Below are 144179 nucleotides of genomic sequence, written 5' to 3' on the forward strand. Positions count from 1 at the left end.
ACTATACATACTTTAATTATTTTCTGTTATTAAAGAAAGGAAAAGAAAAATCACACACAAAACCAACAATAGAATACAAGTGATGAATTTGTAAGTTCCACTATAATCTTTGTTGTATGTCCCCAGAGAGCTTGAACAGAGTTTACACCTTTGAGCGAACCACCTCTGGCACACGCTTTTCTTTTGGTGCAGTTAAAACCAAAAAAAAATACTGTTCCCCAAATCTGTGAATTTTCATTTTCAAAACAGTTTTTTACAGTTAAATACCTTTTAGAAATGCTTTAGCTTAAGTTGTTGACTGCACATGGTATTTTTGTCTTCCTGAGTTAATGGAAGATTTGCTTGCACACTACCAGCAATTAATATGTTCTGCATTTATAAGGCCTCTTACACTCATTTTACTTAGGATTAAGTGACCTTGTTATGTTTGTAAATAAAGCATTTCACTATTCAAATAACCATGTCAGGCAGTTATTCTACAAAGGTTTGCTTTCAGATACAAAGCATTTGCAAATATACATTATACCAGAAGCTTATCCAATCTTACGCATTGGGAACACATTAAAAGGAAACATGCTGGAAATAGCCATGCTTTTTTTTTTTTTTAATATAAAGTGTTTCCCCTCCATAAGTGTTCTCAAATATAAAGAATGAACATGTGTGTTTACAAAAGAAGAGTTTAAATTAGGATATTTCTTTAATTATTTTGTGGGTTTAAATTCAGGTTTCTATTTTGATAAGAGCAGAGGAGAAGCTTTGTTAGTGGCTCACTTCACAATGTAGATTTATTGCTCTGGTAACATGCCCTATATTCCTTTTCATAGTTAGGCCTGTCCTTATAGCATATACTTTATTGATATTTGCTTACCCTTGCTAGAAGCAGAAAGCTTCTGAAGTTTTCTTGATCAGCTTTAACATTTACATAAATGTATGTATTCTTATATTCCCAGCATCCTGCCTATAATAGTCTCATAGCTTAATCCAAGTATTCAGAAAAGGCACAATCAAGTTTATAATGACAAGTTATTTTATTAGTATTATCCTTCAATAGTGATATTTCCCCTCCCCCAATTTTAAAACTGCCAACACCACTAGAATTTCACATCTGGGAGTTCACAAAGTTGATTAAATATTTAAAAAGTTAGAATTTGATATTATTTACTAAGAAAAGTCTCAGCCCCCAGACTGCAATAAATAGCACATAGGTTTACCACTGTTAAAATGTAGGACGCCAGGGCAGGTGAGTAATCTAGCAACATATTACTCACCATGACTTTGATCCAGTATTTATTCCTCTGAGTAGTCCCATGTGACTGTTGGGAACACCAGCCCAAAGCAAGCTGCAAAGAGCCCTTACCCTGTCACAAGAGCCCTCCTGACTCCGGAAGGCCTTCAGCTTTCAGCCTTGAAAAGAATCACCAGACTCCTTCCCAGCTGGGTCTGATAATCCTCTCTACAGGCCCAAACACTTGTTCTTAAAAGGGCTTGGGGGGGCCCTCCTGATTCTTAAAGGCACAGACCACCCTGTTACAAGCCTCCTCTCTGTCCACTCCCAGAGCCTTCCCCAGCCATAGGGCAAGCTGTACACTCTGATAAAGAGCCCACTAACATGATTCATTTATGTTTTCTGCCTTCAGGCTGCAAGGTCTGTGCATTCAGATACCCTCCATTGTCAACAAGCTTGGAGGGGAACTGGAGTAAGTGGCTCCTTTCCTGATCCTCTTCTGACAGCTGCTCCTATGGTTATAGTCACCAAAATATTCCCCTTTTCCCCCACAGGCCAACATCTGGGTTTCCACTGTCCACTGCCAGGCCTTACATTTCAATACCTGCCCCCTGAGCTCATTTACTTCAGTCATAGTCAGTTGCTGATTCCACAAGCATTTTGCCTCAGTGCTTAAAATAGGCTAGAAAGGGCCAGATAGGAGAGGTATACCCACCGCCATATCTACCCTTCCTGCCCAGCAGTTATTCTGCTGCCCCTAACCCTCAACTCATTTTTGCCCCTATATCTGTTCTGTTCCTCCTGCAGGTCCTGGAGTTTCTCTCACATACGCCTGCAGCACTGCCTTCTGCTCACTCTTCCTAAGATGGGGGCTATTGCTGAGAGGGAAGCAGGAAGAAGCTGTTGGGCCGTCTCTGCTCCTTCTTTAGCCCTCCCGTCCTGAGATAATGTCGTCAGCACCTGGGGAATGGGAGGGGGCTGGTGAGAGAGAGAGAATGCAGGAGCTCTGCCTACTTCCTGCAATAGCCTGATGGGCAGCTCTTCTCCAGGAGGCTGACAAGTGGGGAAAGCAGCCAGAGGAAGTCCTCCCTGCCCAGGTGGCATTACAAATATGTGCCCCCAAATTTTTTTTTAGAAAACTCATTTCCTAGGCCCACAATCTGGTATGTTTCAAGCACTGCTGCCACCACAGCTGTGTCTGCCCCATAAACCATTGCTGCAGGTATGCTGGTCTCTGGGTCCAACTATTTCCCCATATCCCTGAGCCAGGACAGACCCCCCCACACACACACCTCCCTTTCTGTCTCATTTCAGATGCCTGGGGTTGGCACAGTTCCATTAACAGACTATGCACATCTTCTCTCTTTGACTGTCTATCCTGGGGTTTTCCCTTGTCACTCCCCCCCCCCCCCCCACACACACACACACACTCCACTTTTCTCAAGGGTTATCACACACTTCCCTGAGGTTCTAGTTATCAAAAGGTATATGTTTAAATAAAATGTCCCACATCAGAAACATGACTCTTAGTAGTCCTTCCTCTGGGATGATCTGACACCTCACTTTAAGGGATGAAATAGCACCCAACATAGTGGCACTCCATTAACAGGCAAATTCTCTTGATGGGCCCTATAACATACTCTTAGCCAACCTGAGAATTTCTAATTTGAGAGAGTGACTGGAGGACTGGTAACTCTTCTGAAATCCTATGTCTAGAGCTACCCAGAAATGTGACCCATTGAAAGTCTACCCAAATATTCCTAGGTCAGGACACCTTTTCTTCTTGCCTTCCAGAGTAGGCCACTCCTGAATGGGTATACTGCTGAGCTGCTTCAGCCTTCCAATAAGCATTTAGGGGTGAGGCAGTAGAGAGAACAGGATAGTCTCATCCAGCTGTGGGCTCCCTTACCAGCATCTGCAAAAATTATTCCATGACCATGATTCATTCGACAGTGCATATAGAACCAGCAGGGAGAAAAGTACTGCAATCACTAGGCCACTAATATGGACACGCTTCCATGGAATTATTAGACCTAGAACCAGTGATGATATGCCTCTAGAGTCAGTCCCCATCAGCCTTAAAAGAAAAGCCAGACACATCACACTGTCACAGTACTATCCATATGCTTCATGAAAATAGGCTTATAAAAATAAATGACATAACTGGAATACATGTTATGCAAAATGCTTCATACAAGGTATTATTGGAAAGTTTGTAATCTACTGAATATGATTATCCCATTTGTATGCATGTATCATTCCAGTATTTGAAATTAGAAATGTGGACTATAAACCTATGTTATTAGTTATGCTAACTGAGGGCCATTAATGGTACTTTAGGATCATAGAATCATAGAACTGGAAGAGACCTCAGAAGGTCTAAGTCATTCTGTACCCTATCTCTGCCCTTAAGCGTATCTACCTCTCCCCCCAGCTTAGTGTCATCTGCAAACTTGCTGAGGGTGCAATCCATCCCCTCATCCAGATCATTAATAAAGATATTGAACAAAACTGGTCCTAGAACCGAACCTTGGGGCACTCCGCTAGAAACCGACCGCCATCCTGACATCGAGCCATTGATCACTACCCGCTGGGCCCGGCCTTCTAGCCATCTTTCTATCCATCTTACCATCCATTTATCCAATCCACTTGCTGGCAAGAATATTGTGGGAGACCGTATCAAAAGCCTTGCTAAAGTCAAGGTATATAACATCCACTGACTTCCCCATGTCCACCGAGCCAGTTACCTCATCTTGAAGGCCCATTGTTTTCTTGCCAGTGAATTATAGATGAACTTGTTTTTCCTATAAGCCTGGGTGTGGTGAGCTATGGTGGTCTATCAAGACATATGGCCATGCCACCTGATGCAGGAACCCATCCTGGACACTGTACTTTTCCACTGACAATGAGAAAAGTTTGAAACTGAACATAAAGGATTCCCACTTTGGCAAAATCTATATAAAAGGTAGGAAGCCAAACAACAGGGACTGCTTCTATCAGTTTTAGGAACACGCCAGTTTACCATCTAAGATGTCTGCTAGAAACAACTTAAACTGAATATTAAAAAGGATTGTGCCCAGACTAGAGGCTTTCTGGGCTGTGAAAGAAGGCGACTAGAACTACTGTTATGGTAAGGTAGTACATATAACAAGTTTCTTGATGTATTAAGCTTAGCTGGCATGTTTTGTATTATTTTGCTTAGTAACTTACTTTGTTCTGTGCACCATTATTTATAGTCACTTAAATCCTACTTTTAATACTTGATAAAATAAAACCACTTTTGTTTATTAATATACCAGATGTAAATAAGAGTTACCTGGAGGGGCAAGTAGTTGTGCATCTCTTTCTTTACATAAGATAGAGGGTGAACAACACAAGCTTACCCAGGCCCAAACACTTGTTCTTAGAGAAATCTTAGAACAAGATTGTTTGCTCCTAACACAAAAGGTCAGATTACACTGTTATAGCAAGCAGCTACAGAGAACCCAAACATTAAAATGCAGTCACAGAAAGGTCAGAAAGTCAGCTTTAGCCTACACTAAATGGCTTCTTTCTTGAGTTCTCAGGCCTAATTTCAATTTTCTTATAGCAAGCAAGATAAAACTTACAACACTAGAATATTCCAAAGTTTTCTCTTTAGGCCAAAATACATCCAATTAATTTGACACCTGGTGGGGTATTACTTAAATAGTTTCAATGAGCCTCAAATTGATAATTGTAAAGACTTAAAAATATGTGATTTCATTAAAAGCTTCTAGCATTTAGAAAAATGACCAGTGACTAGTCACAATGAGAGGTTGCTATAACTCCACACACCTAACCCATTCAATCTGATACTAAACATCACTCAGATTTTTATTGCAACATTTTGCAGCCCTAGCAGAAAATCATACTCCTGAGGATAAATTAGACATCCCAGAGTGACTCTTGCAAGTAAATATTAACTGTAACATTCAGTGTTTGATCCACCTGGATCAATTTCCAATGTAAGTGCTATTGAAGACAGGGAAAATTGTCATTACAAAAAATTCACAGAAAAAGATTTATGCAGCATAATGACATCTAGTGACTGAGGCCTGCTTCTCTAGCAGCTTAACGACAACATGTACTTTCATTTATGTCTCCTATAGTTGTCAGAAAGTTATTAAATGTGCCCAAACATCCTTTATAACAGTCCATAACTGGATGCAAGACCCTATTATGTTGACATGCAAACTCTCTCATTGGGAGTACTTAGTGGTCAGAGATAATATATTGTGCTGAAACTGAAAGGCTAATTGCCAGAAACAATACCAATAAATCAGATGGACACCATTAATATGTAATGATGTCCAGTCTACTATTAATATAGATACACTTTCCAAACTCAGCAATCTATTTAAGTAATAACTGAAATAAATGATTTTTCCCTTTGGTAAAATCAAGTATAGTCAGTATCTAGTTTCAGATTTTCCACTCAATGGAAAAAATATATATTATTTCAAAGTACATTTTCTTGTGATTTTCTTGAATCTACTCCTCCTCCCACTAGTATAAAAGTATAAGATTACAATTATTTTAGAGTATTAATAAAATCAATTAAAAAAAACACACACAAAAAAAACACACCAAAACACACAACAGTTGACCACAAACTCTATTTAAAGGCTACAATTTAAAATCTGCAAGGCTTGATCATAAAAGAAAGAAATGAATAAGCAGATTCAGCAATTTACTGGGTGCATATGCCATGGAAGCCTAGAAAACAGGTTGAATTTCTGCTGTATTACATGTGAGGAAAGGTAACATTTATGATTCACTACCCAACCCTGCATATAAGAGAGATTAATGGCTTTTTCTAGAGGGCCTTTGTTTTTACTGACCCCATCTCTTCAAAAAAGAAAAAAAAATATGTGGAATCTAAAACATTTGTCTGCAGGCAAGCCAAGTCAGAAACTACTGATTTTACCAAAAAGCAGTAACATGAGTGTTTGACAATTTTTATCAAGAGGCAAATTATGCAATAGTGTTCTTCCATCCGGTTTTGGAGTTGAGCTCTAGATCTGTTCCTGAACTCACTGAAGTTAATGGAAGTCTTTCAGAGGACTATGTATGAGATAATTAATTGAGCCAGAGTGAACTCTGGACAGACTTTTGCACATTAATGAGATATGGCAACAGCAGAGTAGCCCTTAGCATGGAAAACAATGTAGACATCACTGTAATGCCAGCAAGCTAAGTATGAAATAGAAAGATGGGCTTTCAAACCACTAACAGTGTCTTGGACAATCCTATATAAGAAAAAAAAATCAATTAATAGACAATATTGAACCACTATAAAAAAATAAAGAGAATGTTTATATTAGCCATAAGTAGCAGGGATCAAGCCACTAGAAATGCATTGTTGAGGCTTTAGGGAATGTATTCTAAAGTAAAATTACAGTCCACGAGCACAAATTGATTTTCTTTAATTACCTCTACAGAGCATGTTAGTCCAAAGAGAATATCTTATATGGAAAATATATCACCTTTGTGTCAGGCATGTAAAATTTATGAAGGCACTTTCATTCAAACCTTATAGCCTTGCAACTCTCACTCATTTTGGTTACTAGTGATAAATATCTTAGCAGATCTACTTAAAGTGAAATTAAAGATTTTTCCAAGTAAACTGCCAATTTCATAGGTAAGGCAATTTTGATATAGAGTCACTCAACTTTTTAAATGTTGCATTTCTTTAAACCTAAACAACTGCTGTCTTGGGATGGGAAAAAGCCCAAATCATTAGCCAATATTAAAGGAAAAGGTAAGAGATTTAAAGCTTATTTTGCCACTGGAAGAAAGCACATTCTTTGCTAAAGACATCAAGTTAATTTGGTTCATTCTGAGTCAATTTAGTAACTTTATTGGATATTATTCAGATGATGTATTTCAAAAGGATATTCACTGTAGCAACATCATTTGCTTCTTAGGACAATAATTAAGTTAGTGCCATGAATAAATTCTTCATTATCTTCAGCCCATATAAGGTGACATTGGAAAAAATAGGAGAAAACAGACAAAAACTTTCATCTCAAGGCAACCTACTAACATAAATTTAAATTCAGAGCACTGTGTGCAGTAATCTATATAATCATAATTATCAGTATCCCCATTTTGAAGATGAGTAAATTAAAACAATAAGAAATTAAAGCTAACATTTCTTTAAAGTATCCACTAATTCTGGGTGCCCAATTTGAAATACCTACCACTGATTTGCAGAGGGGCTCAGCACCAGTAACTCCTAAACACATCAACTACAATAATATGTGCTCAGCACCTCAATAAATTAAGCCAAAGGTAGGCATAAAAAATTAGAGGGACTAAAAATTAAGCAGCCACTTTGAAAAACTTTGGTTTAAGTGACTTTTCCAAAGTGAAACAGTGACTTGACACTGTTGACGAGAACAGGTCCTAGCAGTAGGACACCTGCTTCTCAAGCCATTGCACTAAACAGTAAGCCACATTGATTTCCACACATCTATATATTAAGCTTATGGAATAAACTTCTGAGAGAAGCCTAGGCTGCAGAAGGAAGAGATGAGGAGAATGGAGAGAAGAAAAATAGAAAGGTGGAAACAAGTTAGTGCTGGTTGTCTTAGAGGGTACTGGTTAAGAAAAACTAGTCAGTTCCATTTTCATGACATCTTCCCATCACTGTGGTCTCCTCATGCCACCACTGGATCTCACCACAATATTAGAAATGTTTTAGAAGGTCCAGAAACCTCTCTCCTTGTCTCTGGCATCACCATTTTTCCATGTGTTCCCACGTGTAGAGTCATGTTCTGAGAATTATGAACACTGCCATACACTTTTAATGGAATCCTAGTTGGAGTGGGAGGAGAGAAGATAAAGAAGATTAGGAGGAAAAGGAAAGCTAGCACGTGGGCAGAAACTCAAAAGGAGCAGGGTGGTGAGAATTAGCTTGCTCTCTCCTCGAGACATAAAATCAATCACAAATCAGTGCTTTAGTTTGTAATTGCTTACATTTTCTTTGCTCTGCTTGCAAAGGTCTATAAGTTGGAGTCTACAGGTTAAACGGGCATCCAGAGATGAGAAGAAAGAAAAGAGGCAAAATTTTCACCATTTTCCTAATGGTTGTAGCCATGTTGAGTTGAGCATGCAACACGAAGTTCAGGACCAGCTAACTTCAAAAAGTGTTGCCACCCAAAACTTGGAGCAGAAAATAAAAAAGCAGGCAAACCAATGCAACAAAGCAAAGATTATGCATGCATTTTAAAATCCTAAGAAATTCCCAGTCTAAACACTGTTAAAATGAGGTTAAGATTGAGAGTCCATCTCATTATTTTAACAGTAAAATTCCTTACACGAACATTCTTATAGGGGAAAAAATTACTAAAAACTGTTCCGTTCCCCTCAGAAGAGAGTCTCCAACCACCACTACCCTACGCTTCCTCCTCGCAGTGGTGGCAGGAGACTGCTCAACCTTGGTGGTGCAAGGCCTGGTCTCCTCCACTGTGGGGGGTGACTCCTTGTCTCCTGCTGAAAGTAAAGTGTAACGGTTATGTAACAACACAGTGGGAGGGTTAGGAGCAGGGGTGGAACACTGCCTGCTGCCGGAAGTAACCAGCTGCCAGTTCTCACCCTGCACCACCGCCTCCTCCATAAGTGGCTGGTCAACAGTCCCACATCCTAGGACAGTGACCTCCGTGGACTCCACAGGAATACTGTCCAGGAATTCCTCATGGCTTCGAATGCTCCTCAGCCTGGCCACCTCCTCCTGTAGCTCTCCCACCTGCTGCCTGAGAGATTCCACCAGCAGGCACCTTTCACAACGGTTGTCTCCCCCAGCCTGGAGATCACTCAGTGGGAATTGCAATATTAGATATTGGGATAGAGAGTACGCTTATTAAGTTTGCAGATGATACCAAACTGGGTGGGGTTGCAACTTCTTTGGAGGATAGGAACATAATTCAAAATGACCTTAGCAAGTTAGAGAAATGGTCAGAGGTAAACAGGATGAGGTTTAATAAAGAGAAATGCAAAGTGCTCCACTTAGGAAGGAACAATCAGTTCCATACATACAAGATGGGAAGCGACTGTCTAGGAAGGAGCATGGCGGAAAGGGATCTAGGGGTCATAGTGGACCACAAGTTGAATATGAGTCAACAGTGTGACGCTGTTGCAAAAAAAGCAAATATGATTCTAGGTTGTTGTGACGGCGCGTTGGGGGTTCCCTGTCTCCTGCACCCCGAAATGGCACAAACAGACTGCACCAGCCGGTGGAATAGAGGAAGTTTATTGCCTCTCCAGGATACAGTACAGCACAGATGTCATCTGGTCACAGAGCTGGGCTAGGATGCCTCAGGCCCCCTTGAGATGGGGGAGACCGGGCCCCTAAACTCCAGCCCCTTTCCCTAGGCTGTCTCCTCCATGTTCCCAGACAGCCAGCCACTAACTAACTCTCTTCCAGCCCTGCCCCCCAGCCAGGGCAGCATTCCACCTTCCTTTGTTCCTCTCCATGGGGGGGTATCTGGCCATACTGGTTTGCATAGTGACTCATCCTGTTTTGCTGGGTCGTGGTACCCAGTGGGGGTTACCCCAGAGCCAGTAGCATAGAAACCAGCCAGGTACCCCCACTACGTCACAGTTGTATCAACAGGTGTGTTGTAAGCAAAACTCGTGAAGTCATTCTGCCGCTCTACTCTGCACTAGTTAGGCCTCAGCTGGAGTACTGTGTCCAGTTCTGGGTGCCACATTTCAAGAAAGATGTGGAGAAATTGGAAAGGGTACAGAGAAGAGCGACAAGAATGATTAAAGGTCTAGAGAACATGACCTATGAAGCCAGGCTTCATGAACTGGGCTTGTTTAGTTTGGAAAAAAGAAGATTAAGGGGGGACATGATAGCGGTTTTCAAATATCTAAAAGGGTGTCACAAGGAGGAAGGAGAAAATTTGTTCCTCTTGGTTTCTGAGGACAGGACAAGGAGTAATGGGCTTAAAGTGCAGCAGGGGAGGTTTAGATTGGACATTAGGAAAAAATTCCTAACTGTCAGAGTGGTCAACTATTGGAATAAATTGCCAAGGGAGGTGGTGGAATCTCCCTCTCTGGAGATATTTAAGAACAGGTTAGATAGACATCTGTCAGGGATGGTGTAGACGGAGCTTGGTCCTGCCTTGAGGGCGGGGGGCTGGACTCGATGACCTCTCAAGGTCCCTTCCAGTGCTATTATTCTATGATTCTATGATATCTATTCTAAGAAAAAGATGGGGGGGGGTTCATCGGCTTTAAAATGATGTAGACAGATCAGCATGTTTATGTCAGAACTTATTGGCATAAAAATAAATCAGTAAAATAAAATATCAAGGTACAGGCCTTGTATTGAAATTAAACTTTACAATACCATGTCTTTTCTTAATATTTCACTCTGCGTCTCAAATATATCATTCTGACAGATTTCATAGATCATGACATCAAAATCTATTCTCACTAATTCTTGCTTATGAAGACTGGAAATATGCTTTTTCGCCCTTTTTATTAATAATATAAATTTCTATTAGCTCTGAATTGAAAGAGGAAAATTTATAGTTAAAGGGGGGAAACACTATTCAGTTTCAGTAGAAGAAAGTTTAATAAATGAGAGCCTTGATAAACTCTAAATTTAAAAACCACTTGGGAAAGGCCTTTCACATCTATTGTATTTCAGTGTTAACGTATCTGTGCCTCTAGAATGGATTCATTTATTTTACACTAGAAGATTTACCCAGTGTTGTTCAAGTCCTTATTTCAATTTTGGCGAAGGGAATAGAATGAAAATGTACATGCTTCATTTAAATATTTGCTCTGAGATGGAGGGTTCAGTATACAGTGCCCCAGGGAAAGAGGAATGCTCTCTCTCTCTCACCATAGCAGCTTGAGGGCAGATAAGAAGTGCCTCTCCATGGCCACTGCAACTCCAGTGGGCACAGCTGGGGAAAGGGCACATCTCCCCTAGCTGGGACAGGTCCAGGTTTGTCTGTCCCCTGTGCTCCCCAGCCAGAGCAATCTTTGCACTTTCCCTTCACTCCCTGATAAAGGGGAACAGTCAGCAATGTTCCATATGAAGGGAGGGGGGGCTTCATCCTCCCCCCTACACCCCACCACCACACACACACACACCCCCTCCCAGAAGGGTACCTGGTGGATGGGGAAACCTCAGACAACCCTGTCATCTGCCTGGTCATTCTGTCTCTTATAAGAAGCTCTCTCATTCCAGGCACATCCAATCACCTCGCTTTAAGTTATGATAAGAGGAGGCAGTATACTGAGTTTAATGGTCCTAGCTCTTACCATTTAGGAGCAAAATGCAGGACAATGTAGCACTTTAAAGACTAACAAGATGGTTTATTAGATGATGAGCTTTCGTGGGCCAGACCCACTTCCTCAGATGAAATAGTGGAAGAAAATAGTCACAACCATATATACCAAAGGATACAATTCAAAATAATGAACACATATGAAAAGGACAAATCACATTTCAGAACAGGAGGGGGATGCGGGGGGGGGGGGGAAGGAAGGAAGGTAAGTGTCTGTGAATTGATGATATTAGAGGTGGGGAAGCACAGACACTTACCTTCCTTCCTTCCCCCCCGCATCCCCCTCCTGTTCTGAAATGTGATTTGTCCTTTTCATATGTGTTCTTTTTTTTTTAATTGTATCCTTTGGTATATATGGTTGTGACTATTTTCTTCCACTATTTGATCTGAGGAAGTGGGTCTGGCCCACGAAAGCTCATCATCTAATAAACCATCTTGTTAGTCTTTAAAGTGCTACGTTGTCCTGCATTTTGCTTCAGCTACCCCAGACTAACACGGCCACATTTCTATTACCATTTAGGAGGAATTCTTAAACACACACACAAAGACAAACTCTCTCAAATATATAGTAGATTATTGTGGAAGAAAATACAGTCTCTTCACAGCTGTAAAATAAAAAGGCATATTTTTATGTAATATATGCTAACAAATGGTACTCATGGTGTTTACTTTTTATGTACGTCAGCTTATTGAAATGATCACAAGTTCAATATTTAGTTAATAAAATTGTCATCAGTTCATATAGCAACATTTCTGCTTACCTCAAAAATAAACATAACATAGGGGCTTTTAGACAAATAAGAATCACTTACCCAACTGATCATTCCATTTAGGAAAAAGTTGAGGGAAGGTTGTAAAACATAATCCAATAATTTTCAGCAGCCATTGACTGACTCCACAGGTGTGCACCCTTAATTGTCACGTCATCATTTAACAATTTGGATTCAATTCTTGCCAGCAGCTGAAAGAAGTGTTAAGAAACACAGCCAGCTAGTCAATACTCCCTGATGTATTATGCAAAGCATAGTGTAAACTATAATGGGGCAGCCGTGTTCATCTGGATCTGCAAAAGTGACAAGGAGACCAATAGAACACCAAGGGCCATCACCTACAGTCCTCAGCTAAAACCTTTCCAACATATCATCAGTGATCTACAACCCATCCTGGACAATGATCCCTCACTTTCACAGGCCTTGGGAGGCAGGCCAGTCCTCGCCCACAGACAACCCGCCAACCGGAAGCATATTCTCACCAGCAACTATACACCGCACCATAGTAACTCTAACTCAGGAACCAATGCATGCAACAAACCTCAGTGCCAACTCTGCCCACATATCTACACCAGCAACACCATCACAGAACCTAACCAGATCAGCGACACCATCACTGGTTCATTCACCTGCACCTCTACCAATGTAATATATGCCATCCTGCAACAAAAATAACTTCTCAAGACCAGACTTCAAAGAGAAACTGCTGAGCTACAGTTCATCTGCAAGTTTGACACCATCAGCTCAGGATTAAACAAAGACCGTGTATGGCTAGCTAACTGCAAAAGCAGCTTCTCCTCTTTTGGTATTCACACCTCCAGATCAGCTGCTAGAAGTGGCCCTCATCCTTCTTCATTGAATTAACCTCATTATCTCTAGCCTGATTCTGGCCTGCATATTTATACCTGCCTCTGGATATTTCCACTACATGCATCTGACGAAGTGGGTCTTTGCCCACGAAAGCTTATGCTCCAATACATCTGTTAATCTATAAGGTGCTACAGGACTCCTTGTTGCTTATGCAAAGCATAGTGTTATTGCCAGCCTGCTCCCCTACTCTTACATATGATCCAGTAAGGGGAAGTAATTAAACCCCATGATCAGCTGCCCTGCTGATGGTTAAGTGTTAGTCTCCCAACCACTATCTGCAGGATCAAATTTTTTAAGTGAAAGTAAAGACTTAATTTATTATCCCAGACAGCCAGTATACTTCCCATTCGGGAATATGAGGGCAGTGCCCTACCACCCAGGGGTGGAATGTGGAGGTCAATTGTGGAAGAATTCTGTATGTGTGAAGTATAGGGGTAGTGAGGCCTGCATTCTCCCCCGTTTCCCTACTACTGATGAGCCAGAAGCAAGCCCCTAGGAACATACATCATTATATCAAGAAAGAATTGTAGATAAAGGCGGGAACGTAACAATCTTGTTTACCTCAATACATGTAAACAAAGTCAAAGGACAAGCAATACAGCTGAGCCATACTTTAACAAGCAATGAGTAACCCCCTGAAATTTCCAAACAGCCACAAACAAGGTAGAGACACAGTATTTAAAGCTGCACCAGAGCACAGGAATTTGGACCTCACTGATGGGCTTTGGCTACCAGCACCTCGGAAGCTGAGACAGTCTCCCACTTCATGCGCAGCCAAAATGGGGTTCCCTGGTAGCCGAAGGGATGTAAGAAATGCCGCTTTTTCCTATCATGTTGTTCTTTTAGTTAAGGGACACAGCTAATAGCGGTCAGGAAATAAACTGCTTGTATTTGACAGATACCAGTGTAGCATTTTTTGTACTTTAAGAACCCAGTGTCAGACCTGAGACTTACTCTTGCCAGCAACACCTCTCTGTGCCACGCAGCCAAATGAACAAATGTAAAGGAGTACGGATTGGATAAATGGACTGTAAGATTGACAGAAAGCTGGCTAGATTGTCAGGCCCAACAGGTAGTGATAAAGAGCTCGATGTCAGGCTGGCGGTTAGTTTCTTGCTGAGGACACAAGGATCAGTTCTTGGACCAGTTTTGTTCAACATCTTTATTAATGACCTGGATGAGAGGATGGATTGCACTCTCAGTGACACTAAGCTAGGGGGAGAAGTAGATACGCTGGATGGCAGTGATAACATCCAGAGTGACCTGGACAGATTAGAGGATCGAGCCAAAGAAATCTGATGAGGTTCAACAAGGACAAATGTAGAGTCCTGCACTTGGGACTGAAGAATCCCAAGCATGGTTACAGGTTGGGAACTGAATGGCTAAGTAGCAGTTCAGCAAAAAAGGACCTGGGGATTACAGTGGATGAGAAGCTGGATAGGAGTCAACAGTGTGCCCTTGTAGCCAAGAAGGCTAATGGCATATTTGGGTGCATTAGGAGGAACATTGCCAGCAGATCCAGAGAAGTGATTATTTCCCTTTATTTAGCTCTGGTGAGGCTACATCTGGAGTATTGTGTCCAGTTCTGGGCCCCCCACTATAGAAAGGATGTGGATGCATTGGAGAGAATCCAGCAGAGGGTGACCAAAATGATTAGGGGGCTGGAGCGCATGACTTATGAGGAGAGACTGGGGGATTTGGGTTTGTTTAGTCTGCGCAATTGAAGAGTGAGGGGAGAATTTGATAGCAGCCTTCAACTTCCTGAATGGAGGAGACTGTCAGGATGGAGAAAGGCTGTTCACAGTAGTGACAGATGGCAAAGCGAGGAGCTATGGTCTCAAGTTACAGTGGGAGAGCTCTAGGTTGGATATTAGGAAAAACTATTTCACTAGGAGGGTGGTGAAGCACTGGAATGGGTTGCCTAGGGAGGTGGAGGAATCTCCATTCCTAGAGGTTTTTAAGTCTCAGCTTGACAAAGCCTTGGCTGGGTTGATTTAGTTGGGATTGGTCCTGCCTTGGGCAGGGGGCTGGACTTGAGGACCTCCTAAGGTCTCTTCCAGCTCTGTGATTCTTACATAGGAAAAAAAAAAGAACACAACAAAATGGGGCACTAGGTAGTAAAGAACATCTCTTAAGGAATGTATTAAGTGTTACTTAAGGGGATAGACTAAGATGGATATCAAAGAGCAGCAGGTTTTATTTTGGAGCCCACCACTGCAAAGGATTACTGATTATTTGGAATGAAATAGAGGGATCTTAATGTGGAAAAAGAACATAATGAGAAGAAACCAGCTTTCCACTACATGATCATGCAGCCATGCATGAAACCTTCATTTTTTCTGAAGTCAGCACAACTAGGTGTTGGTGGTTCTTCTCTTTATGTTGTTAGAAATATTATTTTAATATTCTGAAATTTAATGTTCATGTTTTCTTTAAAAAAATTAATTGGTCATTTCTTCCCATTGTCTTATTTCATTTGCATATCTATGGAATGTTGCATTTTTATATGGAATCATTTAATAAACAGAAAAGTGTTTTGATTTTGGGGGGGGGAAGGGGTTAAGCAAAACAGTATTCCACAGGCCTGAAGTTTGCTTACTTTTAAAACTGATTTGGTGTGAATTTGGCATTCTTGAAAGGTGACAGAATAGCTATTCTAGGGTTTGAAGCTTTCTATACATCTGCAGAACAGATACTGTCGGTTCTAGGGTGCCTTTAAAAGCAACTAAATATCTTGGCCCTAAAATTGAAAAACCCTTCAAAATGCATTCACAGGAAAATTTCTCATTAAGTTTCTTTATAATTTACAAATGTAAAACTGATGTTCAAAGAAAATATGAAATGTTGGCATTAAAGACTCATAAGATGTTCTCCAGTGTTTCACAACTGAAGCTTCTACGTGTTATCTATGGGTTACCTAAACCCCCAAGTATTAATGTGTAAAAGCCAACTGGATAATAATTAAGTTATCTGAACTGTTAAAATACACAAGACCTAAGAAAACATGGACCCACACTGGAGAAACACCAGACCAAAAACTGAAGGAAGAAGGACCATTCCAAGGTATCAGAGAAAACAATGACTATCATGGAAGATGGAAGGACTTCCTGGTGCCCCAGAGTGTGGTAACTTGGGTTTATTTACCAATTCTATAAGTTAAAATAATTCTGTCAGACATTGTAGAAAGACAAAAATAGATTAACCCTAAATTGAGTAATGTGTGACTTGGTTTCCCATCTTTTACACCCAAAAGTAGCAATACAAGCTTCGCTGCTTGCCCTCTGGGACCATCTTCAGAGCTCACAGGAGTCAAGTTAAGTAATGGTGCAGAGAAGATGCGGTATGTTTTTCTACCCACTTGGCTCCAGGTGAGTATTTTGAAGATTTGGCCAAATCTGTTTATCTGGGTTTGAATAAATACCTTATTGAACATGCAGGTTACACTTTCCTTAACTGGGACTCTCAGACCATGGATGTTGCTGAACAAGAGCCCTGGTGCAGGAGGGCCAGCAGCTGAGAGCTCCTGAAAGGCAAGGCTGGTGGTAGTGGGTCAGGGCCTCAGCAGACCAGCAGCGGAGCTATAGTTGTGAAGCAGGGGTAGCCCGTGCATGCCGGCCCAGCAGTGGGGTTGTGCTTCATGCTGCCATACCAACAGTGAACCTGGAGCAGCTGTGTCACCCGGCTGGAAGTGGGGCCAAAGGAGCCAGCAGTGGGGAGGGGCGGCAGGGGCCCTTCCCTGGGCCAGCAAATTCCATCATCTGGGACCACTCAGATCCCAAGGGTGCTGGACCAGCAAGGTCCAACCCGCACAGGCTTAAATACAAGCTCCAGCTATGAAGCAACACTGAACAAAAATGATAGTGAAACAAAGTATTAGGAAACACTGCTCTTCACAATAAGAGATCAAACCTTTTTCAGGAGTTCTTTGGTATACTCATTGTCCCTCAGCTGGGTATTTTTAGTGATGTACAATAAGGTATATACAATAATGAGAAATTAGAAAATGTTTTTTATGGAACATGATTAACAATAAGTTTTGTATTTTACATACATCTACAGGCTTTATTGAAACAAGTCAGCCACTCCAAAAACAATTACAACTAACTTTCAAGTCTGTCTTGGGTCTGGAAATTGCAGTCAGGAGCTATTTAAATTTTCACACCACTAAAATACTAATTGAGTAAATAAATTCAGAAGCAGTTAGAGCAGAGGTCTCCAAACTTTTTAAGCACAAGATCACTTTTTGAATTTAAGTCAGTCCAGGATCTACATCAAATCCAAATACCCCTGCCCAGCCCCTTCTCCAAGGCCTTGCCCACCTCTTTGTTGAGGCCTAGCCCTCCTCACTCTGCAAAGATGGGGTACAGGAGAGGGGGACACAGTAATATCAGTGCCCCCTGCCTCCATCTCCCCCACCCTGCACAACAAGCAGGATGCTCCTGGGGGCAGCTCTGAGGCTCTGGGTAGGAGCAGCAGAGCAGTGTGGGGAGGGACAGCTGAAATACTGACCCTTGATAGCCTCCCAGCCAAACAAGTCAGGATCACTTGTCAAGAAGCTCCAAGATCTACCAGTAGATCCTGATCTACTGGTTAGTGACCACTGAGCTAGAGTAAGTTTGGTTGGTTTGTTGTCCCACTCTTATTTCCTTTGCACCAGAAACATTAAGAAGCACCAGCTGTTTAATATTGTTGGTGCTAATATTGAGATATCAGGACCCCCGTTCTAACAACATGCAAATAAATTATACATGGAGTTTATCCACTGCAGCAAATACAGCTTTAGAAAAATGTAATTGTTATTACAGTAAGAATTGTCATTGATGCAGAAAAAATATTTTCTGTATATTAAGACATCAGTGACATCTAGTGGTTGTTTAGTCACAGAACAGATAGGTGTTCTCTAGAATAACTTGGCCCTTGGAGATCTTTCATTATAATTAAGTCAGTCTAGAAACAGACCTGGTCTCAACTGCCTTATGAATATGGGAGAACTCCATCTGTTATATGTCTAATTACTGGTCTGTTTGTATTTTATGTTAAGGATAGCAGCAAGGGAATTCATGTATCATTCAAAATTACATCTCAGTGGATGGTCAGAGGAAAATATTGGTCTGAGAAATGAAAGCTGAGGTTGCAAGTACGTTTTGTCCCTTAAAGAAAACATCTTAGAAAGGATTCAGTACATATCTGAAAAATGAAGTACTGATGTCTAATACTCTTTTGTGCTGCCATTGTTGCAAGGGGATGTAGATTGCAACTGCTTTAAACACTAGGAAGAGGGGCTCACCACAAAACAGTGTAAAGAGTTTGTTTATTCAGTTAAAACTGGGAAGGGAGGGGAATTTCATTCTTACACTCAACCACACTTAGTCTCAGGCAGGATGATAAGGCAAGCAGAAGGCAGTTCATGTTGATTGAACGTCCCAAGTTGACTCCTAAGCTGGTCTGCTGGCCAGGCGAGCTGAGCAGAGAGTGTTCTTGGGAGGCTCCACTTGATAGTCAACCAACTGTGTCTCGGCTTCTGAGTCTCTGGGCCTCTTTGGGCCGGGTGCACTCCCTGCTCCAGCCGTGTGCACTGTTGTTTACTCCTGCTGTTTACCTCAGATTCTTCTGCACTCACTCAGGGAAGGGATAGGAGGTTAACAGATAACACTTTAACAGTTTAGGAAACCAAACATCATCATTAACAGGTGAGAAAGAGAACATCCATTTTAACTCTGCCCTTGCTCCTCCTTTGCCTCCAACAGCCATCATATTGTGCTGTTAAGTGGAACAAAGTCACAATAGTAGTCAAAGAAAATGTATAATCTTTCTTGTCAAGTTATCAGTTACCAAAGACACATGTATATTATTACGTAAGGTAATTATGTACTAGCTACTTTCTAGCTATTCAAGAAAAAAAAAAAAAAAAGAGGCCCCAACTTGAGGATTTACAGTCTAAAGAAAGTCATGGCATAGAGAAATTAGGTGAAAAGGAGAAATAAAGTGACTTACTATTTAAATCAGCTAAATTTGGTGTGGGCAGAATAGCAGAAATGAGGCATTTGATTCAACTACACAAACACACAGGCCCCATTTAAGTCAGTTCTGCTGCTATTAATAAAATGCAATACTTACCCGATTTCCACCCTTATGACAGCACTTTTAAATGAGCAATGAGTGTCCAGGAATTTAACTACTAAAACCCATATCAACAGAAGACCAATATATTGATTACTGTTTTGGTTTGACACCCACCCCCGGGTCATGTGTTGAGCCCCACGTAAACCCAGACCACACTGTGGGCTGCAAACAAATGGGCCATGTACTGAGTAGCCCTGCTGTTCAGGTTAAAGACTTTTCATAGAGCTCAGAGGGGATTGATGGAGAAGCTGACAAATAGGCAAAAGAGGGCAGGAACGGAACACTACCAGAGTGGAAGGCATATGGGGTAACTTAAAGCTCACTAAGGAAATAGAAATAGGAAGGGGCAAAATTATGTAGAATTTTGAAGGTGGTGACAAAAACTTAAAATTGACACTCTAGTAGATGAGAATCTAGTGGAGGCTTTCAAAGATGGGAGCAACATAGTCGTATACATGGGAAAGAAAAAACACTTTTTGTTGCTATAGTTCAGCGACAGGCAACCAAGAACAGTGACTGGGCCACATGAGAGGCCCTTCATCGCAGTGGGCTCATGAGCAGTAGTGGGCAACCTGTGATCTGTGGGCAACCTCTCTGCTCCCTTCTCCCATGCTCTTCTCATACACTGGGGCACTGGACCCCACACTTACTGCTCTCCTTCCCTCCCAGAACTTTTTGAAAACCACAAAGCTATTGATTCCCATTCCATCCCCACTCCTCCCGCACTGTCAGAGCTTGAACAGCCAGAAATAGCTGATTCATACCATTTTGGTATTGGCCAGACCCCAAAATGATTGTGTTCATTGTGTAGAGACAGCGCTTAGACAACAAACTACAGTAAACTTCCGATAATCCAGCACCTTTAGGACCCAGGGGGTGCCAGATTATCAGATATGCCGGACTATCGGAAGAGGGGGCTATGACGGGTCTGGTGTGGGGTGGGATGCCACCCCAGATCCCTCATAGCCCTCCCTTCTGATAGTCCAGCTCTGCCCCAGGCATCCCCGATTCAGCCGCTGCTGGTTAGTTTCAGCAACGGCTGAATCGGGAGGCCTGGAGCAGAGCAGCTGGGGTGCTGCCGGGTTGGTCCCATAGCGCCACCCCTCGGTGCTGCAAGACCAACCTGGCAGCACTCCAGCTGCTCTGCCCCAGGCGTCCCCAAGAGTAGTGGGGTGCTACTGGGTTGGTCCCACAGCCCCAAGGGGCAGTGCTACGGGACCAACCCAGCAGCACCCCAGCTGCTCTACCCCCAGCTTCCCCAATTCAGCTGCTGGTCAGTTTCAGCAGTGCTGAATCAGGGAAGCAGGGCACAGAGCAGCTCCAATTGTCCGGCTGCTGAAGCACTTCTGGGTTCCTGATGGTGCTGGACCATCAGGAGTGCCAGACCAATGGAGTTTTACTGGTAGAATTTTTAATGGCAAAAAGCAAAATCAAAGAAGCAACCTTTCTGATTAAGGTTCCTGATTTACATTTGATAAAAAAAAATTGTATGGCTCAGCTGACAATGAAAAGAAAATGGATGTGGGTTCAGTAGATAGTTTGCCAATATCTATGATAAAAACTCACATGGATCAAAATAATGTAAGTTTTTTTTACACAAAACTTCCAGGTGAATGTGATGAATTTCACCTGACAGAATTTAAATGTCTTTTTTTTTTAAGCTCTGTAAAGCATCAACCCCTCAAAGTCAACATCCCAGATTTCCATAATTTGGGTCTACTGCTATATAGCATCAATGGTACACATTGGCAACAAACCCTATCATTCATGCAAGGAAACCCCACAACAGGAAAAGGCCAATTTTGGCCTTGCTCATCAGTACTCAACGAGCTTTAGCCTGAATCTATTATGAACTAAAAGGTCATATATTATTTCAATAATCTTTCTGCTTTGGATCGGTTTCAACTACTCCTTTTATAATTAGGATTGTATTAGCAATGCATGTCTCCTGAATCATTGGAATATTTGCTGTTGTATGATATTTCACCACTAATGCTAAGTTGGGTATAAGACATTAAAAGTATTCTTAATTTTCCTAATTAGTCTTGAATATTCTTCAAAGAGGAGAGACTAAGAGGAAACTGGAAAGTAGTAATAATTCTTATCTTTTGGTATAACAACAATTATATCCTATCTTATTTGGCTGCAGAGAACATATTTCTGAACCACAGTGAAATCCTATCCATCCCTTAGCACTGTGGCTTTATTTCTGCATCATAACTATAGCCACCTGTGGCTATCAATCAACTGTGTTTTCTTTCCAAGTCAAGCTGTTATGGGTTGGCTACAAATTTGCTTCCCATTTCAAATAAGGTATCTATAATACTAAACCAAAACACAAATCAGAAATTGCAAGTAGGACTCTATGCAAAATCTGTGCTTCCCCCAGTAACAATTCCATTGTAATGTATTGAAATAGGATTCCTGCTGTGTTGCCAGATATCAATACCTCCTCCATGCATACTAGTCCCACGTAGTCCTTCAGCTTAGCTGTGTGAAGAATTCCCACCTCTACAGAAAGGATTCCTCCTGCCATCAGAAAAGTGTTGTGATTAGTACTGTAGTTGACTGTATCAACTGGACTCTGAGAAGCAGAGGTGCTTGTAAGTAAATCATCAACTCATGGGCAAGGTCAAAGCAGAAGCCCTTTCTTCAATGTTTAAGAGTCTAGATTTGTTGCAAGTTACATTTAATTGTCTTGACCAAATACTAGTAGTATCTGCATGTGTCTTGCAAGTTCATTTTGCCACAGTTGCTGCTTACCTGGAACCAAGGTAATAAATATGTAGCATTTCTATAGAGGTGTACCTCTTCTGGGCACTTTACAAACAGTAATTAAGACTTGAGCTGTTTTGAGAGGAGAGAGGCAAGGGTAGCCATTGAGTGCTTGTTTCTCTTTGTGGCAGGGGAAGGACATGGTTTTAAAGCAGCAGCAGTGAATGATGACTGAGGCTGCATCCACTATGAAGATGCTGAACAAAACACTGAATGGCACATCAGAAACAGCACTGTGCCCCCTAGAAGAGAACTACAAACACATCTTGCTCCCTCTTGCATATAGCCTTGTGTTTGTGCTAGGACTGTTCCTAAACGGTGCCATGCTGTGGCTGTGCTGCTGCACCAAGGAATGGACATGCACCACTATCTACCTGGTGAACCTGGCTGTTGCTGATCTGCTTTACATTTTCTCTCTGCCCCTGCTCATCATCAGTTATGCCATGCAGGACATCTGGATTTTTGGAGAACTGCTCTGCAAAATGGTACGTTTCTTATTTTACAACAATCTGTACGGAAGCATCTTGCTGCTGACCTGCATAAGTGTCCATCGCTTTTTGGGGATTTGCTACCCCATCCGCTCACTAGCTTATATGACCAGGAGACTAGCTGTCATTGGCACCGCTATATCCTGGATACTGGTGCTCATGCAACTGCTGCCCAGCTTGATCTATGCTCGCACTGGCTTCATCAATAACCAAACAGTCTGCTACGATCTGACTAGCCCTGATAACTTCAGGAACTATTACGCCTATGGGATGGCTCTAACTGTGTCTGGTTTCCTCTGTCCTTTCCTTATCATTTTAATTTGCTACTGTTTGATGATCAGGAGCTTGCTTCAAACTACTGGTAAGACCAGTCACATGAGCAGTGCTGTCCGGGCTAAATCAATCCGGACAATCCTGCTAGTGTGTGGGCTTTTTGCAGTCTGCTTAGCTCCTTTCCATATCACTCGTACAGTATACCTCTATGTCCGGGTCCACCGGAAAGCTGACTGCCCTCTCTTACAAGGAGCGAGCTTATTTTACAAGATTTGGAGGCCATTGGTAGGCCTTAACAGCTGTTTTTCCCCACTCTTGTATTTTCTTTCTAGTCAGACCAACAGAGTTAGACTGATTCAGGAACTGAGGCTGCATAAAGCAGATCTCCTTCCTAGGCCTGCAGTGAAGGGTAAGGAGTCAGATATCCCTAGTGGGGGGAGTTCCCTTGCTGCGGAATGAAGCCTGGCAAAAGCAATGTGAGAATGTCCCTTTATTGTAGATTTGCTCCAAGAGAGATGGTAGCAGTTACATTGTATATGACTAAGAAAAGCTGTGAAATGCTCACCTGCACCAGTTACCCTACTGCTGAGACAAGCTTTGATAGAGTTGCTAAGAGTGAAGACTAAAGTTTTTATAGACTAGAAGGCAAGTTGTCAGCATTTCATGTCAAGCAACAGCTGCAGCTGAGAAATAAAACTAAAACACCCCCCCCCCCCCAAGGTAAATCACCCCAAATCCCTACTAACTACTCTTTTCCCAATGGAAAGGGAAGCCAATACACATATGGAGAAGAATAAGTATAGCTGAGAAACTTGCACTGAAATGAGGTATGACTACTAGTTATTTGTGACAACAGTTCATACAATCTTAATATACACTAAATTTAATATACGCTTCTTAATACACTCTAAATTTCCAAAGCCATTTTTAGTAATCCTCTGGCTGTTTCAGTATACAACTGGAAATGTATCTTTCTAAAGAAGATTCAACATTAATATTTTTTAATATTCTTTCACTGGAATCTTGATACACAAGAGTTTTAAGATGAAAAGCAGAGTTAGATAGTTAGGTGCTGGAACAGTTTATATAGTGAAGTTGGGGAATCCCTGTCTCTGGAATTAAGAACAGATCAGATACACATTGGTCAGGGATGGTCTGGTTATATTTGATCTTGCTTCAGCCCATGGGGGAGGAGGAAGTAGATGACCTCAAGCTCTCTTCCAACCCCACATTATTACAGTTCTGCAAGAACTAATGTTTGCCTTAAAAAAAAAAATCCTGCAGCCACCACAGTGCTACTGATGGGTGTTTAAAAAAAAATAATATCATACTGTTGGCTGAATAGGCAGAAAGCACAGGTCTACACAGATGGTTCTCAACCAGGAGTATGCATACGATTAGGTACGCAGAAGTCTTCCAGGAGGTACATTCTCAGATTTGCCTTGTTTTACTGCAGCCTATATAAAAAGCCTAGCGAAGTCAGTACCAACTGAAATTTAATACAGACAATGAGAAAATAAGCAATTTTTCAGGTGTGACACTTTGATTTTGTCTGATCTTGTAAACAAGAGGCTTTAAGATGAGGTACAACTTGGTGTATGCAAGACAAATCAGACTGCTGAAAGGCCTACAATAGTCTGGAAATGTTGAACCTCACTGCCTTACAGAGCATCATGGTGCTGATAATATTAGGCCAAAAATCTGTCCAATAACTTGGCAAGGGATTATTGATCTATTTCCAGCTGTCTATCATCACTGAAAAGCATTTGTATATAGATATTGAATTTTCAAATAATTGCAAGGTAGTGACATACACGATACAGCATATGCGGTAATTAAAGTCTTGTTTCCAAACTCTGCAATGATAACTAGTCACACACATGAGCTTGAAACTTAGCTAACCAATAGATTGCGAGCTCTCTTGGACAAGGACAAGCTTTGTTTTATTCATTTGTACAATATACGGTATGAGGAGACTTAGGGATCCTTACCTGGAAATAAAAGGCAAAGTTGTACAGTGCCATCAGCCAAACAGCTCTAACTTGAGACCAGGAGGGGGATGTGACCAGCTGATTCTTGGCCTACAAAGCAAGACAAAGGCTGGAGGAAGAGCAAGAGCCAAGCAGCTAGAAGTGAGTCTTGGCTCTCTTGGGGAGGGCCAGAATCCTCTCAGTTTACTGAATGTTCATGGTTTCTGTGCTGACAAGATCTGTTCTGTGCTATGTCTTTGTCAATTAATAAACCTTCTGTCCTACATGCTGGCTGAGAGTTATGGTGGAGTGGAGTGAGGCTGCAGAGTCCTCTGGTTTCTGCAAGTGCCCTGCCTGAGTAGACACATTACAGGGAACGCACAGTGCAGAAGTGAATGTTGAACGCTATGAATCTGTCCCATGAAGGTCAAAGTTGCGTGAGCTTCTTACCTTGGCGACAGTGGGCTCAGAGAGAGGAAGCATGCTGCACCAGAGTCCCCAACAGTTTCACAGGGAGCAGTTCCAGAGCCACGCCCCCATGACTGACACCAACTAATAGCTTTTGAAGTGTGCCTACCTGGGAGAAGATTGTTCTGGGGAAATTTGTATTCTGACATTACTCATGGAATCGCAAGTGAAGATCAAGGCTTTCCTATAATTAGGAGACAAACTACATTAAACTGTTAGCGGCCAGCTTGCGTTATTGAATAAGGAAATACTTAAATATGTTACTTGTTTCTTTTCTCTGGTTCTTAGGAATAGAGTAACTCAGGTCCACCCTTTAACTGGAAGCCATTTAGAGGTCCAAGTGAGTTAGTCCGTCCACTTCCTGGTAGATGGTGTCTCTATCGAATAAAATCCCTCCTCTTGCCATTTTCCATAGAATCCAATGATAAAAAGGGCCTAGAGGTTGAAATAGCTTTTTATTGCTAGAGGCATATTTCAAGGCTAAAGTGCAGGGGTAAGTGTTAGGGATGTTAAATATCGGTTAATTGAATAGCCAATTAACCTCATGATTTTTATTGGTTACTTGACTATTCTATAATCCACAGAGGTGGGGCCAGCAGCTAGTGCACTCCAGCCTCACTCCCAAGGAGCATCCTGCCACTCTGTGCTGCTGCCTCTGTATCAGAAGCAGCAGCGTGAGGTGCCAGGTGGGAACTGGTCCGTGAGGGGAGCCAGTTTAAAAACCAAAAATTTTCAAGGACTGCGTTAAGACCCCCCCCCACACACACACACTTAATCGTGATGGGCTGCCTTTTGGGGTACCTAAGAGATTTTGGATAGTATAACACTGGGTAATTAAAAAGGCAATGTGAATAAACTTCATTGTGCCAGTTATATCACCCCAACCCTATTCCTGTCTTGTACCCTGGACCTTTTTCCATCCTGATCCTGAGATCCTGCCCAGATAACATCACCCCCACCAACTTAATCACGAACGTCAACTGGGATGCAAGACTGGCACACACTACATCCTCTTCTTTCCAATCCCTCTTGTAAGAGTTTGGCTTAGCTATCCCAGATTGCCACTCTGCTATAAGCCTTCGACCAGAAGAGCAGCAAAAAGTGCAATGTCCTCAAGAGTCTCATAGACCATTGTCAGTTCTCCTAGTGGTTGATAAGACAGTGCTGTGCCTAAGTTTTTCAACAGCAGGTGAGAATCGGACAGAAACTGCATTCTCTTCCCCTTTTATAATGTGCCTTGCTTTATCATCCAGGAACTGGAATCGGACTATTACAGCACTAGCCCTTCTCCACTGATCCCTCCCCACAACACACACAAAAAGGATAGTTCCTGCCATTTAGAAGCAAACAAGGGGTTCTCTTAAAAACAGTTTTCAGCTAAAGTGAACGAGAGGTTAAAATGAAATCCATTAAGTGGCTTTTCTTTTTCCACTCCCCTCATGTACCTTAATAAAAGAGCTAAAAGGGTTTTTAATGGGGTCTTTGTCATGGAAGTAAGCAGGCTGAGGTCCCTATGCTAACCCCAAACAATGTTTAGCACTGTTAAATGAGAGGCCAAAGCTCCATATAACACAGTGAAAGAGAAAGGTCAGAATAAATCATTGAACTGAGACTGGAAACCTGGAGTTTTGAGTTGAGACAACATTACATAAACACAGGAGAGCACTTTTTGGGTACATCCACACTGCAATGAAAGATGGGACTGCATCAGAGGTCACTATAACTGTGCTAGCTTTAATCTAGCTTGCATGATGGTTCATACCCAGTAGCCTGGACTTTAACAGAGGCTAGCAACATGGTGAAGTGTTCAGAGCAAAAGTTTCAAGACCAGAGGGAATTTGGACAGGATGCCAATATTAAAATATATATTTGTATAGATTACCATTTTGTTAGTCTCGATGGTGCCACAAGACCACTTGTTTTTAAAGTTAGACTAACATGGCAACCCCTTTGAGACGTCAGGTCATTTGTGAAACTTAACTATTTCTTGGCCCATGCTTCACCAATACAGTACTGCCATGGATAGCAGAGAGGCATGAGATTGCAGGGGCGGGAGAAGAGACAAATTCCATGATTTCTTTAGAGGGAGAACCCCTCAACTGCAGATCTCATTCTCCTGGAGAAGTTTCCTCAAGCCCTCCCCTCTACAGAAGACAGCAATCATGTCAACGGACTACTACACAAAAGTGCTTAAGGAGCTACATTAAAAACAGAGAGCCAAGAGCCTCGTCCATTCAGTTTTATTTACTAAAAAAGATCAGCATCTAAGTGTACATGCAAAATCCATTTTTACTGTGCTATCTGTAGGTGGATTATGTACAGACTTCCCCCCCACTTCCCGCAAAAGAAAAAAAGTTTGCATTTACACTTGTTAGTGCTAATTTTCAACAATAAGCCACCAAGTCGCATACTATCTTACTGGATACGTTTCATGAGACCTCACCATGGCAGTCCCATCTTTGATCAAGTTTGTAAGATACAGAAGGAGTCATTAAGTCACTTCCTCAAAAAAAGTGTATTTGTTAGATTTTTCCTAATAGATTGCTACTCTATTAGGAAAAACTGCCTTCCAGATGCTGTTATAAATTTTAAGCAATAAAGGTTGGAGTACAACCTAGCTGAGATTAAGACCACTTTGAAAATTTAGTCAAAGGTAGAAAACTCAAAAATTAGATTACTAACCACTTCGCAAGAAATATGCACATTGTATGAGATTTTAAGATCCAGTTCAGCTTACATGCACGCATAGGTCTGCTTCCATTGAAAACATGGGAGCTGACATCTTTGGAATTAAGTTGATCCTAAAGCCAATTCTCTCATTGCACAAACTAAAAAACACTTCACCCACATACACCGATTGAAAGTTACACGTCAGTTAGAGTAAAGAGCTATAAAAACTGCATCGTGTCTTTCCACAGGAAAATGGCTCAACTTTGATTAACATCACCACCACATATTAATGCAACTTCTAAGTCTGGCTTTAAAGACTGCACTATGTTTTTTTTTTTTTTTTTTAAATCCCAAGTTTTCATAAAGCTTGTTGACAATTTAAAAAAAAAAAAAGTAGCCAGTTTCTATGGTTACATTTTCCATAGTAAAAGAAAGTAAAATTATTGCAGAGGTTAACAAGGATGTCCAGGATTAAGTGTACCATGACCAGATGAATGCCTACATGAAGAATAGTTCAATGGCTGAACAGGCTATTGTTTCCCAAGGCTTAAGTATCTGATTTGGTTTTGTATATGGCACAGAAGCCAAAACTCAATGCTTCAAGTCTGAAGTAGTATTTCACGTTACAATTGGAACCACCTATTGGCTACATTTTTAAGGTAAAGTGGTTGCTGATGATAGCACATAGATTCAAATAGACCCAGATGAGGAGTTAATTACCATATGAGAAACTGACAAGAGCTTAACCAATATTCCAAAAATATTTGAGAAACCCCACTTAGGATTTACATTGCAAAAAATTATTCTACTTCTGTTCTATGTGTAGTTGACTGGCAGAAGAAAGTTTGTCTACGTAAACTTCAGAGCCCTTCCATTTCTTGACAAACTTGTGAAGATGCTATTTCAGCACACTCCTGTGTGCCAATGAAGATAAATAGGAAGAGTAATTATCAGGCAGCTGCAAAAAAATAAGTATGAAAGAATGATAAATCATTTATAATTATTCTTTATCTTACCAGTAGTTTTAATTTGAAAGACAGGTTTAGTCTACCTCTTCAGTTTTTTTAATTTCTTTAAAAAATTCTGGGTTAGATTCCTTTCTAACAGCATTGGGGTAAATTTAGTTCTCAAAAATACCAAAAAGAACCCAACACAATATACTGCTTGAGAAGACACTTCAGAAGCAGGTTTTCTAAACTGTCCTGTCTTCTGTAGGGAAAAACTGCTTTGCTACTAATACCTGAGCTCCTAGTTTGGAGAGATACCTATTCCTTAAACTAAAGTCATTTATTGGCTTCAATTTGGCCAAGTCATCTTCATTTTGATGTCTGAGTTCCTCACGCTTTTCTGCTCTGTAAAACAAAATGAACTAAATTAAGATGTGGAAACCAGAAACTGTTAGTATGATTATTTTTCTTCTAGTAACTCAGTTTATAATGTTTATAGATGTAAGACAGCTGGCTAAAGAGAAAAATGCCTAGCAAGCAACACTAATTTGATATTCAAAGAAAAACAGACTATTTTCTGCAATTGCTTTTATTTAGCATTTAGAACTTCAATGGAAAATTACAACACATTGAATCATTTTTTAAACAAAATTCGGACAATTATGCCATTATCAGTTAAGATTTGATTTTTAAAAATATATTAAGATTATAACACAAAAAAGTGACAATCTTAGAGACTGCTCAACAGTCTTACAGAATGCATAGCAATCAGAATTTGGTTTTTATCAGAGATCAAAGATCCAGTTTTTGACCATACAGTACTTAGAAACAAATGTCCCCACTCCCACATTTTCAACTTGAGCCTTTTCCATAAAGAATATAAAAAAGTCTTGGAAGATTGAACTGTGTTTTACGCTACATAGGATAGTGATTTGCATTAAGAATGTGACATGACCTATTAAGTTTTGGAAGGCAAATGATCTTTTCAGTACACAAAATACAAGACAAATAATTGCTTAACACTAATTAGAACTTTTGCCTATCACCAACCAGAGAAATACTAAAGTGCTGCTCCTATGTGTGAGATGCTTTATCTAGTTTATATTACAATATACATTGGCTTCAGGTCAAAGAGAACACTTTTCCAATTCCATTCAATTTCATTTCAGTCTAAAATGCTATGACCCAATGCAGTGTAAGTGCTCTGGTAGCTATTAAAAACTGTTACAAAGCAGAAGCGTCGTCATAAAACAGTTTACTGTAAAATCCTTGGCATGTTAGTATGTTTTCCAATCAACTGTATTGTCCAGTGCTAAGCATCGAGATCTAAATACACTATAATTCTTCAAGTTGGTAAGTTGCTGATCAAATGCTCTCAACTTCTGGATGACATTTGCTATTCAAATTTCTTTTCTGCAAAAAACATTGTAGTGAGAATTATTGAAAACACACTGCTACAAAGAACCAAGACATTCAGGGTGCTTTATCAAACACAAAAGTTTATCTTTTCAGCTGAATATTAGCCACACTGCATACATCTTGCATTGACCTGGCAAGTCACATAAAAAATATGTATCTGTTTCTGGTGATGCAGCATGCGCCACATCCGGACAAAATCTTACATAGCCTCTTCTGCTCCTTTGCCACCCAAAGAAGCTTCACATCTTGGTTACTGTTTGCTCAAATACTATATCTTTTGGAACCAAGTATTCCTCCCTTGTTACACTGCTGAAGTGGTGTTTTGGGTGTCCTCTTCCCATCTCTGTAGTGGTCACCAACCATTAGATCGGGATCTACTGATTGATCTTGAAGCCTCTGACAGGTGATTCTGACTGGCTTGGCCAAGACGCTATCAAGTGCCAACACTTCAGCTGCTCCTCCCCACACCGCTGCCCATCTCCTGCCTTTTGCCTGGGAGCCTCCTGCTTGTGGTACAGAGCAGGGAAGGGAGAGGAGGGGTGCTGATGTCAGGGTGCCTTTCTCCCACCCTGTATCCAATCGCCACAGAACAGAGGGGGGCACAACAGGGCTTGGGACGGAGGTGGTTTGCTGGCTGCTTTTGAGTGGTGCAGGGCCAAGGAAAGCCCTTACCCTCACTACTCAAGAGCCACCAGAGTTAAGCAACGTCCAGCTGGAGTCAGCTCCAATCCCCTGCCCCAGTCATGAACTCCCTCCTGAACCTCAAGCCCCTGCCCCAGGCTCAGCTCAGAGCCCCTAACACTCCAAATCCCTTAGCAGAAGACCAGAGCCTGTGCCACAACCCTCTGCCTGGTGAAAGGGAGGGTTAATGGGGGACAGAGGAGAAAGATTGAGTGAACAAGGGCAGGGCCTCAGAAGGAGCACAAAGGAGACGGGGTGGGGATATTTGGGTTTGAGGTAGATCCTGGATTGCACTTAAATTAAAAAAAGTGATCTTGTGCTTAAAAAGGTTGGAGACCACTGCTGTAGTGTCATACCACAGGCCACTATGAAACCCTCATCTCCTACTGGAGAATTGATTTTGGTTGGGAGATTTCATTTCGAAGTCATGAGTCTGTAAGATGTTGTAAGAATGTTTTTATGTACAGACACTTTCTATCAGTCACCTTTTCTGAAAAAACAAAGCTAGTTCTGTAGCCACTGCAATAAAAAGGTCTAGTTGCAAATCAGACAGATTACATAAATGCAAGCTTAGCACCTCACATTTTTACTGCTTAGACAAGTGGAAATTTTATTTTAAGTTAAAGAAGTTAACATACAACCCTAAACCGCACTGAGAGGGTAAAGGTACCAGAAAATTCTAATTTTCAATAGAACTATTCCAAATCTGAACAGTGTTCACAAGAAGTGTACCAAATAAATATATTTATCTGAAGTATTCAGAATATCTAATTTAGAATTGCTTATTTATATATTATGACATTAAAAGATCCTAATAAAACATTGTAAAATGTATTTAATGTGTTTTCTAAGATAACTATCTCTGGAGAAAAAAATAAAACCTGAAACAATAGACATTATAGCTTCATAATTGTCCTATCCTTGAGTAGAAGCTTCAAAAAATGTGCCTTAACCTAAAGCCAATTAGATCTACTGCTGTAGTCATCTTCATTTTATCTGAATGGCTCAGTCATTACTAGCTCACAGCACTCCTGACACTCAAATATTAACCACCTCATTTTACAGTTGAGGAATTGCTTAGTCTCCTATGCCTCAACTTGCTCATTACTACATGGGAAGTCTGTGTCTCAGCCAGGAATTGAAAGATTTTAAGTCTCAATATAGTGTCCTACTTAGGATAGATTTCCCACCTCCCCACTTAAAAACTTATCTAAAAGCATAAAGCTTTTGGAAGTGAGGGTGAATTTACAAGTGGGTTGTGTTTTCCAAGCCATGCTGGATTTCTACATTTGTTGAATAAAACCCTAAAAAACTTTGTCCATCAACAGTTGTTTCAATAAAAAAAAATCCCACCCTGTCTCTAATTTCAAACCAAAATTGCAGATAATTGAGAGTTGGCATTATCCTCTAGAATGCACACTTCAGACCAAATTGTGGGCACCCAACCTTAGATGCCAGCAGATGGCCTCTTTCCTCCCCCCCAAAGGTACAAAACATCTTCAATTCCAGCTGGATTCAATTTTTTGCAGAATGAAAGTGTGAAGAGTATTTCTATTTGCAGTAGAGTTATTCTTGCCTCATTCATTCTTGGTCATTCAGAATCCTACTTGATTCTATAGACTCTGGCCCTTATCCACACTTTTGTAATTACCTTATCTTGCAATATCAAGATCAGTTCTCAGCTTTATATACTCACTCAGCTGCAGCTAGCTTTTGCAGTTTTTCCCTTTTCTTTGCAGACCAGTTAAGATCACCTCCTACAAACAGAAGTGATATTTAGGAAATTCTGAAATATTTGACTTTGTGAGGTCCAGGCAACTAGAAACACCACTTTACCATCTCTAACTTGGAAAAATGAAAGTAAATACAATATGGAAACTAGCAATATTGAGACACCTTTAGACAATAAGACTACAATTAAAAATCAGTCAGTCATTCTATGCTGCATAAACAGACACTTTAGAGAGGTTCAACCTATACTTTCTTGCTCTGGTCTAGCACCCTCGGGGTCTAACCAGTGCTGAACAATAGGAGGGCAATATTGTCTAACAGTATTACCAACACTTCTACTGCTTACTGGGCTATTAAACATTTAGGGGTAAAATTAGAGCTAAACAGCACAGAACACAAAGACAGAACGGGTGGCTGTAAAACTTTATGGGACCATGGGAAACTTGGCCGTATGCATGTTAAGTGGACATCTAGCTAACTAAAATCAGGCCCGACCATGGATGCCGCCGGTCCAGAGAATGCCAGACTAGAGGAGTTCCACCTGTAACCAGCTTAGGGTCTAGAGTGAATGCAGTTAAATAACAGCACCCAGAAAAGGACTGATAGCTTAGTTCAGTGCTAAAAGAAATTAGTTCAGTGCTAAAAGAAATTTTGACAGTTATCACCTGACTTCAGCTATAATGTGGTATGAACAAAAATTTAAAAAGGGATAGATCACACAAAGGATAAAGTAATTTAGCATGATAGGACTAACAGCAGGTTGTAAAGAAAAAGTGAAGTTTCTGGCTGGACGTCAGGAATGGCTTTCTTGAATTAAAAAAAAGCGCCCTACTCAGCTTGGGTCATTTACACATATACTGGATAAAATGCTAGAATGTCTTTGGTAGGAAAAAAGCCAATATTACTAGCAATATAGATTGAATATTCTCCAGTTCTATCATTATCCAACTCCGGTGTCGGAAATATAATTAGACATGCAAGAACAGACAAGGGGGAAACTAAGAATGTGCCTTCCAAATACCCAATACAAATTTTACATATGCAAAAACATAGCACTTCGACAGTTGCTATGAGGTCTAGAAAAGAATCTGAGTGTTTTCCAAATAGGGATATGGAAATAGTCACACAGGGTACATCTACACAGCAGGTCTAAAGTTGAATTAAGCTACACAACTTCAGCTATGTCAGTTGCATAGCTGAAGTCAAAATAGCATCAAGAGCCAAATTAAGCTGTCTACATAGCGGGAAGCTGAAGGAACACCGCTTTTCTTTCAATTTCCCTTACACCTTGTAAAATGAGGGTATAGGAGTCAGAGTAAGTAGTCCTCCAGCTCAACATTATTTCATAAAAACATAAGAATGGCCGTACTGGGTCAGACCAAAGGTCCATCTAGCCCAGTATCCTGTCTGCCGACAGTGGCCAGCACCAGGTGCCCCAGAGAGGGTGGACCGAAGACAATGATCAAGCGATTGGTCTCCTGTCATCCCTCTCCAGCCTTTGACAGAGGCCAAGGACACCATTTTATCCCCTGGCTAATAGCCTTTTATGGACCTAACCTCCATGAAATAAAGGCTTGTAGCACAGACACTCTGTTGTGTAGACATACCCACAGCCTTAGGCCAAAGTCTACACTAGACCTGGAAGGTCAGGTTAGGGTGCACAACTTCAGCTATGCAAGATATGTAGGCTGGCTTAAGGTTAACTGACTCCAGCTTGGCACCATCTTCACAGAGATAAGCCAATGGGGGCGGTCATGATTATGAGGGTTAGCCAGCAGCCTGGGGATTAAGGGGTTAACTACACCTAGCCAGGTGGAATGACCAATAGGAATGTAGGTGGGACTTTTCAAACTGGGACAAAGGAACTTGGGTTTATTCCTTTCTCCCCTTTGTCTCTCAGGGAGTTCTCTGCAGCTACAGAGAGGGACAAGCATCTCTCTCTCTCTCTCTCTCTCTCCAAGACACCATTCTTCATTTTCTGTAAGAAGGGTAAAGTTTAGGTAGTTTCGTTAGGTTTTATTGTTTTAAGGATTGGGTATGGGATCTGAGATCTGGCACTGCTTAAAAGATGTTTTGGCTTTTCTTTGTAACTAAGTTCTAGGCCCATGGAGTTTCTCCATGAGTATATTTTGTTACCTCCATATCTAGTCATTATGTTTGCAACAGGAATATTGTTGTAATAAAAGTTCTTTCATTTCTTTTTATTAACCTGGCAGTGGTTAATTGTGTGCCTTGATTTTTATCTTAGGGGTGAGATTTCCCAAATGATCTTCCCCCTAATTTCTTTATCAAGATTTGGGAGGTGGCAGCGGAAGTTTTATTCCCAAGATCTAGGTTTAAGATTTTGGGGGAAGTTTTATACAAGCCTGGTAGATAAGGCTTTGGGGTACACTTGCTGGCCCCCATTTCTGCATTTATCATGCCAGAGTGGGGAAGGAGCCATGACAGGGGCAAACACTCCTGTTGGCTTTCCTTACTTCTCGTGACTGCCAGAAGTACCAGCACTGACCTGAGCCATGCTCAGTGTTCGATTTAGCGGGTCTTAACTAGACCCACTAAGTCAAATGACAGAAGATTGATCTCCAACACGGCAAGTGAAGATATGGCCTTACTCATGGCCTACTAAAGCATTTCTCAGATATGGCCACCAGGGGCTCTCATACGGCAACAGCCTGGGCTGTGATGGTGGAGATAAGAAAAAGGCAAAGTAAAAGCCCCTCCTTGTTGCTCCTGGATGCACCACCTTGGTGTTAGCTGCCAGCAGGGGTTGGATCCTGCCCTCACTCCAGAGACCCCAGGGGCACAAGGCTGGAGGAACAGGCAGTCAGTTCCCTATCTTCCCCTGGGCAGTGGGGCTCAGCCTTTGGGCTTCAGTCCCAGGGATTGGGGTGGCAGGCTCTGGCCTTGGGGCTTAGAGTGCCAGCCCCAAGCCCTATCCTCAACCTGTGGGGACTTGGGATCTGGACATGGGACTTCAGCCCCCAAGTATTTTAGAAAAACAAATAGGAGTGGCCACCAAAAAAAAAAAAAAAAAAATCTGTCCTGAGAACCCCTGACCTAGCATAGACAATCAAGTCTGATATCCATGTGCAGCTGTACTGTATTCTTTTCATAAGAAAGAACTATATTAAGTGCAAAGTGTTTTAAAACTAGTTCTCAAGTTAGTTCAAGAAGGTCCTGAATCCTCTGCATATCCCAATTATTAGGAGCATTCATACCGATAATGTTGAGGGAATTTTAATAAAGAAAACTTATGTTGAGATAATTTAGAAATAGCTACATTCAGAGGGTAAAATTTTATCCACACAGTTTGTTACCCTACTTGTAATACTAGTTAGAGAGGAAAGATTTAGATCACTGTTGTAACTGTAATTACCAACTCAACAGAACAAAATAGAGACAATATAAACATGTGCTTACCAGTGAGATGATTCACAAAATACAGCATAACCACAGCTATTAGGGACACTAGAAAAGCAGAAGAGTATTGTCAGCAAGGTTACTAAGAGGGGAGGAAAACCAAACTCTTACTCTAAAATGCAATTCAGTCAAATCTTTTACATAGCTGATTTGTAAATCCCATCTTCGGTCAATCTTGCTAAGTGAGCTAGGAGCACAAGACCTATTGACTTTGCTTTCATTCCACTTACAGTGCTTAAAGCAAGATCAGGAAAGAAAGATTCCTTAACATGGAAAGAGACTTTCCTGGAAGATCCCATTTTAGCATAACTAGCGTGTTTCAGTGTTACCTGCAAAGGTTTTGACTATATTTAATATCCATCTAGTCTCATCCTACCTCCGCTATCTTCCATACTCATTATAAAGTCCCTTGAACCTAAGGAATAAGTAGTCCAGTGAAAATTAGTTACTTTCAACATCAGTTTATGAAACAAGCAAGCACCCAATTATCAATCTATGCAACCAAAAACAATTCATGGATATGTCTACAAAGACACCAAGAAATAAGGAAAATGTCATGTGAGCTCCCCTATATTCAGGGGCAATAGGTTCCCACAGTAATGTACTTACAGCAAATACAAGCACTGAAGAAGACTTCTAGGAACAGGTACCCTCGAGAATCCAGTATCATACCTGCTGCTATGGCAATAATTGCCAGACCCAGATTCTGGATAGACTGCATACTAAAAGACAGAGTATACAATATTATTCACATTACATGGGGAATTTTATTATTTTTAAAGAAGTCAACTTGCTTATGGTATGAAGAGTAAAGAGAGTTTCCTTATCTGCATTTATAAATAAAGCTTAAAAAAAGACTGTCTACACAGGCACAAGTTAAATCAAGGTATACAAAAGCAAAATATGCAACAACTACATTCTTAGATTTTACAAACTGCATCCACAAATCTGAGGGCAGAATCAAGTCCTATGTTTGTGACCTGTTACTTTTGCCACTAATCTTTCACATGTGGAGAGCAAAACCTATTTTAGAAACAATAATTTCAAAAGAACGGAAACAAGTATTAGGTTTATTTGCTATCAAAAACATACAGTAAGAACTTGAGAATTGCTCCTAGCATAAGTAATTTTGTAAGATAGTTTCATTAGCTGCTAACATGGTCACTGCAATCAGGAATAAGCTAGTCAAAATGTAAGTGGTTCTTCAGTGTTTGGAAGTGCCTGCTATAGGCCTCCCGTGGGAGACAGATATAAATATACTCACAAGCCGTAAGCGGTTCCCAGCTGATGTTCTGGCACAACAAAAGCTACCATTGGCCACAAAGCACACGCAAGCAGTGAATAGGCTACTCCTAACATACACTGTTGAAAGCAAGATTAGAATAAATAAGATTGTATTTAAAACCAGTCTATATACAACTCACTCTATAAGTACTAAGATATAATACTTGGTATAGAGCAAGGGTGGATAATAATATTTATTGGTGTGCCCCCCCTCCATGATTTTTGGCAACTGATCAAGGGCTGCATTTCTACTGAAGGGAGAGGGGGTCTGGGACAGAGGCTGGGACACAGGAGAGGGTATGGAGTCTGAGTTTGAGGGGAGGGGAGAGGCTGATCTATGGCAGGAGAATTGGATGCATGGTACAGGGAGGGGATATGGGTGCCAGAGGATTCTAGCCTGGGGGAGGGGAGAGGTGTAGGACAGGGAGGCAGTTGTGATGTGGGGGAAAGGAGTGCAGAGGGTTTGGGTGGTGGACTGGAACAGGTAGGTGGGAGGCAATGGCAGGGGAAGGAGTGCTATAGGCAGACTGACTGAAAGGTGCTTACCTAAGCAGCTTCCAGCCAGCAGCCCTGCAGGAACCTGAAGGCTGCAGTTGCAAGCTGTTCCACATGGTTCTGCTCCAGGCAGGGTGGAGGGGAAGAGGCTTCATTGGCTGCCCCTGCAACCAGCAAAATCTCTCTGCTCCTATTGGCCAGAAACTGGTCAATGGGCACCGAGAAATTTTGCTGGGGGCGGGAACAGAGCACAAAGCTTCCCTCCTTGTAGCTGCTCTATGCTGGGAACATTTAGAGCAGCTGTACTGTGCTTAAGGATCCTAGCAAGGCAGCCGCAGGCCAGATCTGGGCGGCTAGCTGCCTCTTGCCCACTGTGGTATAGAGTTTTAATAAAAAAGGATGACATTTCTACAGGGGAACTGACAGCCTTGCTGGGCCCCAAGGTTGTGAGGATGGTGGGGGCTAGCTCTGTGGTCCCAGAAGGGGCAAGGCCAGGAGCACTCATCCTCAGCACCACCTGGAATGCAGTGCTCATGCATGCATGCAGCCCCCCCGAACTGCCTAGAGCACAGCGCTTCAGTGGCGATGTAGAGGACCTGGGGCTCCAGGTGCTGCCACTACCCTGGGCCCTTTTAAACTGCTGGGCCCTGGAGCAGTTGCCCCCTTTGCTCCTCCCATATCAGCAGGCCTGTATTTTGGCAACAAGTTTCTGGATGAGCTTTGCATAAGCAGAATCAGCCAGTTAGAGGGGGAAAAAAAGCTTAATTTTGTGGAGATACAATACATAGAAAAGTATGCCACATTTTTGGGAGAGTTTAAGTTACCTTCCTACCAATAAAGAAAACATAAGTTCAACTCCCCCCTCTCCTATCACCTGGAAAGCCAGGTGCCTTCAGAATTCTACAGTACAGGACTTCAGAGGAGCGAACGCTTTAATGCAGCAGGACTAGAAAGTGGTATGAACACAAAGTGGGGGTTTCTGGCAATTTCTTCACTCCAGTAAAATTGGTGAGAAGCTGTTTGGAGTTTCCAGTGTTTGTACACAGCTTCCAGAACAGAAAACAGTTAAGCATCTCACCCATGACCTTATTTAAGATTAGCCCATACCAGAGGAAAAAGTGCAGGCAGCTTGCAGAGTTGCTAAGCTTCAGACCCTTGGAGCTTCTTCCTACAGTCTAGAGTGCCATGAAAGTAAGAGGCAGCTGCTGCAAAACCGCAGTCTTACAACCCACCCTCTGAACCCTACCAGATTCTGAAGGAGCACTGGAATTACTGTAACAGATCAGACACGAGCCTACCTACATTCTAGAACGACCTACCTACATGGTAAGTGTCCTGCTAACCTCCCACCCACAGTGGTTGGCTTGTCTATTATAAGCCCTTATGTTTCAATCTTCACTACAGTTCAGTTAGGTATCTAATCTGGTTTTAAATTGCCTATGTTAAAGTCCTAAGGACTTTGCCTCGATGGTAATTTTGAGCAGATAGTTTTGTGTAAATCATTCCACAACTTCGCCTTTAATTTTTATTTCATATAGCATTCCCTTGTTTCTGTATTATTTAAATAAAGGGTAAATAGGAATGCCTGATTATCTTTCTCTACACTAGTCGCTATTCTCTCATCTCCATTATATGCACAGCGCCAGAAATAGGATCAAGAGAGCTACATAATAAATTGTATTGACCATGCTATCAGATAACACAGAGGCGGGGAAACTGCTGGCCTGTAGGCCAGATCCATCCTGCTGCTTAATTTCATCCAGCCCACAGCAAATCACCGCTCAGCAGGCCAGAAGTCCTAGTATGCAGGAAAGCTCTGCATGCTTTGCCAGCTCCACAGATCCCATTGGTTGGGAACTGTAACCAATGGGAGCTGCACTGGCAACACAGGCCATGCAGAGCAGCTAGACATGACTGCCACTTCCATTCCACGGCCAACAGAGCCAAGTGTAGTAAGCACCACCTGACTCAAGCCTGCATCCCAACTCTCCGGCCCCAGGATGGAACTCTGTCCCGCACACCAACTCCCTTGGTTCTGGCCCAGAGCCCTCTTCTGCACCCCAAATCCCTTGGGTGCTCTGGGATAGGCACATCGGGGTGCTAACTCTCTCCCTAAACCCCACTTCCTTGTCTCAGCCCCAAATTCCCTCATTTCTGAGGCACATGGAGCCTACATACCCCACAAAGGACAGCATGTGGCCCACAACTGATTTTGTTTTGGGTCAGTGGCTGCAAAAAAGAGAGCTCTTCACCTCAGAGAAGATACATCACTTTTTTTTTTTAATATATTACACACAAAGTAACTGTTATTAGCAAGAATTACCATGGCAATCCAAGGGTTCCAGAAAGTGAAGGCCAACATAACGTGAGAAGCAAGGGTTACCACTACAGCACACATAACCCAGATAATATTTCTTCCAAGTTTATCCACCAGGAATCCAAAGAGAGGGGACATGGGTGCTGATATGATATATACAATGCTACAAAATAAAGTGATAAGTTTGAAAACATTTATTCTCCTACATTTTAAGCCACAAGGAGTTTCTGCCGTTCCCATGATGAAGCACCACTATCTACAACACCAAATCCCCTCTTCATTCTGGAACCCCACGATTGAACTGTTCTGGGATGCTAGAAGGCATAATTCATACATTCCACGCCCGATAAATACCCAAGCAGCATAGCACCTGACAAAGGCATTTCTAAACAAAGTGCTATGGCTCGTTTTTAATAGTCTATCTCCCACAAGGGAGAGACTGATGCTCCTTGACAGAATAGCCTACTCAGGCTCCAGTGAAACACGCTGGTCATACAATACAAATATGCCTGAAGATAAGATCTGAAAAAGATTCCCCACCTCTCTCCCTGGACTCCCAGACCTTAGTGACATACTTTACATGAAAAGGCTTTATGTTAAAGACTTAAAGTAAATTTGCAGGAATACCTGTTAATTGCACTTGCTTCTTGAGAAGAAAATCTGAATTTCTCAATGAAGAAAACCCTAAAGTAAAACCCATAGATTAGTTTTAGAATATTTCTCTACCTGTTTAGAAAAAGCGTTTCATTTTGAAACTTGAGCTAAAACTAACTAGGAAAGAAAAATGCAAGTTTACTAAAGTTTTTTTCGGGCGTGATACACAGAAAGATACTACATATAGAATTGCATGACATTTAAGGAAATGGACTTCTAGGACAGAAGTTTACACAAAATGTTTTCTTCTACATTAGAAGTTCTATTTTTGAAAGTCATCAAAAGCATGATTCACTGGTAGCTAACCCAGCAATGGGACAAACAAGGATTAAACAACTGTATTAGGCCATCCAAAGCCAGATGTTATGGAGAGGAGGGTGCAGAAGCAAAACGGAGAAGCCAAAGAACTATATTAGCTTGGAGAAGTCTGATGGTTAGTGACATTTAACTCCCTTCCCATTTAATTAAGGAAAAGATCTGAATTAGAACATTGTATTTCTATACAGGATTTGAATCTAGCAACAGATTACTTAGGTCAAAGCACAGGGTTCAGAAAAGCTACATGCACAGATCAAGAGGACTGACAGTATTCAAAGTTCCTGCAATCTAAAGCTACTGCTACGCTGAGTCAAATCTTCACTTGACAGTAGAGGACACCACTAAATTGCAGCCTTCCCTGGCTCTTGCTGCATTAGATTCCAAGTTTCACATAATCCAATTCCAAGTTTCAGGTAACAAATGTAACAAGTATTACGCCAACTCAACCAGCGCTAACTAAGGATGTTAAGGGCTAGTTGAATCCCCCACCCCCGCTACCTCTTGTACTGTCTCCCGCTGGGGCTTTTGTACATTTCAAAGGAGGAAGTGCCTATTGACTAGTCAAGTAACACTGGTCTACAATTTTTTAGAAGTAGTCTGCTTAGGAGATAAAAAGTACTATTTATTATGTATTTTGATGTGCTGAATTCAAATATGACAATTAAAACAACTGATTGGCTATTGTTTCCAAGATATTTAAGTTTTTACATTTTACGTCTATGTATATTGTGCAGCTAGAGTTTTAATCGTAAATTGTAAACCTAGGTCTTTTCACGTGTTTATGGTTGCTTTACATGATAATATTTCACCTGTCCTGTTTATGTAACACTTTAAAAATCAGCAAAAGGGTTCTATAAATAAAATTTATTATGAAACAAGAGGCAAAAACTATTATGTACATAGTTTAGTTCTATTCAGTGTCTACTCAGTGCTTCTTGGCTGGTCTCTTGTATTCATTAAATGGAGCATCTCTTGTCACTGTCCAGCAATAGTCTCCAAGCATTGATGGGCTCCATTTGCCCTGATAGCATTTCTCTATTGTTGCAATGTCCTGGTGAAATCGCTTGCTGTGCTCGTCACTCACCTGATCCGCAGTTCGGTGGGAAAAAAAAAAAAAAATCTAGATGAGAGTGCAAAAAAAGTGTATCTTTAGTGACATGTTGCAACCAAGACTTTTGTATGCCTTGAGGTTTTCCACCAACAACTTGTAGTTGTCTGCCTTCTTGTTTCCGAGAAAATTTATTGCCACTAACTGGAAGGCTTTCCATGCCGTCTTTTCCTTGCCACGCAGTGCGTGGTCAAATGCATCATCTCGAAGAAGTTCACGAATCTGAGGACCAACAAAGACACCTTCCTTTATCTTAGCTTCACATAACCTTGGAAGTTTTCCATGGAGGTACTTGAAAGCTGCTTGTGTTTTGTTCATGGCCTTGACAAAGTTCTTCATCAGACCCAGCTTGATGTGTAAGGGTGGTAACAAAAATCTTCCTTGTTTCAACAACTGGTGGATGCTGAACACTTTTCCTCCCAGGCTCCAATGACCGTCGGAGTGGCCAATCTATCTTGATCTCTTGCACGACTCTCATTCACAGAGAAGACAGCTGTACTTTGTGTATCCAGCCTGCAGACCAAGCAAGAGAGCAACAACCTTCAAATTGCCACAAAGCTGCCACTGATGTTGGTCATAGTTTATGCACCTCAAAAGTTGTTTCACGTTGTCATAGGTTTCCTTCATATGGACTGCATGACCAACTGGAATTGATGGCAAAATATTGCCATTATGCAGCAAACAGCTTTAAGACTCGTCTTCGATGAATCAATGAACAGTCTCCACTCATCTGGATGGTGAATGATGTTGAGGGCTGCCATCACACCATCGATGTTGTTGCAGGCTACAAGATCGCCTTCCATGAAGAAGAATGGGACAAGATCCTTTTGATGGTCATGGAACATGGAAACCCTAACATCACCTGCCAGGAGATCCCACTGCTGTAGTCTGGAGCCCAACAGCTCTGCCTTACTCTTGGGTAGTTCCAAATCCCTGACAAGGTCATTCAGTTTACCTTGTGTTATGAGGTGTGGTTCAGAGGAGGAGGATGGGAGAAAATGTGGGTCCTGTGACATTGATGGTTCAGGACCAGAAGTTTCATCCTCTTCGTCTGACTCAAGTGAGAATGATTCTGGTGCATCAGGAACCGGCAGTCCTCCTCCATGGGGTACTGGGCGTGCAGCTGATGGAATGTTTGGATAATGCACAGTCCACTTTTTCTTCTTTGACACATCTTTCCCAACTGGAGGCACCATGCAGAAGTAACAATTGCTGGTATGATCTGTTGGTTCTCTCCAAATCATTGGCACTGCAAAAGCCATAGATTTCCTTTTCCTGTTCAACCACTGGCGAAGATTTGTTGCAAAGTGTTGCAGCGTATGTGTGGGGCCCACCTCTTGTCCTGATCTCCAATTTTGCAGCCAAAATAAAGGTGATAGGCTCTCTTAACCATAGTGGTTATACTGCGCTTTTGTGATGCAAAAGTCACTTCACCACAAACACAGCAGAAGTTATCTGCACTGTTCACACAAGTACGAGGCATCTCTGCTCACTTTGGCTAACAAATGTGTCCCTTTGCAAAATCAAACACTGACAAATAAGAGAGCACGACACTGTATGATTTCTAGAGCTGATATAGGGCAATTTGTTCAGCAGAGTGATGTAAGCTTCGTTATGATTGCATCATCCATAAGTTCTAGGAATAACATGATGCAATTCATATCATGTATGACGCAATACCAGCTTCAGATTGCATCATTCATTGTTTTGCCTAAAAAGCAAGTACTGTCCAAACCCAGTCAGATTTATTCATAGATCCAGTCAAAGATGTATTTTAGTCATTTCTGGTTTAAATTGAGATCCCTTCCCTTTATAATTCACTTATCCTCTGCCATTCGCAAGTCAAGGGTCGTATATACTGACCCAATAGCATATCTTGAAAACTAGAGCCAATCAACAATTTTAAGCATCATTTTCATTCTCAGGGACCCAGAATTAGTAAAGTTTGGCTAAATTTATTTCAGAAGCATTTTGGCTGTAGAGCAGTGTCGATGGAAATTCCATTGACTAGTAAATTACCTGATACATAACATCCTAGAAAGTGCAATAGATAAGAAATTCACATCATCTCTCTCAAATAAGAGATGGCACAAGCAATATCACTGAAGGCACATCAAAAGCAGACTCAAATGTAGAACTGCTACAAAAGGTGAGAGAACCTAACAGCAGTAGTTTCTCATTTTAAAGTTATCTTTAAAAGTTTATATTGTCTCTACAAATAGTTCTGTCAACTTTGTCAAACTTGTACTGTATGGTAGATTATGACAGGATGTTTTGCTGCAGGGTTTTGTGTTTAAATTAATGAAACAAAACAGAGTCAAACTTACTTCCCAAGTCCAATGAAAGGAAACACAGCCGCATAATAACAAACACAGATTATAAATATGAGCCACAAAGACAACGAGAAGTCTTTCACATCAGTTAACTTAATCACTTCACCTTCAGAAAGAAAGAAATGCCGGGATCAATTCAAGTTTTCTATAGTTTATATTTAATATTTTAATGCTGAAAAATAAATAATGCATTGCAGAACTGGAGTGTAGGGATGTAAAAATCCTCTTTAATTGGTTAACCAGTTAAACATATTGATTGAAATTGATTAAGGGAGAGCATGAGCAGGCAGGGTTCACTCCAGGCTGGCTGGAGTTGCCCCACTGCTGGGGTGGAAAAGCCCCTGCCTATGGCAGACCAGGGTACCTCACAGGTCCGGCATTGCAGCGAAGGCAGCCACTGCCTGTGGGGCGACTGGGCCCACCATGGAAAGAGGCTGCTTTGACCAGGATGCCCCAGAGGCAGCAGTTGCTCCAACCCTCACCAGTTAACGTTTCACATCCTAAGTGAGCGTTCATGTAGTTAGATTGTGTACGATATATACGGTCACTCAGTTATAAATATGTGCAAGAGGGAGCTTGTGGCAAGTTTAAACTAGCAATTTCATTGAGTCAGACTGATTAGCACAGCCAAGTGGAACATCTTAACTGACTTCATTTCAATTAATATTGATATTTTGCTGCAACCCCAAACTATGGAGAAAAAGTGATTAAATGTAGGAACAGAGCAAAAAAAGTCAGTTTCTAGCATGCCTCATATTTATGTAGCCAACACATCACTGCAGATTGTTGGAGGAAGATGCATACTTTAGCAACCATATAGAAGAAGGGGAATCTTCACACTTTGATAATAGAAGACAGCTAGAAGCAGGGTTTGTTTTATCCAAGATTTTGCAGCAAGGAGAAGGTGAGTAGTGGTAAAATCAGAGCACCTGAAGCCATTTTTATTGACTAATAGACCCCTTTAAATTCCAGTTATTTTGTTCTAGAGTGAAGGGTGATGTATATATAACCTGGAATCCTACAGTAACCGATAATATTGTAGGTTAACATATTATGCTAATTCTTTATCACTCACCAGTTTTCCCTTGCTCTTTACGAAGGATTTTTTCTGCTCTCTTGTCCAGATAAGCAAGAATTAGTGCACAGATGAGTGAAAAGATACATGTGACTCCACCTGTAAGAAGAAGAGGTGGACAGTAGTAACTTTAGAGACCAAGCTCTTCAAAACATACATATTTTACCCTACATTTCTAAACAGACCAGAACAACAATTGCAAAGTTCACGATGAACAACATCAGTTGCTGTCATTATAAAAAACTAGTGGACTAATTCAAAGTCTTTGAAGTACAAAGATATTTCTGCTATCTAAACTCTACCCAATATGGACACCATCTTAAAATCTTAAGCATCAGGGGGTAGCCGAGTTAGTCTGTACAGGATAAACTTAAACAAATGGTCTGGTAGCACTTCGTAGACTAACAAATGATACCATCTACATGTTTTGTTAGTCTACAAAGTGCTACCAGACCATTTGTTGTTTAAGTTTAAAAGTCTTAAGTTCACAAATGTTTCAAGTACAGTTGTGCCTGTATTACAGATAACTACACTTATCTAGAAATACAGTGACCTCATTACACCCACAGATCTGCAGTTTCAGAAAGATACATGCAATTTGTGAGCAATTCTGCACCAGAAATTTTACTTGGAATATGTGAGCAATTCTGCACCAGAAATTTTACTTGGAATATCAGAAGCAAAACTCAAGCTCAGATGCAAGCAGGAATAGCGTCCTAATATCCATGGTTTGGTTTTGTAGAGGGTGAAGGCTTTGTCCCAAGTGGGACTGATATTCTCTCTCCAGAGAACAGAGGAACAAACGGGAACACAAGAATTTTGATATACTGACTTTTTGATGGACAAGAGATGTACATCAAGTCAATGGAATGATACACATACACACCTCATCCCCCAGCACATAAGCGACAAGAAAATCATTACATATGCCAATGATTTTAGTTGCTAGCTGGACACATACAAGACACCAGTAATTGTCAATTAAGTGGGATAACTACTCAGATGTTGACTTTGCTTAAAGTTTGAACTTAGCAGCAAAGCATGTCTTAATAGCCAGCAATATCTCAGACTGATCTATAGTTGATTTTCAGTAATACCAAGCAATTTTTCAACTGGAGAGGCTATAACCACCACTCATTTTAGCTTTTAGTTCATGCATATTCTTTAAAATGTTCAGTGTTGCTTATGTCATTTAGCATTCAGGATTTTCATGTTTAACTGAGGACTTTAAAAAAAATATTTACTAACCGATCATGAGTGTTAACCCAAGTGTTCTGTGACCTGTGGAGCCCAGCAGACCTTGAACTCTGGAGTATATCCATCCCATGATATTCATATTCACAGTGCTCCCCTAGAAAGAAAGGATTGGCATGAATATTGCGGTTTACTCTTCTATTATAGTTTTAAAGGATCAGCTAAAATGAACGGTTTAAATTTCTCCAATTGCCCAAGAAATGTAATCTAAAAATGAGAGAACAAAGTAAGCTTGATTTATGCATCTCAAGGCATGAAAATAAAATAGCAACTAGCATAAGAATTGAATAGATTCAAGATTACAAAGATAAGAATCCAGTCACAAATTAGATGTTTTGCAGCATATTACCCTGAATTCTACACACTATGTTAAAGGTATGCTTTGTTCAACCATATTTAAAACCAAGTAGAGCAGACTTCAGGAGGAGATGTCTAACCAGAGCAGAAGATACAGTCCTCCATCAGGGGAAAGCTGGGGGGCAGAGGAAGCAAAAAAGGAATCAATCCAATTCTTATTTCCTAACCCAAACAGAATGAATAGCAGAAGCATGGTTGAATGTCAGGTCAGATATTTATATGAAGTTGATAAAATACTAGATTGATAAAATACTAGTGCAAATAAAAAAAAATAGTTATAGGGTTTTATACTTACAATTCGGGCCATGCTAAGCTGTAATCCAAACACAAGGTTTAATTCCTTGCCTTTAAACCAACTGACAGCATAGGCATTTTGTGCTACTGCTAAGGATTCCCCACCAATTCTAAATAGGAGAAAGAGAAATATACTTAAGATTTACCACCAGCTGGGATTGAACAAAGAAAATAAGTTAAACCAGTGAGCAAAGGCACCTCCACGGCCGAATTTGGCCCACCAGTGGATCCGGCCCACAGCAGCCCTGCTGCTCCCCTACCCTGAGGCCAACTGAGATCTGGGGACAGGGGAGGGAGGAGGAGGAGGAAGCATACAAAGTCTCCTCTTCCTCCCCCCCAAGATGCCTGATGGCTGGAAGCAACCACCAGCTGTTTTAAAACAGCTGACAGTTCTCGGGGGGGATGGGGGGGACCTCACACACTTCCCAGGCCAATTAGAGTCTGTGGGTGGGGGAGCAGAGAAATCTCCAGGTCCCGCCCCTTCCACCCAAGGCCTTGCACCTTCTGGGGCACTTCAGAAATTGGTAGAGTGACCCCCCTTTTACAAATTATTGCCCATGCCTGCATTAAACTGACTTCAGTTTGCATAGATTTGAGTAGGTAGTTTCTATTATGATTCCAGTGAAACATGTAAGACTATAGGAAAAATTAGGAAAAAATGGATTGCAATTGCCTTGGATTGCATAAAGAGGGCAATATGAAGAAAGCAGATGCAAAACAATAAAATAAATGCGATAGCTAGGAAGGGGCTGCAGAGACAGAATAGTGTAAGAACCAAGGGGAGAAGACTAAAATTAACAGAGCCAGGATTTCACAAAACTAAAACATGTTTCTTAGTGCTTATTCATAATGGGTCACAGATTGTGCAACTTTCATATTGTCAATCACAGCTTAATAAAGATTATCTTATAGCCCACTTCTTATTTGTGATCAAACAATATCGCTGAGGGAAAGCTACAGCAACTGTGTTTACTTGTTAAATTGCATTATATACTAAAACCCATTACTTTTACAATGCGAAACCAGGAGCACCAGCACCATGGTGTGATTCTGTTGTTTATAAACAACAATCTGGTCTGCTGGTTGTGTGTTTTTCCATTACAGGCAGTCCCCGACTTATGTCGGATCCGCAGTTACGAACGGGGCTGCCCCAGAGTACACGGACTGCGGGACCTCACGGTCCTGCCGCCCGTGTACTCTGGGGCTTTCTCTGTGTCTCCCTGGTCTGCAGACCAGGAAGACGCAGAGCAATGCCGCGGAGGGGCTCAGGCAGCCCAGGGGCGCCTGGGCTGCCCGAGCCCCCCCCCCCCACGGCTTTGCAAAGCCGCGGGGGGGGGGGGCGGCTCGGGCAGCGGGGCACCCCAGGCGTGCCTGGGCTTCCCCGAGGCTTTGCAAAGCCGCGAGGGAAGCTGGCAGCGGGACAGCCCAGACGCCCCGCAGCTGTCCCGCTGCCGGCGTCCTCAGAGGCTTTGCTCCCTCCAGCAGACCAGGGAGACGGGAAGCAAAGCCGCGGAGGACCCAGGCGGCGGGACCGCGGTGCGTCTCGGTCCGCCGCCCATGTCTTCCTGGTCTTCTGGGGTGGGGGGGGGGTGGGGGGGCGCAGCTAGTACGCCCCTCCCCCCCCCCCCCCCCAGCAGACTAGGCTTTTCTCCGGACGCATGTGACAGAGCAGCTGGGGTGCTGCCGGTTGGTTCCGCAGCGCCGCTCTGGGCGCTACTGGTCCAACCCAGCAGCACCACAGCTGCTCTGACCAGCAGCGGCTGAATCAGGACGCCTGGGGCAGAGCAGATGGGGTGCTGCTGGGTTGGTCCAGTAGTGCCGAGGAGCGGCGCTACTGGAGCAACCCAGCAGCACCCCAGCTGCTCTGCCCCAGGCGTCCCCAAGTCAGCCGCTGCTGAAACTGACCAGCGCTGACTACAGGAAGCCCGAGGCAGAGTTGCTCTGCCCCGGGCTTCCTGGAATCAGCTGCTGATCAATTTCAGCAGCAGCTGACTTGGGGACGTTTGGGGTTCTTAAGTTGATTCTGTATGTAAGTCAGAACTGGCGGTCAGTTTCAGCAGCGGCTGAATCTGGACGCCAGTTCCGACTTACATACAGATTCAACTTAAGAACAAACCTACAGTCCCTATCTTGTACGTAACCCGGGGACTGCCTGTATTTAAATTTCAATAAAGACATTTACTGAATATAACAGTGAAGCACTGGAAAGCCAGTTCCAAGTCTATAATAAAATTTAGAAATGCACCTACAACTCTGCACAGACCTGACTGAAGTAGTATCAAGACCAAAATACATAGACCGAGACTGGAGGAACACAAGTGTGCTTGGCATGCTGCAGAACACAGAAAAAGGTGGTTGTGCCTGTAAGCATGTACAATCGGATGTTGACTTTTTAACCTAGACTTACCCAAATACAAATCTGCCAGCTTCCATAAGCCAAAAAGCATTACATATAGCTCCCATAGCAAAGATCACCTGTAAAATAGCAACATTTAAAATTTGTTCAAAAAACTCAACTTTACACTAAAGTGATTCTGGAACATCAAACTGCAAGAGGTACATATGTAAACTAATAAGCTGTATTCTGCTTTGATTTTTTTTCCTGAAAGCTAGCAAACATATGAAGCCTTGCAACATTTTAATGATTAAATGCTTGTTAGCAGCATATTAAATACAACATTTTAAGTGCTGACAACACTAGCTAGGAAATGTATTCAGATGCTTATTAACTAATGCAGATTGGATTGAAATCCAAGCATTTTTAAGTTTAAACATCTACATACAGAGAGTATCCTTCATACTATCTCCTGAAGACTCTCCAAAGGGTGAATGAATACTGAAACCTGTGGAAAGCATTTTTAAATTAGGAATTATTTTTGGCGTGTTAGCATGCACAAAACATACATTATTGCACAGCCTAGTTACTAGAGTTTCAATGAATACGAACAAGCTAATAACTTGAGAATTGCTATGAAGTCTTTATAAAAATATTGTTTGCAAGTCTGATTAATAGTACCCAAACCCAGATAAATTCATGTATATGCAGTATTCCTGTTAAGGATGTAATGATGTAGTTCAGTGGTACCCAATGCGGTGCGTGCGGGCACCACAGCGCCCGCCGAGGCATTTATGTGCGCCCGCCACAGCATCTGGGCAGCCCCTCCCCGGGCATGTAGCACATGAGCGGTGCGTGAGCAGCAGTGACAGCTCTGGGCGCCCAGCAGCCTCAAAAGGTTGGGGACCACTGGTGTAGTTGATTAACCAATAAGTAAACGCTTACAGGTTAATGCTTGAGAACTGTGTTTCTTAAACTTTTTAAGACCAAGGAACACCAAACAATTTTTTTTTTTTAAATGAGGAACAAGGATTTTTTTTGTTGAGGAAAAAAAAGTTGTGGGGGGGGGGGGGAAGAGAAGGTTACTGAGCAAAGAAGGTCGCCTGCCCCTTTAAGGGCAGCTATTTTGAATTCTGTTGTCCACGGCACACAGAACACAGTTTAAGAAACACTGCTATAGAATAAAAGCATTTCCCTCTTCCCCCCTACCCTGCCTGTAAATTTTGCAGCAGGATTGCCAGGAGCCCAACATAGTCCCAGCTTGCACCAGGTCTGGGACCTACCCCTGCTGTTGCTCTGCATTTCAAGTGTATTAGGAGCCAGATGGGCTGGCAGTCTGTCTAGGTTCTGACTCATGCCAGGTCTGGGAGCTCAGACTCCCCCCTCTCCTGGACAGGGGCTGCTGCCACCCTGTGCTGCTGCCTCTTTATCAGAGGCAGCAGCACAGGGCGACAAGCAGCTGGTTTTTAAACAAGATACAGCAGCAGCGCTCAGTGGCAGGGGATTTCTCAGGAGTGGGGCCAGAGTGCACTGTCTGCTGGTCTCACCTCAGGGACTATAAGAATTCATGAGGTTAATCAACTATTCAATGAACTGATATTTAAGATACCTAATTCCTATAATTAGGAATCTAGGCAACATGAAGCAGATCTCCGGGAGAAGGGAAGAATCATGACAACCTATGGCATGATTCACCTTGAAAATCAAATACATGAGAATGCATTAACAGTAACCATTCTGGAGAAATGTGGTCAACAGCAAACTTTTTAACTGCAACTCCACATAGACACTTTAGATTCCTTATTGCAAAGCAGTTATGTGAATTTGAACTATGTAGGAAGACATCTTCGAAAACGTCGCTGGATTTCAAAAGGCAACTCCACAATTGTTAATCTTAGCTAGGTTTTGCCTGCAACCCTCCATCACTGGGCATGCTGCAGAAGGGCACGATGCATACTAGTTTTGCACAGATTAATTATGCTATGCCTTTTGTTCAGCCAACCCTTCACCATGACACATGGCATCTTACACTCCTTTGTTTCCACTTACCTGTCCAACACAAACAAAGCAGCTAAATATTATGGTGCCCAACCTGTAAAGAAAATTTGAGATTTTAAAAACTTTAAAAATAGAGCCAAAAGTACTATACACACTAAAATATTTAACAGTACACACACAAAAACCAGAAGTACTTAAGTCTGGAGATTTATTTTTTTTAAACACACACACACACACACACACCCCTACACACACACACACCCCTTCCTAAAGATTTATTTTCTTCGTGGTTGACAACCACATTACAGAACGAATAAATTGCTATTGCTGGTGACAAACATAAGTGTCATTTTGAAGAGTAGATATGTTCAGTTCATTGAAATATGCATTGATCATGACTTCTAGATATCTGATCTAAATTCTCTTAAATAAAGCTGCACATTATATGTACTCGCCAGAGTTCTAAGGCTAAATATTGCTTAATCTGACTATTATTTAAAAAAGGTCATTGCATTCTTCACACAAGTGTTCCTTGTGCCAAGTGACATCTTAACTAATGCCATAATTAAGAATTATGGCATAACTTAATGCCATAATTCTTCCCCAAAACTTTAAAATGTAATATATGAACATAAAGGGACTGGATTAGATGACCTACGGCGGTCTCTTCCAGTCCTATGATTCTAGTTTACAAACCATACTTAATTGTGCACTGACTTCGGCGTTCATATCACCAGCAATGCATATCTGACAAATTTGAGAAATAGGAGTGCACATGTTCTGGCTTTCAAGTAATATGAGTTGGGTTCCAACTCATTTAAAACCTGTAACTTGAATCTTCATGATATTATCTGTCATACTGCCTTCCTCCTAACAATGAAGTGATGTAACAAGAATACAATGTAAATATTACAGCAAGAAACTATCACACCTAAGGATACATATGGCTCAATTTTCACATTATTCTGTTAAAAAAAAAAAACACAACTAAGCTAATGTATTTTTTCCATAATGTATTCATTCAACACTTCATAGTTAAAACTCCCACTAAACCTAGTGGTTTCTCTGCAACAAATGTTAACTTTCAATTTACTCTAGAGATTGTAGGACTCAGAGCTCCTCTACAGGTTTTCCACTTCCAGACAGACTCATACCATTTACTACATGTACAAGATTCATATACACCCAGAAGTTAAAAAATAGTATGGTGGGATTTTGGGTCCCCCCCCTTACAGTAGATCTTTTACTATACTACTACTCTTTAAATATTCTTGTATTAGATATGTGAATCTACCTACCTGCCTTTGGAAAAGTTTAGCAGTACAACTTAGTAAACAAACCAGAAAAATAAAGTTGGGGAATTCTTCCTAAGAGGGTAGATTGATTTAAAGGATGGCTGTCAGTTAACTCACACAGTTAATTCAAAAACAAAAAATATTTCAGTGCACAACAGTAGATTGTCTTACATAACTTCCTGCAAAACATGTTGCCTGGCAACAAGTACAGCCTTTACTCTCAACCTATTACCATTGTGGGCCGTGTGTGTGTGTGTGTGTTGTGGGTCATGCCCAATCCTACCTGCATGGCCCTGAGGATGTCACATGGGCAGCAGCTGTGTGCCGAAGGGTCAGATGAGGACCACTGCTTTACACTAAATTCAATGCTTTAATTTTTACAGAGAGTCTGGATTAATGTTTTAATTTAAATAATTGCCTAAAAAACATTTATAGATTTAGGGCGGTGGTTCTCAAAGTGTGTTCTACACTGACTTCCACACCGACCACAGCTCGAGCTCAGCCCCGGTCTCCCTCCCCCCCCCCCCCCCCCCCCACATAGTGGTGAGCTCGCTCTGGTTTCCCTCGGAGGTGCAAAGGTGGGATTTCCCCTCTCCTAGAGAAGGTGGGGGAGGAAGGGACTTAATCAGGAAGAGGCTGCAGGTGGAGCCCAGTGGGGGGGGGGGGGGGGGGGGCACGTTTCCAGCCACATGGGCAGGGAGGCTAGGGGGTGGGGACAAAGGATTTCCTTCAATTGCTCTGTTGGTTTCACTTTGGCAGTGCAGGGCTCAGCTCAAATCCTTCTCATCAGCTCATTAAGGGATGTGGTGGGGTGGAGGAGAGGAAACAAATGGGGTACAGCACTGGCTGGGATCACACAGGAGGCAAAAGCTGGGGGCAGAAGCGCTGCATGTGCTGGGTTCAGCTGACAAGCTCAGGGCAGGCTCTCACTGCCCATTCACATTTCTCTAACAGGCAGAGTCAACAGGCTGCAGTCCTGGAAAACCGTGCTCAGCATGGGACTGGAAAGCATCAACTCCCTTCGCTTTGCAATTCAGATTCCTTTGCATGTGCTGGCTGATGGGTCTAAATTTGGGGGAGCCTCCTCCTTGCAAAAAGGCAGCAGGGGATGGTGGTGCGGGGGCAGGTGCACCAGGCTATTTGCAAAATCTGGTGCATTTGGCAGGAGCGGGTCTCAACACAGCAGGCTTGTCCAGGCCAGGGAGCTTGCAGTGATGCAAGGGAGCGAGGATCGGAGATGGGGCAGGCAGGAGGACAAGAACTGACCACTGCACTGCAGATTGGCCAGCACCAGTGCAGCTGTGAGCCCTGGGCTTCCCCCAGCTAGGTTAGTCTGAGGAGAGCAGCACACCCCCACACCCTGGGATCACCTTTCCCCCAGGAGAGCTCAGCATAGCATCAGGACTCTGCCTGACCCTTAGGAAAGGTCCCCCTCTAGCCACTCTAAGGCTACAGTGCTCGAAGGAAGAAGGAAAGGGGAGGGGAGGCAGCGAGATGTCTGATTTCCTTGGGGTTGGTTCTGCTTGGAACAGGGGATGGGACCAGAAGGCCTCTTGGGGTCTCTATGGTTCTAGGCCTGAGAGACTGGAGCAGCTGCGCAGGCTCCCAGTTGTATGAGGGAGGAAGGAAGGCTGAGCTGCTCTCTCCTCAAGGGGAATGGTAGCACAGTGATCCATTGTCAGGAGGCAATGGGAGCAGCAGGAGCCAGTGCTTGGGTGTAACAGGGGTGCAAAGCCACGTAAGTGCCTGCCTTCCACCCTCCCCTCATGCTCAGACCCTCATACCTCAATCTGATGTCCCCTTCCCCCACCGAGACACCACACCCACAACTTGCTCCTATACCCTCCCTCCTGGACAGGCACCCTACCCCCAGTCTGCTCATGCACCCTCCATCCTGGCACCCTACCTCCCATCCAGACCTTGCACCCTCTCTCCTGTACCCCACCCTTCTGCCCAGATCCTGTACACCCATCCCTATCCCACTCACTGGCAGCCCTGTTCCCACACACTGAACCCCTCATTTTTGCCTCTACCCCAGAGCGTAAGAATCCACAAAATCCACTACCTCCAGAAAAGTACATCTGGCCTATGGAAAGTCCTGAACCTCAGTTCTCCTTGTCCCTTCTCCTCATGTGGTGGGGCTGGAGCGCCAGTAAAGTGAAGTGTCTCAGTTGGGGGCCACATCAGTGGGGGGGAGGGGGGAAGAAGAGTGGTGTTTGGAGGAGTTTTTTGCTTTTCATTTGGGTCAGTGGCCCCAACCCAAAAAGAATTCCCCATCCCTGCCATAAATATAGAAAACATTGAAACCTTGTGTGTTGGATATAAATGAATATATTTAAAATGAAGTTAGATAAAAAAACCTAACATGAGTAAGTTAAAAACACTTAATCTGTTTAATAATTTAAATGAAACCATTCTCCTTAGTTGCAGCACATCTTAGGCATAATTATGCAATTAACAGAGAGTTCTACTAGCAATGGATGGTCCACTGACAGGATTATTGAGCCAGGTGATTCACAGGTAAAAATGTTTGAGAACCACTAATTTAAGGTACTCACGTTAACTTTGTTATTTGAGAAAATGGTACATGACATGCATCTTATTTTCTAGATTGCCATATTATATTTCATGTGTGTCAAGCTATATTTGGAATAAAACTGGAATTCAATTAAAAGTGTATTTTAAAATGCATATTCGTACTATATGAAGCCACCTTACACGTTTAATATAGAACAAGGTTCACCAAAAATGTTTTGCATTTAAACTAAGTGTAATTAAGCAAAAGAAGATCAGCTGTAATTTGCAGACTGGTAGATATTTTCAAAAGTAAATGCATCTATTGGTCTTTAGCATTTGTGAAGATCCCACTGGGCACCTAAATCTGGCCTTGCATTATTCTAGTTCTCAGAAGTCAGTCACACTACTGTAACTAGCTTTTAGTCCTATATTGGAGGAGGAAAACAAGCGGTCCTGCTTTTTGGTTTCTGAAAAATTAGTCCACACGAAAAGTATCTGTACTTGCTACTTAAACTGAAACCCAAAAAGGTTAAAGCAAAAAAAAAAAGTTTCCACACAATAACGACAGAGTACTTATATTTGGAAAAAGATACCAGCATTTGCTCCACTGTAATATTTATATTTCATGTAGTACATGACTTTGCCTTTATCTTTTGAGGTCAACTTAAGGTTCATAAGCATCCCATTGTACCCTGATTTTGCAGATAATTGACACCACTAACTCATTGAAATATAAAAGCTGCTCACTGATACAGAATATTTTTATTTAAATTATTGTGATTAGGAATTTCAGTGTGCAGACAACTACACGGTTAACTGATAACAGGATTAAGCAATAAACCTGGGTTTGACTACATGTATTTCCACCCCCATTGCTGATTTATGCCAGCTCCCCTCAGTAATTCTATCAGGCAGACCTGATGCTTATCGAACAGTCATACTACTGCTAAAATTTGATGCAGTTACATGACTATTCAATTACGCTATTTAACATGCCTTGTGTTCATCAGGATTATGTTGACCCTCTTTAATACAGCACACTGCTCTGGCAAGATCCTTGGTCCAGCATGATTTTAATTGCTAGATGTCCACTTATCATGGGTATGGACAAATTTCCCGCAGTCCTATAAAGTTTTACAGCCACCCGTCCTATTTAGATCTAAATTTACCCCTAAATGTCTTCTAAGACCCCAGTAAGCAGTGGAATTGTTGGGAATGCTGCTAGACATTATTGGCCTCTCGTGGTTTGGCAAACTCTCTGTCCCAAGCATGCCAGACTAAAGAGATTCAACCTGTAGCAAGTTTAGGCCTTAACAAATTGTCAGTTTCAAAATTCATGTAAAGCAAGTTTAAAACAAAAAAGTGTATTTTAGTTTTTAAAAAGCCCCACACACCTGATTTTAAAGTTTTTTTAAAAGAATCAAAACGTTTAAATCTCACAAACACTTTTTTCTATTTTGCAGCTTGTTCAGATTCAAGCATTCAAAGAAACTCCATGAAAGCAAGTAGTGTGTTCCACTTGGAAGGAACAAGTCATTAGCTGGGTGGATGCATGTCCAGAAAAACCTCATCTATGTTTTCAGTGTAAATGGACACTTGTCATGCTTACCGTATGCCAAATACTCTGTCTATCAGAAAGCCTCCAAAGAAACAGAGAACCACGTTGGGCCAGGAATACCAGGCATATAATGCCATGAATGTAGCAGTGTTCACCTTCATATCCTAAGAATATGAAAAATTTGCAACAAAAAAAAAAAAAAAATCATTTAGCACTATAAAATTAGTATCAAGTAACAATTTCTCAAATAGCACTTAATTAAAACAGGACTATTCAACTTTGGAAGCCCAGGGGCCACAGAGATACTCACAGCACATGCCAAGGGCCGCCACTTAAGTGTGGTTGCATATACATGCAAATACCTTCTTACATACTGATGGGCATGAATACAAAGCACTTCCCACAATGACCCAGTGCCCCTCCTCCCTGGGGGCTAGAAACACCGACACCTTGTACACCCATCTGTTCCAGCCAGCCCTTCCACTTGCATCTTTCAATGCTCACCTCACCTGGGAGACGCCTCACCGTTGTGAAGCATGTTCCAAGTGGAGGCCATATTCAAAGGATCCCACCCACAGGCCGTGTGTTGAGCCCTGCATAAACCCAAACCACACGGTGGGCTGCAAACAAATGGGCCGCATGTTGAATAGATCTGAATTAAAACACTCTTTTATAAGGAAGCCTGCATTTTTTAACTGCTACCAAGTGTTTAGAAATCCCAAGGTAAGTCTTACCAATTGCCATAGGAAAAACTTTAAAAAAATGAACAGTTTTCAAAGTGCTACTAGCTAGACTAACATGTAGATGGTATCATGAGCTTTCGTGGCCACAGCCCACTTCTCCAGAAGACTGGAGTGTTGGACCAAGATACTTCTTGGATCTGGACTCACGATACCATCTTTTTTTTGTTAGTCTTTAAAGTGCTACGAGACTATTTGTTGTTTGTTAAGTTTTTCCTGTTACAGACTAACTTGGCTACCCCTCTGAAGCAACTGCCATAGGTAATTTAGAATGTTTCACTGGCAAAGGGTAAGCCTTACCTATAAAGCTGTAGAATTTCTATGAGAAGACTGTTTTTAAAAGGCACCAACACACACACACACACACACACACACACACACAAAAAGACACCACATAGTGAGTGTTGGGCTCTTAGCTATTCTTTGTGCCTCTGAAAATCTCCCCAAGTTGGTTTTAAACCCCAAGTTTCTAGCACTTGCTGTGAAGAAACCATTTCAAATGTAACCAATGCACGCTTAGTCCGAAGTGAGAGATTTTAAACCACCCAAGACTTAAATTCTAGCCCAGACAGATAGTTCAGGTCCTGGAGAGCTCATCCAGGAGAAGAGATTTCTGCTTGAGACACAAACTACTATACTGTGGCTATATTCCAGTCTCAAAGAGAAATCAACAGGTCCTAGCTTCCCCTCTGGACATGCATAGAGGAGTGCACTCAGAACACAGTTGCATGGCATGTAGAAAATGCAAGCCTTCTGTATAAGCTCCCCAAATCCAGCCTTCTTCACACAGTCTTAGGGCTAGTCAACTGAAGCATATCTGATGAAGACATTCTGTGCCAACAGAAGATTTTGCAGTTTGTTCACATTCAAACACTCAAACTCGTGAAAAAAGTAGGATGTCAACTTGGAAGGATCGAGCCATTAGATAGGTGGATGCATGTCCACACAATCAAAGAATACTAGAACTAGAAAGGACCTTGAGAGGTCAACAAGTCCAGTTCCCTGCCCTCATGGCAGGACCAAGCACCATATACAGTAGACTTCCGATAATCCAGAACCTATGGGACCTAGGTGGTGCCGGATTATCAGATATGCCGAACTATCAGGAGGTAATATAAGCTGTTTTTTTTTTTTTTAATATATATATATATATATATATATATACACACACACACACACACACACAGTATACATTATATACTGTATATAAAGTGTTCTTAACCCCTTTTATTGTACATAACATATACAGTATACTGTAATGTTTTAGTTTTAAGCCTTTTTTACCCTTTTTGCTCAGTTCAGCTGCTGCTGCTATTACCTTGTGACTCATTTTTTGCCGAAGCTCACTCACTAGGCTCTTGCCATTTTGATGCCGGACTATCAGGAGTGCCGGACTATTGGAGTTTTACTGTACCTCTAACCTGCTCATAAAATATCTCCAGTGATGGAGATTCTACAACCTCCCTAGGCAATTGATTCCATAGCTTAACCTTCATGACAGTTAGGACGTTTTTTCCTGATGTCCAACCTAAACCTTACTTGCTGCAATTTAAGCCCATTGCTTCTTGTCCAGAAAAACCTAATCTACATTTTCAGTATAGATGACACTGTTGTCATGTTTACCATATTACAAATACTTCGCCTATCAGGAAGCCTCTAAAGAAACACAGAACCACATTGGGTCAGGAATACCAGACAAATACCATGAATGCATCAGTCCCAAAGGCTTAATTACTCCATCTCAAAGACAAACAGAAGCTATGCTGGCATGAGAGCATCTCCCCACAACTTAACACTGGCATGCACAGTGCTTAGGTCAATGTAATTTGCATTATTTGGAGGAGTGGCTTTGTCACACCCGAGTGATGCAAGTTATATTGACTTAAGCACTAACGTAGACATGCCCTTAGATTTACCCCTAAAAACCGCTTACATCTACAATTTTTGTAAGGTTTCAGTCATGCTGCTCCTGCCCGTTGTAAATTTCTGCATTTATGGCTTCCTAAGCAAAAGTGAAACTTTTTACTACTGACACGCAGAAGGATTGTCAAACACAACCAACACAAAAGGCAAATACCCTAAAACAGTCAGACACTGACTGCATTCTTACAGAATATTAAAAATAAACTAGCCCCCAAACTGATTTCTATAGTCCCTTGCAAAACAACATGGATCAGTATGGAAATTAAGGTTAAAAAAAACAAGAAATATGCAAAACTTTGACATATATAAATGCTGTTGAAATGAAAAGCTTTCAGGCATGCAAAATCCATCAGTATTTTGCATACCAATTTGTCAAACTGTAGAAGTGTAATTATTTCCTCTCAGTTTTGGTTTACTAAGAGCCCAACTCTTATTTGTAATGCAACTTATTTGTAGTGAGTATCATTTATCCATATGATTAGCCCCCACTAAGTGAACTGGATTATTTTGTGCACATGCACTACCAAACAAGAATAAGGGTCATGGATATATATCCCATTGCTTACTGCACAACTAGAAGGTATGCAGGTACCTTTGTGATAAATGCAGTACAAGAACTCAAGGAATTGATAGTTACAGAGCAGCAGCCCAGACTTTTTGCATGTGCTCAACTCCTTCCTTGCAAAATAAATTCTCAGATGGCCATCACTTCTCTAGTTTGAAAGCCTTAACTGGACAGCCATATAAATACGACATTTCAGTCATTTTTCTAATTTGACTTTAAAGCAAGGGGCCTTTTAAATGCTTACTACAATCACATAAAAAATTGGGTAAATTTTATACAGTGTTGTGTCACAAGTTCATCTATCTAAATGCTGAAAACTACTTTAACAAAAAAGCACTGGTCTAGACAATGCACTGTCAGCAGGAGGCACCACTGCTCATTGGGGTAGTTTAATTATACTGGCAGGAAAGCTCTTGCCCACTGGCACAAAGCAGTTTCAGAGGAAACCTTAGTGGCACAGTTGCAGCTGTGTCACTAAGATTCATAGCACAAACAGTCTTAATGCCATTCATAAATGCAGCATGGCAGAGAGATGGTTCTCTTGGGAAAATCCTGACTTGAGCTCAGTCTCAGCCATAAGTCTACTCCGCCTCCCTGTGTTTTAAATACAAAAAAGGAGCTGGCAGGTGCAACTGACCACTACCAAATGGACATGCAACTATGCTATTCCAGACAGGTAGGTTGTGGCTCATGTGAAAAACACCATTAGGGAGGGTCACCTCCTGAGTATCCTGGTATTTGCATGCAGAGAGTGCATAACTCCAGTTCATGATCTCTCACTCTGGTCAGGAAGGTCAGATATTGCACATGTACAAGTAGTTTTGCTATTTTAGACCTTTTCCAAATTCAGCAAATGCACACATTCCACCAATAGGGCTAACTACAGTTTCTTCTTCCTGGCAGTCATTTATTTTATTAAATATCACCTTTATGGCATGAGAAATGTCAGATAAAAGTGTATGAAGGTAGGGGTTTGAATCACAGGTGGCACCTCTTATTCATAAATACAAAGTCATTGCTTTGAAACAATTCATACACTAATTTGAGCCTTTAGAGCATGCAGATACTACTTAAAGTAGACCCAAAACTAAAATTCTGAGCATTCTTGATGACTATGAGTGAAGCTTTGTTTAGGACAGACCCAAATGATGCCTTTTCTTTATTGTTCAAACCATTAAAGACACATCAGCTTGAAAAGTACTTATCTTCAGAAATAAAAAAAGAGAGCTTACTTCCAAGCCCCATCCCAACTTGTAGTTTTACAATACTTCTTCCCCTACTTCAAAGAAACCTCCCTCTGCCCCTCCAGTGCCTTGCAAAAGATTCCTCTCCCAACCCCACCCACATCACACAAGGGGGAAAATAGACTAAATGGGTAGTTATTCTAGATACAGGAAGGACAACATCAATCCTTCATATGAGTTCAATGGGATTATTCACAATTATGCCTGAGGAATATTGCAGTACTGCTTTAGGCCATAAGAAGTGATACTTTAATAGGCACATAATTTTCAAAAAATAATTGAAATTGTTATGGTAAGAGTGTTTTTAAAAGTTACATTCAAGAAGATCAATGTTTCAACTAATACAATAGAGTAAGATTTAAAACTTGAATTATAGCGCTTGACAATGTTCTTGTTATAGAGAAAGAATCAATGCCCGTTTACTAGATTACATGGATGATTTCTCCATTCTACTAATGCACAGTTAAAGTTGTCTTTAGAATAACATAAAGTAAGCATATTTCTGAAACACAGTCCCTCCAAAAGAGTCAGCTATTATATGTAAGGAATTTTCTTCACTTACCCCTTGAACCTGAGTCTGCAGAGCTGCTGGGTTGTCATAACAAAAATAACTACCTACCAAAAAAAGTTAAGACACTAAATAAGCAGACTATTTAGAAATACTGAATATAAAACTAAGATTATTTTAATAAAGATTGTATAGCCAGGTTCCAGGTGTCATTTACAATAGTCAAACTGGATTGCATTTTAAATAACATTTGTGCAAAATCATGCCATGGATAACAGACGTTTCCCATTGTGTTTATTAAGTTCACTTCCCTCAGTAGTCAATGGAGACTACTGCAATGCTTTATGATACATTTACAAACAAAAATGCAGTAATATATTAGTAGTTTTAAAATCTGTTTAAAATAGTACTAAGCTTGCCAGTTAAAGAAGTTCCCTATAAAATTTGAAAAGAAAATTCAACCAGTGATATTCTTCAGGTTTGTTCAGCAAACCTTAGGAATCAAGTTAAAGATAACTAGGGATGTTAAAATACCATTGTTTTACTAATCAGTGAGTCAATAAAACATCAGAACATAAGAACGGCCGTACTGGGTCAGACCAAAGGTCCATCTAGCCCAGTAGCCTGTCTGGCGACAGTGACCAACACCAGGTGCCCCAGAGAGGGTGGACTGAAGACAATGACCAAGTGATTTGTCTCTTGCCTTCCTTCTCCAGCCTCTGACAAACAAACAGAGGCCAGGGACACCAATTCTATCCCCTGGCTAATAGCCTTTTATGGACCTAACCTCCAGGAAATTATCTAGCTTCTCTTTAAACTCTGTTATAGTCCTAGCTTTCACAGCCTCCTCTGGCAAGGAGTTCCACAGATTGACTACACGCTGTGTGAAGAAGAACTTTCTTTTATTAGTTTTAAACCTGCTACCCATTAATTTCATTTGGCGTCCTCTAGTTCTTCTATTATGGGAACTAATAACTAACTTTTCTTTATCCGCTCTCTCCACACCACTCATGATTTTATAGACCTCTATCATATCCCCCCTCAGTCTCCTCTTTTCTAAACTGAAAAGTCCCAGTTGCTTTAACCTCTCCTCATATGGGACCCATTCCAAACTCTTAATCATTTTAGTTGCCCTTTTCTATCAAAAATTCTATCAACTTCTCCATTAGTCGAAAGGGGAAGGCAAATGGCTCAGTCCCGGCTCACGATGGGTCTGGGACCAAAGCACACTGTGCTTCTGCAATTTAAAATGCAGTAGGAGCGGGGGGGGGGGGGGGGGAAGGGGGTAGGGGGAGGAGAGCACTGCACAGCCATAGCAGGGTTTGGACTCAGCATGACCTGGGACTGACACAGGCTGCCTGCCCAGCCAGCAGCAGCCCATCCACAGGGATTCCCGCTTCCTGCCAGGACCCCCTCCTCCACAGACAGGGGCTGCTGATGGACCAGCCTCCTCTGTCTCCCCGTGCTGCTGTCTCTGCAGGGGGAATGAGAAGAGGGGGGCACACAACACCATGGAGATGGTGCTGGGGGAGAAAACCAGCACCAGCTCCTGCTTCCCCCTGCCCCTGTTACAGAGGAAGCAAGGTGTGGGGAGAGGGATGAAGATGCAAGTAGTCAACTGGACTGCTCACATCCCTAAAGAGAACACTATAGGGGATTCACATAATTAGTGACTGGTGGTTATCTAAGTGTGTGACTAAAACAAGTTATTGTGTGGATGCAGTATACATCACTCTTTATTCCACAGCATCATGAAGGTATCGATAGGATTGTTGAAAGGAGGGTCACTAATAAGTGTCCCTCAGGAACTTCTACGGTTCTGCATTTGTAAAGTCCTGCACAGATACAGAACTGGTACCTGCATCCACTAAAATGATCCACAGATGCAGATACAAAGTGGATAGCCACAAATTTGCTGAGCTCTATGCATTTGCACTAGCCACACCCAAAGCCTGATACAGCAAAAAATACAAGAAGTACCAGTGCTCACAAAGGAGCCATTTTTCATTTGATAAAAAGGAACCCTTCCTGTTAATTAGAACCTGCTCAATCATACTGAATAAGCAATGATCCTTCAAAACCTAATCAAATGTGGTTTGTTTAAAGTATGGTTCTTTAAAGTGAAGATGCCTAGGCTTCTATCATGTTTTACTTTTTGAAAAACAGCTATAAAACCTACTGCAAATGTTTTAATTACTTTTTTAAAACCCTCAAAACAGGGTGTTTGGATATAAATATCCCTGAGCAGAGTATAAAAATTCAAATATTATAGCTCTGCACTAGTGCATAGGAAAGTCAGATTGAAAAATAAAACTGACTACTCCATTCAACCTGGGCAATAAACAAAGAAAAAAAATGCATGTAACTTAAAGAGTTACTAAAAGCTAATTAAAATAGTACAGGCAGTCCCCGGGTTACATACAAGATAGGGACTTTAGGTTTGTTCTTAAGTTGAATCTGTATGTAAGTCAGAACTGGCATCAGCCGCTGCTGAAACTGATCAGTTTCAACCGCGGCTGAATCTGGACGCCAGTTCTGACTTACATACAGATTCAACTTAAGAAACCCAGGCGTCCCCAAGTCAGCTGCTGCTGAAACTGATCAGCGGCTGATTCCAGGAAGCCTGGGGCAGAGCAGCTGGGGTGCTGCTGGGTTGCTCCAGTAGCGCAGCTCCAGTAGCGCTGAGGAGCTGCGCTACTGGAGCAACCCAGCAGCACCTCAGCTGCTCTGCCCCAGGCATCCTGATTCAGCCGCTGCTGAAACTGACCAGCAGCGGCTGAATCAGGACACTGGGGCAGAGCAGCTGGGGTGCTGCCGGGTTGGTCCAGAGCGGCACTCCGGACCAACCCGGCAGCACCCCAGCTGCTCTACCCCAGGGGTAGGCAAGAAAAGCCTGGTCTGCTGGGGAGGCGGGGCACTAGCTGCACCCCCCCCCCAGCAGATCAGGGAGACAGGGGTGGCGGGACCACCCTAGTCCTCCATGGCTTTGCTCCATCTCCCTGGTCTGCTGACCTGGGAGATGCGGAGCAAAGCCGCAGAGCACGCGGGCAGTGGGATAGTCCAGGCGCGCCACGGCTGTCCCACTGCTGGTGTGCTTCGAGGCTTTGCTCCCCATCTCCCTGGTCTGCTGGTCAGACCAGGGAGACGGGGAGCAAAGCTGCGGAGCACGCCCATAGCGGGACAGCCCAAGCGCACCTGGGCTGTCCCGCTGTGGGCATGCTCCAAGGCTTTGCTCCCCGTCTCCCTGCAGACCAGGGAGACGGGGAGCAGCTTTTCTCGCCCCAGAGGACGGGGATGGCGGACCGCGGTGCATCTGGGCGTCCCGCCGCTCCCGTCCTCCGGGGCGAGAAAAGCTCCGTTCGTAACTGCGGATCTGACATAAGTCAGATCCGCGTAACTCGGGGACTGCCTGTATCTAATTTGAATGTCTTGCTACTGTTTGCATCAAGTTCAGTGCATAATACCCACTATTAACAACATGTTTTAGCTATTAATCATTTAGAATGAAGCTGCCCAACTCTGAGGATTGTCATATGAAAGACTTGTATCACAATAACAAACTGTGAGGATTCATACTAACTGAAAGGTAGACAGTGATTTGGGTGTGCAACGATAATTTCCATGCACCAGATCCAACCCCTGATTTTCTAGTTTTGAGAGTCTGGAGGCTTCAAGTCAAGAAAAGTACACTTGCATCGATAATGTATTTCTTTTTTCCTGACACAAAGAGGTGAAAAACAAGGAAGGCCAAAAGAAAATAAGCTTAGTGCCTGCCTACACAGCAAAATTCATGTCAGTGAAACAGTTAAAAACTGAAGTAAAATAAAGCAAGAAGGTTGGGGTTTTTTAAAATAACAAAGTGAGAGAAATCACAACCGATGCTAAACCTATTGGCCTCCTAATTTTCTACACAGATATTTATTGGTATGTAGTGTGTTAATTCTCTGAAGCGGAGCCCTGCCATAAAACGTAACTGTTAGGCTCCAGGGGGACTTTTAATCCTATCTATGGCAACAGGCTGGCTCCTACTTAGGCAGATGGGACAGGGCTGTAGGAGGAAAGCTGCATGCACCAGTGTTTACAGCCCGGGACATTTGACCCCGGTAACGAGACAAAACAAAGCCGGGGGGGGGGGGGACCAGTGACCCTGGCCCGGGAGAGGACGCGGAGACAGGACCCAAGGCAGCACAGCGTGTTTCCCACCAACTGACTGCAGCGAGCCCCTGCCCCAGCAGCAACAGGCTAGGAGCTCGCTAGGCGGCAACAGCGCAGAGAGCGGGCAATGGAGAGGGGGGCGAGGGCCCGTCGCGGGCACAGAAGGGGCCCGGCCTCGCTGTCCCGCCTCCAGAGCGCGGGCGCGGCCAGCAGCAGGCAGGGGCGCACGGTGGCGGGACTCACCGAAGCCCAGGAAGCACATGAGGGCCAGGACCAGCAGTCGGTGGGCCAGCCGCTGCGGGTCGCACAGGGCCGGCAGCGCCTTGCGCTGGACCCCGTCATCCTGCGCCGAGTCCAGCAGCGGCCGCTGCTCCTCGCCGCCCGGCTCCCCCATCGCGGCGTAGCTCGGCAGCCACTCTCCGGAGCAGGCTCCGCGGGGCAGTAGTGGATCTCACGTGACCCGATCAGCTGACCCCTGTCCGCCGGTGGTCACGTGATATCAGCCACCCGTAGCGCCCGCCTCTTAGGGTAGTGGGCGTCACCCATGATGCAGCGCGGCCCTATCGGGGATTTTCCCGCTTAGCCGGCAGGCGTCGCTCTCCTGCTCTCACGCAGCTGCGCTCAGGAGCTGCCATGGCAACACGGGGTTTGCCAACCTTCTATCCCCTGAAAAACCTCTTGCCCCGCCCCTTCCTCTTCTGGAGGCTATGCCCTAATCCCGCCCCTTGTGTGAGGCCACACCCCCTGCTCCCTCCATGCCCCCCCATCCTCTTAGCTGGCTCCCCCAGCCTTGCTCACTCTCGTGTCCTGGGATTGGGTGCGGCTTGGCTGGGGGTGCAGGCTATGGAGTGAAGCCAGGGATGAATGGTTTGGGGCACAGGGCTGGGACCAAGGGGGTTCAAAGTGCAGGAGGAGGCTGTGGGCTGAGGCAGAAGTGTGGGGTGTGGGAAGGGGCTGCAGCCTCTGGGGTGGAACCACAAACGAGGGGTTCAGGGTGGCTCTGGACTAGGGGTGTAAAATCCCATTTATTTGGTTAGTGAGTAAACACGGTTAACTAGTTAGCTGACTGACAGGGTGGGTGGGAGGCTCAATCCAACCCAACAGGAGCAGACCCCCCCCCCCCGCCATGTTTCCCGTCCCCTTCCCCCCCCAGGTAGGGACTGCACCTCCTGGGCTGGAGCAGTCACTGCCTGCAGTGGTCTAGACACCTCCACCCGTTGGAGCAGCCCCCTGCCTGTTAAGGGTGAGGCTTACTGGTTAATTAGTTAAACATTCACATCCCTACTCTGGACTGGGACAGAGAGTTGGGCTCAGGGGGGGCAAGGGCTCCCGCTAGGCGTGTGGGTTCTGGGGTGGGGCCAGGAATGAGAAATTAGGAATGCAGGAGGGGCTCTGGGCTCAGATTGAGGAGTTTGCAGGGTGAAAGGTGTTGACTGGACCCACCAGGGTCTCTTTCAGACCAGATATTCCTGTCAAAAACTGGATATTTTGGGTTCACTGAAGTTTCACTCTCTTCTTAAATGTTCTGGGCTTAAATGTTATGGATATAGCACTAACAGCAGATGTTATTATAGATCCATTCAATTAAAATAAATTTTGTTTATAAGTTGGCAGAAATGCTTATATCAAAGTCTTTACCTTCTCAGCATAATAGAATTACCTTATCTCTCTCATTAATCAGCTCAGCAGCCATTCAAGAAAATTGTGATAGACTTTCATGTAATTCTGGAATCAACAAAGAGGCTGAAATTTCATCCACTAAAATTCTACAGGTTGAAATATTAGTTGATACGCCTGTCTAGTCATTCTGTTTACTGTTTCAGCAGTCTTTTAAGTAAGTAGCAGTTTGTGATGGATAACCTTAATGTGTATTTTTGCCAAGTTTAAAAGGAGTGGAGGCTTATTGCAGATGAATGAAGAAAAACAAGATCGTATTACAGAACTGTGAATGGAGGCTGGGTTTCAATAAAATCAGTTTGAAATATTTCTACTAGAAACTAGCAACTTCTTCTAAGAGAGATATTGCAAATCTGATTAATTTGTTAGCTAAAGGCATAGTATTTTTAACATTTTGCATTTTGAAAACTCATCTAACACTAATAAAATCCACTAGATCAGGATGTGCCCATATAAATAATGCTTTCTCTGGCCAAATATGTTATTATTAGATATTGTTATACAATTGCAGCATATCAATTCTTACAGGTCCCAGCTGAGATTGGGTCCTTATTGTCCTAGGTACTGTAGCAGCACAGTAAGGGTCTGTATAGACTACACAGTTTTTTCAAAAAAGTTGCCTTTTTTCAAAAAAACTACACTACTGCCACATTCTTTCGAAAGTAAATCGAAAGAATGTGGCAGTTTTGTCAACAGCGGTAAACTTCATTTTACAAGGAATAACGCCTTTTTTGATAGAGATCTGTCGAAAAAAGGCGTGCGTGGACTTGGGGGGGGGGTTGGTTTTTTTTTTTGTTTTTTTTTTAAACAGACCTCTAGGGAAAAGCCCTGGTGGACAGTCCATCTGCAGGAAAAACCTCTATTGTTCCTGTCTGTAGTCATGTTTTAAAGGCACAGGCACCCTACGCAGCCATTATGGCAGGAAGGCAGCCAGAGAAGCCTCTGATCACACAGCTCTCCCTGCCTCTCTGCCAAGGGAGCAGGAGTGGCCCAAGGCCGGCTGCAGCAGCCGGCACCCTAGGTGGGGCGGCACAATCGGCGCCCCTGCCTGCATGGCCGTCAATGGCCGTGACATCATCACGGGGTGCCCCAGCGCCCCGTGATGTCATAATCGGGTGCCCAGGCCACCGCCCTCCCTCCCCAGTTTTAAAAAGACTTTGCTAGTTGAACAAGAAAGTTTATTTTTTAAAACATTTTGTGCAGTTTTATTTTGTTACAAAAAGTTATTTCTTTGCACGTTGTTTGTTAATAAACATAATGTCTTTGATATAAAACCTGGTGTGTGTGTGTGTGTGTGTGTGTGTGTGTGTGTGTGTGTGATGGGGCGAACCCTCCCCGTCCCCTGTGCGCCGCCGAGCAGGCGCTACTCGGCCTCCGGGGGGGGCCGGCCCGAGAGTGCGCGGCTTGCACACAAGCCGCGCCGGGGCTTGAAATGCCGGCAACCCTGCCGGCGCGCGGCCGAGACGCAGCAGGAGGGGCGGGGCGAGGGCGGGAGGAGTACCCCCGCCCTGACGGACGCGGAAGGGGACCAACCGGGGACCAGACAGGCGCTGTCAGTCCCGCCTCGGCCGGTGACGGGGGAGGGGAAGCCTCCGGCGGGAGGTTTAAAAGGAAACGCCGCGCCGCCATTGAGGCGGCGGGGGCTAGCAGGAGAAGCGGGGCAGAACAGGGAGCGGGGGTGAGTCAGGCGACCTCCCAGGAGCGTGGATCCTGTCCCCACCCGCGCTACGCCAGCACAGCCCCCCGTCGCGGAAGGGCGGGGGTGCTACAGGGCCGGCAGGCTGTCGGACAAACCGAAGGTAAACACCCCGAGCGGGGAACGTCGGGGGGGGAGGGGGAAAGGAAGCAGCCCAGGGCAGAGCTCACTTGAGCTGGTGGGCTGACGAGTTACGGCCGGAGCCCCGTCAGCCGGACCGGAGCCAGTCAGTTCCGCATCCTTAGGGCCCTGGGCTGGGGCCCGTGAGTGAGGGCGGGCCCGGGCCCCCCTTTCCCCCACCCATCCATGGGGAAATTACACTGGCGCTGTGAGCAGGATCAAAGCACCTGAGCGTGCAGCGGGGAGCCGAGCCCCCGCAGGAGAGCGGGGCACCAGGGCACCGGGAGGTGCCGCGCCAACCCCGGGGGCAACCCCGAGGACTCTGGGGACGCGCGGGTACGGACGCACCGGTACAGTGTGTTAACTGACTGGAGACTGGTGCAGTGATGGGTTGTGGGAAGAAAGTTCTTGGGGTGGGGGACACAGGCCAACAGGCCCCACAGCCCTGGGGAGAGTCATTGGGCTCCTGCTGAGAATCTCTCACGCAGAGCCTCCCAGATGCGGACCTCCACCTGATTGGCTCGGTGGAGGGCAGCTGTCCAGGGCTGCTTGAACCGCTTCCCCTCCACATCAGCCCATGTCCTCCACCCTGGGAGGAAGGCCTCCCCTTTGCTCTCCACCAGGTTGTGGGGCACGCAACACGCAGCCACCACCTAGGGTATATTGCATTCCCCCATGTCGAGGCGAGTGAGCAGGCACCTAAACCTTCCCTTCAGCCGGCCAAAGGCGCATTCAACCTGTAAGCGCGCCCATGTCAGGTGCGCGTTTAATTGTTCCCTGCTCATGTTCAGATACCCAGTGTAAGGCTTCATGAGCCAGGGCATGAGAGGGTATGCCACATTGGCCACAATGTAGATTGGCATCTCCACGTCCCCAACAGCAAAGTTTCACTGCAGAAAGAATGTTCCAGCCTGCAGCCTGCGGTAAAGGTAGGAATTTTGGACGATCCGAGCATCATGTGCCCGGCCCAACCACCCCACACAAATGTCAGTGAAGAGTCCATGGTGGTCAACCAGGGCCTACAACACCATGAAGAAGTACCCTTTTCTGTTGATATACCAGGCTGCTCGATGGGGCAGTGCACTGATCGAGAAGTGAGTTCCATCGAGCTCTCCTCCACAGTTTGAGAATCCCAGCCCAACAAAGCCGGTCATGATGGTGTCCAGGTCTCCAAGGTAGACAATCCTGTTCAGCAGCTCCAAGTTGATGAACATCATGAAGGTCTCATGGAATTGCAGCAGAACTTGAAGCACTACAGTGTGAGGCCATCGCCTGCCCAGGGGACAGCTCCAGCTCCATGGCAAAAAAACAATTAAAAGCACAAAAACCAACCAGGAAAAAAAATCTGTGGTGTCCCAGAAAGCAGAGGACTCCAGGCAAGCACTACAGAAGCTTTCCTGTCCCTCTTGGAGGTAGGCAAGCCACCTGCAGGAGCAGAGGAACGGCTGTTCAGGGGGGGGTCCCTTAAAGTACGCTTCTCTGCAAAAAGCATGCTGCAGGACCCGGAAGTAAAGGCTGCCCCTATGCCCTGGCAGAAGTGTTTCCAGGTTCCCTTTTTTCAAAAAAGCAGATTGATTTTTCGATCTGCTTAGTGCAATCTAAACATTCTTTATCAAAAGAGGCTTTTTCAAAATTATCTTTTGAAAAAGCCTCTCTCTAAAAAGGGGTGTAGTCTAGACGTACCCGTACACAGTAATTGGTGTCTGGTAGAACTTACACGTTAGATGCTATGTAGATCCAGACCCGTACGTAACAATTTCTAGGGGGGAAAATGTGCTTTTTTTGTAAATGTGGACCACAATTTTTTTAAAGATAATGGAGTTCAAAATAGTGATGCAATGAGTGTGCATATGAGAGGTTAATGAAAATGTTGAGTGCAAACAGTGATGGTAAAATGATTTTACTATAACACACTAAAAATTTACACAGTAATAAGGGTTTTATAGAAATCACCTTTTGGGACCATGGCGGGCAGTGCAGCTGCCATGGTTCTCCACTCCCTCAACCACCTCTGCCTGCTGCTGCTCTGCCTGCTCCGCAAGGCCAGCGCCAGGTGAGAGCAGATTGGGCTTCTGGCCATCGGGGCTGGGCCCGAACCACTTCTCATGGGTGGGGGACACCGTTCTGCCCACCTATCTCCCTGTAACACAGCACTCTCCCATCCCCTTAACAGTGGTTCTCAAACTTTTTGGCCCATGGCCCACATGGCTCAATGCAAACCTTTCCATGGACCACTGTTGCTAATGGAAACTTGCCATTAATTACACAATTATGCCTGAGCCATTTTGCTAGTGCTGCAGATAGGGAAAATGTTTTCTTTATTTATTGCAGGGACGGGGAACCTTTTTTGGGTCAGGGGGACGACTGACCAGTGTTCCTTCTAAGCACAGCTTCATGGGTGATTAAGACTGGGCAGAGCTGATTAATCATCTGTGAAGCTGTGCTGCCACGCAGTTTAGAGGGAACACTGCCATTGACCCAAAGAAAAATCAGCTGGAGTCCACACAAATGAGAAGCAAAAAAAAAAACCCTCCAGAGCCCCCCAATTCTCATTGATATGGCCCTCAACTGAAACACTTCACTCCTCTGTCCCAAGGAGGTAGAGACAGGGAGGACTGAGGTTCAAGGCTTCCCCATAGGCCAGGTTTACTCTTCTGGGGTTCCAGGGTTAGTGGATTTTGTGGACTCCCCGAAGCCTTGCAGTTGGGGGATTCAGTATGCAGGACAGGGTTGCCAGTGAGAGGAAAGGGGGTGCAGGATCTAGGCAGGAGGTAGAGTACGGAAGGAGATGAGGGGGTGAGGTCTGGATGGGATGTAGGGTTCAGGAGCAGACTGAGAGTAAGGTGTCTGGCCAGGTGAAGAGGCAAGAGCAAAGGAAGGTGCAGTGTGTGGCCAGGAGGGAAAGTGCAGGAGAAAGGGTGGGTGCAGGAGTGGGCTGAGGGGGTAGTGTGTCTGGCCAGTGGGAAGGTGGACAGGAGCAGGGATGGGTACAGGAGCAGGTTGGGGGTACATGTCTTGCCAGGGAGAGGGGACAGAAGTAGGCTGGGGTTAAGTGTCTGGCCAGGAGGGAGAGGGCAGGAGCAGGTTGGGGGTAGATGTCTGGCCAGAGGGGACGGGACAGAAGCAGGCTGTGGGGTAGGAATGGGCTTGGGGTGTCAGGTCGCAGTGCGGTGGGTATATGTGAGAGGGCTGGATGTGGGGCACTTACTTGCCTTCAGGCCCCACGCCGGTCCCAGGCACCGCATCCCGCTGCTCCCATTGGCTGGATTCTGGGCAACTGAAGTAGCAGGGAAAGCCTCCAAGCAGCACGTCCACACACTGCTGTTCCTCCAGCCAGCGTTGGGGGAGTGCTTCTTCTCCGTGAGCCAGATAGCGCAGCAAGGCTTCGGGCTTTCTCTCCTCTCCCCCAGCCCCCAAGGCAGGAAGCCTACCTCGTGGGGAGTGGGGGGGAGGTAGGGCGAAGCTGCAGCGCCAGCACGTGCTCCCCGCTGCAGGGGATGGAAGGGGGGCTGAGCTCAAGCCATGGGCCATCTGGAGGGCAGCCATGGAGCCCCCTCTCACTCACTTGGGGGACCAGGAAGGGTTGCTTTCGCACCCCTCCCCCATGTATGGGCCTGAGATCAGACAGAACAGGTGTGAGAAAAGGATGTGACATACAAACAGAAGATAGGGAAGCAGGCCCATGAAGAATAAGTGTTTTATTTGAATTCACAAAGAAATTTTTGGCAGAAATTGGAACTGAATTGAAATCTCCTGAGTCCCAAATGAGTACCATAACCAGAAGTCCTGCCTTTGTACTGAAGGAGGAAATAATATGGTAGTAACCGTTTTTGCCAATACTTTCATGACACAAATTATCCATTAGTTTATAAACAGAAGACACTTTTTTGCTTCAGAAAACTAGCAATAAAGGCATTTCTTATAATTTGGCATAGTCTATGTGGAGGACACATCTGGAATTTTAAGTTTCTTAAAAACACATTTTATTTATACTTCTTCGGTATGCTACTGTTTGTTAAATATACCTAACTGTACACTGCCTGTGTTGTATCTGTTCTGCCAATAAATATTACATACATATTTCCAGCTGTTGATCTGCCAACTTTCAAGAGTACTAAAATTTCACTTAAAAATCTCCATTTTTGAATTACAAATTGAACCACTCTAGTCCAGCGCCAAACTAGATAATTTGTCAGATCAGGGATGGTCAATATTGTCTAGCATTATTACCAACACTTCTGCTGTTCACTGAGCTCTTAAAAGACATTTAGGGTAAATTAGCACTAACACTGAGAGCCAGGACTGGTGGCTGTAAACAAACTTTATGGGACTATATGAAACTTGGCCATACCCATGATAAACAGATATCTGGGTAACTAAAATCATGCCAGACCAAAGAGTGGCAGACTAGAGAGATTCAACCTGTATACATGCTAAGAAAGAACTGGTTAGTCTAATATTTAAGTACAGAAGCTTCAGGGGATAGCCAAGTTAGTCTGTACAGGATAAACTTAAAAAACAACAAATGATCTGGTAGCACTTTATTGACTAACAAAACGTCTATAAAGTGCTACCAGAACATTTGTTGTTATATAAATACAGGACATGGTAATTAAAAGAATGACATTTTTGAACCAGATATTCAGCTATTGTAAATCTGAATAGCTCCCCCAAACTCAATGCAGTTATATCACTTTCCATCAGCTGAGGATCTGACCTTCAGAGGTGTAGCGAGGGTGTTATGTGCCCAGGGATGAAGGCAAAAGTTGCACCCCCCAATAATTTGTGGGACTTTACACATTCCAATCTGTGCTGGGCGGGGAATGTGTGAACAGGGATTGTCTTGGACCCTCCGTGCTGCCCCTGTCCAGCCAAAGTGCAGAATTTGCCACATAGGAAGCAGGAGCTCGCAGCCCGCAAGGTGAGCGGGGGCCCGGCGGTTTGGGGTGAAAATGAATCGCACTCACATGGGCAGCCAAGGCCAGAGAATTACTTGTGTGGGGGCAGTGCACTGTGTGCATCCAGTACGTCCGCGCCAAGCCTGGCAGCACGACGGTGGCTCGTGGGAAATTCGGGACCCGGGGCTTCTGAAGGAGGTTGACGAGGCCAGGCTGCAAAGGGACCCGGGTTAAAACTGCTGTGCGGGTCCCAGGTGGCATTGCGTTGTGAGCAGCCACTGCAGCGTAGCTGGAGTGGGAGCCAGTCTCTGTAGAGAGCCAAGCAATGTCCCCAGCAGAGGGATGGGACTCAGGGCATGGGGTTCCGGTGTCAGAAGGGAGGTTTGGGACAGGGGGTTGGTGTTTGGAGGGGCAAGGGTGGAGTTAAGGAGTCATGCAGGGGGTTGGGTTTGGGGGCGGGCTCAGGGACAGGGGCAAGGGTGCAGGAGTCAGGTATGGGAGGTGAAGGGCTCAAAGCAGGGCGCTGAAAGGCAGGGATAGGTTACTGGGACTGGCCAATGGTGAGTGTGACTCAGCTCTCACAGCGGATCCTCACAGGGCAAGGGACTCCAGGAGCTGGCCCGGGTTTCCATCTACTCCCCTCCAGCAAGTGGAGAGGCCTAGATCTAGGGGGTCGACCCTCATCTGAAAGTGCCCCTGCAGCTCTTGGGGGTTTCGTAGCTCTGAGGTCTGCCCAGCCTGCAGCTGCACCCCAGCCTCCAGCTGGACCGAGAGAGGGTAGAAGTCAGAGTTAGCCCTAAGCTCCAGCTGCTGCCCTTCCATCCCCTGAATTTAGGGTCGCCATAGTAGAGTTGCTCTGATCTTGCACAGAGGCTCAGTGTAAAAAGAAGTTGGGTCTCGGTGTCTCGCCCAGACTGCGCTGCAGGGGCTATTCACAGGCAGCTAAATTGGTGCCCCCCTAGCGTGGCACCTGTGGACAACTGCCCCTGGCCTCACTATACCCCTGCTGACCTTTATTGTGCACTATTTCATAACAAAAGCAACATAAAAAGCTTTATAACTTACTGATCCACTTGGGGGAGCTAGTGGGTAATTTGTGACCAGACAGATTAGACTAGGGGATTTAGGTAACATTAATTGTTACAGAGGATTCCCTGCCCATTTGACAGAATTTTCTCTCCCCTCCCCTCCTTTCCTGTAGATTTTACTGCAAGAGGAAGGAAGTAGCCTATTAACACTCAAAAATACCATAATGTAGATTAAACAAAAAACAGGACTATGTAGCACTATAAAGACTATAAAGATGGTTTATTAGGTGATGAGCTTTCGTGGGCCAGACCCACTTCCTCAGATCAAATAGTGGAAGAAAATTGTCATAACCATATATACCAACGGATACAATTTAAAAAAATGAACACATATGAAAAGGACAAATCAAATTTCAGAACAGAAGGGAGATGGGGGAGGGGGAAGGTAAATGTCTGTGAGCTAATGATATTAGAGGTGATAATTGGGGAATCTATCTTTGTAATGGGTAAGATAATTAGAGTCTTTGTTCAAACCTAAGTGTAAAGTGTTGAATTTGAGCATGAATGACAGTTCAGAGGTTTCTCTTTCAAATGTATTCTTAAAAGGCCTTTGAAGCAGGATGCAGGTTATCAAGTCGTTGAGACAATGCCCTTTCTGGTTGAAATGGCAAGAAACTGTTTTTTCTTTGTGATCCTGTCTAGTATCTGTTTTGTGGGCATTGATCCTTTGGCGAAGTGTCTGAGACGTTTGTCCAATGTACATAGCAGACGGATACTTTCGGCACATGATAGCATAAATTATATTTCTGGATGCGCAGGAATATGTGCTCTTGATCTTATAACTCACTTGGTTAGGTCCAATAATGGTATCAGCAGAGTGAATATGTGGACAAAGCTGGCAACGGGGCAAATTGAAAGAGCCAGACGAATACCTAGAAACCATCTACTTCAAGACAGACCCAAGAAAACCAACAATAGAACAGCACTTGTCATCACCTACAGCCCCCAACTTAAACCTGTCCAACACATTATCAATAAACTACAGCCTATACTGGAACAGGATACTAAACTCCGAGAGGCTCTGGGAGACAGACCCATAGTCTCCTATAGACAACCACCTAACCTCAAGATTATTCTTACCAACAACCACAGGACATACCACACTAATACCAACCCTGGCACCTTCCCTTGCAACAAACTAAAGGTATTAGTGCCTGGGAGCCTATGTCTTGGACCAGGACCCCATTGTGCTAGTTGCTGTACACAGAACAAAAAGATGGGCCAAGTCCCAAAGAGCATATAGTCTTCAAGTATTCGCCAGTGAAAACTTTTCTTTTGATAATACAGAGGTGAAAATCCTAGCTCCGTTGAAACTTCCATTTGCACCAGTACACCAGGTTTTCATCCAGACGAGAATAGATGCTCTTCAGAAATATATTAATGTATCTGAGAAAACGTCACCATTTCCAGGTATGAGATTAAAGAGTTCAGGGAGTGACAAACACTCATCAGCATCAGAGAAATTGCCTCAATTTCCCTTATAATTTAGTTATAAGATTTTAATAAGAGGCTCCCAGTAGCTTCACAGAGTCCCCATTCTCCCACAGCATGTCAGTATAAACAGCACTTGATAAAATTGTAGACTTAAGCTGCGAAGAGTGTTCCCAGATTTAAAGTGAAAAGTTCATTATATCCATTTACTGTGTAACAGGCACAGATAAAAAGTGTGCTGTTTCCTGCTTTTGTATGATACAGTCAAACAGATTGACGCTAGCTGAGCACACACAAGAGCATGATTAACCTCACTGGAGACCTTTTTCTCCTTATTTGAATATGGTTGTTCTAAGCGACAAGTCTGATTTCATGGATCTTTCTTTTAAAGTGATTTCAAATTGATTATTTTTGTTTAAAATTGTTGTGATACCCAGATGTGGAATCACATAATCCTGATGCTGTATCCCGCAGCTTTCCTTGCCCCATCTCTTCCCTCCCATTGTGAGGCCAGAAAAAGATTTGCATGCAGTTTTACTTAACTGGTTTAAAAAGATTTGATTGCAGTTACCATCACAATCTATTTATAGAGAATTGATATAATTATGTTATTGTGTTTCTATCTCTCTCTTACACACACACACACACACACACACAATAATGCAAAATTATCAAGGGACAAAATAAACTATAATAACCTATTTAATACTTTTAAATAATTATTACTTTTAGTACTATTAAGCTACTTTTACCAACCCCATGTCTTTAATTCAAGGAAATAATTTTTAAACTAATGCCATGGTAGATCCTGCTCAAAGGAAGCATTTCTGTCTTTTCTTTTGAGCCTAAATAAAACTAAAATGAATATAATTCGACTAAAAAATGAGTAGTCCTGTGGCACCTTAGGGTACATCTACCCTGCAACATTATTTCGAAATAACAAGCATTATTTCAAAAAAACTTAGTCTGCGTTTACACAGCAGGCAGTTATTTTGAAATAATGTCGAAACACTGTCAAGCTGGAAGACTTCTTACTCCAACTCCTGTAACCCTCATTGTACAAGAAGTAAGGGAAATTGGAGGAAGAGTGCTCTATTTTGAAATAAGTGCTGTGTAGAGGCTCCCACTTTGAAATAAGCTATGCAATTGACATAGTTCAATTTGTGTAGCTTATTTCTAGTGAAGCCCTGCTGTGCAAACACACCCTTAGAAACTAACAAAAGTATATAGTATCATAAGCTTTTGTGGGCATAACCCACTTTATCAGATTTTGCCCCTGAAAGCTCAGGATACTATATACCTTTGTTAGTTTCTTAAGGTGCCACAGGACTACTAATTGTTTTTAAAGTTATAGACTAACTTAGATACTCCTCTGATCATTTGACTATGTCCACTTTAAAAATGCCAATATTTTATGCTATTGTCAGGGTCATATTTTTAAGATTATTATTCAACAGCTTTGAAATAATACTGACACTTTATAATATAATCTACTATACATTTTAGAGAGCTTGTGCATCTGTGTCCATCTGTCTGTCAGTGAGTCTGTTTGTTCAAGAACTCCTCCTAAACAGTAAGAGCTAGGACCACCAAATTTGGTATGCAACTTCCTCTGACCATAACTTAAAGCAAAGTCAGAATTTGGTTGTGCCAAGACAATCAGCTGTGCATGGAATATGATTTTTTCACATCAAACAGAAAGGGAGGGGTGTGAGAACACGGAAAGTTATACCCACAAGTGACCACAGGGAGGCAGCAAGCACCCAGCTCTGGGGAGCAGCTGCTGACCAGCAGCATAGCCCCTGCTACCTCCAGAGTACCCCCAGGAAGCAGCCCCCTTCCGCTGGGGCTATCCCCGGGAAGAAGCCAGTTGGCAGGCTGCATGGCCCCCAGTGCCCTACGCTAGCTCTGGACCTGGAAAACACTGGGCATATCTTCTAGTTTAATACATAGACTATGCTATCTACATTATTTATTAGGATAAAATAGGATATTTTCCCACCTTTAAGCTCAAAATTGTTGCTATACTATTTATGCTTCCCTCCCCCCATCTACCCAGGCCATCACTACAGTCCTCACCTTGGGGATGACCTTGTCGCATCTAAAGCATGATATCTTTAATGTACAGTGTGAGTTAAATCTAAGATGATTCTCAAATGCACTGAAGGTAAATGTTTATGTCACAAATAAATACAGTAGATTACTCTTAAACTCATACTTTGGAATGTTTATTACAGATTCAATTCCTGTGTTAACATAAATCAAAATACTTAAAATGCCATATGATACCAAATGCTTAGTTTAACAGCATACAATTGAGCAAAAACTGTATACAGAACTTTATAGGTGCTATAAAATTCTAGTGCTTATAACCTCACTGTTTTGCTTTACCCTGATCAATCAAGTCCACTGAACACTCTGGATTGTAAATACTCAGATGAATCAGTGATTAGCTTTCACTGGTTAGGGTTTTTTTTTTAATTACTTCTGTCTCCAATGAAAATATTTCAACATATGACAAAACAAGAACGAGGCAGGGGCTGTATTTAACGTTATTGAATACCCATCACTTTTATTATCCTTTCTCTGGTAAAAGCCTCTTGTATATTGCACCCTATCTTGATACCCCATTATGAAAATTCCTTTTTATCTAATGAAACAAACTCTTTCTTAGCCATCCCATTAGACTAAAGAATGCTCAGTGATTGTAATATGGCCCCTCTTTTTCTTCTCTCTGAAATGTTAGTTGTTTTATATATTACGTCTGAAGGATGTCAATTTTTTTTTTTACAGCAGAGATGATCAAAATACAACTGATGAGGTACTTGAATACAGCACAATCTGTCTCAACTTTACTATACTACGAGGTATTAGAATACAGCCTTCAGAGATGTAAAATTGCTGTATGCAGAACCCTAACATGACCCAAGAAAGCAGGCAGCCCAGTCATGGTGAAAGACTACACACTGGCCCTTTAATTGCTATAGGCCACACTTTCATACTGAAGATGAAAATGGCTGCACGCTGCTCCATTTCATGCCCATTGGATGAAATTCTCCCCTTGCCAGAGGGCTAGCATCATGTATATGCCCCCATGTAAGTACCACTTAAAACCTACTGGGCTCGTCTACACTGGCCCCTTTTCCGGAAGGGGCATGTTAATTTCAGCTATCGTAGTAGGGAAATCCGCGGGGGATTTAAATATCCCCCGCGGCATTTAAATAAAAATGTCCGCCGCTTTTTTCCGGCTTTTAGAAAAGCCGGAAAAGAGCGTCTACACTGGCCCCGATTCTCCGGAAAAAGCGCCCTTTTCCGGAGGCTCTTATTCCTTATTCCTTTGAATAAGCAATGCCACAATAGCAATGGAAGTTGCCAGAGCCTCAAGTCCTTAAAATCGCTGCTGGGGCTCCAGGCTGCACATTCCAGAGAGCGCTAAGGGTTAGAGGGGGCACCGCGCTCCAAGAAGTGCTGAGGGCTGGCTGCCCTCAGATCCACCACTTCTGCCCTCAGCCCTGTCCCTTCTGGGAGCACAGAGCTGGGCCCCTCTCATCTTGCCCAGGGGCCCACAGAGGCTGTTGGCTCCATTGTCACTATGCCATACTTCTGCTGCTAAACACACCCTTTTCCTTTAGTATCCATAGAAGTTTCCCTCATAATATGCACATTTATGTAGAGCAGTATTTAGCACAGGCCTGGGCAAAATACAGCCCGTGGGCCGGATCTGGTCCACCAAGCCACCGGATCCGGCCTGCAGAGGCAGTGGAGAGCCCCAGGCAAACTCCCTTGCTCATTCTGCAGGCAGCTCAGAAACACCACTGTGGGGCGCTTTTCTCTTTGAGTCTGGAAGGGAGGGGGGTAGATTCAGACGCTGCTCCCACCCCCAGCACTATCCCATTGGCCAGTTTGTGGACAGACACTGGCCAATGGGAGCTGGCTGTTTCAATAACAAACAGCTACAAAGCACAACCCTCCTGTCCACTTACTCACTCAAGCACATGGCTGAGCAGGCAGAAACATTTTAAGCTCTGCAAACCTTTAGCTAGGCAGGCAGGCAGGCAGGCTGGTAAGACTCCTGGTGAAAACCTGCCTCTGGCACAGGGGTGGGCAAAAGGGCCACTGCAGGCTGGATCTGGCCTGCCAAACGGGGTGGATCTGGCCTGAGGAGGCCATGCTGCTCCCCCACCTCCAGGTCAATTAGGGGAAGGGGGAGGGGAAGCGCACTAAGTTTCCTCCACCTTTCCCCCACCCTGTGAGCAGCATGCAGCACATACAAGCACCACACACTCCTGGCAGGGCAGGAAGCAGCTTTGAGTGCTCTCCTGACCCCAGGCCCTGATTGGCCTGCGGATAGGGGAGCGCGGGAAGTCTCCTCCCATGCCAGAGACATGGGCACCTAGAGGGAACCTGGGGAGGCAAAGACGCTCTCCCACCCCCAGACTAAAAATGGTCCGGGGGTGGGGAACTTGGAAGTATCCTGACCCTGCCCCTTCTGTTTCAGGTGCCACCCTTTCCAGTGCAGCCTGGAGCCACTTCAAAAATTTCTGAAGTGGCTCCCGGCAAAAAAATATTGCCCACCCCTGGCATAGCATGATAGATATATGTATTTAGTTGTATTACCACAGTGCCTTGGAGCCCTAGGCACAGACCGTATTGTGCTAGGTGCTGTACAAACACAGAACTCTAAGACAACAATGATGATATTTTGCAGATATCTGGTGAATCAAATATGTAAACAAGGAATATAATATAATTGAAATATTGGAGGACAGTGGCTCACTGACTGGCATTTTGTTATTGTGTACACTGAATCTAAACATTTATGTCACATTTAGTCTGTAAAAAAATGCATTTTAGTAACAATTTAAATTGTTTTTAAAGGTTTACTGTCTATTTAATGTGAGGGGTACGAAATATTTCAAATTAAATCTAATAACTAAAGAAGGCAATTTTGATTTTGAATAAGCATGCTCAAAGTTTACTTCAGCATCAAATTGCTGTGCCTTGGACTAAAAGCCTTGGAATCTGGAGATGAGGGAAATTCCCATCTCTGTCCATGCCTTTGTTTTACCATTCTGGCTGAAGACCAAATGAAAGCAGTCTAAAGGCTGTCTTTGGAACCAAGCCTAGTCTGTTCATTCTTTTTAAATGAAAGTGTATGGAAACAGAAATGGATGGATGAAAGAAATTGTGTGGCCAATGACACCATCACTTGCCTTACAGTAGACCCCTTGACAACTCTGTAAACTTACAGTGTGTACAGATCTTCATGCAGATAGCCATTCTGTTCTTAAATTAATGTCTATTAATACCTTTCAGTAACTGCAATAGCAGATTATCATACATTAAGATTCCAAAAGGAATTGCCCCAACCTTAACAAAGAGCCTAAATTCTCATGGTGTCCCCCTCTAGACCTTTACTTACCTCTCATTGTTACTTGTATGCCAAAAGCAACTCTTTCAGCCTTCTTTTGTTTCCATGGCTGAACATTTTAGGCATATCTAGCAGTTTCACATAACGCATTCCTTCCGCTCACAAGTTATTGTTGTTGCTCTTTTCTGGAGTGTTTCCAAGACACTGATGAGGGTAGGGTTTTTTTTCTAGAACTGAGCTCCGGACTGAAAGAGTTTCCACATGACTACTGAGAAGAGCCTTAATCAATGGCGCGAGTATTGCCTGAGCTTTGTAAGTAATTCCTTTGTTCCAGCTGAACATTTGATTTGCCTTCTTTGCACTTACTATGCATTGTATCTTTGCACCTTTATGCTATGGCTCACCACCACCGTTAGGCATGGCCATAGTTGTTTTTATTTTGAGAAAGAAACTGCAAGCCTCAGACAGGTGTTGAATCACGCCCCCTCCACCCTCCAGTGCAGCCCGCTAGCCTGACTTTAGTGGCCACCCCATATATAGAAGTCAAACTAGGCCTACACACTTAGGTCTCATCCTTCAATAGTCTCTTTCCGATCTTTACCTTAATTTTACTTGCTCTCCTAACTGTCTAAGAACTTATATGGCTCTGATCAAGGTAATATTTGATCAAGGTAATATTTGAATATCTCAGAAATCATTAATGGATTTTGTTAAGATAAAACCCTCCGAGGTAGGGAGTTGTCATCCCCATTTTACAGATTCTGTTCCCTTATCATTAGCCAATCCTCTGTCCCAGAACATACATTTGTATAAATTCCTAGGGCAGGGATGGGGAACCTTTTTTGGTCAGGGGCCGCTGACCCACAGAAAAATCAGTCGGGGGTCTGCCCCGTAGATGTGTGCGCCAGCCCCGTGGTGGAATTGTGTGTGTGTGGGGAGGTTAGAATGCCAGTGTGGGCTCCCCAATGCTGGGAGCAGCCCTGAGTCTTGGAAGCCAGATCCAGGCAAGCCGGGTGCCGCAGCCAGCCCCTGGGCCTTAGGTGTCCCCTCCCTCTCAGTCCTAGAGCTCAGAAATTGACTTGAATTGTTTTACCCTCATCTGTAAATGTTATACTGTTTTGAACAAATGTGACAGGTTAGCCTGTGGCCTTTCAGAATATAGAATGGAGGAAAAAATCAGTGCAACTTGGTATCGGCAATTCCTATGATGAGTTATCTCCTTGGATCCTATTTGTGTATCTGACAGTACAACCACAAAGCTTTTCTTGTAATAGAAAATATTTGCTGGCACCTTTGAAAGGTTTCATGTGCTAAAATATGTGACCTTATGAAAATCTGAGTAACAGGGAAATCACAGAAGAAGCAGGTTGGGCATTCATACAAAAGAGTTGAATTGTTTCCTTATTGAGCAATGAACTGAACATTAGCAGTTAAAGCACCTGGAGCAGGGGTGAGAATTGGCAGTAGAAAATATTGATCAAACATTAAATAATGGACAAGAATTGAGACTGTGTCATTATTAAGGCTGGGTAGAGAGGGAACTGAAATTTTGCAGAATACAATTTTCAATTTTGCATTCTGCATGAAAGAATAAATTCTCTTACAACACAACAAAATCATGTGTAATATAAATCGCAAAATATATTATGTCCCTTAAAAATATCCTGCTCAGCAGCTGATTTCAAAATTTCATTCCTTAAAGATCACAGTGCTTTGCATTTTTATACTTTCAAGTTCATCACCCTGTGGTTTAGAAATACCAATAATTTTATGTTGTTCAGTATTAGCAAAAAACCAGATGTATACCCAGGTTTTTTTACTTAAGCATTAAGAAATAAATACATTGTACTTTCAAGTTAATAAATACATGAACAAACAGTGATGAGAGGCTAGCATTTCCTCATATTATGAAAGTAATACCATTGACGTGAACAAAGGAGATAATTAAATTGAGTAATAAAGTGCTGCTTTCATTACATCTCTCTGAGCTGAACTGGGCAGTTAGAACCTCTTAGAACTATTGTTCTAAGCTCGATACAGATTCATCTCTGCTTTGGCTGCACTTGGTTTGCATTCCTTCTTTATAACCATAACAGCTACAGCATGCTGTTTTTCATTAAAGCGAAGTCTCAGACTGGTGCTGTGAAATCAGCAGATTCTTGAGCCTAGTTTGAATGAGTAGTAGGTGCTAGGGCTGGCACTATTGCAAGGTCATAGCACACCTTAATGCACAATGTGATCCACATCGATACATGCTGGGCTGAAACCAGTAGGTCCTTCATCCTTTCTGATATGGACACGAAGAGCTAGGGGGATTTGTGAAATGGGTATATTCATTCTAAATAAAAAGCTAACACACGTCTCACATCCAGAGCACAGAGTGCAAATTCTCTGTCATTGGCTTATGGCATAGGGAAGAAAATCACAAAGAAAATATCCTGGTTTACGTGAAAGTGATATACCACCTTATGAAGGAACGCAGGATATGGGCATAGTTTCACCTTGTCCTTAAAGAAGACAGCATGAGGGGGCTCCAACATTAATGCTCGGTGCTCCGACACCCATCTAGCTGAGATGAAGCCCTCACAGAATGTTGCTTTCCAGAACAGGTGTAGCAGGGAACATGTTAATGGCTTGAACAGTGAGACCATGAGCCTTGTAAGAACCAGGTTAATGTCCCAGGAAGGAAGAGGCTGGCATACATAGAGATATAGTATGTCCAGTCTCTTTAAGAAGTGGTTTACTACTGGGTTGATGACCAACTTCCTTTGTGTCACTGGCTGGAAGGTGGAAATAGCCACCAGGTGAACCCTGACTCTGTCACCTTAAATCCAGCAGATAATCCAAGATGACATGGATCAGAGCTTGTAGCAAAGGGATTCCCTGCTCCAGGGACCAAATGGAAAAATGTTTCCACTTGGCAGATAAATAGCCCCCAGTGGAAGGTTTTCTACTGCTCAGTAGCACTTCCTGAAATGACTCAAAACAAACATATGGAGATATACCTATCTTCTCATAGAGGACTGGAAGGGACCTTAAGAGGTCATCGAGCCCAGTCCCCTGCCCTCATGGAAGGACCAAGTACCATTCCTGACAGATTTGCCCCAGATCCCTAAGTGGCCCCCTCAAGGATTGAATTCACAACCACTGAGCTATCCCTCCCCCATTGGTGCTCTGCTCAGGTCAACCATGGATCTTTCAAGCCATGAAATGGAGGGATTCCAATCTGGGCTGACACAAGTGATGACGTCTGGGAACAGGGGAAGCGCTACGGGTTTGTCTGAGGAACGTTCCAGCAGAGTCATGAGCCAATGCTGGTGGGGCCAGACTGGCGCTATCAGAATTAGGGGTGTGGAATGCTGTGTTGTCATGCCCTGAGGAAGACATTGCAGATTAGAGGGAAGGGTGGAAATGTGTAGAACAGGTGGGAAGCCCACAACAGCTAGAACATGTCCTCTATTGAACCTGAGCTAAAGTAGGGGAAGGAGCAAAACTGCTGGCACTTCTTATTGCCCCATGTTGTGAATAAATCTAGGTGGGGAAATTGAGGTGGAAAATGCTCAGGACCATACCTGCCAGCACAGACCACTTGTGTGTGCTGAAGGAACAGCTGAGGTGGTGTACCAGTACGTTCTGGGTCCCCAGAATGTAAGTGGGCTTCAAGTGGATGGAGTAGCTATAGCAAAACAGCCACAGCAGCAGGGCTTTTTGGCAGCACCCTGATTGTATAAAACATCACTGTGGAATAGTCTGTCAGGTCATCTGAAGGCTTGAAACTACTATTGAAATAAAAAACAACAGATAGTCTAGTAGCACCTTAAAAACGAACAAAACACGTATCATGAGCTTTCGTGGGCACAACCCATTTCTTCAGATGACAGGAGTGTTAGAAGTCCAGATCCAAGAATAAATAGGAGTGGGGGGAGCAAAGGAAAAAAAGAGGAAAAAAAAGGAGGGGAGGAAGAAAAAAAAAGAGAGACAGTGAGTAGATAAGCTTCAGAGGGGTAGCCGAGTTAGTCTAACAGGAAAAACTTAAAAAAAGAGGAATAGTCTAGTAGCACATTAAAGATTAAATAGTTATAAGAAGCTGATAAGAACCATTATCACCTTCATTGTTTGGTTGGTTAAGTCATTAAGATATGGAAGATAATGTGGGAGCCATACCATCTGCATAAGAATTAAACTTGTGAATGAAGTTATGTTCCAACCCTTCTCTGTGTATTTGGCTTGTGGAATTGGTCCGAAACAAAAGACTTGGAAATCCATTAATGAGCATCCAGGAAGATGCCTATTGTAACTATTTAGTCTTTAAGGTACTACTAGACTATTTTAAGTTTTTCCTGTTACAGAGTAACTCAGCTACCCCTCTTAAGCTATTGAAATAAAAGGTAGGAATAAAATTAAGTGTCTTTAAATTTGCATTTCAAATATGCATGACCTGACAGAGAATGCCAGGCATACTCACAGTAAACAGCGATAAGTGTACGGGCTTTCTAAATGGACTCTGTAATTTAATTTTCCATCTCTTTCCTTTCACAGCTACCATATTTGGCAATGTTGTTTGATACTTATGGTGCTGTGGATTTCAAACCCATTTGAGTATACTTAGGATTTGATACTTGAACCCCAATCACCTTTTAAGGTTCACATCCCACTGAAAGAGAAGGATGAACTCAATGAAAGGAAGCTAATGAACATCCAAGTTTTGAGAATGATACCAAATAAGAACATCCTTCCTTGGATTCCACTGCAAGCTCTAGTGCACAGTACTAGTAGGAGGATCCATGTGAAAACTTAGGGTACGTTTAGACTACAGGCTTTTGTCGACAGATACTGTTGATAAAGCCTCTTGTCAACAAAGAGCGTCTAGACTACAGCCAGTTCTGTCGACAAAGCAAGCCGCTTTTTCGACAGAGAGCGTAGATACTCTCTTTTGAAAAAGCACAGTATGGATGCAATAGCGCTTTTTTCAACATAACTCTGTCGAAAAAAGGCGTTATTCCTCGTAGAATGAGGTTTACCGCCATCGACAAAACTGCTGCATTCTGTCAACTTACTGTCAACAGAACTCGGTGGTAGTGTAGACGCAGGTATAGTTTTGTCAACAAAAGTCCACTTTTGTCGACAAAACCCTGTAGTCTAGACACACCCTTAGGGTATGTCTAGACTAGATGGCTCCGTCGATGGAGCCATGTAGATGAGTTTACTAGACATAGGAAAATGAAGCGTCGATTTAAATGATCGCTGCTTCATTTACATCAGAATGGCCGCCGCACTGTGCCGATCAGCTGTTTGGCAGCACAGCACGGTAGTCTGGACACTCCGTGGTCGACAACGGAAGCCTTTGTCGACCGCTCCGGTAAACCTCATTCCACGAGGCATAACAGAGCAGTTGACAAAGGCTTCCGTTGTCAACCGCAGAGAGTCCAGACTATCGCGCTGTGCCTCCAAACAGCTGATCGGCATAGCGCGGGGCATTCTGATGTAAATGAAGCAGCAATTATTTAAATCGACGCTTCATTTTCCTATGTCTAGTAAACTCATCTACATGGCTCCGCCGACGGAGCCATGTAGTCTAGACATACCCTTAGTGTGCTGCAGGCTACTGCAATGTACAGGCACAGTCTAGCTGATCATGCACTAAGTCTCCATGTGACTAAGCCCTCAAACTCAATTTGGAAAGCGACTTAGATATGCTTAGCCTCATAGCGCTAGATGAAGGAAAGGGGTTTAGAGTCTGCATCGCAATGCCTAACTTTTAGGTTCCCTGACATCTATTGGAATCCATAGCCCCAATCTTAGCTCCCTATGTAGTGCACAGAAAGAGCTCAATGCCTAAGAAAGAGAATAATAAAAGCCATATCCCTGGAGAGTGCCCTAACCACTGGGCTAATGGGTATAAAGAGAGCACTACCACCATTATCATCATAATTTTGTGTCTGCTTTGAGAATATCTACTGAATTGGGCCAAGAGGTGAGATTGGCTGAGCATGGCTAGGGGATCTGTCTGAGGATCCCTCGGGGTTTAAGCATACACTCATTCAACACTTCTCTTTATTGCCAACCCTGTATGTCACATTGAGGTCTCATTCCAATGTTCCTGGCAAACAGTGAAGTCAGCAAATTCTCCTCAGTACAATAGTATCCAATATTTTGTAGTTATGAAAAAGAAAACATTTTGATGGATGAAATGACAAACTCAGACAGCTCAGGTGTCCTAAAACAAGCTCGTATATCACAGACACTCAATGAAAAACGTGGCCTGCCCCAGTAAAACCAGATATACAGTCATTTTTAGAGATAGGGATACAATGGGACTAGACCAGTCCAGAGAAAGGCCATGGGATCAAACTACATAATGCAAGGGAGGAAGAGGAAGTGTTATCTCTATGGGTATGTCTACACTACAGTGGTTTTTTTTTTGGAAAAACAGTTGTTTTTCTGAAAAAACTTTAATGACGTCCACACTGCAATCACGTTCTTTTGAAAAAAAAAATGAAAAAAATGAGGTTTTTTTTCTGACATTGGTAAAACCTCTTTCTACGAGGAAGTAGCCTTTTCCCAAAAGAGCTCTTTAGATTTTGCCACTCATTAGATTTTGCAAAACTTATAATGGACACTAAAATCAGTAGATAATGAGGTAACCCTTTGAGAATGTTTCTGCAAATTAAGTTTTAAGCAGACACGCATTGTGGATCTGTCTCAAACTTAACTACTGCCTAGGGTTATCCTTAAAGAAAAACAAAATAAAAAACATACAGCTCAGTGTAAGCTTTCTCCTGAACTTGTCTGTTTCTAGGAATTGTCCCTGGAGCATCCTTCTGGTCCTGTCCCTAACACTCCTTGCCTCATTTCTACTTCTGAGCTGGAACTAGTATCCAGAAACAACTGCATCTCTCTGCAGGGTCCTGTGACCTTACACCCTGGTACATAGGTCTTTGCCATTTGTGATGCCATGATTCTAGTTCTTCTAGCTCTGTTTTACTGACCACACTGTCCTATAAGCAAAGCCAGAAACTATTGTATATGGTTCCAGGGCTGTAAATATCTTGTATAAAAAAAAGTCTCAGAGGGGTAGCTGTGTTAGCCTGTAAAGTGATACAAAGACTGAACACAACAGTGATGGAAATGTAGCCGTGTTAGTCTGGGGTAGCTGAAGCAAAATGCAGGACAATGTAGCACTTTAAAGACTAACAAGATGGTTTATTAGATGATGAGCTTTCGTGGGCCAGACCCACTTCCTCAGATCAAAAAAAAAAAAAAAAAAAAACCACAACAGCACTCTTTTCAGCTCAGCTCACTATTATTCCAAAAACATATGACTGGTGCTTTACATAAAGTGTGTAAAATGAAGGCACTTAGGGAACTTACAGTATAAATACATTCCCAAAAATTAAAATCCTGACAACACAAGTTTGTTTAATTTTTTTACTGGCAGAAGCAATTAATTTCACCATAAGTGAAAATGATAAAAAAAAATCCAGGAAGAAGATAGAAGAGAGGGATTTGAACTGTTTTGATAAAAGAAAAAAAAATGGTGACATTTCCTGCACCATTCTACATGCCTATTGTTGTTGTATCTGTACCTTAAGTGGACAAGTTATACCCTAACTGCTAAAGTCACTGACAAAAAATGATTTTTAGAATGGTTTTAATATCTATGAATATATTATGATAATCTATTCTGACCTCTACATAACACAGGCCACAGAATTTCACCCATTGATTCTAAGGTGTAGTCCAGTAACTTGCTGTACATGAATTTCTCCAAAGGTACTTTCACAATCCTTTCACAGCTCCATCATGACCCATGGGTGTGTACAGTAATTGTCCTTCAAGAAAATAAATAGAAAAATAAACATGCAAAACATCCATATTAAAAAACAAGCAAAATTGCACAGGAGTCATATCACCTGGGGCTGGAACTTAAGCAGTGAAATATGTGGTCAGAGTTTGGGTTGAAGGCTCTCCAAGGGACACCCAGGTTGCAAAAGTGAATTCAGAAGGTGAAAGAGAGGGCACTTTCCAATATCATATGTGCTTGTCACAATTTCTTTTCCATTACAGGTCGAACCTCCCTGGTCTGGCGGCACCCTTGGACCAAAGTGATCCTGAACAAGGGAATTTGCTGAACTGGGGAGGTCAGGCATCTGGGCTCTCCCCCTGGCTGCTGCCCTGGGAGAACCCGGAGGCCTGACCTCCTCCAGCTCACCTGCCTAGCTCTGCTCCCTGGGTTCCCCGGCCCTATCCCCTGTATGGTGGCAACTGCTCCCAGGGTTCCTTGTCCCCATCCCCTGCACATGCAGCAGCTACCCCCAGGGTGCCCTGGCCTCTCACACACATGGCAGCAGCTGCTCCCGAGGTTCCCTGTCCCTGTGTGCGCCGCAGCAGCTGCTTCAAGGATGCCCTGTCCCCATCCCCCACATGGCGGCAGCTGCTCCTGGGGCTATCTACCCCCGAGTCGTTGACCCTGCAGGCTGCCACTGACCAGACTGGCTCCACTCAGAGCCACTTTCAATCTCTGGGCTCAGAACTCTCTTGGTCTAGCAACATCTGTGGTCCTACCAGACCAGGGATGTTGCCAGACCAGAGAGTCCTGGACTAGCAAGGTTTAACCTGTATCTATGAATGCTTGATACACATGAGCACAGTTTTTTCAGGCAAGTGAGTCAAGAGAATTTTCTTCTTGCATAAGTTTTGTACTATGCACCACTCATCTATATTTGGCTTGATATCCCTGCACAGAAAGAGGATGCCTTCTATAAAACCCAATTGTGTATGTGATTTCTTGTAGATCAGCACTGAGTGAATGTCTGAGCATGATGTTAGTTGACACATACTTTAGAATAAAACAGAGGGTCTTCACTATAACTGTGCAAAATTTGACAGCAAAACCAACTCACACTAAAAATAAATACTTAAAAAAGCAAGTCAAGATTAATATTCTAAGGACCTTGTAGACAGCAGACACATCTAAATGGAAGATTCCATTCTTCAAATCAGGGCTACTAAATCTCCTGAGAAGGGTTAGTTCTCAAAAGTGGACTCACTGTGCATAACACATTCTCAAGTACAGCCAGGGAAAATCTGTTACTAGTTCACAACTTGGCAGAGCTATCATCCAGATTGTGGATTTAAGAGACAAATGGCAATCTTTTTTCCCTGGATTGCAAACAAAAGAAATTCTAATGAGAGCCATAAAATTCTCATCTTTCCAGATGCAGTCCCAAGCATATAAACAGAACAGTGGGAGTGCTTCTCATTCATAAGCTTCTTTACTTTATGCTGCCAAACTAAGGATCACATATGGGCCAAAGGACTACATCTTTTAGGAAACTGGAAGTGCAACAGCTTTGGTACACCAAATTAAAAGTGCAAAGAACAAAGATTGTCGATGGTTTATTCAAAGGAGGAGGAGATATACGCTTAACATATAAAAAAGTTTATTTGTTGCGTATCGTATATATTACTACTACTCCCAGTCTTGCTCCAGTATCTTATATTAAATCTTGAATTAAGAACATAAGAATAGCCATATTGGGTCAGACCAAAGGTCCATCTAACCCAGTATTCTGTCTTCCAACAGGGGCCAATTTCAGGTGCCTCTGTGAGGGAACGTACAGAATAGGTAAACATCCATACTCTGTTACCCATTCCATGCCCAACAAACAGAGGCTCAGGACATCATCCATGCCCATTTTGGCTAATAGCTATTGATGGACATATCCCCCCCATGAATTCATTTAGTTCTTTTTTAAACCTTGTTAAAGTCCTGGCCATCCTCTCACAGGGAGTTCCACAGGTTAACTGTGTGTTGTGTGAAGAAGTACTTCCTTTTCTTTGTTTTAAATCTGCCGCCTATTAATTTTATTTGGTGACCCCTAGTTCTTGTACTTAAAAAATAAATAATTTTTCCTTATTTAGTTTCCCGTATACCAGTCTTCTATCTTTCTAGTCAAAAGTAGGGGCCCAGTCAGGGACAGATGCATCCTGGAGGTCAATATCTGACTGCGAAGATGTTGCCAGGAGGGCTTTGGCTTCCTTGACCATGAGACACTGTTCCGGGCAGAAGGACTGGTAAGCAGAGATGGGGTCCACATATTGAGGACAGGAAAGAGAATACTTCGAATACAGGCTGCTAACCTAGTGAGGACGGCTTTAACCTAGGTTTGATGGGGGCAGGTGATCAAAGCCCAGAGATAGGTGAAAAGCACAGAGACCTGGGAGACAGGTCAGAGATTCAGGAGAGCATGGTCTGTAATAGCAAAGATACAGGAGACATAAGGCAAAATCGGGGGGCAAAAATTAAATCATATCTTAATTGTCTGAATACCAATGAAAGAAGTATGGCGAATAAGCAGGAAGAACTTGAAATGCTAGTAAATACATCCCAAATTTAAAAACAAAGTAAGGGAACCAAAGAAGTGCTTAACAACCAAGTAAAAGAAGCAGTGAAAGATAAAAAGGCATTATTAAAAAGTGGAAGTTCAATTCTAGAGAGAAAAATAAAAAGGAGCATAATCTCTGTGAAATTAAGTGTAAAAATATAATAAGGAAAGCCAAAAAGGAGTTTAAAGAACAGCTAGTCAAAAACTCAAAAAGTCGGTGCTTTTTTTGTGACAGTACTGCCCAGTATGCAGTACCAGCACCTCCAGTCAGAGCTCAACAACTTTTCCTCTGGAGTAGCGGCACTGTTTTTTTTTTAAATATACAAAAAAAGCACTGCAAAAAGTAATAGCAAAATGTTTTTAAGTACATCAGAAACAGGAAGTCTGCTAAACAACAGTACTATATTTTTTATTATTAGAGCATGTAATTACTTTCTAGAGAGTCTATGGTATGATATGGTTCAGATTATTTCTTCATTTGATTCTATGCTTTGTGTCACATAGGGTATGTCTACACTACCCTCCTAGTTCGAACTAGGAGGGTAATGTAGGCATACCGCACTTGCAAATGAAGCCCGGGATTTGAATTTCCCGGGCTTCATTTGCATAAGCGGAGAGCCGCCATTTTTAAAACCCCGCTGGTTCGAACCCCGTGCAGCGCGGCTACACGGGGCTCGAACTCGGTAGTTCGAACTAGGCTTCCTAGTTCGAACTACCGTTACTCTGTTAAGCGAAGTTGGTTGCCTACCATATTCTTTCTGCACACTGGGATGGTTTGTTCCTGCACCCTCAATACGGCTTCTTTAAAGTACAGTGCGCTTTCCTTTACAGCTTTCCCACTCATATCAGCCTCCCAGGGAATCCTGTCCATCAGTTCCTTGAGGGAGTCAAAGTCTACTTTTCTGAAGTCTAGGTCTTATGCAGTACATGATTTCATAATCAGCTCGTTTCCTACAACAATCTGTTTAATTGAAACAGAGAACGTATCAATTTTAAAGTACAGGGTTTTCCCCCCACTTAATTAGACCTTGAATGTCAAATTTATTCAATATGGAAAGTGTAACTGCTTAAGTCAGCAGGAGCATCATGGACTCAGCCTCCCTCTTAGCTTTGCCAGGAGAGTAAACCAGAGCAGAAGTACAATTTTTTCCCTTGTGTTTTGCAAAATTATTGAAAAACGTTATAGCATTGGCTTTCAATACACAGTACAAATATTTTAATAAATAAATCCAGCAATAGAACCAGGAGGAAAAAGCAGAAAAACAAGTCACTGTTATAATTCAAAATTATGTTAGCCAAGTGCAGTTATTTGTCGATTCCTTTCTAGTAAGATACGACTGTGCAATTGATTAGGAGATTGATTTCTCCCATTTATACTGTTGTATAAATTCTTAACAAGAAAGTTGATGGAGAAGCTGGATGGATTCCACTGAAAGCCTGTAGAAGCTATTAGATATATAGGAGAAGAGAATCCAGAAGGCCTGAACTTTGGGATATCCCATTCAAAAGCCCAGGCCTGCAAGATTCTGAGCATCCTAAACTATTACTCCAATGGGAGTTAAAGTTGTTTGGCATCTCTTGCAGGACTAGACCCCAAACAAGAAGACCTCAAGCATTTCATAGTGGGTTCCATGTGACTTGATATAATTCAAAGATGATGGAATGGGGATTTTGGCTTGACTCACTTAAGACAGGAGCCATTTAAGATCTAGATCCTGATTCAGATTTCACTTGAAAGGTGTGGAGTAGACTCTCTGTGGTGAAATCCTTGCTATATTGAAGATAATAGAAGTTTTGCCATTGGCTTCAATGGAAGCAGAATTTCATTCTAGAGTCTGGATTTCGCAGTATTTTTAATACTTTTGTGATGTTCCTCCTCCATAGCTTCCCTCTCCCTCCCCCCCTCCCCCCCACAAATTACTGCATATAGCTGGAAAGCTTTCAAATAAAAATAAACTTGCCAGTCAAGAAACCTTTGTTTCTTTTCTTAATAGAACAGTGTATCAGTTGACTACATTGTTATAGCAAGAGGTTTTTGGCAGAAATATAACAAGGTATTCTATTACATCTGCAGAAAATACAAGACAGATCCTTTAGCAAAATAACATTTCCAAAGGAAAAGCAATAGTTCATTCAATTCTGTTTTTTTCTCCCTATGTCCTACACACAGAAATAATACTTTGTCCTAACAAACTTTCAGCAGCATTCACTTGGGGTTGAGGGAGGAGACAAGAAAAAGAAATAGCAAGGAGAAAGCTAAAAGTAAATGTATGATCCCGGCTATGTAATATTCCAGATCCTCATTACAAAATCCAGTCACGTACAATGGAAATACATAGTCCTCTGCATAGATTCAGTGGAAGCTGCTTGTTTACAAAAAACAAATGTGCCACACCAGGATCTTAAACATTATAACATGTGATCTGATTTTTGTTTTCAAAGACAAAAAATAAATCGAAATGTCACAATATTATGCAATCACCCACTTTCATACTTTCTAAGTGGCACACAGCCACCAGTGATGCTCCAAATATAACACCACCCTGTGCTGTGTATGTCTAGGGTCACCAGTGGCCATTGGCAGCACTGGCTCTGGCAGTTCCAGTCCTCTGGCCCCCAACTTCCTGCTCTGCCTTCTAGCACTGGTGGCCCCAACCAGGGGCTAAACCGTTTGTTATTTACTAAAATTATGTTTTTTACAATTTTTGCCAGGACAAAGCTATGACAACCAACCAGCCTTTGACCATAATCAATTGTGTTGATGTGCCACCACACCATGTTTTACTAACTAAATGGTAGATTTCTGTCCCCTTCTCGCTTGTTTGCTTTTTAATGTTAATTCATTTTATTTCCATACATCTCATTTTACCAGATGATACTTTATTTTCTTTTTTCTACATTAGTTGTATTAAGAATATGATTTTTCTACCAGGGCCTGTCAAGAATTGTTAGAGAATTACTGGGAAGAAATGCTTAGTAAGGAGAAAGTCCTCAGGGCTCTTTGACTAGTATCCAGCCATCTCTTTCTTGGATCAATAATAGCCTGCCTCCATATTCCTAAACTATCGATTAGTGTCAAAACTGTTTCAAGTTTCTCATTTTGATTTATGGCATTTGCCTCATTCCTAACTAGCACTGTTTCAGGCATGAGTAAAATCAGCCTTGCTTTTCCTACTGCAAGCTGCAGTTCTGCACTCCTAAAATGTGAAGTTACTTCTTAGAATCCAGATAGTTAGCATAAAAATGTAGTTTGTTAAAACATATGTAAATAAAATATATCACCACATAATCGCCGGGAAAAGCTAGCTAGTCCTGTGAAATGTTGGTGTATTTAAACGGGAGCACGTGGAAAATGTAATTTGTAATTGTCAATACAACACTTGGAAGTCAGTAAGTGAAACCTAGCTATGAGGAGCAGTCATACAAACAAAAAAGTGGCATTTCTGTTTGATTGTGTGGACCTTGCCTCTGTTTTATTTTATTCCCCAAACCCCAAAGCTGAATAACTTAAACACTCACAGATCAGAGAACTGCAAGTTAAATTTGAGAGCCATGAACAGAAGCAGGAGGGAACCACCGCAGATTCTATGCCAGAGGTAGAGGGATTTGATGAGAGAGGCATTCGATCTATCTGTGGTTTAGCTGTTGATTGTCTGCTTATTTGTTCTCTGTGTAAGGGCTGAATAGCTATGGGCCTCTGAGTAAGCACAGTGCCCTGATAAAGGCCACAAGGCTCTATCCTTGGAAACTTCGATCAGTACCTTGCTAAAGTATGTGAGGCTCTAAATCCTTGGACCTTTGATCATCCCAGATATTTGAAGTCTCTGAATAGTGAGGAGACAGAGTTGAGCAGAGCAAAACAGGCAAGATTTGGTTTAAAAAAAAGTCACTTGCTAGGCAAACTTGAGAGCAGCAAACAGGCAGCCAACAGGAGAGCATCAGAGAGAGTTCAGACAGGGAGAGTAAGTGGTTTTCCTTTCCTTTTTTCGTTCAGCACGTGTGATACCAAGATGCCTAGCAATATTATGCTAGTCATGACCTCCAATAGTCCAGAAGTCAGAAGAGATTTCCTGTAGACAAAGTGCAAACGTGTGGTGATTGTACTACAGGAAAAGTTTATTGGATTGGAGGGAGAAGTGGAAATGCTACTGAGAATTGGAGAAGCTGAGGAGTCTCTACAAAGCCAGGTTCAGGAAAGACAAGAAATAATGGAACTGACTGCCAAAGAACTGGAGATACAATAGTTTATGGTGGCATTTTATACAGCTGGAGACAGAATTACAGATTTAGTTTGGGCTAACAGCAACAAAATTATATGGCGATAACTTTTTATATTGGAAGGAGTGCAATTTTTTTTCTGCCTCACATACACTGAAAATGGCTAAATGGATTTTTCCTAAACCTTCATGGAGATTTTTTTCACCTTTCTACCACAATCAAGCATGGAAAACTCCCTCCTATGTCTCCAAAAAAAAAGTTTTAAGTAGGTGAAATCATGAAGTTCTAAACTAAATTTTAATTACAGCATTCAAAGCAATTAATACATTCACATATATTGCATTGTTGTCAATAGTCATCACATTAGGGATGAAAGGTGGTATGTCAAAGTTATTACATATTGAGGCCAGATCTTAAATCCACATGACAACACAAATTTTGCCATTAACTTCATTTGAACTAGGACCAGACTCTTGAACTGATATACTCATGGATCATTTCATTTACTTGGGTGATACAGTTACCTCAGTACACAATGACATTATATATTCAGTCCAATACATCAAGAAGGTAACTAAAAACTGAAATTTCCCATGCTGACATTTGGGAAGGTTGTAGGGACAATGACAGAAAACTCTAGAAATGTTTGAGCCCACATTAAGACACAGGCTTTAATTGTTAACGTATTAGTGTCAGCATGAGAAACAAAGGTCTGCCAACTTATAATGTCAAATTTATCTCTCTGAACTATAAAATATTAATCTGGCTCCTGCTGTAGTTACATTTCCTTAAAGACTCCCAACAGTATCCAAACCAAATCCTTCATATTTCAGTTTTATTTAGTGAAACAGCAGAACAATTTGTCAGGTCACATTATGTCCTTTGTTGAAAAGAATGGAACTAAAGAATTAGCTGCATTTTGTTGGCGATAGCACCAATCAGTATTTGGAAGGGCTGTTTGCCAGGTTAAAAATAATGTGTTATACACATTGCAGGAGGAACTTGGCAAAAACCAATGTAAACTAGTTGCAGAGCAGATTGTGCACAGTGTTGTCTGGCTAGGGCCAAGGCCTACCAAAGAAAAGGTGAAAGCAACTGTCAACAAAATTTACAGTGATGCCTCCATTTTCGCAGCAGTAATGGGAGTTTGTGATTTTTGTTGAAGGTTGGCATAAACAACTACCAATTCACAGCAACATGCTGATCATTACCAGAGGAAAAAAATTATATTGATTTAACATCATCCTTCCTGACAGTAAAATGCCCAGACCTTAGCATCGCTCTGGCATGTAAAATGAGAGAAGTATATAAACACAGAAAAATCTGAAAAATTAGAAACGTAAAATCAAATTCTTATTTGCACTTAATTTACATATCTGAGATATAACAGGCCTTGGATCCAGACAAGAACTAAAGCACAGCATCTATATGACATTAAACAATTCCCATTTTTATCTGATCATTTCTATGAGAAGTTTTTAATATAAAGAGCAAATGTTAAAAGAATCCTCTCACTAGTTTTAATTCTATCCCGTTTTGGCACATAAAAACACATTATATTAATTATTGCACATGGTAAAAAGTGTTCAGATTTGCAACTGGGAAATAGCAATCTCTAGCTTATGTCTAAATTGTATTTCCCTTATCATGACTCAGTTTATTGAAAATCTAATACTTTTGGTTCTAGTTAAATTCATTATTAGGAGTAAATCTGTTAATGTCTGTACCAGAATAAATTCTCAACACTTCTAGGGCGAAACTGTTCTTTACTTACTCAGTCTTCCTGTTTCTTTCCAGTCATATGCTGCTGCGTAGTTTTTATACATTGTCAGTACTTCTATATTTAAGAACTGCACATGTTCGTGTCTTCACATTGCACAATTTGGCCAAATCAGAAGAACTTTGGGATGGCTGAAATGAAAATCTCTCTGAGTCAGGGTGAATAATAGTATGGGGAAATGGCACTTATATGTCCTACAGTCAAAGAGAACTTCAGATCTGTCTTTCTGGCACTTTCGGTGAGTCATTTAAGTGTAAAAAATTGCTAATCAAAATGCTGTGATCACAATAGCTGATTTGATCTCATATGAAAGTTGTCAGAGCGAAACAATCTTAGTTGCTTGTGCAACAACCAAAGGAAGAACCCAGAGAATGGAAGAACATCCAAGGGCCATTCCTTGTCAATCTCAGTATTGCTAGAACGTAAGAACATAATGTAGGTTATGCTGGGTCAGGCCAAAGGTCTATCAAGCCCAGTATCCTGTCTTCTAACAGTGACCAATGCCAGGTGCCCCAGAAGGAATGGACAGAACAGGTGATCATCAAGTGATCCCTCTCCTGTCATCCATTCCCAGCTTCTAACAGAGAGAGGCTAGGGACACCATTCCTAATTTCATAAAGACAGACTTTTCCTCATTGTAAGTGTGATGGAGTATACCAACCCCACACTGGATTTGCAAGGATTAACTAGGGTTACCTGGCCAAAAGAACCCCATTGGAGGCCAGATAAAATGCGGGTGAGGCTGCTCAGTGTGGGCTGACTGCTCCTGGGGAAGGAAATGTGGCCAGAGCTCTGGAGGAAGAGTTGCAGATACACCAAACCACAGAGGCCAGTCAGCAAGGAATGGCTGGAGAAGCCCCCAGTCTGGAAGAGAGTGACAAGTAAGGTGACTTTGGTGAGTGTGGTAGGAAAGAGCCCAGGGTAGGGAGTTAGATCCCCGAGAGCTCGGCATGTCTCTGGCAGATTTCCCGCTGAGCTAGTGTGGGCCACCCCACCACTGACAGGGCCCTGGGCTGAGATCCAGCGGAAAGGGTGGGTCCAGGTCCCCCTACTCCATATGCCCATTAACTCTCCAAGGAGGTGCTACAACTACTGTTGTCGCTGCCCTGTCCGAAGGGTCATTGATATTGACTTAGGGACTGCATCTGCTAGGCCTCCCTGCCCTGGGAACAGGGAGTTTTGCTACTGGCCACTGTGTTGTGCTTAGAAGAAGCACCTGGGATGTTCTTCAGGGGGATCAGGCAACATGCCACATTTATTGAACATACATAGATCAATCAATACTTTATCATATGCATATGATACATTACACTCATGCGCACACACAAGCACACTCCAACATGTTGTTACCAATAGTTGCTCCCCCTAACTATACTGGCCAGGTAAGTTAGATGGAGGAGGAGTGGAGCCAGGCTTCTGCCGATTGGGATCGATGCTCCGAAGCTGACAAGACGAAAACCCGGGGTCCCTCTGAAAGATGCCTCATATTTATCCCTCTCATGCAACCAGTCAGTCATCACCCTGCCTTTCTTAATGCTTCAAAAAGAGTTCTTTCAAGGGCAGGCACTTGCTGCTCGACTCCCAAGGCAGTCTGTATGTCCAGTCTTCTTTTCAATGAGTTCACTTCACAGGTATTGTCTTGGATCTGGCTCCCAGCCCCTCTCCACCCTTGCAACTGCTGCTGGAGGAGCTCATCTTTCATTCTCCATTCACTCCTCATTCATTTCAACAGGGCAATCAAGGAAAGGGGAGAGATCTATTCTTCTCCGAGCAAAAGAATATTTTCTTTACCTTAACTATTCTGAAGACCTATAACATAAGGAGACAAGATCTATATAAGGACTTACAAAGTTTCTCTTAATACAAAGTTATATGAGAATGATACATGGTTATATAGAAATGTTACAGAGATTTATCCACGTTGTTCCTCTTTTGATCCCTGTGAGTCCTTTGGGCGCGAGCACCCGCCCGAGTCCAGGACGGGGCCCTGCGGGCCTGGCTGCTGACTGTTCTTTCCCTTACGCGGGTCTGTATCAATGTCTGTCCTTGGCGACCTTCAGTCGTCGTACACCCTCCCAGGTTTCGCCCTGTCTCCTCCTCACTGGGGTGGGGGTGAAGGGGGACCCAGGCCCTCCCTCTCCACCGGTTCCCAGCCCGGGGCCCTAAGTGCGGGGTCAACGTTCCCTTGCACAGCTGACGGGGCACCTCCCCATAACGCGTCAGCCCACGGGCGCCACAAGGACCCCGCCGTGGGCTGCTTCCTTCCCGCCATGGGTCCCGGGAGACTGGTTTCCAGCTCCCCTGTGTCTACCATGATTCCAGCGGCCTGGTCCTGAGTCGGTCCTCCAATGCTCCTACCAGGGTCTTGCTCCTCCGCGCTGTTCCTCAGCCGGGGCTCTGCCTCCACCGCCTGCAGATGCCCCCCCTTACTCCGACAAGCCCTTTTAAAATGGCCCACGGGCCGTGATGTGGGGGGCCCCCCTTTGTGACGTGGGGGCTTCTCCCGTTATTTCCGGGCAGTCACCCGTCACCTCTGCTCCCACCGGACATATGCTGGGGCTGGCATCCTTCCTGCCGTCCAGGCAGGGAGGCAGGTTGCAGCCACTCGGCGGCGGCGCCCCGCTGCTTGAGCTTTCCGCCCGCGGCGTGGCTTTCCACTCACCTCTCCCCGCTGGCCAGTGTGTGGGCCGTTGGCAGCCCGTCACAATTCCTCAAGAACAATTCTTGAGTGGGTCACAGTTTATATAACTAATTAATGGCAAAATACTGGGAAGCAATTTGAGCTTAAGTTGTAATTTAACATCCTCTTTAATAAACAATATTTTGGTATGTGTTATCACAATTAGAATGAAAAAGCAGTAAGAAGTCCAAGTGAATGACCATTCCTTAAAAAAAATATCATACCATTGATGAATACTGATGTTTAGTTTTATGTGACATTTCTAGGATTTTACATAATTGATGATGTAAAATTGCTAAACTGTATGTTCAAATTTGGACATCAGTGGCATTAGTCAGTTGCCATCTTTTTTGTTCAACTAAATCCTAATGCTAAGCCAAGATTAATAACATCAGCTACTATATTAACATATTTATCTTTTGGTACTGAAAATGTAGTCACATCATACATGCAATGCTGCATAGGGAGTTTAAAGAAATGCCTATTTCGCCATACAATGGCTTAATTCAGTCTTGCCCAAAACAATGTCCATTATACAAGTTGGGAGCCCTTTCCTCAGGCTACTGCCAAACAAATTCTTTAATAGCAGCTATACCTTCATGGGACCTTAACTCTACTGTCCCTTACAGCAATCAGGGAAGGTGTTACAATGGCCTTAAACTTGCAATTCTATGCAACATCCAGGTACATTCAGCGGGGCTTACAGGCTGAAAGTTGATTAAAACAGTCCAATTAACACAGCTTCTTCTCTCTCTCTCTTTTTTTTACACCAATGTTTTCACATACCCATTCTTTTTGTTTAGTAACTTAACCTTGTGCTTTATGTTTATGCCTTTAATTTATTATCAATAAATAAACCTTGTGTTTCATGCATAGTTTTTCTTTTAATGTACCTTTACCACTTTTTCCTATTAGCAAGACTCAAATTCCTTGGCCTCTGCCCTTATGAGATTCTGGTTTCTGTAAATACAGTCAAAATGCTTAATGCTTATTAAACATTTCCTGCCTAATGCAGTATCATTTTTAACACAGTATACTAGCTAGTAAGACAAACAAACAGACAGACATAAGACAAACACAAACATAAAACAATCTTTGTTGCAACAATACATCCATGGTATTGTAGGGTGTTCGGCTGGTACCAGCTTGTCCTGATTTTCTGAAAGACAAAACACAAAAAAAACAACAAAAAATAACATACTTCTACTTCTTTGACGGTGGCACATTATTGCTTACATACCTTTTTCTTTTACAAATATCCCTTTTCATTCCTTTCTTTGCTTACAATTACTGCTGTCCTTACCTATGTTTTTGTTTTGTAGGGAGCCAGGTTTCAATGGCTTCTGCCCCTTAAGGGTTCTGAGTGAATTACCCCATTGTGTAATTCAGAAGGTGTACTTCAGTTTTCCTCTTATACAGCAGACTAGGTTATCAAGTTTCTGCTGTGTTAAGTTTATGCATAGAGAATAGCCAAGAAGCATTATTACTATAATGCTGGGGAGATTTAAGTGTGAGATGTGTTTCCAATGACCATTTTAATATTCTAAAGGTTTTCTTTTTCCAAAAGAAAATCATGTACTCATTACAGGGTTACTCATGAACATTAAATTTAGCTAGTGTTAAACAATAACATTAGCATCAAACAACAAGTAGCTCTGTGGATCTTACCAATAGATGTTAAGTATCCTGTGATAGCATGCCTTTTATTTAAATAATTTAGCTTTGAGGCCAGTGTGTTCAAAACCATCTTGAAATCTTTGCTTATGCAAACCCCCTATTGTATCTGTTTTCATGTTTAGCATTGTGCAAACAATTCTTTTTCCTACTTAGGGTTAATCTTTTATTTTTAGGTCTGAGATTTTTAGATTCTCATTTTTAGGTTTGACTCCTTTCCCCCCCCCCCCCCCCTTTCTTTCTGGAGGGCTACCATTTGAACTTTCTGATCTCAGGTAGTTTGCTGATCAAACGACAGGCAGTCCCCGGGTTACGTACAAGATAGGGACTGTAGGTTTGTTCTTAAGTTGAATCTGTATGTAAGTCTGTTGAATCTGTTGAATCTGTATGTAACTGGCGTCCAGATTCAGCCGCTGCTGAAACTGACCAGTGGCTGACTACAGGAAGCCCGAGGCAGAGTTGCTCTGCCCCAGGCTTCCTGGAATCAGCCTCTGATCAGTTTCAACAGGCTGAATCTGGATGCCAGATCCGACTTACATACAGATTCAACTTAAGAACCCCAGGCGTCCCCAAGTCAGCTGCTGCTGAAACTGATCAGCGGCTGATTCCAGTAAGCCCGGGGCAGAGCAACTCTGTCTCGGGCTTCCTGTAGTCAGCGCTGGTCAGTTTCAGCAGCGGCTGACTTGGGAACGCCTGGGGCAGAGCAGCTGGGGTGCTGCTGGGTTGCTCCAGTAGCGCCGCTCCTCGGCGCTACTGGACCAATCCACCAGCACCCCAGCTGCTCTGCCCCAGGCGTCTTGATTCAGCCACTGCTGAAACTGACCAGCAGCGGCTGAATCAGGACGCCTGGGGCAGAGCAGCTGGGGTGCTGCCGGTTGGTCCAGTAGCGCCCAGAGTGGCGCTCCGGGACCAACCGGCAGCGCCCCAGCTGCTCCACCAAAGGCATCGGGAGAAAAGCCTGGACTGCTGGGGGGGGGGCGTACTAGCTGCGCTCTCCCCCCCCAGCAGACCAGGGAGACGCGGCCGGGGGACCGAGACGCACCGTGGTCCCACCGCCCGGGTCCTCCGCGGCTTTGCTCCCCGTCTCCCTGGTCTGCTGGAAACCAGCAGACCAGGGAGACGGGGAGCAAAGCGGATCAAAGCTGTGGAGCATGCCGGCAGTGGGACAGCCGCGGCGCGTCTGGGCTGTCCACTGCCCGCGTGCTCCCCGGCTTTGCTCCCCGTCTCCCTGGTCTGGGGAGACGTGGAGCAAAGCCGCACGGAGCATGTGGGCAGCGGACAGTCCAGACCCGCCGTGACTGTCTCCAGCAGACCAGGGAGACGGGGAGCAAACCCCGTTCGTAACTGCGGATCTGACGCAAGTTGGATCCGCGTAACTCGGGGACTGCCTGTATCTATTACTTGCAAAGCTTCTTTGTGCTGCCAGTTAGGGCATTTGCACCACAGACACTTTCTGGCCTGCTTTTAGATTCAAAGCTGTCAGTACCTTTGTCTTCAAAGGGACACCATAACTCTTGCCAGAGTTTTAGAGTTTTTACTTTTAAGTCCTGCTTTCATACACAGCAACCTGAAAAGGAAATTACAACCTGTTGTGGCTCCTGGAGCCCTCACAGGATTTAAATTTGTTTTCAGTTTTTACCCCTTCTACAATATATATTGCATGTCACAGGAAAATGTACATTCTTTGTTTATAATATTACTTAGCCATATTAATCTTTGCATAGGGTGTAACTGTTTCTTTTATGCTCACAGAGTTTTCCTGTACTTTCATTAAGCAACTTGGAATGAAATGGCCTTACTGAAAACAAAACAAACCAATTTGTTTTAAGCCTACAAAACAGGTCACTAACCTACAAAGTAGGATTACTGGATCTTGAAAACTCCACTCCACTCAGAACATTTCTTACACTATTTCTACATAGCTGTACAAAGATTACATTCCCTTTTATTCATTGGGGTAGTTAAGTTCCAATAGAACTTCCTTCAAGTTCTTTTAGCACATTTGACTGAAGTATCGACAATTAATTTAAGGATTTGAGTCAAATTTTTCTGGATTATTTACAGATATTCTTTTGGAAAAGGGCCCATTTTTCCTTCAGAATGGTTGCAAAGAAATCAAGAATTCTTTTCCTAGAACATTTTAGCATTTTCACAACTGCTCAGTTCCCTCTAGATTCTGAAGAGTTAACTTCTCTGTGGTTTTCTTTTTTTTAAAACACTTTCTTATTTCTTAAAATGAAAACTGGCCTTGTTTCAGATATTACTCTTGTGAGTATTGTTTTAAGGATTTTGATATCCAATACCTGTACTTACCATAAATTAGCGTATATAATCCATGGGTTATACATGTTTTACAAGCCACACATCCTCCCCCCGTGGTATACACGTCCACAGGGTATACAAGGAGGAGGGTGGGTTGTGCCTGGCTGTGGCTGCGCGGGGCCTGGGCTCCCTCCTGCAGGCCGGCCAGCTTGCCTGTGCTGCACTCTCTGTTCCCCTGCCCGGAGGAGGGTGGATTGTGCCTGGCTGCAGCTGCACAGGGCCTGGGCGTGAATACGGTGAGTAGATGAATGCAGGATCCATGGGCTATACATATCCGTGGGTAATCTAAGGGGTTTTTTTACACAAAAAAGAAAAACCACGGATTATACATGGGTGCAGGTTATAGATGGGTGCGGGTTATATTCGCTAAACTACAGTACTGCTTTTCTCAGTTCTGCCACAATGCCTTCAATCTCTATCTCTTCCCTGCCTACTTGTCTGGGCCTGATCCTGTTTTTCTTGCTGAATGGCCCTGTTCTATGTCCCATTGTTCACTAGCTCCCACACCTCCTGGTCCTTTTTCTTAAGTATATTCCTGAAAAATTTAAGAATTGCTTTCACTGTCAGTACCCATCCTTAAGGGAATCTAGCTGTGTCTGGGTATTGAGGGACATGCATTTCCTCCTCTCTATTTCTGCAGCAGAGGCTTTTAAGTTTTGCAGTTTCATATTTGCATTCTTATATTCAGTCAATTTGAGGAACACCTCATTACAGGTTTCATAGGAGCCAAACTGCATCTGCTTTTTCTTTTTCAGTATTTAGCCAATTCTTTCCCCCTAGGTTTTAAATTGTGTGGATGTCAGCAAGAGCCTGTTCCATACATGGGTTATGCCCAAATTTATGCAGGATTTGTTTAAAAGGAATCTCCTTTACATAATTCATGTTTTCCCTCTTAAGGGCTACAGCACCTTTCCTGACCCCAGTCTCCCTTTTTCTAAACATTATTAAGAATAGTCCTAGCCCACGTTACAAAGTATCCCAAAGTATACAAAGCCTCTCACAATGTTGCAAATTAAATATTCCCAACACCCTGCTCTATAAGCAAATATCTCCAACACACAGTGTTGCAAATCCACCATGTGACTGGAGGCACTAAGCTCCGTCCTTGTCTCGGGACTCTACGGCCAAAGGTATCTTATATCAATTACTATACCCATTTGTGGGCTGGGGCAGGGATCCTAAGCCTCCCCAATTCTCAGGACTCTGCGGCTGAGGGTATAGATACCTAAAACTCTTTCTTTGCCAGTTTCTCTTAACACCCTCACCCAGTGAGGGGGAAGCAAGGACTCTAATCCTTCTTCCTAACCTGGGGATTCTACAGCCGGGGGTGTGCACACCTTAATGATCAATCAATTTCCAATACTTCTCAATACTTTTCAGCACTTCTCAATAGTTCTCAATATTTCTCAATACTTGTTCTTTCATTACCCTGTAAATGCTCGTGCTACCTTCCCCCTTTTGCATTCTCCACCAAAACGTTGTGCTTAAAAGAAGCAGGGGGGATAAGGCAACATGCCACATTTATTGAACATACATAGATCAATCAATAATATATCATATGCATATGATAAAGCATTGCTTGATCTATGTATGTTCAATAAATGTGGCATGTTGCCTTATCTCCCCGAAAAAGATCCCAGGTGCTTCTTTTAAGCACAACAACTGGACCTCACTGCCCTGAGGAAAGGGAGTGATTGTTGACTTTGGCTACTAGACCTCATTTCCCTGAAGGAAAGGAGTGATTATACTAGGTGTGAACGAGTTGTGGGGTACGATCACCCCCTACCGAGTGGGCAGGGGAGCTCAGCAAACCCCTTCGTCCTCTAACCCGGCCCCCGGCTGGGATTCCTGGTCGCACGTCCCGTAAGGTGGGTGCGATCACCCCCTCCCTGCAGAGCAGGAGAGGGGGGTTCAGCAGACCCCATGTCTATACCCCGCCTTAGCAGGGGGGAGGAGGCTTGCACCCCGAGTCTTGTCCCTCAGAGGGGCGATCCTCTGGCTGGCCCTGCCATCCGGCTGCCCCAGTTCACACGTCAGTGTGCGTTCCAGTTCTGAAGGGGGTTGGGTGCTCAAGGAGGGTTGGGAGGGGGACCACCTCTCCAGGTCCCAGCCCGGGGCCCTAAGTGCAGGGGCTCACTGTCACCCCTGCACAGCAGATGGGGGGGGAGGTTCCTTCAGTGACATGTCTGCCCACGGTGGCCAGAAGGCCTCCACCCCGGGCTGCTTCCTCCCTTCCCCCGGAGCACCCCTGCTGTTCCCCAATGCCTACTGGGATTCTGAGGTCCGGGTCTGGGGTTGTTCCACGTAAGTCCCGTGGGTCATCCGGTTTCTGCAGGTCTTGTCCCGGCCGAGTCGCTCTCTCCGCGGGCGGCGGGGTATGTCCTGGTCATCCTCCGATCTGGGACTCATCAACCGCTGGCCGTGGGGGCAATCTCGGGAGTCTCTGGGATGGGGACGGGCTGCCTGCTGGTCTCGGGAACGCACCCGGTCCGTCCTGGGCCTCAGTCCGTAGTTACCTCCCTGAGAGGAGGCTGCCCCCTCCCACTCTGCCAGCGGGCCCTTTTGAAATGGCCTGTCTGGCCGGATGCACTCTGGAGGCCCCGCCCCTCCGGTGACATGGCGGCTTCCCCGGCCACGTCCTGGCGGTCACTCTCCACCACGGCCCCTCCCTGAGCACTCCTGTGGGAGGGGCTGGTGATCTCCCACTGGTGCAGGCACAGCAGTTACATTTTATGTCTATGTATATTGTGTAGATAGAGTTTTAATAATAAATTGTAAACCTAGGTCTTTTCATGTGTTTATGGTTGCTTTACATGATAATATTTCACCTGTCCTGTTTATGTAACACTTTAAAAATCAGCAAAAGGGTTATATAAATAAAATTTATTATGAAACAAAAAGGCAAAAAACTATTACGTACATAGTTTAGTCCTATTCAGTGTCTACTCGGTGCTTCTTGGCTTGTCTCTTGTATTCATTAAATGGAGCATCTCTTGTCACTGTCCAGCAATAGTCTGCAAGCATTGATGGGCTCCATTTGCACTGATAGCGTTTCTCTATTGTTGCAATGTCCTGGTGAAATCACTCGCCGTGCTCGTCGCTCACTGCTCCGCAGTTCGGTGGAAAAAAAAATCTAGACGAGAGTGCAAAAAATGTATCTTTAGTGACATGTTGCAACCAAGACTTTTGAACTCGAAGAAGTTCACGAATCTGAGGACCAACAAAGACACCTTCCTTTATCTTAGCTTCACTTAACCTTGGAAGTTTTCCACGGAGGTACTTGAAAGCTGCTTGTGTTTTGTTCATGGCCTTGACAAAGTTCTTCATCAGACCCAGCTTGATGTGTAAGGGTGGTAACAAAATCTTCCTTGTTTCAACAACTGGTGGAAGCTGAACACGTTTCCTCCCAGGCTCCAATGACTGTTGGAGTGGCCAATCTATCTTGATGTAGTGGGAATCTCTTGCACGACTATCCCAGTCACAGAGAAAACAGTAGTACTTTGTGTATCCAGTCTGCAAACCAAGCAAGAGAGCAACAGCCTTCAAATCGCCACAAAGCTGCCACTGATGTTGGTCATAGTTTATGCACCTCAAAAGTTGTTTCATGTTGTCATAGGTTTCCTTCATATGGACTGCATGACCAACTGGAATTGATGGCAAAACATTGCCATGATGCAGCAAAACAGCTTTAAGACTCATCTTCAATGAATCAATGAACAGTCTCTACTCATCTGGATCGTGAACGATGTTGAGGGCTGCCATCACACCATCGATGTTGTTGCAGGCTACAAGATCGCCTTCCATGAAGAAGAATAGGAGAAGATCCTTTTGACAGTCGCGGAACATGGAAACCCTAACATCACCTGCCAGAAAATTCCACTGCTGTAGTCTGGAGCCCAACAGCTCTGCCTTACTCTTGGGTAGTTCCAAATCTCTGACAAGGTCATTCAGTTTACCTTGTGTTATGAGGTGTGGTTCAGAGGAGGAAGATGGGAGAAAATGTGGGTCTTGTGACATTGATGGTTCAGGACCAGAAGTTTCATCCTCTTCCTCGTCTGACTCAAGTGAGAATGATTCTGGTGCATCAGGAACTAGCAGTCCTTCTCCGTGGGGTACTGAGCGTATAGCTGATGGAATATTTGGATAATGCACAGTCCACTTTTTCTTCTTTGACACACCTTTCCAAACTGGAGGCACCATGCAGAAGTAACAATTGCTGGTATGATCTGTTGGCTCTCTCCAAATCATTGGCACTGCAAAAGCCATAGATTTCCTTTTCCTGTTCAACCACTGGCGAAGATTTGTTGCAAAGTGTTGCAGCGTATGTGTGGGGCCCACCTCTTGTCCTGATCTCCAATTTTGCAGCCAAAATAAAGGTGATAGGCTCTCTTAACCATAGTGGTTATATTGCGCTTTTGTCATTCAAAAGTCACTTCACCAAAACATAGCAGAAGTTATCTGCACTGTTCAGACAAGTACGAGGCATCTCTGCTCACTTTGGCTAACAGAAATGTGTCCCTTTGCAAAATAAAACATTGACAAATAAGAGAGCACGACACTGTATGATTTCTAGAGCTGATATAGGACAATTTGTTCAGCAGAGTGATGTAAGCTTCGTTATGATTGCATCATCCATGACTTCTAGGAATAACATGATGCAATTCATATCATGTATGACGCAATACCAGCTTCAGATTGCATCATTCATTGTTTTGCCTAAAAAGCAAGTACTGTCCAAACCCAGTCATAGATTAATTCATAGATCCAGTCAAAGATGTATTTTAGTCATTTCTGGTTTAAATTGAGATCCCATCCCTTTATAACTCACTTGTCCTCCGCCATTCTCAAGTCAAGGGTCGTATACACTGACCCAATAGCATATCTTGAAAACTAGAGCCAATCAATGATTTTAAAAAATGATTTTAAGCATCATTTTCGTTCTCAGTGACCCAGAATTAGTAACGTTTGACTACATTTATTTCAGAAGTGTAGTGTTTCGTGCTGCGTAGACAGTGCCAAAAGCTGAAATAAGCTATTTCGACTGAAACTACACAACTGCTGTAGCTCAAGTTGCAAATCTTATTTCGGCTTTAGTCCTGCTGTATAGACGTGCCCTATAGAGCTGATCTCAAGTAGAATCATGTTATGTCTTTGACCTCAGCGCACTCTTCATACTTCGCTCTATCTTGTTTCTCTTTGCATTGTAAACACAGACATTCTGTTAGCACTGTCTTATGTGTTAGAGATCATGGTATGAGCTCATCTCATTTTTACAGATTTAACCTTAATCCAATCTGTGTATTTCAGACCAGCACACAGCAAAGCCCTCCGTTCTCCTGTAGGAAACAAGAGATGCTCCCATTTCGCTGTGTTTTCTACTAGTATGTGACCATTTTCCTAACACAGATACCTATAAATGTGGCACTGATTTGAAATACACCCCCCACAAAAATTAATCTCTTAAAATTCCAGGTTAGTGGGTGTAATGAATTAGCAATCTTGAAACAGCAGTTAAGTTGTCCAAGGATGTACAAACAGTTTCATTTTGAACTCCCCCACTAGGATATGATCTCATTATCAAAAAAGAAAATGCACCCAAATTAGATAATAAAGTAACTAGTATTAACACTAGAAGGGCTTATGTCGGGATCACTGTTTAATATATTTATGAACTTTTTGTAGATTGAAACAGAGTTTAAGCCAGATGACTTCACTAAAACTGATCCTGTGTGAATAACTTTGAGTTATTCATGGTCTTCAATGTTTGCAGGCTCAGGACCACTGTTTTTATTCATCAAAACTAAAGCAGATTGGACAGCACAGGAGCAGATTAAAGGTTCTTCACACTGCCAAATATAGTTAGATTTCTTATTATCTCTGAACTTGCAGGATCCTCTGAGGAAAAATGAACAGAACTCTTCATGGATAATTCAATGGACAGGTTTGCCTAATGTGCAGCAGCAGCTAAAAAACTACTCCAAAGCTTAATTGTGACATTTTCAATGTCACTGAAAGCTGGAATACATTTTAAAAGGGAAATAAAAATACAGAAAATATAATGAGATATCAATCAATTATATATTTTCATATGAATAACTGTCTAATTTTGGTCCACTCACAACTAACTTTGCCTGTTCATTAAGACAAGAGCAAAGAGAAGCACAATTAAAGTGCCATAAACTTAGAGACAATAAAAAGTTAAATAATTATTTATGCAATAGTCAACCTGTGGAAGTCACTGCTACACACTACTGCAGAGGGATTTTTTCTTCAGACTAAAAGAAGGTTTTTGTTGACAGAGCAGATACTGACAATTTACAGAAACTTACACCCAGGTTTACAGAACATATAATGTATACACAGATGGTATCTTAGCTAACACAGAAGTATCATCCATACAACATTATGAGCTCCCTTAACTTACAAAAAGAGTTTCAAAATCCTGTCTCATTGCCTGACCTTCAGCATTCCATAACATATTAGTTACAGAAACACAGGGCATTAACTGGAAGTTTATTTGCAAATCTGTTCCCAGATTTCTTGAAGCAGGAAATGCACTTAAGCTCATATTACACAGTGTTATTTTGTGAGGAGATTCAAAATATTTTTGTTTTATGCTTCAAACTTAAGAAAGTAGTGTATTGTCTTTCATGCCAGAAACGCTTTATTTTTGCCAAAATGGTGGGATATCAGAGGGTGAACCTTGGATTTCCTGGGCAGTGAATGGTACTGTTGGATTCTAACATATCTGTTTTCTTGTTCCCAGAGCCCTTTAAGAAGAAGTAGCTGGATCTCAAAACAGACAGCTATCAATAGTAAAAAATTGAAACTCTGTTATTAGGCTTGTTTCATTGTTCTTTGTTTTGGTTTCTTACATAGGTCATCCTGAATGGAACAAACAGGGCTAAATGCAAAAACACAAAGTTTTTTCTGCTTCCTTGTAACCCACACAGATTCAAAAGCATCTTCATTATATATTCCCAAGTGTTCAATTCAGCGCCACACATTTTCAGCTCACTACAATGTTTTTACAGTGCTACTGAACTCATCACTGCTTTCTTTCTGCAGAAGCTTGAGCCAATGCTGCTCTGCCCTACTAACTGGGCATTAAAACTAAATGAGTCGTGGCAGACTCCCACCATCTAATTGTCAAAAGAAAATTAAATGTTCATGGTTGGATTTAATAATGAGCTGGATAGTTTTCTGAGCACTACATTTATAGCTATCACAGTTATTGCAGTGTACAATCAAAACTCATGCTTTAGGGCCTCACTTGAACATGACAGAGGTCAGGAAAGAATTTCGCCCCTTCTTGTGCACAAACACTACATAACTAAACAGGTGCATTTTAGGGGACTGACAGGATGTACCAGCCCTGCATTGGGAAAGCTGAGCCTAACCAGGCTCACCTGGCTGAAGAAGCCCTGACACCGCAGTCCTGCTGGGCATGCTCAAGCTGTATAAAAGCCTATAGAGGGGCTTGCTCTGGGCTGGCTGCTGAGGAGGAAGGAGGTACTGTCAGAGTACCTGCAGGTGAACCACCAGAGGGACTGGATCTGGAAGCCAGTCAGCAAGACATTGGTGCTACAGAGGATCTGAAGGAAGGACCCTAGAGAGAATCCAGTACAGAATGGTAGGAAGTAGCCCAGGGTAGGAGATTGTTCTCTGAAGAGCTCATTGTGTTACAGTGGGATTCCCTGCTGAGAGAGCAGAGGCCTGTGCCACTGCTACCAGGGCCCTGGGCTGGGAACCAATGGAGTAGGGAGGGCCTGGGGCCCCCTACCTACCTCTGCCTCAGTCCCCAATCTATGGGCCCTACACCTGCTGTATTGTGACTCCGGCTGCTAGGCTGCATGGCCCCAGTGAAAAGGGCATGTATTAGTGACTCTGGCTGCTAGGCTGCATGGCCCCAGCAAGAGAGTATTGAACACTAACTTTTGGAGTTAGGGGCCAGGGGTTTAGGCCTGGAAAGAAAATGCTGGACACATGGGGTTAAGGCATAACTTCAAGAGCCCTTAGGACTGGACTACTCCCCGGAGGGGGTGAGGGGAGTGAGTAGATGACCCTGCAACAGGGACATAAGTAAAGGAATTTTGCAGTCACCTAAAGCAGCGGTTCTCATCTAGGGGGCTGCAAGCTGGTTTCAGGGAGTTCACCAGGTAGCACTGGCATTAGGCTTTCTTTCTAGGCAGAAAGCCAAAGCCTGAGCCCCAACCCTGAACCCTTAGCCCCAAGCTGCAGGCAGGGTTGTCAGATGGTTTCAACAAAAATACCTGACACACTTGACATTACATCACAATCTACATTATATCTTATTTAGAAAATACCTGACAGTTATATTTTCTCAATTGTTTCCCGAACAAAAAAGCTCAAATACTGAACTGCCCAGTTCAAAACCGGACATCTGGCAACCCTCGCAGTGGGGGCTGACAAGTCCTGCCACACTGGGGCTGAAAAACTTTTTTTTCAGTGGGCTGGCAGGAGGTTATAGCATGTTAGTGGGAGGGCTCCGAACCAAGAAAGTGCAAATCCCTGTCCTAAAGAATAATGTACCGACCATTGATCTGATCTAGTACCATAGTTAGTTATTTGTCATCTGAAGAATAGGCTGTGCCTACGAATGCTCAAAATACTATTTATATATTTGTTAGTTTAAAGTGCTACAGGACCATTGCGGGGTTTTTTTGTTGTTTTATTGGGGTTTTGGGTTTGTTTGTTTTTTAGTTTCAGACTAACACGGCTACCCCTCTGAGACTCTTAAACATACATTCCATGTACTACTAGTGAGCAGGGTTCAGTATCTCAAAAATTATCTGCATTTCATAAATGCTTCTTTATCCCTCATGGGCTACTGGAATACACAGTTTGTAGACCTAGCTGCACTTCCGCCCATTTTGCAGTCTGAGTGCACCTCTCAAATGTCAGGCCTCATGCCTTTATCTGTCCTGGCCATAATTCTACAATTCTCTCACTCTTAGAACAGGACCTAAGCTGAGGCACCCTGTGAGACAGCTGCACTTATCCCGCAGGTCCAAGTGTAACTACATTAACATACCTGCGATTCTTCCCTGTGAGAGTCTGTAACCTTTGGCATATGGTGAGTAGACACCCTTTTTAAACCAAAGCACTGTTTGTTTGAACAGCAGGAACAAAGCATTTAGAAAAACTATGCCTGTCTTATTCAGACACCCAGTAGATAACTCTGTCTCAACCAGGTTCCCCCAAACTCTGCCATCTCTTCAGAGAGATCTTTTTAAAGCTGCTATAGTCCTGTGTTCCTAAGTTTTGGCTCTTCTGCACAAAACCAGTCCTACAGGCTCAGGATGACCCAGAGTCCTCAAAGTCAATGGCTCTGCCATTGTCCTTTAACAGCCCTCTAATATTTGCTGGACAGTGGCTTATCTTGAGCATCCTTTTTTTCCTGCTTGTTTTCTTCCCCAACAGTCCCTCATATTAAACTAAATAAATAAATTCTTACAGTACTCTTCACAATAACCAGATCAGCACACAGTATTAAAAAACTATTATAGAGCAGCTGCACTTCCATAATACAAACTCTTAAAAATTAAAGACCTGATTGAAGCTTCAAAACAACCTTCTTTTTTCATGGAAGAACATAAAAAACCACCATTAAATCACTAGCACCTGCATATTAAAGCAATGTGGTTTACATGTACAAAATCCATTTTGACAAATATATTTTGTGAAAGAAGTGTCACTTGTGTGTGCAAGAAATGGAATCTGTCCCCAGTGGAACAAGATGTGCGCATGTGTACAGGCTGCCTTTTTAAAATCTAACCCCAAAATTTAAAACTGGTAAAGGACCTTTAACAACAATTTTTGTTCCTGATATGAAACTCAGTCTAGTGGTAAATATATTAAAAACCTGAACTTACCCTAAGCAAGTTCAGCCTTTAAATAATTAAAAGATCAACTCTTTAGAGCTTGATTTATCCAACAAATTTTAGACTATACAAATTTTATAAAACTCGCTCCATGAATAATTGTTGAAAAGAAAAATAATTAGCCCATAGTTATTGGAGAAAACAAAATGTAATTTGTGATTTACTTGAAAACACATGATATGGCCATAAAGAACTTGTTTTGTAAACTACTGTGACCTGCCAAAATCAGAACTGAATGAGAAAAGTTGCAAAAGAGAACACACAATTTTGTTCAAATTAATTCCATGCAATTACAATGCAATGGCATCTGTTAGAAATTATAAACCAGTGTGGTCTGTTGTAAAAGTTTTATAAAGGTTAGAGACAATAGTCTTCTAATACGACATAACTTGAAATAGCTGATTGTTAAACAAATATTTGATGCATGAGAAACAGCTGTAAGAAAAAACATTTCAGATTACTTTGTTCATTAACAGTTCAATAAGTCTAAATCACTTCCTCCTTCCATTTCAATTGTAAAAAACCCTAAGGGGACAGAGTCAGAGATGACAAATTGTGGTATAAAATGTACAACGGTAAACAGAGGGTAAGTCTGTGGAGTTTAGAAAGAAAGCGGTCAATAGGAGGGTGAAAGCAGAACTGGCCATGAGCCATCCCTTCCTTCCCTGTTTTATCTTATACTTTCTCACACCATCCTGGTGGCTGTATTTCAACACCCTTGGCTTAAAAATTATCTTTAAGTGCCCTGTTTCTCTACCTTACTAGAGAATTATGCCCATTTATTGGCATGTAACTTCCTACACCTTTACATTTGGACAAAGTTGTGTGAGATGAGGTAAATATGTTCTCTAAAAAGTTACAAAAATCAGCCTCTAATCATATAATATAAATTTCTAGAGAGAATTTTTTATTTAGACAGCTAACCTCTTTGCTACTATCCGTCATTAGCCATTCAACATGTAATGCCCACAGGCAGAACTGAATGTGGGACTTCTAGAGCTTAGTGCACGAGCCTCTAGTGCATGCGCTAAAAGCCAGTTCGCTCTCAGCTAAGGTTGTAGAGCAGACTTATTTTTCTCTATGTAAGTGGTCCAAATGGAACAGTATACCACACCCAAAAGGTGTAATATCTGAAAATCAAGGACATCGGCACAGCAAGTCTTCCTTCCCACTGCACCACATAGGTTCTCTGTCCTTGTAATACTCACCCATAACCATCCACTACTCACAATGTACATAGTTTTGCCACTGTACTTGGGAGCAAGTGTGTAGCCTTAACTCTGACAATGCTAATGGTAAAAAGAGCAGAGAAAGCAGTGGGAGTATGTAGTGGTCAAGGGCTGAACAGGGTGCTGGAGCGGAGGTGGGCCTGGTGGCATCAGTGATTGTAGGCTTCCCAGGGTTGGTGATTTCGCACATCTGGCGCACTAGGCATCTGAACTACGGGGAACCCTTGATGCACCAATATCCTGAAGTGGTACTCAAGGCCTCTATAAAGACCAGATTCCCCACTACTCTAGGATCCCTCTTATACAAAATCTTCTTCCCACCAGTCCTTCCCTGCTCAATCTCCCTTCCTGTCCAAAACCTTCCTCAACTCCCAATACGCTTAATGGCCTTGACCTCTTTCACCAGCATTGCTTTGCAGAGCCCATCTCTTTATCTGCTGCAGCCCATCCTGCCCACAAGGGTGTCTGTGTAGGTCAGGCAAGAAGGTAGCATCAGGAAACACCTGGCACAGCTCAGATTACTTAAACCAAATCATTTAAAAAATGGCCTATATCCAGATGTTATCAGAGTCTTCATATCAGAAAGAAGTCTGGAATTTGTGGGATTGGCTGTTTAGTTAGAGGAAATCGAAGGGGATATGAGACAAATATCAACAAAATTTTAAAGGGAGCATTTCCCATACATGGAAGCCTCCATTGTTCCACCAATTTGGATACAAATTTACATAAGTGATTAGGTTGAGAGGGGGACTTCAGTCAAATATCCAGTCACAGCCTACTCCTCCATGAGTATAAACTCTCAATCCAGTTTATTTAGGTAACTCCATGTTTAGCCGAGAGGTTTGACCCTTGTAACAGATGCAAGGAACTTAGTCCACAGGTTATAAACAAACATGCATACAATCCAAAGATATTCTTAATGGAACGCTCTAACTTTGAAGCCTAAAGGCAACGTGCGACTATAATCTGTAGCTTCTGGAATGAAGCTTTGCTTTACCAAAAGCAACAGAAATAAAATGGTGAATTGTCTTCACTTAAAACAGACATTTTCATATGCTACAATTCACCCATTTGCAGTGAATGTCCCCTCATCTGTTGGAAAGGGCTTGAATGTATCTTACCTGTTTGGTTGGGATAGTTAGGTTACTATCAGATAGGTGAGGCTCGTTCCTATTACTCATTACTTTTAAGAGGATTCTGCACATAATTAAAAACAGTAAACACCTGATAACTGGAAATATGTACAATCTGCATAAATTAACCTTTACCACTGGTTTACAAATTTATTACAGACTCACAGCAGAGTTAGTAAATGGTATAAAATTAACTTTTACTGATGCCTTTCCAACTTCTGTCTGGGGTGGAGAAATTCCCAGGGATAGACAGGGCCTTTGAGGAAGTGTCAGAATAGGGGAAGGTGAAGCTGGACACATTAAAGAGAGGAGGCAAAGTGAGAAGAGAGTAGAACAGTAGAACATTGTTTGGGTCTGGAGTAGACTATGATTTTCAGAGGAAGGACAGTAGTTGGAAGAGGGGGGCACACTGGAGATGAGATGGAACAATGCAGTTTCTGGGTTTTATTTGTCTGAATTCCATGTGGAAAATGTTGCCATTCCACATAGCATCATTCTACACACATTTCACTTTAGCATGCTTTTGATAAAACAACTGTTTGTGCACACAAAAACATGCAAAAGTGCCCATTTCTGCAAATTTGCTTATAAAATTTTCACCTGGGAACATGCCAATTTGGTTTGGGGAAAAAGTGCTATTTTCTTGGAAAATAATCCCATTTCTGAATTTGTAACAAAATGTTTGCAGAAGATGTACTGAGAGGAGTTCAATGGTAAGAAGAGGAAGTTTAAGAAGAGCTGCAGGAAATAGAATTAGGAAGGCTGAAGATGGAAAAAAATTGGAGGAAGAGAGTCTGAAGCAGATTCATCATGGAGTCAGAAGGAAAAGCGGCAGTCAGAAAGAAACAAAGAAGAACCAGGAAGAAAGGATGTTGTAAAAGGAAAAAGTCAAGAAGAAATAAACCAATGTCTCTGGAAGGGTAGGAACAAGGGAAGAAGAGTTATCCATTTTTGCTGCTGCTCCTTTGGAAAGGAAGGGAGCCTGACAGCATGAGAGTATAAAGCCATATCTATACTTACCCAGAAGTTTGAATTAAGATATGCAACTCCAGTTGCATTAATTTTGTAGCTAGAATCAACGTAACATTTAAATCTTTCGCACCAGCTTCACAGTGGGAGGTGGACAGAAACAAACTCTCCCATTTCCTCACTCCTAATTAATCAAGGAATACTGATATTAACAGGGTACCTCTGCATACAATTTAGTGGGTTTTTACTAGACCCGCTAAATAAAATGTCAGAAGATCGACGGTCGCAGCTTCGATCTTCTTGCTAGTATATATGTGGCCTAAGGCTACAGACTCCTAGTTACTATTAAATGTTCCAGAAGCTAACATGACTATCAGTCCCAAACACAGACATGTAAAGGGCTAAGAGTGAAACTGGTTACATAACACAGGAAGCGTTGTAATAGTGCAAACTGAGAACTGCATGAATGCTGCGGAGGAGGAGGTTAGCTCACAGCTGAATTGATACTATGTGCCTTTAAACATACATGCCCATTTATCCTTTAGATACCCCTTCAAAGATGCATGTCCTCCATACTTATGCATATACTATGGCAAGGTCCTCGCTCAGGCCCCTTGCCCTGGGACACCTTGTGGTCCACAGATGAGCTGGAAACCCATTCTGGTGCAGTCACCCATGCCTTTTAGTATCCGTTTCCCATCACCTTCTATTTACAAAGCTTTTGGAGTATAGCAAACTCAGCCAGCTTCTCCTTCTGCCTGAGGGCACACACTCAGCCACGCCCTAACTTCTTTCTTGCTTCTCCCCTCCTGGCTTCTTTCCACTGCCTTATATAGCCCTCTGGCTAATGAGGCCCACAGCTGCTTCTAATAGACCTTCAGGCCTGGGCTTGTTCAGCTGTTTGCAGTCAGACTATAGTGGCAGAGCTCTGGCTTAGCCAGCAGTCTGTCTCAATGGCTGTGTCTAGACTGGCCAGTTTTTCCGGAAAATCACCTGACTTTCCGGAAAAACTGGCCAGTCTAGACACAGCCTGCATGTATCCCAGTCTCTTCTATGAAACAAAAACAGTATTGGTATCACATGAAGTCCCACAAGAGATGCTTCTGGGACTGAAAGCAGCAGGCATATTTGCTAGCCTTCTGAAGACGAAGTTGAGAGGAGTGAGACAGCTGACTGTTTCCCATTAGATACTGGAGGGAAGGCAATGAAGGACTTCTCACCATCCACATCCAAGTGGAGAAGTGATCACACTTTTTTTACACAAATACTACACTGTTGTGCCTTCTATAAGATTTTAGATGAACAATTTGTAGTTCTTTAATTTGTGCAAGTGGCATCTCTCCGGCATGGAGGTTGCTGACCCCAATATATCATCTTTCACAATCACAACAGAATTCTAAAACTACCACTTCCCTTTGGGTGCCAGTCCATCCGTAGAGCTCTGCGGGAATATAAAACTTTGTGTCAGCATCCACATATGTATCTGCAAAATGAGACTTGGATGTCTGCATTGAAATCCATGGATGTGGATAACTGTGACTATAAGGGCTCTATGCATCTGGCAATATTTCCAACAAAGCTGACCATCTTACTTCCTCTTCTTTATCTGTCTGCCATCTTGCCCAACAGAATAAGTGCTGGAATCAAGTTGCTCTATGATTGGTGAGCAGTGTGTCCTCAGAAAGATGCATTCTCTTACCTACAGTGCAAAGTAATTGTTCTTTTAAAAAAAAATTATCTTTGTCATTACCTCATCAGTCACAGTTCTGGTTATCCAGCTAATTTTTAATGTTCTGTAACTCCAAAACTGGAATGCTTTGCATCATCTCTTAGAGCCCTTTAAGTGCTATGTTCTCATGGCAATACAGGAGGGGTGCATGAAGCACTGCAGCAATCTACTATGGATGTATTTAAATTATTGACAACTCAGAAGTCATTGGAAGTTGTTGAATGCATTTTTGCAAGCTGTATACTCCACTTGATTTCTTTGTATCTTGCGTCTGTGGTATTAGGATACCAAACTAAGGGAAGCTATTCACGGCTACGTGTAGACTGGCATGATTTTCCGCAAATGCTTTTAACGGAAAAGTTTTTCCGTTAAAAGTATTTGCGGAAAAGAGCGTCTAGTTTGGCACGGACGCTTTTCCGCAAAAGCGCTTTTTGCGGAAAAGCATCCGTGCCAATCTAGACGCGATTTTGCGCAAGAAAGCTCCGATCGTCATTTTCGCGATCGGGGCTTTTTTGCACAAAACAATACCGCGTTGTCTACACTGCCAGAACGGGAGCAGCATAGCATTTCTGCAAGAACACTGACAATCTTACATGAGATTGTCAGTGTTCTTGCGGAAATTCAAGCGGCCAGTGTAGACAACTGGCAAGTTTTTCCGCAAAAGCAGGTGCTTTTGCGGAAAAACTTGCCAGCCTAGATGCAGCCGTGCACTTGTTTCACCACTTAACCGTCAAGATAGAGATAGTACATTACTTATCATACATTTTGTCTTACTAACCTTAATCAGCATATCATATTTCTTGATGGCATTATTCACAGCAATAAGCATGTTCTTACCTAGTCAAAATGATGTAAACCAGGTCATTGGCATAACATATACTATATATGATAGTGATAGAAATGTAGCCGTGTTAGTCTGGTGTAGCTGAAACAAAATACAGGACTATGTAGCACTTTAAAGACTAACAAGATGGTTTATTAGATGATATCTAATCATCTAATAAACCATCTTGTTAGTCTTTAAAGTGCTACATAGTCCTGTATTTTATATGCTATATATGTTTTTGAACTGAATGCCTTGGTTTGTCATCAAAACTTTCCCTCATTTTACCTTCGGCATATATATTGAATGGTTGTTGAGATGGGATGCAACCTTGATGTACACCTTCCTTAATGTGGCAGTACTCAGATATTTCATAGTTCCTTTGGATGGCTGCTCTCTGTCCCCAATAAAAGCTATTTGTTAACTATAGACCTTGAAAGTCACTACTTTCATCAAGAATATGTATCCTCTTGTCATGCTGGATTTTATCAAATGCCTTTTTCAAAATCCAGAAGGAATATATGGATTTCTCTTTGCAAAATGAAATGTTGAAAAGGCCTCTGTTGCATGTGTTTCATATTAGTGTGCTTCAGTTGAGACTGAGGGACATACTTGTTACAGGATCAGAGCCACTTCTGTTTTGCATCCTCTTTTTTGGTCTATTTGACATCTTGTGATTACTGAGCTCTCCTGTGGTCTTTGACACTAATATTAGTCTTCAGCAATATTATTACCTTTCCAACTGCACTTGTGCTTTTGAGTCAGTCCCGTCTTGAAGGATTCTATAGTCCACTGTATTTCTTCCAAGCCACTTTCTATGCACAGCAGGACCTCCCCGTAAACACACTTCACTGTTCTCTTGGTTATCCCGCCTGAAGATTTTACTGTGATGTTTGCAAAGAAAACAAGGGTGAGGCATTGGTTGTTAATGACTGTCACTTAACAAGGAGACAACACTAGGCAGCATGCTAACTGGTACTCAACTCACTGATTTGTTATAGCCACCTCTTGTCTCCTATTTTATATCAGAGTATACTCTTCAGGGCAGACAGGCCTGTCAACAGGGGGAGACAAAGGGTGCAGTTGCCATGGGACCCGGAAATTTGAAAGGACTGAGGACTCCCTTACTGCTGCCACGGCACCGAGGCAGTGATGCTGGGCAAAGCTACAGGCCCTTTGAATCATCTCTGGAGCCCCAGGCACCATGCTCTGAGCAGCACTAAGGGCAGCAAGGTGAGACCCGATGCAGGCTGGGGGGTGCTGAGGATTGGCTGCTGCTGCCTTGGCCCTGCCCCCACCCCTTCTCCATGAGGCCCCGCCCCTACCCTGAGCATGGAGCTGTGCCTCAAACAAACACCTTGCCCAGTGGCTTAGAGTCTGTATCCCCTGAGAGTAGGGACCATGTTTCTGTTATATGTCTTTACAGTGTGTGGCACAATGAGGCTCTCATCCACAACTGGGACTAATGCACTTCTGCAATTCAAACAGTAACTTTGAACACAGACTCTTCCCTCCAAAGCCTTTCCTTCTCTAGCAATTAGAGTCTGAAGCCTGAAGATGCCTAGGCTATTAACCTGATTTTCAATGGGACTAAATGCTCAGAACTTTTAATGCCAATAGCTGCTCTGCCCACTGGGAAAATCAGACAAAAATGTGTCCACAAGCATGTCTTTTTCCCCATTGTCACACAAGACTTTTGATTTCCTTACTTATAAACTATGATTGTCCAATTCCTCTGCTATTACACCGTGGTTCCTTTTTTGTCCAGGTTTATCTGGTGCTGCCGTGGAGTTGTGTGTTGTCATAACTGAGCCGGCTTTTAGTGTTACATGTTTCCTGTGGTGTTTGACTAATGGTCTGTGGCAACTCCTATTTCCTTGGGAACAAGGCTGCTCCCAGACTCAGGGCAGCGTGCCATAGCTTTGCTTTCCTCTTGGCATGTGTAATTCCTCCTCTATTTAAATATAGGTTTGTGCAGATTCCTCACTTCAGAGACAAGCTTTGGCAGGTCTACATTTACATCCAGCCAGACTCCTGGGGATCTCAAACATTGTGTGCGGGATGCTTCAGCGGGAAGGAATGAAAATGTTAACATAAAACAATTGTATGCAGTGCTGATATAGCTGGGTTGGTCACAGGATAATAGAGAGAGGAAAGGTGAGTGAGGCAGTATCTTTTATTGGAGATGGTGCGATAGTATCTTTTACAGTGTCTCATCCATTTGTCCCTTTAATCTAAAGTGCCGCTGGCTCATCAAACAAGTGTAAGGGAGAAGCAGGAGAGCTAACTGCCTCCGTGGGCCCCAACCCAAGTGGGGGGACCCAACTTTGTGCCCCCAGAAGGGGTGGGGCCTTGGTCAGAAAGGGTTGGGCTGCAGCAGCTAGTCCTCAGTGCCACTGGACTGCAGTGTGCTCTTCCGCCCTCACCCAGATCGCCCTGCACAGGGCTCCAGTAGCCGTTAAAGGGCCTGGGGCTCTGGCCAGCCCGGGGGAGCTCCAGGCCCCTTTGAATGGCTGGGCCTTGGGATAACTGCCTCCTTTGCCCGTCCCACCCGTTAGAGAGAGGAAGAAGGAACAGCCCCGGAAAGGCTGTGGGAGTACAGAGGGCACCAGGGCTGGCTTCCATGAGCACTGCTGCTGGCTTCTGACCTCCTAGCCGGGGAGCCTTAGGGAGAGCCACTGGGGCATGCCGAGCTCGGCCTCCCTGCCAAGCAGAGGCGGAGGCTTGGGGGCAGAATGAGACAGAAGGCGGGAAGAAGGAAAACGAGGGAGGACAGGCTGGGAAGAGGAAGGACCAGAGGAAAGGCCTGGGGGTGAGGGCAAGCGGGGATGGAGGAGGCGGGAGGAGCCACGGGAAGGAGCTCGGGCCGGAGGGAAGGGAGGGCGGGTGCTGGAAGGGAAAGGAAGGAGGGGAGAGGGCATCGCCCCCGGAGACTGATCGGAGCCTCCTTGGTGCTGCTCCAGCGCTTCCCGGCACTGACAGGCGGGGCGGGCAGCCGGCCCCACCCTCGCTATTTGTACCGGCGCTCGCGGGCTCAGCGCTGAGTCGCCTCCGGACGCGCAGCAGCTCGAGCTCCCGGCATCGCTAAGCATGCAGCGGCAAGGCGCTACCCGGCTCGGCCCCCTCCTGCTCCTGCTCCTGCCTCTGGCGTGGGCCGGAGAGCAGCCGGTCTCCCCGCGCCTGGCTGGACAGGCGGCCCGCGTGGCGCTGCACTATCTCAACTACCGCCAGGGCTCGCCCAGCGCGCTGCGGGCACTGGGGCAGGTCCGGAAAGCCACGCTCAAGGTAAGGGCCGGGGGGCGTCGGGGCGCAGCGCCCGGAGCCAGGGGCAGCGCCGAGCGCACAGAGTTCAGCGGCGCTCGGCGTAATGCGCAGAGCAAAGGCGCTGTCCGGTGCCCACGTATTCCCTGGTAACTCAAAGGGCGCGTGGTGGCCACAGCAGAGAGTAAAGACCCTGAGCCGTGTGCAAAGAGCGCAAGGCTTCGCGTTTCTGGCCCTCCTCCCACAGCCCTTTTTGTAGGGCGATGATGGAGAAAGACTCGGGTGTTGTGTGTCAGGGACAAGCAAAGGGAGACAGGAGGGCTGGAAGAGCCGTTTCCAAAGAAAGGGTAAAGGGGCTGTAAGAGGGACGCCCCCCTGCCTTCCCCCGCAAATGTGCCCTCTAGCTCTGCCAAGCAGCAAATCTAAAAAATGTTACCCCTGGCCATAGGGCTCCTGCCTGAGCTTTCGAGAGTTGTAGGTGCTAGCCCCTGAATATGTCCAGGAGCACTGAATAGCTCGTTCAGGCAGGGTTAAGCTATTCATTAATTCTCTGACTAAACCAGCCCAGAAAAACAAAGGCAGGCAGCCGGTACTACGCACATGATTAACATTAGAACAGCTCTTAAAATGGCATGGTCACTAGTGAAATAGTCTATTTGTCATGGCAACTATGACTGCACAATCTCTTCAGATTGAGCAGGCCTCATGCTATCATTTACCCTAACACTTTTCAGCAAAAATACCTAAACTGCTTCAAAGTTTCATGTTTCCAAAGAATTTTCTGCTGATTTTTTTCTGTACAATTTTCTCTACAATGGCCTCTTTTGATACTTTGATCTCCATAGACATACCAAAGCTGCTACATAAGTATATTCATGAGCAAAAAGTGTTTGCACTGTGTATGTGATTATAATAACTTTGTGATGATAGCAAGAGAGAAAAACCATTTACTTCCTTAAACTTATAGAGTTTAGATTAGATTATGGATTAAATTAACAATGTGTCCTGTAAGTGAATAAAATATGCAGACAAGGAGAACCCTTATTGTCCTATAGCCATTAATCATACTGAAATCAATCATGTCTGATAGAAATGGACATAGATCCAGGATGTGCTTTTTACATTTTATCATGCTCTGGCCTCACCTAGAAATCTAGGTCAATGCTTCCAACCTTAGCTCTTCTTTCTCCATGTATGTTAAACAGATATTACCTTAGTGTAAGTGTCTTCTGGAACATACATAAAATGACATTTTCCACACAATGAAAGTCCTAGGCTGAAAACTAGTGGAAGATAAGCAGACTACCTCTTCGATATGTAACACATTTGGGCCTTGAAAGCAATCTAAAGTCAAGTGATGGGGATGTAGTAGGATTTAAATAATCCAAAATTAAATTGGCCCTGTTTCAGGACAATCCTTTAGCTATCATGCAACTCAAAACACTAACTGTTCTATGTGTCTTACATTTTTACCTCTTGATGCTGTTTTTTAGTTACCATTCATAAACTAGACAAGCCTAAGATTGGGGTGGGCAGGATACAGCCTGCAGGATGAATTTTGCCCGCCAAATCATTTGATCAGGCCCATGGTCCGCCCTGGCAAGGGGGTGGTGGTTAAAGAGTTTGCATGCTCCCCTGCCTCCAAGCCCCAGTTGGCCTTGATGCAGGAGAGTGTACAAGTCTCCCACCACCCGGGCATGCAGGGTACAGAGGGAGCTGCCAGCTGTTCAAAATGGCTGGGGGTTCCCTCTATGCGAAACATGACCCTGGTGGGGAATGAGAGTTTGCATGCTCCCCTGCCTCCAGCTGCTCTGATTGGCCTTGGTGCAGGGGAATGTGCAAAATCTCCTCCTCCGTCCCGAGGTGCACAGCAGATAGAGAGAGTCGCCAGCTGTTCAAATCTCCCACTCCTAGCTGCGATGACTGGCCTGGGGGCAGGGGAAGTAGCCCTGAGTGGGACATGGAATCCATGTGGCTGGGGCTACTGCAGGAGGTAGCCTGCCTCAGAGACCTGTTGGGCTGCTGGCCAGGAGCCACCTAAGGTAACTGACTCCCAGTCAGAGCCCCCCTCCGGCACCTCAGCCTCTTCCACTTCATAACTCCCTGCCCCACATCATCACCCAAATCCTTTGAGCACACATCCCACCCCTGGTAACAATTCCCTCCCAGACTGTGCACCCCTTACTACACCTCTTCCCCCATGTCAAAATTCACTCCTGTACACCTACTCCTTCCTGGACTCTGCACCCCAATCCCCTGCCCCAGTTCACACACCTCTACTTCATCTAAGTTACCTCTCAGACTCCATACCCTCTTCTCCAATTAGGATTTTATTTCCGCGTACAGTATATATTTCTGTGCAACTTGAGCACACTTTGTGCCCGGAAATAAAAATCCAGAAATAAAATTGTGTCCAATTCTGGGCACTACGTTTCAAGATGTGGAGAAACTGAAGACGGTCCAGAGAAGAGCAACAAAAATGACTAAAGGTCTAGAAAACATGACCTATGAGGGAAGACTGAAAGAACTGGGCTTGTTTAGTTTAGAAAAGAGAAGACTGAGAGAAGACATGATAGCAGTTTTCAAGAATCTAAAAGGATGTTACAAGGAGAAGGGGAAAAAATTGTTTGCCTCAGTCTCTCTGATAAGACAAGCAGCAATGGGCTTAAATTGCAGCAAGGGAGGTTTAGGTTGGACATAGGAAAAACTTCCTAATTGTCAGGGTGGTTAAACACTGGAATAAATTGCTTAGGGAGGTTGTGGAATTTTCATCACAGGAGATATTGTATTTAAAAGCAGGTTGGATAGTCATCTATCATGGATGATCTAGAAACTGTTTGGTCCTCCGTGAGGACAGGGGACTGGACTCTTATGACCTCCTGAAGTCCCGTCCAGTTCTAGTATTCTATGATTTCAACTAACAAGCTCTGTTTCTGATGTGATCTGCTTAACACAGCGTATCACCTGAATACTGTATTTAGCAATAATCCGCAGATATTTTCATGTCGACCTACCTATGCAGCCAGAATAAAATGTAATAAAATTCAATCTTAACTTCCCTTTTAATAAAGATCTCGTGTCTCTCACTTCCAGGCTATCCCAGGAATTGGACATAAGTACTACCTGCAGTTCACTACAGAGGACTACAAAAGCAGTGTAAGTTTGTAATGTAAGGTGGTCCTTCCTGTATAGAGTACAGAGTACTTACTTACCCCTAAAAACTCAAGCTTATTTCAGTACTTTTCTGAGCAGATCCTTCACGTGGTTTATTTTGCTCAATGCCTGAGGAGGATAATCCTGACTTGGAGCTATATTGTGCCATCAAGCTTTTAAGCCAAACTTCCTATTGATGTCAAAATCAATAGCACAGTATGGCCCTCATTATCCAAATGTATCTCCCGTGGCATCTGCACTCCAAAATCTGAATAATTACTTGACAAATTTGTTGAAATTATAACCCTCACTGCTCTTACACTCGACTAGGGACTTGTCATTACTGATTTTACCATATGCATCTGGTCTTCCATTACAGGCAGATTCTACAACATACAGAATTATTTCAATCACAGATTTTTTAAATAACTCCCTAGCTCTTCTCTGAATAAAGTCCATATTTATTATACAGAGAAAACTTGTCCAAGAGACTTATCTTCCATCCTGAGAGAGACTATCCCCAAATGTACAGAGTACAGTTCAGCTCCCCTGTACTATAAGACCAGCTCTGTTAAGCAATCAATTGTTGTCTGTTGTGCAGGATAGGTCTTACTGTATTTTTATGAACAATTTTTATGAACACTGTTCACTTCATAAGAACGGCCATACTGGGCCAGACCAAAGGTCATCTAGCCCAGAATCCTGTCTTCTGGCAGTGGTCAATGCCATATGCCCCAGAGGGAGTACGGCCATACTGGGCCAGACCAAAGGTCATCTAGCCCAGAATCCTGTCTTCTGGCAGTGGTCAATGCCATATGCCCCAGAGGGAGTAAACAGAACAGAGAATCTTCAAGCAGTCCCTCTCCCATCACCCATTCCTAGCCCCTGGCAGTCCAGGGACACCATTCCTACCCATTATGGCTAATAGCCATTGATGGACCTAACTTCCATGAAATTTATCTAGTTCTTTCTTAAATCCTGTTAGAGTCCTGGTCTTCACAACCTCCTCTGGCAAGGAGTTCCACAGTCCAACCGTGTACTGTGTGAAGAAAAACTTCCTTTTCTTTGTTTTAAACCAGCTACCTATTAATTTCATTTGGTGACCCCTTGTTCTTATGTTATGGGAACAAGTACATAATTTTTGCTTATTCACTTTTTCCATACCAGTCTTGATTTTATAGATCTCTATCATATCTCCCCCCCTTAGTCTCCTCTTTTATAAGCTGAAAAGTCCAAGTTTTTTTAATCTCTCTTCACATGGGACATATCAGGAGATACAAAAACAGTAACTGACAAGTCATAAGCATTTGCTCCAATTCACCTATTCCTATACAAATCCTACATAGTTTCACATAATATGCCTACTATACATCCTGTGCCTCAGATTTAAGACAATGGATTTTTTTTGTTTTTGTAACATGATGTGTATACAAATAAAGATATGGAGTAAAAGATCATAGCTTTGATATTTATGTTTTTAGCAAGATGTTGGGACCTGCCTTGCTACAGTACTCTACCTGAAGAGGAAACCTCGACCCGCTGTTAATATAAACTGCACATATACCAAAGATCAGAAGCAAACTCGAGAAGATGACTACAGCTTTTACAAAAAAATGAGACAACAAACCAAATCAATCATAGGAAATGAGATTCCTGGTACATTCCCTTTCAGTTGTTACTTTAAATTTTTAGCTAAGCAGTTTTCATAACCACTATACAACAAAACAAAAAACCAAGCAAATATGCACACACTTCTTACACACATATTTATTTTGATTAACGGCAGCTTTAAAACAAAGAGGTTTAATAAAGGGGCCAACATTCCTGAAGATCCCTGAAAAAAATTTGCTGGGCTTTGCAGGATGAAGACAACATCAAGGACTAGAGAGATCTGTAAGATCAGATTTACATATAGTTCTATGCAAAATTCTTCAATTGTGGAGATTGGATTTCCCATTTCATTCTTCATTGTGGGGAACTGATGGCTAACGTTGCTTGCTAAACTCAGTTCCACCTTGGTCAGCCCATGCTTTCTTCTTTCTGTAACTACGATACATTTATCAGTTCATTATCCCCCATTCAATATTGTGACATGCAGCTTAAAGAAACACTTTCTGAGAGTAATCCAGTGTTAGTGCAAAAGTGGTTTATCATGTGTTTGATGTAAAAGCAGAATTATTATATTTGACATCACTCTTTTTTACTTCCCCTCTCAGACAATGACGGAAATATTGAACCAGACTTGGAGCCAGTGTGGGCTTTGGCAGTTGCTGGCAGCAGTTACATAATGTGGGAAAAGTCAACAGAGAACTTAGGCTATTTCATGGCACAAGTCAAGAATGTGAAGCAGTGGGTAAGTGAAGCTGAAATTAAATCTGCATTGCAAGGTTAACACAACATCTCTCAATAAGCATTACACAATAAACCGGCAATCAGCAGCTCATAGTCACAGACAAATATCTGATTCATACAAGATCTCAGCATCCAGAGTGAAAGTATTTCAGTCAAAAATAACATGCATCGGTGAAAAATTTATGGGAAAATATTAGAGCAAAGTGTGAGCCAAATCTCACTTGATTCACTTATGCAAGTACACAGATTGGTTTCCATAGGACTAAACGTGAGAGTGAAGATCTGATCCATTTTACTGTAATATGCTGACTTTATACTAACTCATGCCAATTGCGTTTTGGCCTTTTAGGTCAGCTTACGTGTAATGCCAGTTGAAAATTTCACATACCCTCAGGGGACTGTATCTTGCATCCAAACAGTATAGAATCAGTGATCTAATTTTTTTTTCCATCTCTAATTTCTGATGTCCATAGGGTGTTTAGTTTTTGCTCGTGGGTATTTAGGGCCAGATTTTCAGAAGAAAAGTTTAATATTCCAACTATGGGAAGATGAAAGATCCTTTCCTCATTGGCACTATCCAGTGGTTGATGAGGTAGGATTCTTGAATCTTGGGTAAGTCTTCATTGCCCAGTTAACTCAGATGAGCAACATCCAGCTTGGAACACCTTGGATTCACCTATCTCTGGTGTGTTCAGCCAAACTGCAAAGTCATATCCAAGTCACTGCATCCTCACTGGGGCTACACCCTACCATAGGAGTTCTTGGGGCACATCAAATTTTTTTTGTGCCACAGTAAGCTGAGCTGCCGTGGTTCTTTCCCAGTGAATTGTGCTTAGGCTGAAAATACTAGCACACTTGGTGAGAGGGTAGTGTGGATGGAGGGGAGTTGCAGGGCAAACTCCAAGTTAATTCTGCAAAAAAAGACATATCCTTCATCATCTATGGACATATTTAGCCATTTCAATAAGCGGTACTTGGTACCTGCATCTCCCCAGAGGTGATACTGGCAATTACAGGCCAGTAAGTTTAACTTCAGTATCAGGCAAATTGGTTGCTACTGTAGTAAAGAAAAGAACTATCAGGCACATAGATGAACACTATTTATTGGGGAAGAGTCAATGCAGCTTTTATAAAGGGAAATCACACCTCACCAAGGGTACATCTAGACTGCGAGGATCTATTGGAAAAAATTATGCAAAATGTGTTCCGCACTTTGCGTGTCTTTTTCCGATACTTTTGTTGGAAGAGGCTTTTCTGAAATTTGGCCCATCTAGACTGGGCCAAATTTCAGAAAAGTCCCCTCTTTCGAAAGCCCCCTTCGTCCTCATGGAACGAGGAATACAGAGGCTTCCGAAAGAGCACGTTTGCTCTTCCACAAAAAAAGGCGTAAGAGCAAATGCGTTCTCCCTCTCCCCCTCTCCGCAGTCTAGCCATACCCCAAGATAATAGGGTTCTTTGAGAGGGTCAATAAACACGTGGATAAAAGTGATCCAGTGGATATAGTGTACCTGGACTTTCAGAAAGCCTTTGACAAGATATAAGTAAAGTAAACAGTCACAGCATAAGAAAAAAGGCCCATTCATGGATCAGTAACTGGTTAAAAGATAGGAAACAAAGGGAAGGAATAAATGGTCACTTTTCAGAATGGGGAGAAGGGGAGAAGTAAAAAGTAGCGACCTACAGGGGTCTGCACAGGGACCAGTGCTGTTCAACATATTCAGAAATGAGGTGCAGTGGCAAAATTTGCAGATACGAAATTACTCAAGATAGTTACATGCAAAGCAGACAGCAAAGAGTTACAAAAGAATCTCACAAGATGGGAGCCAAATTAGCTTTTACCATTTAAGAAATAGATCTTGGAGTTGTGAATAGTTCTCTGAAAACATCCTCTGAATATGCAGCAGCAGTCAAAAGAAAGCTAACAATGTTAGGAACCATTAGGAAAGTAATGGTTCCTAACGGTAAGACGACAGAAAATATAATGCCACTATATAAATCCATGGTACTCCGACACTTTTAGTACTGCATACAGTGTGGTCACTGCATCTCTAAAGAGCTATATTAGAATTGAGAAAGATACAAAGGAAGGCAACAAAAATTATTAAGGGTATGGAACAGATTCTATATGAAAAGAAATTAAAAACACTAGATCTAATTACTTGGAAAAGAGACAATTAAGGGAGATATAATACAGTTCTATAAAATCATGAATGGCACAGTGAAAGTGAATAAGGATGTGTTATTTATTCCTTTACATAACACAAGAACCAGAGGTCACCCATTGAAGTCAAGATTAAAACAAACCAAAGGAAGTATTTATTTAAACAAAGCAGAGTCAACCTGTGAAACTCATTGTCATTGGATGTAGTGAAGGCCAAAACCATAATAGGGTTCAGAAAAATATTAGGCAAGTTCATGGAGGATAGGCCATCAATAACTATGGGTATGTCTACACTACCACCCTAGTTCGAACTAGGGTGGTAATGTAGTCAACCGGAGTTGCAAATGAAGCCCGGGATTTGAATTTCCCGGGCTTTATTTGCATGTTGCCGGGCGCTGCCATTTTTAAATGTCCGCAAGTTCGGATTCCATGCCCCGCGGCTACACGCGGCACAAACTAGGTAGTTCGGACTAGGCTTCCTGTACTCCTCATTCCACTAGGAAGCCTAGTCCGAACTACCTAGTTCGTGCCGTGTGTAGCCGCGGGGCACGGAATCCGAACTAGCGGACATTTAAAAATGGCGGCGCCCGGCAACATGCAAATGAAGCCCGGGAAATTCAAATCCCGGGCTTCATTTGCAACTCCGGTTGACTACATTACCACCCTAGTTCGAACTAGGGTGGAGGTGTAGACATACCCTATTAGCCAAGAGGGTCAGGGATGCAACTCCTCCTTCTGGCTGTCCCTAGCCTCTGACTGTCAAAAGCTGTGAGTGGATGACAAAGAATGGATCACTCAATACTCGTCTGTTCTGTTCATTCCCTCAGAAGCATCGGGAATTGGTCACCGTCAGAAGATAGGATACTATGCTAGATAGAGCACAGATCTGACCCAGTAGAGCTGTCTTTTGTCAAGTCATGTTTAACATCACATAAGCTATTTATGGGTAAAACAAAGAGCTGCATTTTATATCATGTTTTTACCAGAACTCTCAAGGTCGTATTCCATCATGATCCAATTTGCTAGTAAAATAAAACTTTCCTAGAGATAACTCAAGGACAGTGGATCTATCAAAGACAGATAGATCTCAGAGATGGTACAGCCCCACTGCACTGTGAAGGTGATGAGTCTGAGAGAGGATAATGGAATATCCTCTACCACATGAGAGGGAAAAAAAGGGTAACACTGAAAGTCCCCAGGAAGACCATACTTTTGGCTAGATGGGGTGTCTTAAGCTGATGTAGGAGGGGAAAAAAAGGAAGAAGCACAAGAGTGATGGGAAATCACAGATGTTATATGTTTCTTAGTTCAGAGCTTGGAATGGAGAGTCCATCCATAGTTGTGTGAAGAGCTCATCCAATTAATTAAAAAAGCTACTACACATATTAAATAGCCAGCTGGTCGTACTAACAGCAGTGCCAGGAAGAATAGCTTCTGAATATTAGTCTAATTTGACTGACTCTCTTCTTTGTCTTGTGTGTGCATACAGATAACAAAAGATGATTCGACTGACTTTGACTACACAGTTATACTACATGAAATTCCAACACAGGTACAAAAACACATTGTCTGTAAGCTCTTTTGAACAACAAAAAGAATGCAGAGATAACCTTAATTTTGTCTGCTTTGCAGGAAATGATTTCATGCCATCTCCGTGTTATTTGGATTCCTGGTCATCCCCTGAAAGTGAAATACTTCTGCTTGTCAGAGAACCAGTCATCAGAATCTGGAGAAGGGTCTGGAATAGAATCTGGGTCTACTACTGGAATTTTCAATGAGAAAGAAGCAAATTTTTGAAAAGATTAATGTTGGCTTTATATAAAGATTTTTAAATGGAAAAAATACCTTGCAATACTAGTTTCAATCAGTATTGTGATAACTCTTCTACACAAATTGTGTTGCAGTAAATGTGAAGTATTTTAACTAGTCAACTTTCATAAAAAATAACTGTAGAATTTCTTAAATGAATGTCACACATTTTATATATCTACTTATGACATATATACATGCACACACAACACAATTTAATGTCACTAAGTTACTTAAAGTAACAGAATGTGAACAAATGTAATATATTTGGGTAAAAGTCTTGAGGAAATTAATTTTTCATTTCCATAAGAAAAATATTTGTCTACTAATTTTTTAAATTTTTGAACAGGAATGTTATGCATTAGTTTTTAACTTATATCTACAGTAAAATAAATACCATTACATTTAGAGGAAGCTGTGTTTTATTTTTGCATGACACTGATGATTCATTCCTTACCCTCAGCAACTGCAAGCAATCTCCATCCTGGTTCCAAATCTACAGCCATTAAAGCCTACAGACTAGCCTAGGTGGCATTTTTAGAAAGGACAACCGATATGGCAGAGAAAACATTCTCTATTGCAAACAAAAACAAACATTAAAAAGACCAATAAGAGCTGGATGTATTTTACTGTTCCGTGACCACAAGTTTTTTGCTGCAGAAGCTACTCCTTGACACAAAGTTATACAAGTTTAGAAAATGCAGTTTCAAGAAATGTTTCTAGCACTTCTGATTATGAAAACAACTGTGAAAATATGGAGAGGGCAAAAACTTAAGGAGTATTACCTTTCTCTGCATGCAGACGGCCTGGAACAATTTGCTCTAGAAAACTACAAATTTGTCAGAAGAAAAATAAGGATAAAAAGACCCAGCATGGTCTTTCCTAGTCTATTTTTGTTTATAGCATGTATGGAGTTCTGGTTATCACCATGAACAAAGATGGATAAACAGAAAAAGCTTTGTGCAGATGTATCCTCACAGCAGAGTTCCAGCAAAACACAGCTGCTTTCTTTCAAGTTACCCAGCTAGTACTCCCAGACTGCTTTTCCTAGTACTGTCTTTTTGCCCCATCCTACACATATTAAAGTCATTTTGTAAGAAGATACATAGTTTTCCATGCCCAGCCTAGCCCATGTGTTCTAGGTTTAGGGCAGGTGGGCTTTCCACTCAACAGGGCTGTACCTAGGAGGGCTTGGAGTCCAGGGCAAATCAGCCTCCCACCACCTGCTGCTCACCTGTCTCACCTCCCTGCCTGCCTCCTCACAACTTTATTGAAGTGCAGGGCCCCAGCAAAGTGTAGGCCCGGGTAGTTACCCCAATTAGCCATACCCAACGGATGGCTCTGCCCCTCACTGCCTACTCTTAAATCCATACCAATCTGGACTTTAATAACAAGACAAAAAACCATTTTTATTTATAAAAAGTTAAAGGAATTCCTTGTAATAGGTGAGATATTATGGTCTAAATTACTGGTTAAATTCTCCCAGTCAAATGTTTTAAACAGAGTCATCAAGCTGATGGTGATAATTTAAATTAACAATATTTAAGTCCAGATTCAACAACATATTTATTTTCAATGCTTTTCCACTTTGTGAGAATGAAAAGGACCAAAGCATTTTTTCTCCGAGAGGACGGTTGCCTCACAAACCCAGGAACAGCCAATGCACTCAGACTATTCATCTACTGAATGTATAGTAGCACTACCTCTTTTTCCATCAAAATTGAGATTGGTGACTGTCATGATTATGAGGGTTAGCCAGAAGCCTGGGGATTAAGGGGTTAACTACACCTAGCCAGGTGGAGTGACCAATAAGAATGTAGGTGGGACTTTTCAAACTGGGACAAAGGAATTTGGGTTTTTTTCTTCGCTCCTTTTGTCTCTGAGAGGGTTCTCTGCAGCTACAGAGAGGGACAAGCATGTCTCTCTCTCTCTCCAAGACACCATTCTTCATTTTCTGTAAGTAGGGTAAAGTTTAGGTAGTTTCGTTAGGTTTTATTGTGTTATGGATTGGGTATGGGATCTGAGATCTGGCACTGCCTAAAAGATGTTTTGGCTTTTCTTTGTAACTAAGTTCTAGGCCCATGGAGTTTCTCCATGAGTATATTTTGTTACCTTCCTCTCTAGTCATTATACTTGCAACCAGAATATTGTTGTAATAATAAAAGTTCTTTCTTTTCTTTTATTAACCTGGCAGTGGTTAATGGTGTGCCCTGATTTTTGTTTTAGGGGGAAGATTTCCCAAATGATCTTTCCCCTGGTTTCTTTAGCAACATTTGGGTGGTGGCAGTGGAAGTTTTATTCCCAAGATCTAGGTTTTTAAGATCTTGGGGGAAGTTTTATACCAAAGCCTGGTAGATAAGGCTTTGGGGTACACTTGCTGGCCCCCACTTCTGCATTTATCATGCCAGAGTGGGGAAGGAGCCATGACAGTGACATAAAAAAAAGAAGTGACCCCTAAAAATTCTTGAACCGTTACCACCCAAAGAGAAAATAACTGTCCACTAAACTCCGTACACAAGCTGTGTTACCATGTTACAAATCCAATAAAACATGTGCAAGACACCTTGTCGTAAAATAAACTTCCAACAGCCCAGAAACACAGAATCTTAATCACTCATGTAGATTTATATTGGTGTAATTCCACTGAGTAAAAAACAGTTACCTACCTTTCATAACTATTGTTCTTCATGATGTGCTGGTCATGTCCATTCCAACAGGGGCATGTACGTGCACACACAATCGGCAGAAATCACCATCTGGTTAGCTATGGAGCCTCCTGCACTATGGTGGAATGTATAAGACACTTCCAACACCTCTCTCCCCCGCCCTCTCAGTTCCTTCTTGCTAGAATATTCTGACAGAGGGGAGGCAGGTGAGATTTGGAATGAACATGAGCAATGCATCTTGAACAACAGCTATGAAAGATAAGTAACTTTTTTTTTTAAAGTGATTGCTCGTGTGCAGTGTTTCTTAAACTGTGTTCTGCGGCACACCGGTGTGCCACGAGGCAGTTGGAGGTGTGCCACAGAGAACAGAATTCAAAACGGCTGCCCTTAAAGGGGCAGGCAACCTTTTTTTCCCCCCTCAATAACTTTTTTTTTTTTGCTCAACAAAAAAAGCCTTGGTGTTCCTCATTTAAAAAAAATATTGTTTGGTGTTCCTCGGTCTTAAAAAGTTTAAGAAACACTGCTCATATGCATTCCAATAGGTGACTTATCAGCAGTTCCACTGGAGGAGGGATAGGTACTCATGGCTAAAGCAAGGATTGCCCTTCTGAAAGCCACGTTATCCCTTTAATGCTGTGTGTACATGTAATGCAATGTACATGTATGCATGAATGACATGTTTGGCATATATCTTGAATCGGGATGCTCTCAAGGAATACTACCGAGGACACCGGAGCTCTTGTAGAATGTGCTGTCAGCAGAATGGGATGAAACCTTTGCCAGGTCATAACAGGTCCTTATAGAGGACGTGATCCAATGTATATACATGAGTAGATCAAACAGGATTTAATCCTATAAGGTTTAGTGTGCATAGAGCTAGGTGCATCTATTTTGTATCTATGTGTACCTAGAAAATCCTTGAAATCAAATTTGTTTCCAATAGTTATTTTAAAATAATCCTCTTCTCTTTTTGTGAATGCTTAGACAAAGCATGTCACTGTGGTTCTTCAAGTGATTGCTCATGTCCATTCCACATTAGATGCGTCTCCTTGCCACATGCACCCTTGCCAGAAGTTTTTCCCTCAGCAGTATCTGTAAGAACGTGGCTCTGGTGCCCTCTTGAGTGGCACCTGCATCCACAGTATAATGGGAAGGGGAGCATCGTCACTTTCCCCCACCCTAAATTCCTTCTTGCAGTGACGCTACATGGAACATTCACTGCTTTTACTAGCATTGCTTAGGTTTTATTTGTACAAACTGGAGTGTGATGGTTCCCCCTCCATGCTTTAAATGAAATTGATTTATAGATACAAATACGCATAACTCAAAGATGCTTTGGACAAAATACCTCATGTAACCTATCGATTTTAATGTTACAATCTGCTGGATCTGTATATCTTATTTGGGTGTATGTATCATTCTTGCATGTAAAGTTAGAAATATGGGGTATGGAAAGTTTTATAGTGATAGAAATGTAGCCGTGTTAGTCTGGGGTAGCTGAAGCAAAATGCAGGACAATGTAGCACTTTAAAGACTAACAAGATGGTTTATTAGATGATGAGCTTTCGTGGGCCAGACCCACTTCCTCAGAAAGTTTTATGGCTTTAAATGTGCAAATGAAAGCCATCAATGGTATTACCCTCAATGTCTGGGTGATCACCTGTAAACAGCCTCTTTGTCCTTTAAGTCTAAGCAGTGGTTGGTCTTAGGAAGACATGTGACCACCCCAAATGGTAAGGTCTGACCAGGCAATTTTCCATAGAAGGTGGGAGAGAGAACAAGAAGTTCCTACCAAAAGTGAAATCTATAAAAAATGGGAAGCTAGCTGTCCTTTTGTGTTTGGCAGGCATCAAGGTTCCCTGTAAGCTGCGCACCTGAGCAGTCGCACAGCTGTTTTCTAAGCTTTGCTCAAATTCAAAGCTCCCCACAATCAGGGAACTCAGCTGACCTGCAGGGGTGGGGCATCCTCTTGCTGAGCAAGCAGCTAAATGAAGCTAGATAAGGAGAGAATAAGTGGCAGGGATGGGGGAGGAGAGGGAGTGAGTGAGTAAGTAATGAATTGTCTGAGGGGGAGTCAGAAGGGAAAGGAGTTTGGAGAGTCCAATCTGCGCAAGGAGAGAGAGGAAGAAAATCAGCACTCTCAAGCCTCCTGGGAAGGGGGAGATAAGGAGCTCACTGTATGGAGTAGGTGGGGGAAAGAAGAGATGGGGTGGGTGCTGGCTACACTTCAAAGGTCAAAGCACCATGTGAAGCCTGGAGTCAGCTTGGGACTCTCCCATTGACCCCAGGCTCCATGTGGCGTTGCTGCTTTGAAATGCCGTGGGGAGCCAGGCGTCAGGCTCCTCGTGGCATTTCAAAGTGGCAGTGCCACACAGAGCTTGGGGGTCAGCAGAGAAGTCCCTAGCTGATCCCAGGCTCCATGCAGCACTGCTGCTTTGAAACACCACGTGCAGCCTGAGGACACCCCAGCTGGCCCCAGGCTCCATGCAGCATTTCAAAGTAGCAGCACCGCATGGAGCCCAGGGTCTGGCCTAAGAGTCAATGCAGCGCTGCTGCTTTGAAGTACCCTCTCCTCTTTCCCCTGCCTTGCTGCCTTTTTATGTTCGAGGCAGCAAGGGCGGGGGAAGTGACTAGTCGACTAACTTGTCAATTAGTCATTCACATCCCTACGCCAGAGGGTGGCAGAGCGGCCCTTCTATGGATACTGCTAAGGGAAAAATTTCTGGCACTGGTGCATGTGGTGAGCACACACCCCTAATGTGGAAAGGGCATGAGCAACACATCTCGAAGAACACCAGTTACAGAATTGGCAACTGTCTTTTCTGTTCTGTGACTGGACAACCAGAATAAGGAGCCAGGAACATTGGCCCAAACACACTTTATTGATTTTGAACTTCACACCTTTCTCCCACCTCATGATCTATTAACTGGAAATCTGCAGATAATGTTGTAAGCGTAGCAGGAGTTGCAGTTGTCGGGAAAGAACCAGTGTGCATGTGAAAATTGAAGTTATTCTTTTGATTAGGTAATAAAAACTAATTAAAGCACAATAACAATATCCTTTCTCTCTCACCCAATTATAATAGCCTGTTTTTTACTCTGTGCAACAACTTGATGGGAACTAATTAATCAATTCTGAGGATCTCTGTTGATGCTAATATCAATGGGGGATAAAACTATCTTCTTGAATGTGAGATTTAGTGAAGAATTAGCATAGCTTTTGTTTATTTTATGTTTGTTCAGCAGCCACAAAAAGATCCCAATGGAAAGATTGGAGAACATGGTAATAGGCAAGCAAATTAAACAGTAGTTAAATCCATAACACTTGAAAGATATTTGCTTTTAATTATATTTAAAGATGGTATAATGCTAAACCCTTAGCAATTATTTTCAAATTCACTATAGTGGGCTCATCTGTCCTGAGCAGAGCTGGTAGGCAGCAAATTGCATTGATAGATACATTTCACTGGTGGATTATTTATGACTTTGGAAGATATTAGAATTTTGTTTTGGAATTGGAAGAAAAATAGTATCTATATTCACTTCCTGAAATACATATTGTTAACGAGTTGACTTGCAGAAGCAAAGGGATTTGTTTGGGAACAGCCTTTAGGGGTAAATTTTCCTTCTGTTAGATAAGAATTCACCCACCTGATGCCCATCAAGCTGTGAAAATTTAGTCCTCTTAATTGGGATCCTACAGGATTCAAAACTGAGGAACAATAGTTACAGTAGCATATTTTTCCAAGTAACAAAAATAATTACTATATAATTTTAATACAAGTTTTTAAAAACAAACATTTATAAGACAAAATATTATAATTAAACAGATTTTTTTTTTTTTTTTTTTTTGCTAATGAATGGAATTCATATGTGACCATTTCAGCCATGATTGCCAGGTAACTTCTGAATGCATTGTAAAGGAAGATGCTTTTAACAACGATTAGGTGTTGATACAGTCTGACTTCATCCATTCACCCTGGATGTGTTGAGTCACTGATGTTGCACAGCGTTGCAGGAGAGAAAGTTTGTCAGAAGATTGTGAAAATTTGCTAATTAACACTCAGGAGGAGGCAAGTCAGCTCTTGGCCTTGCCCTTTTTCACGGGAAGTTGTCCAGTTGCTTCTAGGTATTTGTGAATTAGTTCTTCTTGAGTACTAGGTAAACATGGCTGGTATCTACTGTATTCCATTGTATATTCCCCCTTTCCCTGAAGGGGAGGAAAATCAAAGTTAGGGACACTGTCATGTATGTTTGTGTTTACAGTCAGATTACACAGTACTCGGCAATGCAGTATGCACTAATAACTACAACTAAAGCATGCAAAGTCACATAATGAAATATATAGCAATGAAAGACCAGGTTTATTTCACAAACAGTATATTTTTCTTGGAAAGAAGTAGAAGCAAATAGTTTTATAGACTACCATTGGCTTATAATTTTGCTTTCTCATTTTTTGGAAAAGAATGATGCTGGTGTTAATAATGACCCACTGAAGGCCTCACACATAGATGTACCTGCATGTAAAAATGAACGTTGCATTGCTATTCATGAGTGATTTATGTACAGAAAATCTCTCTATTAGGCTACGTCTACACTGACATGATTTTGCACAAATACTTTTAACGCAAGAATTTTTGCATTAAAGCATTTGCGCAAGAGAGCGTTTACACTGGCATGTGCCTTTGCGCAAGAGATGTGCTTTTGTGCAAAAGCATACGTGCCAGTGTAGGCGCTCTCTTGCGCAAGAAAGCTCCAATGGCCATTTTAGCCATCGGGCTTTCTTGCGCAAGAGGGCTTATCCCTGAGCGGGAGCATCAGAGTATTTGCGCAAGAAGCACTGATTTCCTACATTAGAACGTCAGTGTTCTTGCGCAAGTACTCACAGCCAGTGTAGACAGGTGGCAAGATTTTGCGCAAAAGCAGCTGTTTTTGCGCAAAATCTTGCCAATGTAGCCACAGCCTTAGAGTAATTCTACTACAGGTTGTACCTCCCTTAACTGGGACTCTCTGGTCTTTCAACATCCATGATCCGGCATGGACCACAGATGTTCTTGGACCACAGAGCCCAGGAACAGGAAAGTCTGGTGGCAGCGGGAAGAAGGGGCAGCACAGCAGGGAGTTTTGGCCCCAGCGGCTGGGGGGCTCCAGCCTGGCTACAACCATGGAGCTCTAGCTGTGGCTGGGGAGCTCTGACCCTGATTGCAGAGCTCCAGCCCCAGCAGCTGCTAGAGAGCTCCGGGGTGGCTGGAGAAGCAGCACGGGTAAGCTGGAGCCCTAGCCCAGTGGCAGCACAGCCGCATGGGCCATGAAAAGAGGGAAACTTCCCTGCTTTGACTGGTCAGGTCCCAAGGGTGCCAGATCAGGGAGGTCCAACCTGTAATTAAGTTAGCATACAGTCTTAAAAATTCGTATGATTAAAGATGGAGATTTTGCTTACTGAAGTGCTGCTTTCAAAAAACTTCATTACCTGCACAAAAATTCAAAATGGGCAACATAATTTGGACTTGGAAAGAAGCTTCTATGCCAGGGGCAGGCAATAAGTGGCCCTGCGTCAGATGTGGTTCTCCAAAGTTAGCCCCTGGTAGGCCAACAAACAGTTTAATTACCACAGCCACTCGCAGCTCTCTGACTGCGGATCACCATTCCTGGCCAATGAGAGCTGCAGGAAGCAGTGTCCTGGTCCACTCCACATCCCATAGCTCCCATTGGCCAGGAACAACAATAGGTCAAGTTCTCTAGGCAAGATTTTAAATGTCCAGGCTCATCGGGTAACTGTTTAATCGTGTGCACTAACACATCCCTAGCATAAATCTCATTGACTTAAATGGAAGAAGGATGCTTTCTTGAACCAGGGCCATACAGAACTTCATTGTGAAAAAAAAATGGCAGAATTCTCCAAATATCAGCCCTGCCAATACTGTTCCATTAACTGAATGGAGAATAGTCTGAACACACCCTTCCAAAGGGAAAAAAGCATCCTAGATGCAGATTGTATGGAATGTGTTGATTTGATTCCCTCAATACTCTGTTGTATCCCTATCAGACTCTCCTCAACAAAAGAGGAGCGACGGAGTGTACATACCCCGCACTGAAACAAGTGGGATTAAAACTTGTGTGTGGAGGAAGTCCTACCCCTTCACCCAGAATGGGCATACTCCAAATGCTGGAGCAGCAAAAAAGGCAGCAGAACAGCTCAGTCTAGACTGGACACTGAAGGAGAAGGACCTTTAGCTGGAGCTTCCAGACTCCACCAGACAGCAATCCAGACAGGAGGAGACAGAACCCCAGGAGACTGCTGCCACACAGCCCCTGAGCAATCCCAGGAAGAAGCAGCTGCAGGGGAAAAAGAAGACCCAGCCACTTCATGGGATGCCATCCCACCAGTGCCAGCAGAAAGTGACCCAGGGAGGGTGCAGGAGCGACCTCTCCCACCTAGGTAAACTCAGTGTGTTTCAGCCAGATTCTCTGCCGAGGGAGTGGCAGACCACTCTGCCAATCACAGGGCTCTGGGGCAGGACCTGGTGAAAAATGGTGGGCCTGGGTCCCCCTACTGGAGCAACTGACCCCCATGATGCCCTAAAGGACCATACTTTATTGATCTGGGCTACCACGCCATGCTACCCTGAGTCAGAGGGCCACCTTGCACTGACTCTAGCCACTACAGAATACTACCCTGGACCAAGGGAGAGGGTCCATAGACTAAGACAGAGACTTCCGGTGGTCCAACAGCTGATGAGGTGGCGACCACGCTCTCGTGTAACCTCTCCCAAGAGATGGGGTGTGCATATGCCACGACAGGAGGCAATACCTGTATATTTACTGTGTATTCTAACCAACTGAAAACTATGTTTCAGAACCTTAGTTGTTATAAACTAGCAGAGCTCCACTGATTTAAAAAAACTATGTTGTTATTGTATCAGCTGAAAATCCGGCCCTTTATTTCAACAACCTAATATTTTTTGCTTAGAAAGGAGAAATTTCCATCTCCGAGAATTCCAAGAATCTGCAGTTTGATTATCAGCCAATTTGTAAACATTTAAAGTTTCTAAAATCATTAATTACTGTTGTTAAAAGAACATACTGCTACAGGAAGTTTACATACAATGAAACTTTGGCAATAACTTAAAAGTCTTGGATGATAACCATTTTAAGGAC

General features: G+C 43.0%; 4 protein-coding genes and 2 long non-coding RNA genes across 7 annotated transcripts in view; 2 read left to right on the top strand and 4 right to left on the bottom strand.

Annotated features, from left to right (window-relative positions):
* LOC142830784 (uncharacterized) overlaps positions 1–2039 on the bottom strand; it is a 7577-nt gene extending 5538 nt beyond the window's left edge. The window contains exon 1 of the long non-coding RNA XR_012906270.2: positions 1269–2039. This is a non-coding gene — a long non-coding RNA (uncharacterized LOC142830784). The remainder of the gene's footprint in view (positions 1–1268) is intronic.
* Positions 2040–22234: 20195 nt separating this feature from the next.
* On the top strand, positions 22235–23314 carry LOC102445320 (P2Y purinoceptor 3-like). Its single transcript, XM_089780992.1, has one exon. It carries the CDS (start codon positions 22259–22261, stop codon positions 23312–23314), a length of 1056 nt encoding a protein of 351 aa, XP_089637118.1. The 5' UTR covers positions 22235–22258.
* A 4203-nt stretch (positions 23315–27517) lies between these two features.
* Positions 27518–66988, bottom strand: MFSD1 (major facilitator superfamily domain containing 1). 2 transcript variants are annotated; one of them, XM_075937797.2, is made up of 17 exons: positions 66732–66988; positions 62388–62440; positions 57405–57517; positions 52035–52077; positions 50058–50125; positions 47652–47760; positions 46994–47096; positions 45746–45844; positions 44665–44776; positions 40885–40941; positions 40264–40420; positions 37426–37523; positions 36771–36883; positions 36162–36209; positions 32707–32767; positions 29204–29315; positions 27518–28921 (listed from the first exon to the last, which is right to left on the bottom strand). In XM_075937797.2, exons 1-17 carry the CDS (start codon positions 66880–66882, stop codon positions 28862–28864), a joined length of 1557 nt encoding a protein of 518 aa, XP_075793912.1. In that variant the 5' UTR covers positions 66883–66988; the 3' UTR covers positions 27518–28861. The 2 variants fall into 2 exon arrangements, with proteins under 2 accessions (XP_075793912.1, XP_075793913.1); XM_075937798.2 differs by lacking the exons at positions 27518–28921; positions 29204–29315 and adding an exon at positions 29484–30323 and having other exon boundaries at positions 66732–66986.
* A 30381-nt stretch (positions 66989–97369) lies between these two features.
* LOC142830783 (uncharacterized) lies at positions 97370–108408 on the bottom strand. The gene is made up of 3 exons (XR_012906269.2): positions 108101–108408; positions 105823–106116; positions 97370–102994 (listed from the first exon to the last, which is right to left on the bottom strand). It is a non-coding gene; the product is annotated as an uncharacterized LOC142830783 (long non-coding RNA).
* Positions 108409–124551: 16143 nt separating this feature from the next.
* On the top strand, positions 124552–134763 carry RARRES1 (retinoic acid receptor responder 1). The gene is made up of 6 exons (XM_075937796.2): positions 124552–124904; positions 127974–128036; positions 129515–129689; positions 130250–130386; positions 134036–134098; positions 134179–134763. Exons 1-6 carry the CDS (start codon positions 124710–124712, stop codon positions 134341–134343), a joined length of 798 nt encoding a protein of 265 aa, XP_075793911.1. The 5' UTR covers positions 124552–124709; the 3' UTR covers positions 134344–134763.
* Positions 134764–139882: 5119 nt separating this feature from the next.
* Positions 139883–144179, bottom strand: part of GFM1 (G elongation factor mitochondrial 1) — a 70376-nt gene continuing 66079 nt past the window's right edge. Inside the window, exon 18 of the mRNA XM_006123452.5 lies at positions 139883–141231. Within this exon, the coding sequence (XP_006123514.3) occupies positions 141100–141231 (132 nt within the window). The 3' untranslated portion in view covers positions 139883–141099. The remainder of the gene's footprint in view (positions 141232–144179) is intronic.

The sequence above is a fragment of the Pelodiscus sinensis genome, chromosome 10, assembly GCF_052426305.1.
Source record: "Pelodiscus sinensis isolate ZL-2025 chromosome 10, ASM5242630v1, whole genome shotgun sequence".
Taxonomy (NCBI): domain Eukaryota; kingdom Metazoa; phylum Chordata; order Testudines; family Trionychidae; genus Pelodiscus; species Pelodiscus sinensis.

Bases quoted from the DNA above. Each gene is read 5' to 3' on its own strand.
- LOC102445320 (XM_089780992.1), top strand. From the start codon at position 22,259: ATGATGACTGAGGCTGCATCCACTATGAAGATGCTGAACAAAACACTG.
- MFSD1 (XM_075937797.2), bottom strand. From the start codon at position 66,882: ATGGGGGAGCCGGGCGGCGAGGAGCAGCGGCCGCTGCTGGACTCGGCG. The intron at 52,078-57,404 runs GTAAGCATGACA...TTTTCTTTACAG, and splicing joins GACAGAGTATTTGGCATACG to GTTGGGCACCATAATATTTA. The intron at 36,884-37,425 runs GTGAGTATATTT...TCTGTCTTTTAG, and splicing joins CTGGGAACCGCTTACGGCTT to TATGCAGTCTATCCAGAATC.
- RARRES1 (XM_075937796.2), top strand. From the start codon at position 124,710: ATGCAGCGGCAAGGCGCTACCCGGCTCGGCCCCCTCCTGCTCCTGCTC. The intron at 128,037-129,514 runs GTAAGTTTGTAA...TTATGTTTTTAG, and splicing joins CAGAGGACTACAAAAGCAGT to CAAGATGTTGGGACCTGCCT. The intron at 129,690-130,249 runs GTACATTCCCTT...TTCCCCTCTCAG, and splicing joins CATAGGAAATGAGATTCCTG to ACAATGACGGAAATATTGAA.